The 119,663-nt window shown below is 39.0% G+C and overlaps 1 protein-coding gene across 1 annotated transcript; it reads right to left on the bottom strand.

Annotated features, from left to right (window-relative positions):
• Positions 1–4,762: 4,762 nt before the first annotated feature.
• ZNF236 (zinc finger protein 236) lies at positions 4,763–83,806 on the bottom strand (the record flags this gene model as incomplete). Its single annotated transcript, XM_084280161.1, has 31 exons — positions 4,763–5,210; positions 5,647–5,823; positions 9,477–9,606; positions 13,747–13,944; positions 16,225–16,356; positions 18,102–18,292; positions 19,973–20,152; positions 20,675–20,918; positions 22,153–22,298; positions 24,168–24,533; positions 29,867–29,970; positions 30,432–30,711; positions 31,155–31,367; positions 31,484–31,635; positions 31,731–31,837; positions 32,913–33,064; positions 38,284–38,385; positions 39,871–40,121; positions 40,365–40,625; positions 43,638–43,782; positions 46,967–47,170; positions 49,148–49,420; positions 50,209–50,434; positions 51,785–51,988; positions 56,890–57,036; positions 58,392–58,564; positions 61,909–62,033; positions 65,085–65,263; positions 69,330–69,494; positions 70,776–70,918; positions 83,746–83,806. 31 exons carry the CDS (start codon positions 83,804–83,806, stop codon positions 5,083–5,085), a joined length of 5,559 nt encoding a protein of 1,852 aa, XP_084136287.1. The 3' UTR covers positions 4,763–5,082.
• Between the last annotated feature and the right edge of the window lie 35,857 nt (positions 83,807–119,663).

Genomic DNA, 119,663 nt, shown 5'->3' with positions numbered 1-119,663 from the left:
ACAGAATAATTTATTTTCATAACAGGATTAGGCAGTCACAGAAAGGTTTACCAAACTTTGGGAGTTCAAGGTATGTGAAGTGTGGGAGGGGGCAGATGTTGTAGAATCAATACGATGCAGAGCAACAGTAATAAGGAAATTCTTTCCATACCATGAATTGCTCACCGCATCCACACCATTAGAATTAAAAGCAGATGAGGGAGAGAAAGAGGATTTAAAATTTGAGTTAGACTAATGCTAAGAAACAAGGGACATTTCCCCTAGAAGAAACATCTTAAGATCGCGCGAGTGACTACTGGGCGTCACTGGTGCTTCACAGAAACTCTGCTGCAACAGCATTAACTTTGCAGTACAACAAATAAGTAAATAAACAGATATAAACAAACAAGTCTAATTTCTGAAAGAGAGCCCTTCAGTACTGGTATCTCAGATAGTCCTGCACATACCTCCTGTTAGAACTTCAAGTGTCTCTCTCGGCACTGCAGCAGTGTTACCTTCGGTCGGCTCACCTTTTCCCCGCGTAACATCTGGATGCCGATTCAAGGCAGCGCACCAAAGCAAACTCGTAGTAAACTACTGTGAACATTTAACTGTTGTACTGTAGTTGCCTTATAGAAATAAAGAGCTGAGTTAGATTTAGGTATTAACCGCTCACGGATTACTAAGATGAACGCGTGGCAATGGTATTTCCAACCACGCCTAGGGAAAAGAAAAAGCTCTTCTGAATTGCACTGTTTTATCACCTAAACTTACCCTTCCTTCCAGCTGTTGTCTAAGTGTCTGATTAATTATTTCATTTCCTTTTTAGTTTTAGCCTGTGCATTGTATGTAGGTTAGTGCTTCCCAGGTGGAAACTGCATGCCTAATAAGCACCCAGTAAAAGTTACCCATAAATATGTACGTTAATTGCATTTCACATCTAAATCTATTATTGTAGGTTTAAATCAGTGTCCATTAATATGAAGTAATGAAAGATGAGAGGATAGAAAATACGTAGAGGCTAAAGAAAACAAGAGCACCAAAATTAGTAAGCATACACACACAAGAGATTACATCATCTATTACCTACACTGGTTGCTATGTGTATTTTTCTATTGTAGCTTCATTCAGATGTATACTCCGCAACGTAATAGTTGATTTAATTTGAATACGTATTGTTCTTATAGGAACACAGCTTTTAAAAATATTCATTATTGAAATAAAGTAATCAACTTGAAATGAAACTTGGATCAGTTTTGTCTTTTATAACAGAGATCATATATATATATATACACACACACACCATATATATACATATACATATATAGGTGTGTGTGTATATATATACACACACCTTTTTCATGTTTATAAACGGGATGCAGGGGGAATCAGCCAGCCCCTTTTCAGTGGTCTGTGGAGACAGGACAAGGGGCAATGGCTGCCAAGTTAGAATACAGGACGTTCCGCACCAACATGAGGAAGAACTTTTTCCCAGTGAGGGTGACAGAGCCCTGGCACAGGCTGCCCAGGGGGGTTCTGGAGTCTCCTTCTCTGGAGATATTCAAGACCCATCTGGACGCCTATCTGTGTGACCTGTCCTAGGGAACCTGCTTTGTCAGGGGTTTGGACCCGATGACCTCTTGAGATCCCTTCCAACCTCTATGATTCTGTGACATGAATGCAGTTCTGTGGGGTTTTTCTTCCACAATTCATTAATAACAAATGTTCAGATACTAGAAAACGACACTTTGGGACCCAGGACAGGCTTCTAGTGCTGTTGCTGGTGACACAGCACAGCCCACAAGGCTGACAGTATGACTCAGGATTTATGGGAGGCCTATGTCTCGGTGGAGTGGCATCTAAAGGCCAGGGGGTATTGCAAGGCACTAACATACCTATGTATGGCAATGAAATCCCACCCTTTGTAAACACGTACAGCACAGATACCTCCTCTGAACAGCATACACGGAAAAATCAAGCTGCCTTTGAAAGCAGCCTTCAACTTTGAGCAATACATCTTTCGACATCCTGCATTGCAGAACTCCAGAACTCAGCCAAAGCCTCTTCCTCGCCTTCCCCATCCTGCTTTGCCCTCAGTCATCTCTTCCAGGGGCTGGAAGTGGCATTTTTGGGTTTATTTCCTGTAGAGGAAAAGGTATGGCAGACTTTAAATCCCTATTTTACCCACACAAGGGTCTCAAAAGAGATTAAAACTTAATTACTCACTAGCAGTTTTGCTGGAAAAGAGCAGTTTAAACGGTTATTTGATTTGTAAGCAGAGGCTTTTTCCTGAAAGGAGAATGTAGAACCAGCACTAAGAGTGTGTCATTTCTTGTACCAAAGGAATGGACATAAGCCAAAGGAAATACTTGAGCAGACACAGGCCAAAAGGCCTCAGGCTCGTGTAAGCCTACTACTGCACCAAATCAAGTCAAAGGGAGACATCCCTCTGCACTATTCACTTACCCACCACAGCTCTCAGTGCCACTCTCCAAACAGGCCTCAGAGCAAGAGTTCTTTCTGCTTCCTGAAGAAATGTGCCTGCTTCTACAATGCTTTTGAAAATGGCAGCATACTGGTTGCTGTGCCTGTATGTGTAGGGAGCAGCAAGAGGCACACTGCTTCAAACACCTCATCTCACCCTCAGAGGGAAGAACCTTGGCCATGGAAATACTCAAGAGCGAATTCCTGACATTCACAGGGGAGGAGGATGCAGGAAAGCCAATCAAATCCCAGGTTAGAAAACAAGCTTTTTTAACTCAAGCTGCTTATTTAACACTTCCAAGGCTTAAAACACATGCTCATTGCCTCTAATCAAGACGTAACACTTTGAGAAGTGACCACTTTAAAACCATCCTCTTCACTCACAAGACCCCCATACAGCACATGCTCACTCACCCAGTACTGACCACTGCCAGTCTGTACTGGCTGGCAAAGCAATCACAGCCAGTGCAGAGTGAACACTTTCGAGCATTCAAGAATCGTGTTCCTGTTAGGGAGGATGGATTTGCATCCATATGGGACCAGCTGTAAATCTGTCAAACTGGATTTGGCAGCCTCTGGAAAGTGTCACACACACGCACACCACCCCCCCAGGAAATGGACCCCAATAAACCTTGCTGTGCATCTGTAGAGTGTTCTCTGGAATGATGGGGAAAAGGTTTCATACATGGTACACACAACACAGCACATCCTGATGCACTGGGACAGACAGGCAGGGAGCTAGGCCACGGGGCCAGTATGCCTACAGATGACTGTAAAATAGAATGTGTTTCTGAAACAGCTGAATTACCAAGGGGCTGTCTGGAAGGAAAGGCACCGCTGGAAGAATGTCACATATACTTTCAAATATAACGCTGAGAGACGCCTGGCTGTTAAATGGAGTTTTAAGGCTTTCCCAGAATCCAGAATAGAAGGGTTAAAAAAATACACAATACAGAATTTGGAAAAAAGTAATATTATTTAACATGTTTTTGAATTAAATATTCCACATAACAAAAGTGTTATTTTTATGTCACCAATTATATTACTTATATACATATGCCAAAGAGTTAACAAAAGAATTAAGAGATGCCCTATCAAAACCAACAGTGATTTCTTGCTTCAGCGGTCTGAAATAACTAGTTTGCATCATAGACAAAGTATAGACAATATTTACAGAAAAGGGCCTTTTTGGATCTGAGCGCCGTTATCTTTCAGAAGGCAAATTACACTCCAGCTCTGTAGTATAGAACAACAAATCCACCACTGACCTAGAAGTACTTGCAGCAAACCGAAAAGATGAACGTCCTGCAACTGGGATTAGTATTTACAAAATATACTGATCAGCCACACAGAGGCTCATATAACTTTAAATATATGTATATACATTCAAGCACACAAATATATATATCTATATATATGTAACATATAAATAAAATTCAAAAGAACATGGTAAAAATAAGAAAAGAGCTTCCATCTTTGGAATGTCTAAAAGATGACTATGTTTTAACTCCAGTGTTTCTTTGTTCTGAATATACTTAACAAGTGGCACCTTCCAAAGCATTAATTACCCAACTAGGTAGTTTCTTGCTGAAATGACTTCAAGAACAACAAATAAAATTCACAAAGAAAACAACGAGCCGTGTACAGATTTGAAATGGTAACCGTTCACAGCACTGAGGGTATAGCACAGGTGACCTAGAGCGCGTCTAACGTTCTCACTGCTAACACAGAACTGCATGTTTACTGCCCAGGTTTCGTATATGGCTGTGTTTTCCACAGATACTGAGGCATGTACCTGCTGATCCAATATAGCAAATGTAAAAGAAGAGGCTTTCACAGGAACCTCTTCTAGTTTGGGTTCTCTCTAAATAATTATTGCTGAGTTTAAAACCTCAGACTTTGAACATAAAAGCTCACAATTAACTGCCTCTGTGGTTGGAATGGAAATGAACATGCTCCCTCTCTAGAGCTGAACTCAAGTAAGATCATGGCATATTATTTTTCTTCAAAAAATTCTCAACTGTACTAAAAAAAAACCCAAACAAACCACACCTTAAAACAGAAATACAACCAACCTCTTCCTGCGCCTTGCAGAAAGAACAAAAACCAACCCGACCCAAACCTATTTCATACTGCATGCCTCTAACTCTGTAACATTTTGTTTCCAACCTCAATTAGTTATTACTTTAAACACGTAAATAAAGCAAGCTGACCAACAGTTGCATGGTTTTCCCCACAAAGTTCTTCTTCACCTTCTTTAAAAATGGGAATCGTTCTATTCTGATATAAAGTTCCAGTTTATTTTCCAAACAGATATACTGGCTGTGAATTAGAAGATGAAACTGTATACAGTATTACCTGAGTTCTTTGATTCACAGACAACTTAGCACAGATTAAACGATGTTTTCCCAATAATCTTCTACAAGCTTAAAGACAAAAAGAACGATTCTTTTAGGTAATTTTCGTAAATAATTAAAAAAACTATAATATATTATTCTATTGTTAATATTTTCAATGCTTGAAGCTTTAACTGTAAAAATCCATCTTCTACTTTTCTGAAAACTTGTGTAGAGAAATTCGAGTCTCAGAAACAATTTTTAGCTTTCAAATTCTAAGGTGTCATCGAAAAACATTGCCTATACTTTGCCATTCATTTGAAGATTCTTGTACCACTTCTTCTAAATTCAAAGCACGACTGATATCTTCCCCTTCTTGTTCCTGATGACTAACAGGCTCTTGTACAGGACCTACCAAAGTGCAAGAGAAAAAGACAAGTGAGTATGATTCGATGTACAGGGTAACAAAAAAATCGAATAGAGCACTTGGGGAATAGAAGAAACACACTGGGAAAAGTATTATACAACTACTTCAGATCTGGCAGATTCAGTGGACGTTCTTGGAAAAATTACACATAAATAAATATAGATATAGGTCTGTAATACTGTTGTTGTTTTCCTGTAATAGTTTTTGTACTTTCTCTTTCACATAAACCCCAAGGAACCATAAGCAGTAACCAAATTCTCTTTCAACCTGCGTTTTTGGGTTACGTGTTCAACTAGTAGCTCACCAAATCTGGCCTTCGGCTATTAGTGCCTAATCCCTCAATAGCTTAAAGTGTTTTGTGCTTTCTTAGTAAGGCATGTGTCTTCCCTCACTCACCATTACCATCACCGTGCTACGTACCCGTGTAACCGTGAGCCCGTTTCATATGCAGCTTCATATTGCTTTTCTGTGTAAATCCCATTGCACAGTAATCGCATTTATAAGGCCTCTCCCCTGTGTGCTTTTTCATATGGACTTGAAGAGCACTCTTCTGGTTGAAAGCCTTTTCACAAAGCGTACACTGAAACGGGCGTTCCCCTTATAAAAAGAGAAAAACCACATCTTTAATGATTTCTCAAAAATACAGTTCAGAATTCAGTGGAAATGATCAAGATGACCTAGAAATTAAGTAAGCGTGATCTTTTTCCTTAAGACTTTCTTAAAATGGCTCCTTATCATCAGCAAAACACCCCAAATTAAGTATTAGAATATTTACAGAAGTCCTAAACCACTGATACTGTTATCTTTCCAATCAGTTTAAGTAAATTATTTCATGGAGCTGTGAAAAAAAAAAACTGTTTACCAGTGTGACTTTTCTGTACTCAAGGGGACCATTATCTTTTCACATCATTTACAAGTAAGTAGACAATGCAATTTAACAAAGCTGATGTTTGTAAGAAACTACTAAATCCAATGTGTTAAAAAAAAAATTCTGGTGGTTCTACATGGGACCTGTAGCCTTCTACACCAATAGATACTAGTGATTCCCATATCCTACCAAAGCAGGCAGACTTTTTGCACATCTGCCAAAATACTACTAATTTCTGATTATAATTCATTACAAAAATCCTTTAGAATTTAAAAATACCTACTTCACAAAACCAGACCTTTACTCCGACACCCAATACCTGAACCTCTGATGCTGTCATATGACATTTCGGGCTTCTGAACACACAAATATGGTTTGCTGTCAGTTAGCACAATAAAGCACAAGCAGGAGTATACTTTTCCAGGTTTTTTTTCTAAAGAGCCAATTTTTCTCTCAAATGTGTCCATCACCTGTATGCTAGCGTGCCCACATGTGTTGTAGCTTACATGCTAAATCTGTGCGTTCTTCCTACTTCTGTTAACAGTGCTCTCACCAGTCTGAAGTGAAATCTAAGTTTCCTCAGATAGTTCTGGCTCCAGGTTTTCTAGTCTGTTCAAGAGGAACAGCCTTTTCAGTATTGTGTAATGGATTACCACATGGCTTTTTGGTAGAACTAGAAAGATCCACTTCTCTCTAATTTCCACTTCTCCAAACCCATCTTCACTGGTAAATCTGAATGTGTGAGACATTCTGTGCTGTTCAGAGAAACAACGTGTCTTCATTCTGGCCAGTAATTCAGCAGGTATTGGCCATTAGAAATAAAGATAAAAATGACAAACACTTTCTCACAGACAGGGAACACAGTGTTAGGGAGAGCAAGTCAGATTAGCTTTACTTCAGTCTTTCCTATGACAGTTTACGTAAAAGCACCTATTTAAAAACATCTCGGCAGCTCATCTTCACTCTTGTGGTCTGAAGGGATTTTTAAAATAACATGAATGACTGTCATGTGGATTGACTTGCTGTTTCAAGAATGCCAGACAACAGCAATATAAAAATGAATTTAGGAAGGATGGATACAGCTTAGGGGCATTCCTAGCACATGAGCACCCAAGCACAAGAAGCTCTAAAATATCTGAGGATTTACTCAGTAAACTGCAATTCATTCCAAAATAGAAAGAATTTCTCCAGTGAGGGTGCAGATTTACAAGAAACAGATGCATAAAGGGACTCTGCCCTCTGCCCAGCCTTCCGCTAGCGCTCTGTCTCTATTACTATGGGCAGGCTGAATCAAAGCAGGGAAAAGGGGAACTGGTCATTTTTCCTGCTTTCAGATTATTTTCTGAATCTCTTAATTAAATAATACAGGCTTTTAAAAAAGCTAATGGTCTAAGTCAGTTTTGCAGAAAGTAATTATTGGGGAACTCTAAGGAGATTAAAAAAAAAAATCTGTAGATTGTAATTCCTGCCTCTCTTTTCCTGTCCTCAGTATAATCACAATGTTCCTTGCTACCACTTTAACAGCTCAGAGCAGCTGTGTTCCCTTCTTCAGTTTTACTCTTGGGAAGAGCAGTCACCATTTCTTTGGGGCAAGGGGTAAAGAGTAGCACAAGCAGACAAATCCATTAGATGAGAATACAAAGGGTTAGCAGAGACCCTGAACACATAAAACCAGCTCTACTAGAGCAGACCAAAATTTCCTCCCACACCCAAATGAGAAACCTTTTCAAACACTTGGTAGGAACATCCCTTATAAAACCTGTTTGCACACGCCCATAATATGGTAACTGTAACTAGTAGCAACTCATCAGCAATGAGGGCTGTTAGCTGACAAATGGTGGGAAATATCCATCACCCTATCAGGATGTTACAGCTCAGGTGCCAGAGTTATGTTGTGCTGAAAAGTGGATCACCCAGCCCAAGGAAGTCTATTCCTATCACACTGGCACTGCTAACTCCCCCTCCCGTTGCAATACTCTCCAGCTGCTACAACCAATAGATACCACCGCAGGATTTCACAGCTTGCTGGCCGAGGATCTCAGCCCTTCCCAGCTCAGTAATCACATTACATACAAACATTTGGCACTGCATGGTAGAATGTGTGTGTGTGTGTGTTAAGACTGCATTTGTCACAGCTGGAGAAAAGTTAGTTTTGATGCATGGAATGACAGCACACGACACTTGGGTACGCAGGCAGGTCTATACTTTAGAGTTGCAATGCTAAACTAAGAAACTAGTATTAAAACCTGCAAGAACCTCCTGAATTGGAGGGTTCCAAGATGAAACTCAAATTATACATCACAAGACTGGCAATTGATGCTAACCAAGTAAAAATGACAGTGTTAACAAGATAACTTAAAAGAAGAGATTAAGAACTTTGCTTTAAATGACCATAAAGCAGCCAAAAGCAAACTACCAGGAGTTGATACTGGGAAAAGAGAAAGCTCTGGCTGACTCACTGAGAGAATGTGACCCTTTCTGGGGAGTCAAAATTCCTTGGTCCCCTCCAGCTTAGAAGCAATACAGTTAACTTTTCTCTTTCCTTTTAACTCTAGCAGCCACGACAGCACATTGTTGGTAGCAGTGGTGTGGAAAAGGAGAACTCGTTTTGGAGAACTGATTTCTTTATTTAGAACTCCTGTTGTTAAGAATGCTGTTGTTAAGATACAGAAGGTGAAAGGGAAGGCAGCTGGACTATTCTACGTAGAGCTTTCAACTTGTAGCAGAGAAGAAGCTGCAACCCAAAAAGCACTTTTATCACAGAAAAAGTGTGCTCCCTAGAAGTCAGTACAGTCTTTTTATAGAGTAACAGTTGAAGAATATAATAAGCAGAAAAGAACAAAACAAATGAAAAGCACTTGCATTAGAAACAGATGAACTGCGTAGTAGCTCGATGACAATGAAGAACCACTGCATACAGCAGTCAGCAGTCAAGACTGTCCCTTATTTAAGGTCACTGAGCAACACCCACTGAATTGCACATTCTCCTATATGTCTGAAGATCACATCCAATGTCTTTACACCACCTTAAAAAACCCATTTTAAAGCACTGTTTAATCTGCTTCAACAACTGATAAACTCTTAGATACAAGCTCATGATTCATGTTACTGTTGCAGAACCACTAGTCCCAAAATATGGAGATGTTTAATCATATCACTAAGCATGATGTTCTGGCTTTAAACAAAACATCAGAGTTTCTGAGATTTCAAGCCTGCTGCTTCTCATTTCAATTTCTAACCTGTTTGAGTTAGAAATTTACTTGTTTTTTTAAGCTTAAATTAATATTTAAATACCTGAAACCACGAGCAAGGACTGCAAATTTAATACCCATATATTTGTAAAAAAAAATCTTGCAAAGATAACATTAATTTGTGGTGTTACCTGTGTGAATGCGGCTGTGTCTTTCCAGCTGACTTGGCTTAGCAAAAGCTTTTTCACAAGTATCACACTTGAACACTCTAGGCTTCTGGGAACTCAGGGAAGGTCCAGCCTGATGGGTCTGCATATGCTCCTAAGCCAGTACAGAAAGAAAAAAATACATTTCAGACCACTTAAAAACCCTTCAGTATTTAATGTGGAAATATATCCAGACTTCACGGATATTAGCTATCAGCAGATGAGTTGGAAGAGGATGGAAGCCTACATTCTTTTCTCTTTTTAAATGAGAGACTGGTTTTGTGTATCAGCTCTTCGTAAGGGTGATGCGTCAGGATCTTTGCATTTCTGAAAAACCTCTGCCAGTAACTGTATGCATTGCTCTCCTCCATAATTATCTGAAATAAAATTGGAACCAGAAAACCGACACACCAGAATTCTTGAAAAGTTTTCTCCACTTACAAACGTGGACTTTGAACAACTGTGCACTGTAAGTTAACATTGGACTTTTCCCCTCCCCTCTACAGCATCCATCTCCCCTCCTTGCCTGACACATACATATTCCTCCTCAGCACCTGAGTTACTATCACTGTAAAGCTACATGGGCCTTGGAGGGGACTATCACAACATACACACATGCAGCTGCACAACGTCAATGGGCAAATTGAACCACAGAATCAGGTTGTAAAACACCTTTAAGATCATCAAGTTCAATCATTCTTGTCCTATGCTAAACCATATCCCTGAGTACCTCATCTATCAGTCTTTTAAACACACCCAGGGATGGTGACTCAACCACCTCCCTGGGCAGCCTGTTCCAGGCCCTGACAACTCTTTCAGTGAAGAATTTTTTCCTAACATCCAATCTGAACCTGCCCTGGTGCAGCTTTGTGCCATTTCCCCTTGTCCTATCTCCTGTCACCTGGCTGAAGAGACCATCACCCACCTCTCTACAACCTCCCTTCAGGCAACTGTAGGTGCTGATAAGGTCTCCCCTCAGCCTCCTCTTCTCCAGGCTAAACATCCCCAGCTCCCTCAGCCATTCCTCATATGATTTGCCCTCCAGCCCCTTCACCAGCCTGGTTGCCCTTCTCTGGACTTGTTCAAAGACCTCAATGTCCTTCTTGTGGTGAGGAGCCCAGAACTGGACACAGCACTCAAGGTGTGGCCTCACCAATGCCGAGTACAGGGGCAAATGAACTCTTTAATTACAAAAACCACTAAGGTTCTCACAACATAGAAAGCAGAATGAGGGTATGACATGTTTTATTTTTGTGATGGAGAATTAGTAACAGTTCCAACTTCAGTGGTTTTATTTCACTGATGCTGGGCCCAGAAGTTTTGCAAATTTAAAGGAGCATCTTATGTCATCTAATAACTTCTGTATTTAAATCTTCAAAAGAAAGCAAATAAAAATGTATTTCAAATCCTAATCAAGATCTGTATGTGAAACTGTACTTGCAGCACTTGTCCACTTTCTAAAATGTGTGTGGATATTCTTTTCTAGTCTACCAATTACAGACTGAGGACTATTAATTAGTTTTTACCACATCTAAATAATAAGCCTTCTTGATGTCTATCAAAGTCCTATTCCTTGCATCATGCACTGAAGCACATTGTGTCTGCAGCATTTGTTTTCACTGGAAAACCAGCGAGAGTTACAGAGAATATTATCATCATAGTAATTATAATAATATAGTATTAAAGTGAAATAATAGAAGATCTTCTCAGAAAGTCACAGGAGATTCATATAGGAGAGTTTAATTGGAGATGAAGAGTATCTTCTGCTTTCATCTTGTTCATTACCTCCTGAAGCACTGAAAGAGTAGAAACAGGCTATGACCTACCCCAGAAAAAACACCTGAAACTGTCTGCCATTAAAAAAATACCAACCCAAAACAATAACCCCCTACACACCCCCAACAACCCCCCCATCTCATTTTCTACTTGAAAGCAAATAAAATAGCATCCAGATAGCTGCCATAAAATTTTATCTGAAGAAAGAGTCTGTGATGCAATTCTGCTCTGCCAATCCATCTTGTACAGCCTGGAGAAGAAGAGGCTGAGGGGAGACCTCATCATGGTCTATGGCTTCCTGATGAGGGGGATCAAAGGGGCAGGGGCTGATGTCTCTTTAGCAAATAGTGATAGAACCCATGTCTCTTCCAAAGGTCATAAAGTCTCTTTTTTTCCCCCAGAGTCCCAGTCAAGTCCCATCTAGGGTGCCATGTCACCTCAGGACTTGCTTTTCAAGGACCAGGACAGTGCTCTGGGTGGTGGCACAGGTTATGTTTCCAGCCACTCAGTGGTTGTTTCAACCACTGTAACTACATCGCACTTGCCCTGGCGAGTCTGTGGGAGTGTGATATGATCAATCTGCCAGGCTTCTCCATAGTTATATTTCAGTCATCATCCTCCATACCAGAGAGGCTTTAACTGCTTGGCTTGCTTGATTCACAGCACATGTTTCACATTCATGGCTGACCTGTGCAACAGCATCATGGTTAAGTTCACCCTTCAGTCACAAGGCCACCTGTATGTTGCATCTCTCTCTTGATGGCCTTAGGTATCACTGTGCAACAGTGTCCACTGGAGCTTTATACTCCTGGGGGTCAGATGTGACAGGCCATCAGATCCAGAGAGTCTAGCAAATCCTGTTGTCCCATTCCTCCACCTGACTGGAGGCAGGGCTCCTCTAACTGGAGAACATCCCTAGCACACTGCCCCTCAAACCAAACAGTAGTCTGCCACCCTCTGGCTTATTGTTAGTGAGCATGATTTTAACCCTTCCCTCCTTCAAGCCTTGTTTATAGCTCTTTCAATTAGCCCTGCAAACTTCAGGGCAAAGATCCTTGTCCCCATTTGAGACAGATGTACCCCATCTATCACTAAGAGGCCCAGTGTCACAGAGACCCAGGATCAAAACCCCAAAATTTTTGGCAGTGACCCCAGTCTCAGACACAGTTATTGATCTTCTAGACTTTCCTGTTTCATCTCTCCTCATTCCCTGCCACTGGAAGGACAGAGGAAAACACTAGTTGTGCCCCTGATCCCAAGGCCCTGAAGTCTTTCTTGACTGCCCTTTGACTTCTTATTGCAACTCCAATGCTGCCTACATGAAAAAGCAGTAATGGATAATCACCCAAGGGCTGTACCAGGGTAGAAATTTTTCTTAATGTCTATTTAAACCGGTCCAGTATATATTAGAAGTCAAAGTTTAATTATAGAAAAAAAGGTAGCACCAGGCCAGTTCTAAGAAACCAAACTGGAGAGAGGCTCATATTTGGGGGTTTATCATCATTACTTAAGGAACACAAGTATCAATACTGCATTTAACTATATTTTTTTTCTGGAAAATTTGTCCACAACCAGAGGTTAAGAGTTTCACACCACCACATTTTGTGACTTTCCCCAAGGACCAAAAATCTGGTTGACACATGTGATCACTCCAAGAGGCTGAGCTTCACAAACAGATCGCATTTCCTAAAAGTATGAAAGGAGAGCTATTCAGTCATTTTTCTAAGAGCTACTTAGTATGAAGACATTGCCTCTGGCTCCAGAAATTTCCTCTATGAATTCTGGGAATCTGGCAAAATTCTGGACACATTATATGTTTGCTCTTTTTCATAAAGCACTTCTTCAAATCACTGCCTTTTAATATTCCTCAGACATAGGATATGGGTCTCAGCATACCACTTTACCATTACAGCCCAATGTTCCTAGCAAGAAAATTCAATAATCTAATCAAAAACTTAAACAATCTGGTTTTTGTTTTTTTTTTAAAGACTTGGAAGTGTCAGGTTGTTCATAATCTGGATGAAGCTACACAGAGAATATTACTAGATAACAGCAATAATGTAAGGATATTTTAAAACAAATGGTTCCTCTCCATATGTCACTTGTACTCATGAGCATCGAAAAATCAAAACTACAGGGTGCAAAGCCCAGAGCTTCCTATGATTCCAAAAGCTTATCTGAAAATCAGCATTAGCAGTGACAACATATATAAGCAAATAAAATAAGTGAAATCTTCTGGCAGTATTATTTGCATGACAGGTATTTGTATTTTTTGTTCTGTAGTCAATATATGTATTAAAATCCTTTCCACGCTCCAGGAAAGAGTTCTCTATCTGCATATGCAGTATCACTTAGACTCCCTCTCTCAAGGTGAGTAAAGGGAAAGGTAAAGGGATAATAGGTACCTTTGAATACTATCTCAAGAAGTCCAAACCAAAAGGATGAGTTAACAGAACAATCAGCTGTTGTTATCAAATACCTTAAGATGTGTTGCCCTCTTAAACGCTTTATTGCAGACGTGGCACACGTGTATTCTTTCCTTGCCATGAACCTCTTTGCTGTGGTGCATCAGCATGGTGGCTGAGGGAAAGGTCTGGCTACACTCGAAACACTGGTGCATGCGACCTTCTTTTTCTGCTTGACTGCTTTTAGTCACATTAGGAGACACCTCTGTCACCTGTAACAAGTCACAAAAACACTGTCAAATCATTTCATAGGCACATTCAAAAGTGTTTGATTTTTTAAGATCTAGCTCAACACGACCTATTTTTGGAGAGTACTTGCAAGCAAGTTACCAACACAAAGGAAGTAAGTTGTATGTAAATATGGATTTGTATTTCATTGCTCTTAAGAATGACACATACATGTATTTTAAGAAAACAGATTATAATAACTATGATCAAATTCATTTATGCATTTTAAACAGAATGTGTTTGTATCAATATTTTCTATATTCAGTTTTATATTCCCAAGCATCTTGGATGATTCTCATGTTTCTCAATGAACAAAATTCAAAGCCAGAAATATTTCAGGTAAAACAAAAGAAAGCATCTGTGATTTTACAGAGGAGAATATTTTCTCTTTATTTAATTTCTTCACTGGAACTTTTCATAAGTAAAGCTCTGAGCTACTAACATAAAGCTCCAGAATTACTGAAACACAATAAAAAATTGATAGAACTTCATCCCTGCCTCCTTGAATTGTGTCTCTGTACTCTTTTAAGGCATGTTTCTTTTTTAAAATCTGAGTTCTGTCAGAAATTCTTTGCTGTTCTACCTTCCTGCCACCTTTGACTTCCTACACATTGGAATGAATGATTATTAAGGCTGGATGAAGACTGTATTTAAAATCAATCAGCTCTCCTGGTCTTCCTTCTCTCCAGGTCTGCTTATCATATGATTAGTCCAAGGAGATCACTAAACATATGAAAGCCTGCCCCTCCTTGTTTGTGATCCTGTTATTTGCTTTATTTTCTTTCCTCAGGATCCTGAGCTCCACCATCTCCCAGTCTCTGCAACAAAGTATGTCCCCGACCTTCACATTCTCCATCAGTTCTTTCTTTGCAATTATCAGGCCCAGAACACCACCTCCACTTGTTGGCTTCTCCATCATTTGTATGAGGAAGTTATTATCAATGCATTCCAGAAATTTCCTGAATTCCTTGTGCCTTGCTTGTTACCCTTCCAGCAGATCTTAGGCAGGTTGAGTTAACCCATGGGGACCAGGGACCACAAATCAGATTTGTTAGGTTGGAAAGGAGCTCCTGAGATCATCTACTCCAACTCCTCCACTCGAGGAGCATCAACTACAGCAGACAGTCCAAGACCAAAATGAAAGCCTGATCTTCTGTTTCTCCCTGATCAAGTGATCTGTAGCAGGTGGCCAGTATTCACAACACTGTCGCTCACACTGGTCTGCTTGCCAGTCCTAACCCATAACGTCTCAGTTGGCTCACCACCCGGGCAGAGCTCTATGAATTCCTGCTGCTGTCTTGCCAGTCTGTCCTTCCAGATGATCCTGAATCCAGCCACAGCAGAGCTTCAGTTATGCCAGCTGTAGCACCTTCTCTCTCTGATTCCAGTGAGCCTGCAGCCCTGCAACTGCATGCACAACTCTAACTCCTCCTGCTTGTCCCCGTGCTGCACTCATCAGTGCACAGGCACTTCAGAGAGGCACCCAGTTGTGACAATTTTTCCAAGAAGTGTGTTCAAGTTCCTCTACCACACTGTCATCTTGGCACCTTTATTCCTACACATATACTTGAGACAGACCCTCTCCCTTCAGCGCTTGGTATTTCAGAGGTTTCTCTTGCCCATTCCAGCCACAACTTGCTCACATCTTGCCCTCTGCTTGCCAAGTCAGTCTACCATTTCTCCCCTTAACTGTGGGTCTCCATCTGTCTTGCTCATTTTTCCCATTTCAGAGTTTATATTACCAGGTTGGTTGAAAGTATTCATTTTGCCTTCAACAAGAGATACCTGAACTTTTTTTAATCTATACTTTTTCTAATACTAATACTATATCAGACATGCAAAAAATTCTACTGAGATTCAGATACACAGAAGTTCAAAAGACTTTATGTTGCTCTGCCATTAAACCATTTTGGTTACCAAGAAAAGATGTAGCAACAGGTGTTAGTATTTTACCCACATGGCTCTCAACTTTGTCTGTTTTTATCACTTAATTACCACCTTACTTGGAAATTTTTGGAGTAGTCTGTGTTGAGAGCACAACTGCATAATTTGTAGGAAGAAAAACATTATTAATTGCTTTTAATATGAAGAAGCGTTTTTAACTTAGAACAGAATCTGGTGACTAGGGAGTCACAACAAACCTCTTCCCAATACTCTTATTTGGGAGCAACATCAGCCTTCCTGCTTCAGAGGGAACATTCCAGTATTTTGATTAAATAATTTCCTTTACCCACAAAATATACAGGAAAAAAACTTTTATGTACCTGATACGTTATTTCTTCAGAGTTTGCAGATGCTGGATGGGGTGTATGGCTCACCAGTATGACTTGCTGTGAGCCTGACCCACTTTGGCTAGTGAGACTGGAATCTGTGAGTATAGCAGGGAACTGCTGACTCTGCCAAAGGAGGGAGAAAAGAAGGAAGAAAAAAAAGGTACAATAACTATATTTAAACAGCTAATAGTAAACATGTACATTATTTTTATACCTCAGAACTACATTTTTTTTTCCTCCTTGGAAAAGTCCACTCCAGAATCCCATCTGAACAAATACTACTGCTTTCTCTCCATTCCTCTCCCTTCCTCCTTCCATTTAAAGTCTACCGATTTAAGTGTGACACCTGGAAGTCTGTAGGAGCTGAGACTGAGTTCGGATTGATTTTTCCCAGACATACAAAAATCTCTGAATGTCTCAGCCTTCCCTTTTCTTTGCCTCTTCAGCTGACACTTTAACTCCTCTATTTTGCTTTCCTGTGTGGTCTTCCAACAGTATATCCCTTTTAAAATCACTTAACTAAACCTATTTCCAAAACAGAATAAATTAAGGTATAAATTACTAATTAAGATACGCAATTACTAATATTACACCACTACTACAATTTTTAGATTACTGTTGAAGACTTTTCAATTTCCCCAGGAAATGCAGTACCTTTATGTACTACCTGTGTATTCATCAAGATTCCTGCAACACAGACTGTGCCTGCACGGTATCCAATGCAATGTTTCATTTTTATTTATTCCTGTCTTAACATCAGATATGGTGACTTATTAATAAACATCAACATTGCCAGATGTGATTGCTTAAATTATTACCAAGTCTGAAATGAAACCACATGTTGCTTTGTTACACTGTGATGCCAAAAATCACAAATGTGTCCTAGCAACTATGTAAGAAGTCGTTTCTTCCCTTTCCACAGCAAAATTGCAGAGAGGAAAGCATATAATCATCCTCATGGACTTTGCTTCACCATCTTTAATCATACCAAATGCTAGACAAAGTGTCTTTCATTTATATACATTCACACATTTTAATTTGGGTCAAAAAGTAAATAAAAATCAGTCTAAACCTAATTAAGCCAAGAAATTAGAAGAAACAGCCAGAGTTTTCAGATGTCAAATATACACTGAAATGCCAACCACACAATGACCCTCAATTTTCACTTTCTAGTATTTTAATAGTATTATTCATCAGTTGGTTTGGGTTTTTTCCTTCCCACTGTATACGTTCTATTTGCCAATATGTCTTTTGCTTTTGATGACACCACAAAAAACTTGAATTATGATAAAAGCAAAACTAATGCTAAAGCTACAGGGGAGATGACTGTCCATCCATATAGCATTATTCTTATAACAAGTAGTGTTATAAGACATTTTATTATAGACAGTCAATTTAATTTAGGTTCTTTCCTGTTATTTGCTGTGAAAGGAACTGTCACGACTGTTCTTCAACTCTCACGTTCACAAGGAGGAAAAGAAAAATTTACCATATTAAACAATAAAAAAGTTTAGGAATACTAAGCTGTATTACTGAACTGTTATTATGCAGTACCCAGAGTTCAGTTAATCACTAAATACTGATCTCAAACAATGTTTGAAGCAGTAGAACATTAAACCAGAAAACATTCTTATTTGGGAATTTGTTCATTAAAAAGAAAACAACCTGCAACGTGTATCTGTATTTCAGTTTAAATTGATTATGCTTCTAGATGACAGCATGCACTCGCTGTTGGCAGAGAGGGAAAGTCTGAACTTTTAAATATTATGTGTTTGCAAGACAAAATTATTTCCTAAGCAAAATCTCCAATTCCTGCCCTGTAAGATGCAGCTTTAGCACATCTGGTGCTTCAGAACAGCATTTCTTACCTGTGAAGTGATATTAAGTGTGACTGCATCAAGACCACCTGACAACATTCCCTGAGTGTCAGCAAGAGTCAAGGTGACACTACCATCTCCTCCAACTCCTGATGAAGACATTACCAAATTCTGGGCAGAGACTGCAGACTGAGATATGGGTGTTGTAGAAGGAAGGTTTGTTCCACCTGTTGTATTAAGTTCTGGAATATATGCAAAATAGTAAAAAAAAAAAAAATCAATTTGCTATGCAGATAAACTCTTAGCTGCAAACTTAATGTGAAGTTAGTAATTCCTCCTTCTCATTTCCTAGGCCTTTCTATTTTGGAAGCAAATAAATCAGTTAAACAGCTAATCACGTCTCAAAAACTGCCAGAAAGGCAATTTGAATACTAGAGCAAATTTGACATGAATGATATTTTATCATCTCTCTACAGCACATTCATCAGATTTCTTCATCCTCCAATTTACAATCATAGTCCTTCAATATTCCTGTAACTGTCTCAAAGTACTAATTTTAGGTATGTCTTCTTGTTTACATTTCCTTAATACCCTGTGGAGCAAAGTTCATTTAAATTGGCATATCACTTTAAAGCTAATGAGAAAACATACAAAGCTGTGGCATTCCTGAATTGCGAGGTGCATGATTACAGCATTTCATTTTCAGTTACTTGGTCCAATTTTTTAGCCAAATATTATTTTTAATTCAAATTTAAAAAAAATAAATAAATCACAGTATGTATACCTGGAGCATTTAGTGAAGTGCCCTGAGTAAGAAGCTGGTCATTGCTTATAGTTAACGTAGCACCCGTAGTCTGACTGCTGATGGTTGGCGCCGTCAGCCTTAAGCCACTATTCAGATCACTGCTTCCAGAATTATGCTGAATAAGATCTTGGCCTGAAGAGAAATTAGTCCTATTATAACTGGAAAGGTCTCAACATTATTCTGCTACTGTACTTGGAACTATTAACGAGTGATCATAAACTAATAAAAGCAGAAAATACAACCAAAACACAAACTCACTTTCTAGACTTGCAGATTTCTATGCAGAGGTTTGACAAACTCCTGATGCAGGTGTGATTATACACCTCTAGATACTAACAGGTAGAGAAATACCTGTGCTGATTAATGTTTAGACAAATACTGATCTATTTACTTAGACTCAAGACACCACCTTCATGAAACTATAAAAATCTAGCAAGCTAAAGGCTAATGGTGAAAATGTGGGGGTTTTTTGGAACTAATATATGGATAATGAATTGCATTGCACACATCCTCTTTTGTAAAATCATCACTTCACATGGTGTTAATTTTGTGGATCAGTCAACAAGCACAGGACACACAGAAACTGAAAGGAGTCTCTATCAGTTGTTGGACACCTACACTCCATTTTCCTTAGATGAGTGAACATTCATTACCAAACAGAAAAACCTAAGTGGGGGTCCCTGACACCTTAACTCAGACATTATTGTCATGATACTTAAAAACACTAAATATGTTACAGAAAACGGAAAGAGATACATGAGAAAAAGGAAAAAAAGGAAAATAAGTAAAGAAAAAAGAAAGGGAAAAAAAGAGAAAAGTATTAAATATTGTACTGGGTGCATTAAAGAAATGTTATGATATAAAATACTGAAGTAATCGCTGCATATTATGAAGACTGGATCGTACACCTCAAAGAACGATCAGAACATCTATTAGAATATGGCTCCACACGCATTTAAAGAAAACTGGGTTAAATAAACTCATCCCCAATAGCTGCCCTGCTCGTTCCTGTCCCAGTACTGCCCAGGAGATGCACTACCCCAAGGGAGGCAAAGGAAGGAAGGAAGAGCTGGTTGTACCAGCCCTGCCACAGTAGAGAGATCATTAAAATACCAACCAGATATTGTAAGAGTGATTTCTTGAGGACTTCCTGATGAGCTTGTTGCAGTAGAACCCGAAGCATGAGCTAGAACTTGACTCAAACTGGAATTATTTATGGTCAGTGTTATCTCATGTTGTCCATTTGAAGATGATACCATCCCCTGTGAAGTCATGACTTGAGAGATGTCCTGTGCACCTGAATATTAAGTGGGTAGAACACAAAAAAATTCCATGAAGATCCTTTCTTTATAACAGCCACAACTTTTTAAAGAGGTCTAGTGGAGGGTGTCCCTGCCCATGGCAGGGGGTTGGAACTAGGTGGTCTTTCAGGTCTGTTCCAACCCAAACTGTTTTGTGATTCTATGATTTTTTTCAGAATGACCATAAGAGATGTAGCCAAGGCAAGGTGCTAAACTCATACTCTTAAAACCAGGGTTTTTTTTATATATCCATTTTATTCCTCTGCACATTAAGATCTTCAGAAAAAAGGTCTTCTATTTTTCTGAAGGACTCCAAACGTTTATGATATGGTCCACGAGGTGAAAAAGACACATTCAGAACAGGCAACAGAGTTTTAAAATTTGCTGAAATTGCTCATAGAAGAACTGTATGCTTATTTTATTAAATAAGGTAGTTGGGTGTGTGTGGGGTGTAGTTCTCACTGTGGGTAATACCATTAGTAACACTAAGAAATTCAAAGTACAGTGAAACTGCTTACCACCAGCACTAGTTGTGAGCACAGACTCTTGCTCAGATAGGGATCCGATTGCCATGTTAGCAGAAGACGTTACTGTGGGCTGCAAAGACAGGCCTGATATAGGCTGAATAACCACATTAGCTGGCACTGTGTTTTCTGTTGCCTGGAGGGAGGTATTCTGTGGGGCCATACTGGGATCTCCAGTTAGCTGCTGAGCAAGTAAATTACTCTGCTGTAATGTCTGCTGCAGAATGCTCGGATCGATCTGAAAAGCAAGGTTTCAGTCTGAAGTTAGCACACACAGGTTAAGTGAATACTCAACATGAATCCAGCATTTGTATTCACTGCATACAGAGTATATAGAATATTTAAACCTTGTAATTAGCCATTTTAAATTTAAGTTTATTTTTTTAAGTGTCTGCATATAGCGAATCTCCAAAGTCACTATGTAAATAATTTATTCTGCTTCACCTGTAGCTTCTCTCCCCTCCCTTACCTCAACAAAATGCTTGGGAAATCATGATCATAGTTACATATGAGCACATGGGGCACCAGGTACCCACAGTACTGGCATTCCTGACTGTCTTATTGCTGCATGTAACGCTTATCACTGTCTTCAGGTCTTTGAAAGTGAAAAGGCATGGAGCAGAGAGAAGACTGGTACCAAAAATTATCTGTTTTTTCAGCTCCTGGGGCTCACTGAGGTCCCTGTTCACAGTCAAACACCTGTTCTTGATAAAGACAGAAATTTTACTCTTTAGGGATGATCGGGGAAAATAAAACTGAAATAGTTTTCTTTGTTGTTCACTAAAAACTTTGTGAATACAGACGCTCTGAACAATCTAATGCAAGCCAAGTCGTCCTTTCCATGACCTTGGGGTTGGACCTGGTGACCTCCAGAGGCCTTCTCCAACCTCATTGATTCTGTAAAACTAATCAGACACCACCAAGTTCATGAAAATCATTCCTTCACATAATTTGAGATATTTTTTTTAATATAATCACCTCACCATTTTCTGTTGCTCATGTTACAAGCTCAATAGGAATTTAAATTGTGAATCCAAATACTCTAAGCTTGCCAAGTAACACAGGTGTCTTATGTTAAAGAAAAGAACATTCTGTGCAGTAATTTGGGTTGGCTTGCTTCTCAGAAGGGTTCTTTTGGGGATGTTGGGTGGGGAATTCTAGCCTAACTTGCTTATAGAGTGAAAAGAAAAAATGCAATTGAAAGAAAAAAAAATTTAAAATGCAGATTTTAGAGCAATCTGCCAAAATCCCAGATGAGTAAAAAACCCTAAAAAACTGAAAAAGAACAAAATCAACAGAAAAAAGCCTCTTACTGTGTAGCTATTTTTCAGTTTTCTAACACAGTACAAATGACAGAGCATGGTATTGCCTCCCTCAATTCCAGGGAATGATTCCAGAATTATATGTGGTCCTTAAACTTCCTTCAGCTTTCGAAGTGACTCTTCAAAAGCAAGAGACTGCGAGCAACCTACCTGCAGTGTTATGTTGTTAATACTGGTGGCATCTATTCCAGAAATTTGAACATTTTGTCCAACCAGATTAGCAGCAAGTTGTAATTGTATTCCTTCAAGAGTGGCCAAGCTACCATCTGTCAAGGACACAGTTAAGTCACCTCCAGCTACCAAAGAAAACAGTCATATTATAATGTTTTTCTTTATCATTACTGATTACCTCTTTTAGCTTGTTTATTTTTATAAATTAAATCAATACAAAAGCTATTCACACACAAACATTTATGCCAATAATTTGAAGTAGGTGATTGCCTATTTTAAAGCTTCATCAATTCTATGTAATTTAAAGATAGTTATTATTTAAGCACTAGCTAGCATCTTGCAAGCAGCACTCACACAGGGTACTTACACTCTGACTCTGAACACACAGACACACACACAAAAGTTACTGACACATTTTTGCATAGCACAAGCACTGCTCAAGAAGGTATCCAAGTTCATCCCATGTGCTCATGTGGATGGAAATAAAGGGAACATTACCATCTTACAAAAGTTCCTAATTTCAGAAGGTGAAGAGACCATCTCTACAAAAGGTCTTAAGAGGATGTAAGGAAAAAGTCAGCTTGTGTTTGGCATACTTTCTTCTCCAAAAAATTTCAGTTTTATCAAGTAGTATCCTTTAGCTGATGCTTAAAAAAACCAACCAACTAACCAACCTTCCTTCCATCCATCCTCCCATCTACCCACCCACCCAACCCTCCCTCTCCAAAATTCTTCAGCGTACCCAAGAAATACCTGGTTTGGGCAAAAAAAATCATTAACCTTGACTTAACAAGCTACCTGCCTCTTTCTAAGACATGTGAGCATGCTAAAGACTTCTTCTTATTGCGTTAATTCAAAAACACAAGCAAACATCAGTTTTTAGTCACAAATTTATCACAAACCATGCCTTCAATTAACAGTTACCAGCATCTTCTGAACAACCAATAGTTTGTTGGCTTTGGACAACAATTTAGGTCAAACCAGGTAAGCTATAGTTAAATGAGATATACATTGCTTTGAATTTGTATACGTACTTCCAAAATCATACACAAGCACTGGAAAAAAGTGCCAAAGAAGCACAGAAAATCCAAGTTCACTTTCAGAAGTGACAGTCAGAGACCCTCAATTTAAGCAGAAAATCTAACAGTACCAGGGAACATTTCTAGAAACCTGAACACTATTCTGCTCTGAAAAACATCCCTGTGCCTGAGGTCAGCTAGCACTTACACCAGCAATTCCTGAGACCAATTTAGAAGTTTGGAAGGATCATTCTCATTCTCAAAAGGTCATTTACTTGCAGCATGAAGCATGTTGGGTATTCCATGCCAGCTGGCCTCCAAGCCAAAGAATGGTCTGTGACAGATTCAATGTGCTAATGCAGCTGTAGCCACTGACAATGGGCACAACTTCAGATCCCAGGCATTTAGCTTTCCAATGTACATTTCTTTACCACTAGATTTTCTTACATCTGAAGTGTTTTCCTGTTTTGATTGTTGGGTAGGTTTTTTTTTGCACTGTGGGTTTTCTCCTTTCTATTTTGGACCACTGAGTACACATGTACAGCAGAGCACACACTAGTATTTCTAGCTATTTGCCCTAAGATCTAATGCTTGAATTAAAAAAAAAAAATACCGTTATGGAATGGAAAGCTTACAGAATAACTCTTTTGCATCTTTCCTTTTTAAGAAAAGGTAAAAGAATATTACCAAAACCAATATAAGTACTCCAGCTACTTGTTACCTCTATTTTCTTCCTTTCTGCAGTGCAATACCACAGCAGAACTGAAGAGATCTTTTTAGGTGAGCTGCATACATTTTCACCTTCATTCTTCAATAAATAAATAAATTTCTGTCACCACCCTGCACTGAATCATGAATTCAGTACAACTCTTACCTGCTTGGAAGTCATGTTTCACCTAATTTTCTGAACTCTAATACAAAACAAAGTTCAGTAATTGGTCTCAATACCACCAGCAAAAAGTCACCCATTTTTACCTGACACTGAAGCAGGCAGGATGGCCTGGCCCACGAGTCCTTGCTGAAGTAAATTTTGATCAAACTGACTCGTCAAGACGGAGTTATTCATGATGAAAACGTTTGGGTCTGTTGAGGATGAATTAAGAAGACTGACTGGTTGTAGTCCCTCAGCTGAAGTACGGGTGACAGGCTTCCTAACCTTCTTTGTCTCTGGTTTATAGTGACACTGTATGTGGGTTTTTCTGCGCCCTGAAGTACGGAACCGCAAATCACAGTGTGGGCATTTGAAGGGCTTTGCTCCTGTATGCAGGCGCATGTGGACCTTTAGACTCCCTTTTGTAGAAAAAGAGTTACTGCAAACATGACAACTGAAGAGCTTCTGGCCTGGAAAAGTTTCAAAAATAGAAAGATAAATGATGAAAACTCTAAAAAACAAGTAGCAATGTACCAACGATTTTTTAAAAAATAGAGACTTTAAAATAATTAGAAAAAGAAAATACAGATTCTAAAATAGTTAGCCTTTTCCTTTATAATTCTGGCTGCTTTTCAAATGAATTAAGGATCTCAATGAAAGGCATCTTAATTTTTTCTTATTTCTAAAACTCAATATGCTCAAAACCTTCATGCAGACTCTTTTGTCACCTTGCTGCCTGTGTCCTTCTCATCTCTTACCTTCCCAACCAATAAAGTTGTTTCAACTACACAGCTCATAAAACTGGAGAATCAAGTTTCATCTTGGCCACTTCAGTATTTGGCTTTTCTTTAGTCATTTATTTTCTTTATAACTCCAGCAGCTTTATTCTTCTACTTCAGCCTGTACCTCAATACTGACTAGTGTTAATAGACTCCAAGTAAGAAACTAAGACAATTTCCAAGTGAGGTAATATTCTAAACCAAAATACCAACCAGGCCAAAGTAATCTAGAAGTACAGAAATCTAGTCTAGAACCATACAGTTTTGTTTCTCTTCTCTCCTTTCAGACTGCACAACATTTGAAAACAAAAATCCTTGTGTCTCAATTGGAGTTTTTAATGTACTACAAATAACAAGTTAACTATGGAGTTTGTTGCATTAACCATATGTGAAATTGTGCAATTCACAAACCCCACAGTGTGGTATCTGGCAGAAAATGTGCAGCTCTGGCTGAAAACACACTGAAATTCCCAGGCCTTTCACCGTGATACTGTTTCCTAGCTAAACAAGGGAAAGAAATTATTTACTGCTGTTGCTGTGCTACCAAAGAATAAAACCAAGACTTCTCTAGAGCTGTGATGGAAAACTACATTCTGGAAAAAAGAAAAGAGAAAAGAAAAAAAAAAGGGGGAAACAAAATAATCCTAAGTGTGACTAAGTTACTGTTTTTACCTGGAAAACCATTATATTGACATTGAAACAAAGTCAACTCGACTTCCAGCTAAGAACACACTACTGTATTTGGGTGATGTTAGTTATTGCCATTTGGTAAAGAAGTCACAAACCCAACCTGTACCTATGATTCTTGCTACTGAGTTCTAGTCTCCATTTGCACAGACGAATCTCTCACTCCTCACCAAATTCCTGAATTATAATTCAGTCTACATCAATTTACAGATTTAAATTACAAACCATAAAACTCTTGTACCGTTGTCCTGGTGGACAGCAGGATGACCACGAGCCAGCAGTGTGCCCTCCTGGCTAAGAAGGTCAATGGCATCCTGGGGTGCATTACAAGGGGTGTGGTTAGCAGGTCAAGAGAGGTCCTTCTCCCCCTCTACTCTGCCCTTGTGAAACCACACCTCTAATATTGTGTCCAGTTCTGGGCCCCTCAGTTCAAGAAGGACATAGAACTCCTTGAAAGAGTCCAGTGCAGGGACACCAAGATGATTAAGGGAGTGGAACTCCTTCCTTATGAAGAGAGGCTGAGGGAGTTGGGCCTGTTCTGCTTGGAGAAGAGGAGACTAAAGGTTGACCTTATAAATACTTATAAAGATGTAAAGGGTGACAGTCAGAAGGACGGAGCCAGGCTCTCCTCAGTGATGGCCAGTGACAGGACAAGGGGCAACAGGTACAAGCTGGAGCATAGGAAGTTCTATGGGAATATAAGGAGGAACTTTTTCACTGTAAGGGTGACAGAGCCCTGACACAGGCTGCCCAGAGAGGTTGTGGAGTCTCCTTCTCTGCAGACATTCAAAACCCACTTGGTCATGTTCCTGTGTGATTTAGTCTAGGTGATCCTGCTCTGGCAGGGGAGTTGGACTAGGATCTTCCAAGGTCCCTTTCAACTCCTAATGTTCTGTGGTTCTGTGATTCTTTTTATTCAACAAAATTAAGTTCTGATAACATGCTGTTTCAAATAATGGAGAAGAGCCCAAGAATAACATGAACCAGTACGACAATGGAGATGTGGGCTGCAGCAAAGCTGTTCTTTTACAGTGGAGGAGAAGAGTAGCTTTTCAAACTGAACTGTTGTTTACTAGGTAAGTTCCATATAATCAAACAGTATTTTTAGGTTTTTAAATTGCTTATTTAGATAAAGTAAATATGGCTCAACATGAAACCAATGAACTATTAGCTGTTAGGTGCTGGCAACAGATTAAAACAGCCCTCTGAAAATGGATCCAGGATGAAATGCAGAAACTACACACTAGTTAAAGTTCATGTTCATCCAACCAAAGCTGAACCAATTATAAAAGAAAACAGGAAAAAAAAAAAGCCTCAACAAGATATAATGAGTTATAATAGAGAAAAGTTGATGTGTTTTTTGTTGTGAAAATTATACTTCATAACTCTATGAGAGCTCTTGGAAGGAGACCAGATTTTCACTGACAAGACTGTATTTTTGGAGTTTTATAGTGGTTTTATATGAAAGGACCTTAGAAAAACTCTTGTCACAGGATGAAAGGACAGAGTCCTTTCACAAATTAAAGAAAAATAGTTTTAAGACTGAAAACAAAAAGGTAGGGCATAGGGACAATTTTCACAATGCTGAAAGTCAGCAAGGGAGTCCTTTAAGCATCTGAGTGAGGACCTAAGCTAGTAAAAATCATCATGTACATAGTTTGGAAAAGAGGATGAACAACAGGTTGGAAAAAATCTTTTAAGGATAATAAAATACTCATTTACAAAGCTCTGGTTTGTATTATCACAGAATCACTAGGTTGGAAAAGACCTTTAAGATCATCTAGTCCAACCATACCTGTCCTCTATTCAACCATATCCCTGAGCACCTCATCCACCCGTCGTTTTAATACATCCAGGGTTGGTGACTCAACCACCTCCCTGCGCAGCCTGTTCCAGGCCCTGACAACTCTTTCAGAAAGGAAGTTTTTCCTAATGTCTAATCTGAACCTGCCCTGGCACAGCTTCATGCCATTTCCCCTCATCCTATCACCTGTCACTTGGGTGAAGAGACCAATACCCGTCTCTGCAACTTCCTTTCAAGTAACTGTAGAAAGCAGTACGGTTCCCCCTCAGCCTGCTCTTCTCCAGACTAAACAACCCCAGTTCCCTCAGCCTCTCTTCATACGGTTTGTTCTCCAGCCCCTGCACCAGCCTAATTGCCCTCCTCTGGACACACTCCAGAACCTCAATGTCTTTCTTGTAGTGAGGGATCCAAAACTGAACCCAGTACTCAATGTGCGGCCTCACCAATGACAAGTACAGGGGCACAATCACTTCCCTGGACTTGCTGGCCACACTATTTCAGATACAAGCCAAGATGCCATTGGCCTTCTTGTCACCTGGGCACACTGCTGACTCATATTCAGTCTGCAGTAAGCCAACACCCCCAGATCCCAGGCAGCTCTCTAGCCACTCTTCCCCAAGCCTGTAGCGCTGCGTGGGGTTGTTATGTCCTATGTGCAGGACTCTGCACTTGGCCTTGTTGAACCTCATTCCGCTGGTCTCAGCCCATCTATCCACCCTGTCCAGATCCCTCTGAAGAGCTTCCCTACCCTCAGACCTCCCTACCTGCCTCACAGTTTAGTGTCATCCACAAACTTACTGAGGGAACATTCAATCCCTTCATCCAGATCATTAATAAAGATATTGAACAGGACTGGACCCAGGACTGAGGCCTGAGGAACATCACTCGTGACCAGTATCCAGCTGGATTTGGCTCCATTTACGACCACCCTTTGGGCCCGGCCATCCAGCCAGTTTTTAACCCAGCAGAAGGTGCGCCTGTCCAGGCCAGTGGTAGCCAGTTTCTCAGTCAGAATGCTGAGAGAAATGGTGTCAAAGGCTTTGCTGAAGTCAAGGTACATCCACGGCCCTTCCCTCATCCACTAAGCGGGTCACCTCGTTACAGAAGGTGATCAGGTTAGCTTGGCAGGACCTGTCCTTCATAAACCTATCGTGACTGGACCTGATCACTCAGTTGTTGTGCGTATGCTGTGTGATACCACTCAAGATGACCCATTCCAGGACCTGCCTTGGCACTGAAGTCAGACTGCCAGGCCTGTAGTTTACTGGATCTTTCCCTCTGATCTTTCTTGTAAATGCATGCAACATCTGCCAGCCTCCAGTCAGTGGAAATTCCCCAGTCAGCCAGGACTGCTGGCAGATGATAGAAAGGGGTTTGGCAAGCACCTTGGCCAGCTCCCTCAATACCCCTGTGTGGAACCTGTTCTGCCCCATAGACTTGTGAATGTCTAATTGGCCTACCAGGTCACTAACTGTTTCCTCCTGGATCATGGGAGTTTTGTTCTGCTCTCCCTCCCTGTCTTCCAGCTCCTGTGGCTGAACATCCAAGGAACATCTCACCTTGCTATTAAAGACCCCGGCAAAGAAGGAATTAAGCACCTCAGCCTTGAAAAAGTGTAAAATTATGAAGAGCTCATAAACAAAAAACCAGGGAAGAATCTCCCATTATTTCTCAAACAAAAGAATTAGTGGGCTGAGGAACAAAATCACCAGAGGACACACTGAAAACCGAATTTGACTCAAGGAACTTACTACTACTGCATGTGCTGGTGGCCATTCATTTTTAATCATTTTTTCTGGGTCCAGAAAACAACTGGATAAAACTAATGTAAAAAATTCCATTGAAGTTGCAAGGAAAAAAGATACAATCTCTAGTTCAGAGTCCCAAACTTGGAAAAATCTTGAACCTGAAGGAATTTGACTGAATCCCTGCTTCGTTCATTTCACTATCCTTAGCATCTGCTACCCAGGACAAGGTACTAATCTATTTAGAGATCTTGTATAAAACACAGGAGTAGTATTTTGCTACTAAATCACACTAGAATGTACAAATACCATGAATTAGAAAGGTAGCTTCCATCAGTAAAATACTTATATATTGCAGCATCAAAAGCTTTCAGTTTTCTGTATTCTTTGCAGCACAAATATCAGACTTTGCAAGTTTTTAAATTTAATTTTATAAAATCTTCCAAATCTACCCTCTCCCTCAGGAAAATCATTTAGCACTGAAATGCTACAGCAGATATTAAATTAAATTATTATATATATACACACACCCATTTTTTCCATGATCTATGACTACAACTGCTTTATAATACCACTAATGAAGACTGTAATATTATGGTTTATCAAAAATATCATGATGTGATTTATTTGATGATGGAGTTAGCACCCAATTCACCTAGCACTGCTATTCAGAGAGCCATTTCCTAGATCATAGTGAAACATACCATTCCTTGCCAAATCTTTAGTTAAAGCAGCTTGTCAAGAAAGTAACCAGTTTCTAAACAAAGACATCCAAAAATCTTACTGACCTGTGTGCGTTTTAACATGACAATCCAGAGTGGATTTTACAGTGAAACTCTTTCCACATTCATCACACTTATAGGGCTTCTCTCCAGTGTGGATACGGACATGCCTAATAATTCCAGAATATATGTACATGTGAATTTCTACTTTTCACAAACTGATAGAAAATACTTATTTTGTACCTTAAAAATTTTAGAATGAATTGAATACTTATGTTAACATTACGTTAAGCAGGACTGCTAAAGATGATGATTTAAGCATTTGCCATTTTTTCAAACTGATTTTTACATGTTTTTATATGCAAGTCCTACAGCAAGAAAACATAATTTATTCTAAAAGTTCATGTTAATACTTTCAACATTCATGAAAAGAAATATGAAGAGGCTGGTCTAGTCATATTCAGAATACAGAATATTTTGACACATTTTTAGACCATTCAGAATAATAAAAACGTATGTAAATTAAATCAAACTTTAGTTTAGGCATAAAAACATTATATGAAACTGTAACTACTAAGGTTCTAAAGAACAAGTTAGAAAACTGAAAACATAAAACTTTTCTATTCCTTACCTGACTAAATCACTGGGTTTTTTAAAGCTTTTGGGGCAATAACTACAACAGTTGGCATACTTGGGCTCTGCCTCCAGTTCTGCTTGTTTATCTTTGATCTCACTAATTCTGTCTTTCTCTGCAGCAGACTGGACAAGAACTTTTTCTGAGACAGTAGCACTTTCTCGAGGTCTAATCTTTGCAAGTTCTGCTGTTTCTTCTTCTGTAAAAGTTATGACTCCAGGACGAGATTTTCTGGAAGTTCTTTCAGAGTTTTCATCATCATCTTCAACACATGCCACTATTAAAAAAAAAAAAACAAAACAAAAATCCACCATATATACACACATCTGTTTAGTTTAATCCAGCAGCTGAAATTGCAAAAATAGGTGGTTTTATTATCAGACACATGGCCACTACATTACATGTTTGGACTTAGATCTCTTTCTGAAGTCTAACAACTCACATCCTTCTTTTAAATGAAGTTGGCTTTATAACTCTAACTTTTACAATAATTAAATACAGGTATAAGTAATTTAGGACAAAAATATTCTACTCCTGGAAAACTTGATTTGTTTAAACAATTTACATGCTAGGGAGATTTCAGTGGCTGTGGACACAGAGACATTATCCATGCTGGAAGGCTAATTTATAACATTACTGTTATAGCATTGATGTAACCCACTGAAACATTTGTATTTGTTTCGTAGTAAGAACTGTAAGAGTAAAAATGAAATAATTTACCTCCCCCTCCTGTTTCTGTAGCTGCTGCTACAGCTGAGGAGACTGCCTGATGTTTTTTCATATGTTTTTTGCAGTGAACAGTTGTTCGAAAGCTTTCATCACAGAATGGGCACTTGTAAGGCTTCATGCTCAAGTGAGTTGCCATGTGCCTCCTAAGGCTGCCATTAGTTGTGAAGGAGGTATTGCAAATGCTACAGCTGAATGCTTTAACTCCTTAAAGTAACAAAAACAAATAAGTAGCATGCCATTTCTTTAAGTTTACTTACACAGGACATTTACAAAACCCCAAAGGTGAGCCACGCTACTATAGAGCTGGTAGGCTCTGTTACCTGTGTGAGTCTTCTCATGTGACTTAAGCACTCCTGAGGAAACAAAGCCGCGGCCACAGAGTTGGCATTTATAAGGTTTCTCACCAGTATGCGATCGTACGTGCTGCTTCAGATGGCTGGATTTCTTAAAACCTTTGTTGCAATATTCACATCTATTACAAGAAAAAATGTTTTCATTAGTTGCATACAATTACTTGCCAGAAAAGATTCAGGCAATTCTGTGACAAAACCTGAAAGTGTGACAAACCTATAGGAACGCCTGCTTTGATCTTCACTGTCCTCAAGAAAATGAGGCCGTTGGGTTTGCAATTCAAGTTCCTCTTGTGATGACTGATCTTGTATCAAGCGAGTAGTCTAGAAACCAAAGCCTCAAGTAAATTTCAGTAACACAATACTGACATGAAGTCACACAAATTGGCAAGATTACAGCATTCACAGTCAATACAAGTAATCTAATTGACACTTTCATAATTTTTGTCAACAAAATAAGACTAACAGTGAGAAGGAGCAGAATGTTCACCTACCAAATCACTATAAATGGGCAATGTGATGTTGTTACAGCTCCTTGTGAATCTAGACATTTTTATGTCTCAAGCCCTGAAGATTTTCTGGTGGTTGAGAGGTTCAATTTAACACTGGAGCAGCCATTTTAAACACTACGAGCCCCACACTGATTGGCAAAATGTGCAGTGGTGCTGACAGACTTCACTTCTTTCTGTACAGGTTTTCCCTCTAAGCAAAAACCACCACAGAATAATCCTTGAGAATGTCAGCATGGTGTAAGATTTGAGGAGAACTCCAACGCCAGTGGGTCGAAAGTACTCAAACTCTTCAAGATTCTAAAACCCATCTTAGTTGTCAGTCATTTGCCCTTTCCAAACAAGCATGAAAGGAAAGTAATTCATGCAGCTCATTATGGTAAACACATTACCAAAGACAATCTTCATCATAAAAAATTGTATTTAAACTGTATTTTTAGCAGTTAAGCTTTTCTACAAATTTAACTAGGTTAAGAACCATGAAAGAACCTCAGATACTGCAATATGCAAGCTCTATGAATGATCACCACTCATCTGTAATGCTATTTTCTGAGTGATCTCATATATACCAACAGACATTAAATAATTAGGACAGAATATAGTGCAATAATATAAAATTATTTTATAATAATAGGTCCTTCCCTAGTTTTAGGCTTATGATCAAAATTCATAGCATTATATCTTTTTCTAAGCCTAGAGCATCAAAACATACAACTCTAAGAAACATGTGGCCAGGGCGCTTATCCTTCCCCCACCTTTTTATTTTCCAGTAGTTAAATATAAGCAATCTGAACAAGACATCATGAAAAGTCAGTTACCAATGAAGTGGCTCAAAAAAACCCTCATGACTGAACACAGAACAAGGAATTCTGCCTTCCAGCAGTACTTACTACGTTAATAGCATCTGTATTTGGAACCTGAAGAAGGGCTGGCGGATGGTAACTGGTTGAAAGAGCCTGAGATTCAAGTGTGCTTGAATCCTGCAGCTGCTGTACAGCTGGAAATTGAGTCTGTTGATTGTAGCTGTCACTCACTGTAAAACCTGCCAGAAATTAAACAGTCACAAACCTGGAAAATGCACTGAACTGGGACTCTGAACACCACCACACTTTTCTGAAGATACTTTCAAAAGACATGAAGTAGTATTACCATACTTGTTTTATATTCTTCATTGGTGAGTGGCAAAATACACAAATGCTTCTGGCATCTACATAATATGCAGAATAGGGTTACTTACCATTAGCTGGAATTCTATTGGAAAATCTCCTCCACAGAAAAACACTGTTTGAAGTTTCTTCAGGGTGCCACAATTACCTTAGAGCCATTGAAATTTTGAATTTCTTGTATGTAAGCATGCATGTGTCAAACAGGTTGACCCATCTCCCTTTATCCATGTTGGTACCACGCTCCCTTAACTACACTGGAAGCCGATCACAAGGATGCAAAGCTCAGTGGGGAGGATGGCGGGTGAGTGGAGGAGATGACCCAATAGGAGAACTCCAGTTTCTGATAAAGCAACCCCATTTTCTCCTACTTTGGATCTCCTCCACATATTCCCACTCTTTAGATAATAGTAAAGTAGAGCCCCTCAAAGGCAAACTGCAAAGTAAAAAGTAAGTGTATTTTTATTTACATTTCCAGTATAAAGGCCTGAAAATTTTATTCAGTTTCATTCTTCTGAAATATTAGATCTTAATTGTCTCCTTTTTTAAATGGATGAATAAATGATAGTATCAATGATTCACAGCCAGGGAATCAAAGCTCAAATTGCAGGGGTTTTTTAATGCTATTAGAGATGCCCTTCTATTAACCCCTCTGAGCCCTAAAGCTTCTCATATTTAAAAAAAAAAAAGTGGAAAAAATTAAACTACCAGTAATTAAGATTAGGGCAGAAATTTTACTATTTCTGTGCAGTTTGCCTTTAGTGGACTAAAAGGGTAGAGATTATGAAAACAGGGTAGAAACAAACCCACATCAGATGATCACAGCATCAAAGGCCATAAAGCAATGCTTCGAGAATGTTTTGAGTTACACTGTATCACAGAGCAGGATGTGTTAAGTTTAAGCAGAAATCTCCTCACAGCAGAAGAACACTGCATCAACATAGGAAATAACCCTACTCGTACACTACTGCTTACACTATAAAATGAAAACTAAGAAATGTAAACAAATCTTTAAAGCATTATTAGTAAGGTTGTAACTTATCACCAAACTTCAGGCTGCAACCTGTATCTTATTTCTCTCCTAGAACTACCAAGATTACAAGGAAAAAAAAATTCAATAAACTGAACCTTGCACCCCAACTACTCTTAGAGAAATGTCAAAATAAAAAAACAACCTGAAGAGTAGTGATACAAAGCTTTATGGTGATAAGAAGGCTGCTGACATCTATTTTTAAATAGATTTTAAAAGCACATTTATGGAAAAATAGTATTCCCACTTACAGTTGTTGAGAACACAAAAACCCAAGCTTCAAGAAACTGAAGCAAAAGGGATGCCACTTCCTATTCCCTACATAAAAAAGGGAATTTAACTATTAAAATGTACAAAGAAACAGATATTGAAGAAACCAAAATGTTTTGCATTTTTAGTCAGTAAGCAATTTTTACTAGTTAAGGAAAAAAGGAAGTTACTGTATCATTACTGGGAGGGTGGTTCGGTACTGGAACAGTTTTCCCAGGGCAGTGGTCACAGCACCGAGCCTGACTGAGTTCAAGAAGCGTCTGGACGCTGCGCTCAGTCCCATGCTCTGACTTGGCTGGTCCTGTGTGGTGCCAGGATTTGGACTCGATGATCCTTATGGGTCCCTTGCAGCTCAGACTATTATGTGATTCTATAACCTGTTTCACTTCACAGTGTCTTAATTAAACATCCTGAAAAAATTCCCAGGATCATGCAACCAAATGCTAGGAAGAAAACTTCTGAAGTATTCTAGGACCACCTGAAGAAAGAAATACTACTTCTGAAAGTAGTACTGGAACAAAAACAAACCGATGCTGTAAGAAGAATATATATGATGTGTCCCCATTTTGCTCAGTGCCTATTATGAAGGTCAATTTCCATTCAAAATTTAAAAAAGATCTGGCAGTTTTGCATGCTAAAGGCATATGCTACCACCACACTATTTCTACAGAACAGCATTAAAAAAAACCCCAACCAAACACCAAAACCTAGATGTTCAGCCCAAGACACAGAAATAAATTTCAGAACCTTTATTTTCTGCTCATTTTTATCATTAATATATTATTTCCCATAAGCTTTTGCTTAATCTGCAAAGAAAAGGGAGCACCTTAAGCTCTGTATAGTAAGAGGAAGGAATCTCTTACTACAGAGTCCTCTAAACTTGGAATTGAACTTTGCATTATTTCAGTAAAAGTACTTGTTTGTATTGCTTGCTTTCCCATGGCTTTAAGACATAGAATCATAGAATCATAGAATGGTCTGGGTTGGAAGGGACCCCAAGGATCATAGAGCTCCAACCCCCCTGCCACAGGCAGGGACAACAACCTCCAGGCCTGGATCTACACAAGGCTGCCCAGGGCCCCATCCAACCTGGCCTTGAACACCTCCAGGGACATTACCCCACCTATTCTCTTCTACACTACCAGAAGTTACTGAAAGAATCTGGAAATCAGTTTACTGGCAGAACAAGGCCTTGCACATGAGAATCATAAAACAACAGGATGACAGTTCACTGCAAATACGTTATTTTAGACAAAACTTGTAAGTCTTCACTGACAGATCATTTGAATTCTAACATTACAAACCCAATTTGCATGTACATGTGCACTTCTCTGGAGCGTCAGTCACTAGCAATTAAGTGTTCTGCAGGTTTGGTTCCTAGGCAACCACCTGAACTATATAGACTGGAATCCATGTGTAAAAGGTTACTGGAAGAATCAGAACTCAAGTCCTGAGACTGTGTATCAGCTTGCTAGAGAGCAAAACAGCAGTGTGATGTCAAGGCTGTGCATGGTGGGCCTAGAGAGTATCAGTATTTGGACTTCATGTAGTTTTTCAAGATCACTCTAATCACCACAAATTGAATTATTAACATTCAACCAAGCTTAAGGGTGACTTTAAAGAAGGTAAAGATGACATAATCTATATGAAAATACATCTGGTGACAGAACATATTCGGTAAGACAAGGACATTTTCTAATAAAAGATCCATTTGGTTGCTGTCACCTCACTAAGAAGCCTTCAAACAAAGATGCCAGAATATGTAAACTACAAAGACCACTGGAGTTGTTTTCCTCAATCTTTAACTCTAGCTCAAATGAATAATAGATTACGATACAGCAGCACCCTCATAAGACTTGCACTTCTTCAAGAAGAAAATCTATCTGAACAGACCAGAAATTCTGTGGAAGTATTATAAATAAAGTTCTGACAGGTCTGTGCAGACCTGGAAATCAGCCTCATTTGTTTGAAAGCCAAGGATTTTTTTTTCTTTCGAAAGGGAAAAAGAAAAATCAAAAAACCTACTGAAGGGTTGTTTTTTTTTTTAAACTCCTACATTGGTTTATTAATAAACACTGAGACAAGAATGTCTTAGAAAGAATACAGCCTATAAAAATGAAAGATAAAAAAGGCATAATGTTTTAAGCTTAAATATTCTGCCTGGCTGACAGGAAAAAGAAATTAGGAGCATGAAGCACAGATGCAGACATAGGGAGAGGGTCGACCAATTTAACGCATGCATCCGCGCAAATGCTTACCTACCTGAAATTCAAAAATTTTGAAGGGCTCCAGGATCTTCAAGGAAACTTCAAAGAGTTGGGAATCTGTGGATGAGATTCCAAGTAGAATAGGAGACATCTTATACAGATGAGACTTTAAAAAAAAACCCTACACCACAAATGTTCTGATTCCCTGCACCTGTTTTTTAATGTACCGATGATCAGCCTAGATTTCTGGAGAAGAAAGAATTGTTTTGTGAGGTCTGGAAGAGTCTCCCTCTGCCCAAGAAATCACTCAGCATTCAATATTTATTTAATGGAAATACACATACACAGAAACTGAAGTCTAAATAAAATAACACAACATGATTTACGTATTGGATTTTCAAATTCAAAGCACATGCAAAAATCCAAACAAAAATCACCACTCTTCTTGAGAGTAACAGAGTGAAAAAGTTGCACTTTCTTTCCTGTAGTCTCTTTTCATTCATTTAGAAAACTGTGAAAGAAACCAATAAAATAATCCATAGGGCTTTAACAGGACCTGTTTCAGTCTTGTTTAATATAAGTGGAAAGTTTCAATTTTTTTCCTCAATTCCACACAAAGCAGCACAACCTAGAGAATTAAAAGTCGGTAACAAATGATACTGTTTCTTCACAGTGTCACGCAACTTGGCACAGTCAATTACATTTTGACAAAAGGCACTAGACATTTAATCAGGGAATGAAATTAAGAACAGAGAAGTCTAAAATAGATGCAATACCAATTACTGGTTACCAGTTATATAAACATGAACTTATTTGCTGGAGCCAGAAAAAATGGAGAAAGAGATCAACCAGTCAGCCAGTGAGGTATGCTTCCCAACCTAAACAAATGAATCCCCCTTGAAGTTACCTCCTCCCTTCCCTTCCCTCTCCCCCAAAAAAGCTAACACAAAACTAGTAACTTCATATCAAGCTACTCAAGAAGTCTAGCAGTGAAAAGCAAAAGAAATAGTCATTTCTTCATTCTTTGCCAGCTATACAAGCCTCACATACATTTCTCAGTATTTAATTGTCAAACACATTTTTAAAAGTTCCCAAACATATACAGTCTCTTAAATTTGTTACTTTATAGAAGACAAGAGCAAACTGCTTTAGTTAGGTGAAAGTATAATGTTTACATGGTATTTTGCACTTTCTTTTTCCAAAACAAATCCCAGCAGCTACTCAGTCAAATCTTACACCGTGTTTCTGATCATCTCATGTTGTCAGCATGTGTATTTATGGGGAAAGCTGTGTAATCTGCCTACTACTACAGCAATTTCAAACACAAAAAGAATATGAAATGCCCAACTATAAACCCCACACTATAATGGCTATACATTGGCTTATAAAAGCAAAACCTATTTATATTTAACTATTCAAAATATTCTACCAAATACAGCTTTAAAATACTAATTTAAGGAAGAGTTTTTGCAATTTCTCTGCACTGCAATTACTCTAACTGTCGATGCCCACTTTTGAAGTTCATAGTGAAGCTGTAAAGGTAGATTGATAACGATTACTTTAAAAGCCTTTTTTTATTACTATTACTAACCTTGTGATAAGCCCTGTTGATCAAACGGCTGCTGTGTTATAGCTTGTTGTTCAAATTGAGTGATGTTTTCCTGTAAAGCGTGCTGGGAGGTCACAAATCTATCTGAAATGGGGAAAAAAAGAAAAAAATATCAAGAAAAGAAGATACCATTAACTGGATAATGTAATTGTTCCCAAACCCCAACATTTTATAGTAATTTGAATTTTTGCTGCATTAAAAATAATAAAAAATATTAGCTGAATAGGTACTTAATTCTTTGCTCATTTCAGGCTTTATTCCTATTCCTCCGTAGCAGCTGCTAACTCATTACACCACAAACAAGAGCAAATAGGCAAAACTAAAATACTTTCTTCCCCTATTACTGATAGACTAAGTATATAAAATACTCTCCCACAGGTGTAAGTTTGTAAGTAGACTATATAGCAGTGTTTTTTCTTAATAACAGAGACGATACAGTAAAGTTTTGTGTGTGTAGTATTATTTTTCTACTGCACTGCCATCCAGCAAGACCTGGACAGGCTGGAGAGCTGGACAGTGAGAAACCAGATGTGGTTTAATAAAATCAAGTGTAGAGTCTTGCACCTGGGAAGGAATAACCACATGTATTAGTACAGGATGGGGGTTGGCCTGTTGGAGAGGAGCTCTGCAGAGAAGGACCTGGGGGTCCTGGTAGATGACAGGTTGGCCTTGAGCCAGCAGTGTGCCCTAGTGGCTGAGAGAGCCAATGGGATCCTGGGGTGCATTAAGAGGAGCGTGGCCAGCAGGTCAAAAGAGGTGATCCTTCCCCCTCTATTCTGCCCTGATCAGGCCCCACCTGGAGTATTGTGTCCAGTTCTGGGCTCCCTGGTATAAAAAAAGACAGGGATCTCCTGGACACAGTCCAGCAGACTCTCTTAATTATGAAGATAATTAAGGGCCTGGAGCATCTCCCCTATGAGGAAAGGCTGAGTGAGCTGGGACTCTTCAGCCTAGAGAAAAGAAGACTAAGGGAGGACCTTATTAATGTTTATAAATATCTGAAGTGTGGGACAGGTGGGGAAATGGGCAGCCTCTTTTCAGTGGTCTGTGGAGACAGGACAAGGGTCAATGGCCTCAAGCTGGAGCACAGGAAGTTCCGCACCAACATGCAGAAGAACTTTTTCACAGTGAGGGTGACAGAGCCCTGGCACAGGCTGTCCAGGGGGGTTGTGGAGTCTCCTTCTCTGGAGATATTCAAGACCCATCTGGACGCCTGTCTGTGCGACCTGTCCTAGGGAGCTGCTTTGGCAGGGGAGTTGGACTTGATGGTCTCTTGAGGTCCCTTCCAACCCCTACGATTCTGTGATTCTCTGTCTGTTTGGTAGTTTTGCTTAGTAGATAAAACCAAACAGTACAAACCTTACACTTTTTTATACTTTTAACAGTAAACACTAATGAAAGCAAGAAATTGTACAATATAATTTAGTAGCTAGCTTTTATTCCAAATCTTTTCCAGTTGTTTACTTCCATTGTCTTGAAACCCAAATTACTGAAATTTCTGAATAAAAAGTTATTTAAGAACTTGTAAACTTACCTCATTATAAACCTTATCATATTTCAAATACTCACCCTCATCCTGCTCTAAAGGCTGATCAGCCAACTGTTGTTCTAATGCTGTTTCTTCTGTGCCTACTACTGGCTGTTGATCTAACTCTAAAATAGCCTGCTGATCTGTTGCAACAGCTTCTGACTGCTGTAGCTCATCACTTTCAATTTCCACTTGCATCTGCGTAGAAACATGAATGCTCTGCTGATCTACTGTAGAATCATCTATGGAAGACGATTGCTGATGCTGCTGAAGTTGCTGTGCAAGTTCATATCTGGAAAGAAAGGTAAGAAGGTCTTTTTCCAGCTTCAGTTTGAGTCATGTGAACAATTTTTATTTTTTATTATGCACCATGATTTACTCTATCTTTAAAGCGACCTAAGTATTTGCTACACATAAAACAAACATCCTTATGCAATTATTAGCATTTGCTACAGAGCAAAACTACCTTACCAAGCATCTTTAAGGAAGGGATACTGAAATACACTGAAGGATTTATAGAAAATTGTAAACATACCTATGAGTCTTCATGTGTTTTTTACAGTTCAGTGATGTTTTGAATGTTTTTTGACAATACGGACACATATACGGTCGAAGGTCATTATGGATCCCCATATGTCGCCTGAGGCTGCCACCAGTAGTGAAGGCCCCGTTGCATATAACACACTTAAAAGCTTTTAATCCAGTGTGTGTTCTAATATGTGCTTTCAGAACTCCAGCTGACACAAAACCTCTTCCACACTGAGAGCACTTAAATGGCTTTTCACCAGTATGTGACCTTTTAAAGAGAAAACAGGAGTTAAGATTTAAGTTTACCAGAAGTTAGGTTTAGCACAGTTATTCAAAGACCAGGTTTTAAAATGAGCAACTATACCATCAAACACATCCCACTCGCTATACCCTTCCTTTCAAATGTGCTAGAGGAGTTTCCCTTTAGGACAAGATATAAACCAGACCAAAGGACAGATTAGGAAGTGGGAGCAGAGTACAATAAGAGTTTTAACCGTTACGACTGTAGCATCCTAGGAGGGTGTACTGGGATAGAGTTAATTTTTTCAAGAAGTTGGGAAGGGACACAGCCAGGACAGCTGACCCAAACTAGCCAAAGGGATATATGACACCATGACATAATGCTCTGTATACAAGGGGGAAGTGGCGGCATAGGGCCCAGCATCAGATTCCAGGCAGTAAGCAAACCGGATTGTGTATTACCCACTTTGTATACATTTTTATTAGTATTACTGTTATTTCCCTCTTCCTTTGCATCCTATTAAACTGTCCTTAGCCCAAACTGCATGTTTTACCTTTCTCTTCCAATTCTTCTCCCTATCCCACCGAGGGTCAGGGGAGGAGTGAGTAGCTGAGTGACGCTCAGCTCCTGGCTAGGGCCAAAGCAGGACAGAGAGCTACAAGGCTAGGAGGAAGGCAATGTAAATGCTATAAATGGAAGATAAAATAAGCAGGATTTAATAGAATTGAGAAAACTTAGGGATGGTTTGGGATTACAGTAGCCTTAGAATTTTATGACCACTGCATCACATGCTATAGTAAAGAATCACAGAACGTTAGGAGTTGGAAGGGACCTCAAAAGATCATCTAGTCCAACTCCCCTGCCAGAGCAGGATCACCAAGATTAAATCACACAGCGACATATCAAGGAGGGTTTTGAATGTCTCCAGAGAAAGAGATCCCACAACCTCTCTGGGCAGCCTGTTTCAGTGCTCTGTCACCCTCAAGTGAAGCATGACAGATACCAAGGTTACTGTTTTGCTACCAATATGCATCTGTGGAAATCAGCTGTAGGGTATCCTCGGTGTGGCTGTGGTAGAACCGAACACACTATTCAGTCACTGCTCCACTGAAAAACCCCAGCTTCAAACTTCCCCATTTCAGAAACAAGCTTTCTAAGCAATGATGAACATCATTCTGCAAAGGACAGTCTGACCACTTGAGTGTAGTCTAATAGTTTAGGTATAGTAATGACAACTTACGAAAAATGAACATGGAAAAAACAGAAAAGTTTCTAATTCCTCTAGTAAACCTCAAAGAAAGCCAAGCTAAGCTAAGCTTCACTCAGTGCTCTCTCAGAAAGATCAATCAGAAAGAAGCACAGTGGCAACAGATTGGTACCCCAGCACATCTCTGTATTTTCACTATGGGAGAATTAAAAAAAGAGACAAAAGCAGAAAAAACTGTAAGAACACATTAAAAGATGGCTTGTTCTGAGCTGAATACATGCATACACAACAGCAGAATGAATTCCAGTAGACATTTAAAGAACAAAATTTTCAAATGCAAAATGCACTATGGAATGGAAAGAAAAAAAGAAAGGGGAAAAAAAAAAAAAGAGTATTCAGCGCATGTAAACTAATTGTTTGACTGTCAGGCTGTTCATGGTCTGCATAATTACAACACTTTCAACTACTATTCAGAGGATCCTGACAAAACTGAAAAAGAAAAATGAACTAGGTAAATCAGTCAGCTACATTTCTCTAACACAAATTAAAGATGAAAAATTAGGAATCAAATAAATATAAAAACTACATAAATGCTTTAGTACTATATGCACACATTTAGCTTATATTCAGATTAAATAAGGCCACCATTAGGCAGGTAAGGGCTTCTTCAGTGACAACTTACATTTTATTGGTAACACTGACATGCTCTCTTCAAGAAAGTAAGACAAATGAGAAACAGAATTAATATCCACTATTTCAAAGAAGGACAATGAAAGTGGTAATGATTCAGGCCAGTAACACTTAATAATTTTAAATTATTTTAATTTAAATCAATTCTACTTGCTCGTGTCTACAGTGAGAAATCTAGGTAGGATGTTACAAAAGTAAGAGATGTGATATTGCAAGACTCTCCTCCACACCCCCCCAATAAAACAACATCTAGAAACCAAGAACTGTTTCGAGTCAGGTTGAGAACCCACCAACACAGAACTCTGTTTGTAAGGAGAACATAAGGAACTTACCATGATTTGAATTAGAGACAGTGAGAAAGCAGTACAAAGCTTTCACTGCAGAAACAAGCAGATTTCTACCTGCCCATTTGGAAAAGATCCTACTAATGTTCTTTGGGTGCCTTTTTGCCTATTTTCTCCTCCAGTTATTCATAGTTTAGAAATCAGGGAGCAATGTTTGATAACTGTGAAAGCTCACTGCCTGTAAAACTGCAACCTGATCTAACTTTGAAGCTAGCCTTTCTTTTGAAAACAAGGTTGGATTAGTTACCATCACTGCTTACACTCCAACCTAAATTTTTCTGTGACTCCATGACCTTGCGGTTGTAACAAACACCCACTATGTGGGACTTACAACTTAACCTCAAGCAAAAAAATTATCTCCAAGGACATGTACTCGATTACAATGTAAGTTTTTTTTGGTTTAATATACAGAAAACAGCATGCAGAAGAAAAAGCTGATTTCCTTTTCAGAAGACAGCAGTTACATACCGAGCGGATGACCTGGAGTTTGCCACTACAAAATTATCACAAGAGTTCACACATGACACTTACTATTTTCTATAGGTAATTAGGAAAAAAGAGTCTGGTTGTCAATAAGCTAAACTGCACACCAAACACAACCACTTCTACTGCTAGGACTGCGCACAGGTATGAAATTAGTCCAAAAACTCCTCCAACTTTACCAGAAAACCCAATTATCACCGTTTCACTACTTAGAGATGGTAAAAATTAAGTGTTTTTCTGCAAACACTATATACCTTTTATGCTTTTCCATGAATTGGTTATTAAATACAATTCCTTTATTTGTATTTATTTTACCTGATGTGTTGTTTAAGATGACAAGATTTTTTGTAGGCTCGATGGCAATAAAAACATTTGTATGGTCTGTCTGCATCATTCACAAAATTATTGTTAAAATAATTTTGGAAGAACTGGCTGTTCCTTGGGATGGGCTGGATAAGACCTGCACACAAACACACAAAAAGGAAAAAATAGTTGGTAAAATTATTCCAAGTTGCAGTAGTCTGAAGAGCTAGGATTTGGGAGAAATAAAAGTGACTTTTATTATGTAAGAATGTAAAGAAACTGAGCATGTTTTCAGCACTTACTTTAAATTATGCATGCATCTATTCAGTATTATCATATTATATTGCACAGGCTTAGTGATTGCTGCTTTTTTATCCAGACGTCCACCTAACTGCATTTACACCTCACATGTCCAAAAGAAGTATTAACTTAAAACAACTTGAGAGCTAGAAATACAAGGCTGATCAAAGAATATTTTCCTCTTTCAACCTCCAACTTAACTAAATGACACTTAATCAGTGTACCACAGATACACATTACTAACTTGACAAATACTTGATATGCATTATATGAAATGTACAAAACATTGTGAGAAACATATCTGCCTTTACTTAAAGGATAAAAAAGGCCTATTAAAAGTTGTATATTTGTACATCATCTACTTTGGCTAATCAGTCAGCTTGCTAATTCTCTGCACACCTCCAAAAATTAATTGGAAAAAATTAATAAACCTCAAACCACCTTCTTTAAACTAACACTCTTTAGACACTGTTCCTTTAAGTCAGTCAAGTGCAGTTCGGGGAAAACCAGTTAAAAGTTCCTGCTACTACATGTCCAACTGCTAATGCAGGTGTTTTCTGTCTCAGAAACACCCAACAGGGAGAAGGGCGTTACCCCAAACACCGTGACAGAATGGGTGTCCAGCTGAAAAGGGGAGTGATAAGAGCAGCTTTCATGGGCATTTGGCCTCCAGCCAGGGTCAAACCACCACAACTCATCTCAACATTAATACACAGGGGCTGAGGGAGCCATGCAAAGTTTAAACAAACATGCAAAACATCCCTTTATGGTCTGAAGTAATCACCACAAAAGCTTTTTATGTAATGGTTTCTTTCTTCAGTCTCCTTTGCCAGGGATGCTATGCTTTAAATTCAGAAAGAAAAACCTGAGGGTCTGCTGACTTCCAAATTTAATTAAAAAGAGCAGAAGACAAGGAGAGGGGAATTCCCTCAATTTTGAGAGGAGACGGTAACAATGAAAAAAGAATAAGTTTACCTGTCTCAGACACAAAAAAGTTTATGTGTGTATGTATATTTGTGTGTATGTATACTTGTGTGCATATACATACATTTATAAATGCGTATGTACACAAATCACTCAGTCTAGTAAAACCTTTTTCCTTTTTAAAAGAAGGAAAAAAAAACAACCCCACCAAACTGAAAAAAACCAAAAAAAACCCACAAAGAAACCAAACAAAAACCCTACCAAAACCACAACCCTTCCTTCTGGCACCCTTCTGCAATGTTAATTAGTAGACTAATTGAGATGACACAAGTCTTCCAATCAGAAGAGAAGGAACTCCGTATGAAAAATATCTGCTCTCAGATATTTCTGATAATAACTGAAGTATTCTGCTTTTATAACGAATGACAACTAACTTCTGAAAGTATCCCAGGTTATGGTCTGCAGAAGCACTGCAGAAATTCCTAATAACATACGTAATAGAAATTCCTAATAAAAGACTGCCCAACTATTTACTCCACCTGTTGAACTGATAAATTAAAACATTTCTCCAAGCTGCTGGGACAGCTAAAGGTGGCTCTACACAGAACAGAGCAAGTCAGAAAATAGTTCTGACGTCTTTACAAACAGTATTTCTCCTCCCATCAGCTCCATCTTTGGGACCATAGTACATGCTACAAAAAAACCAGTAATTTTTAGGAATGTCTAGTCAACTAATGGAATAAATTTAAACAAACAATGTAACAGGCAGAGAACAAATTACTGACTCTTTAAATAGACTTTTAGGGTAATACAGACTTTTAAGAGCAATTTAGACTTTTCTAAAAAGCAAAATATATATAAACATTTTTTTCTTTTCATTAAAGATGCCACTCAAAGATTATCACTAGCACAGAGCAACAATATTTGTTTCTTGACAACTTTACAAGAAATAAAGGCGAGGTTTTTTTTCTGGAAACAGTGGAAATTTTGTCAGTGGGTTGAAAAAAAAATGACACCTTTTAGACAAAATAGTAGAAGTTACATTGAACCCTCCAGTATCAGCAGAGTTTAGGTGTATCAGTACCTCTGAGGAAAAAACTTTTATAGTATTTCTATTCCATTAATATTTTTCTTCCCAAAGCCCCCACAGAATTTCACCGCACAGATCTTAATTGCATTGAAGTGCTTTTTTTCCCCCTGTATCATCAAGCTATAAGACAATCTGCTTCCAGGATCATTCATTCAAGAAATACTGTGAGATCTGAAGCTCTCAGATAAGTTTTGTTCTTATTCTGCAAATGTAAGTTCCTAATACTAAAGTAACCATAATTCTTGCTTTCTCTGCTTGCAAGAACTACTGTTTGCCAAAGGATTTTAAAGAGCAATAAAGATTTTAGGATAAAGATATTACCAATATAATAGTCTACTCAATAAAGCTGACTACATAATAGACAAGGCAGGGGTTAGCAGACTGGAGAGCCAAATAATGACAAGTGAACACCTTGCTCACTACATTGACCTCTACTGAAAAACACTATATATTGCCTTGAACGAGCTGTACAACTTCCCTCCTTCCAAAAAGAGGTTTTTCATACTGTTGTAACAATTATTCTACAATAGAATTTAAATAACTGTAGGAATTCTCTGTATCATGCTCCATAATTATACTGCCCCTCTTTGAAACAGTAGAACTAATGACTACCACTAGATCAGTTGAGGTCAGAGTAACACCAAATATACTAAAATCATTTAACACGCCAACTCATGTAATTTGAATAAAAATTATGATCTAAGAAGAATCTAGATCAGGAACTGTCTGTCATCCTTTCTATACCAAGTCTAATAGCATTTAAATTAAACTCTTCTCCTAACATACTGTAAAAAAGCACAGACATTTTTTCCTGGTAAATATTCTACAATTTCTCCAAAGACTCTTCCTATTAATTCTAGTGCAAGCAACCATAAAAAACACTGAATGGTTCTGAAGCCTGATTATTTCTGATGACTCATTCCAAAGCGCATCTTTCCAAGAAAGAATGTCTCTGCTTGATTAAACTGTGACCTAGTTTCCAGTGAAATCCAAATGATAAGAGAGGAAACATTTACTTGCTCTTTACCTAAATCAGTTATGAGTATAGGCTCTTGCAAAGGAATGTCTGGTACTGGGACACTTGTTTTTCCTACTCGAACTTTGGCAGGTTTACGCTGATGTCGCAGCTTCCGCAGCTCGGTGTGTTTAAAATGTGAAGCAATGTGTGTTTTCCGGTGGCCCGATGTTCTGAACTTTTTGTCACAGTGAGGACAAGCAAAAGGCCTAACACCTGCAAAAGATTACAAGGAATATTAGTTTTTTACTTCATATCCATGGCCCAGAAACGTAGCTTTGGAATTCAAATTCTCTTTTCTGTGAACAGGTTTTCAAGACAGATCCATGAAGTCCAATCAAAGGAAGCTTGTTATCTGGAAACTGGATGAGGCAAAAGTGACTGATTTTCAAAGGGTTCCAGAAGTTACCCTAATTAGTGCAGGTATCAGGTCAAGCATCCTTCCAAAGATAGTCATTAAGAAACTGTGAGGAAAAAAGGATCAGCGATCACACAGACAAATGATATATCATAGAATAAAACAGAGGAACAGAAATGCGACGAAGTTTAAAGAAATTCTAGATTGGTCTCAGAAAACATAAACATTGTTTGACAGCAGTCAAAAAAGCATACCAACAGGTGTTATTAAAAAAGACTTCTGCAATGAAAAATCTGGTAGATACCTCTCCTTGGAAAGGATACCGGAGAACTTGATAAGTTACAGAGACAGGAAAAGCTGACGAACTTTCAGCTTTTATTCAAGGGGAAATCTTGGACTTAGAAGGATAGGAAAATTAGGTATTACAAAGAAACCTCTATAAAAACCACAGATGGAGAAAATGTGCAAGGAGTAAGATTAAACCATTCTTCACAACACAGGAACTGCGATATCACATGAAACAACAGAGCAAAGTATTTAAAGGAACAGGAAGTATTTTACTCAACAAGTAGCTCAACATTTGAAATTATGTTAACACTGTTCAAGTAGTCAGTTTACATGGGTTCAAAATCAATTAGCTAAGTTCTTTGGAGCAAAGCCAAAAGAAGAAATAAAAAACACCTGCAAGGTGCTGCTTAGTGGAGAAGCTGCTTCATAAAGCCTTCAACTCAAAAATTAGTGGAAACCAGCTGTATGTGGCTATGAAGCATTACTATATGCTTCCCTTATTCCACATGCTGCCATCAGAGACAGATTATAGGGCTGAATGAACCTCCAACCTGACCCTGTACCCTGACCTGCCAGAGGAAGAAGCAAACACCTCTGACAGGAAAAATAAGTGTGCTGAACGATGGCCATCTACTTGCTGGAGTTCCATACACTGGTGTACCTATTTTTCAAGCCACCGAGTGCATTTCCCACTTTGAATGAGTCTGACTTCTTAAATAAAGTAAAGTTGACTTTAAAGTAACAGGAAAAAATACTTGTTTACAAAAAATAGAGTAAAATCTTTCTGAAAAGGAATCTAACATTGGTATTTCATTGGTTAAGGGCATCAGCCTATAAAACATACTGAACACCAAATGCACATAGCCAAGGAATGATACTTTTGCAGAATATAAATACATAAGCAAGAGCAAAAGGCAAGAGTGGAAAGACATGAAAGTGCAAAACTACCAAGCAGTCCACCAAGAGTTGAAAATTTATTTTTCTCCAAGCAGAGGATAGAAGTTCAGACATAGGAAATCGGGTATTGAAGACGACATATATGAGGTAAACAAGAACCATACGAACAGAGTAGTTTTAGGGTATGTGGTTTAAGATTTTGAACACAGGTAAGTTTGTGAAAACATGAAGCAACCCCTTATCGTTGAAGATAAAACAGGAAGTAAACAAACAGTCCTGAGTAATCCACTGAAATTCTCAACAAGGGAGGGGGAGGAGAAAAGAGATGCAGAGTAAATATTAAAGACTCTTTAGAAAGCACAATTAAATACACTCACAACAGTGGTATTAAAAAGGAGCAACAGCTAACTCATCATCAGAAAACTAAACATCCATGGCTTTTATAAGAGCCAAAAGTTTCAAAGCCATGAAACACTAGAAAGTTATGACGGAAAGTTAAGTTCATCACGTAAGACACTAAAACCAGTTCATTCATTCTGTGGTAGGTATCAGTATCTCTACATATCTCTCCAATTTAAGCACTACACATCGTCTTTTTTCATTCGAGGTCCTGGATCACAGAAAACACGAAAGCAATGTTGAGGCCTCACCTGTATGTAGACGAATGTGAACTTTTAAACTCCCTGAGGTGGAAAAGCATTTCATACAAAATTGGCACTTGAAAGCTTTAATGCCAGTGTGGGTTTTTATGTGTGCTGTGAGAGTGCTCTTCACAGCAAAGGCGCGGAAACACTGGGGACACTTGAACGGCTTCTCATGGGTATGAATGCGAATGTGGCGCACCAGATCACTCGGCTTCTTAAATTCTTTTGAGCAGTATGGACAAACATGCCACCTTATTCCGTTTTCTTCACGTATAGAACCTAAAATAAGGAACAACAAAAAGAACATGCTTAAAACATTTTTTAACAGTTCTTCAAAAATTCAGCTACACTGACAGCATTATACAAAGCAATCAAAACACAAAACCGCTTTGCCAAATAGATGCCATTACAACACACTTGGTAGACAATTAACTCCTCTATTAAATACGTTCTACTTCACAAATATACTGACAGGCTAGAATGACAAAAACAAAACCCAAGAGAATCCTGTTGAAATTCAAACATTTTTATGCTGCTGAAAACAAAAGGTAAAAAACCAAATGCAGCTTTAGCTGCATCTAACTTCACAGAACAGAAAGCAAATACTGCTTAGAAAGACAGAATGTAGGTGTAAAGCAATATACCTTCTCACTTAGAATTGCCATATCTAACACAAAATTATCCAACAATGAGTATACCTTCTCAATTACATAACTGCATCAAATTCTTTTAAGTACTAAACACTTATCTATCTGGATGTGATACTTTATATATTGTAATTTAGGTTTGAATTTGCTAAAGAAAGGACCATATAAATTCTTATTCCAGAAGATTTACCACCATAACTTCACTTAATGCCATTCTGACATGTTTTTGTACCAATATAATGGAAGTTATAAATGTTGCTGTTGTAACTTATACACATCCTGTGTTTCAGATAAAAATCCAGATGAAGTTTGCAACCAATCCACAACATCTTTTGGGAAATCCCTTTATAAAGCCATCAACACATCCACACATACTGTAGTTCTCACAGCACAAAAAGTAGCAAGTAGTAGCAACATTACCAGGTAAAAATGGCGATTTTTTCTTAATAACTTTTTTTTCTTTTTTATCCAGTTTATCTGTACTTTCTTGCTCCTTATCTTGATCTGCATTAGAGTCAGTCTGATGATTGGAGAGAGCCTGGACGTCTGGGTTCTGATCCTGGGCTCCAGGAGTCTTAGCTTGGCTGCAGTCAGTAGAATGTGCAGAGACAGGAATTGAAGACAACCCACTGTTCTCTAAAGCTTGCTGGAAGAGAGCAAAATATTTCTAGATTAAGAAAGAAACACTGCTCCAACTTTTCTTTTAGAAAATACAAGGCAAATAGAATGAAAAGTATTAAATGTCTCAGCCTCCCAGCATTTCAGCTGCATTTCAAATTTGTAAAAACATTCTTACACACCACTGGCTTCTGATTGTCTGTGAGATTTTGAATTGGATTTCCTGCAGTAATACATGTGCCAACAACTGCCTTTCAGGAAAGTGCCAACTGTTTCTAAAGAATTAAGTATTTGCCAGGAATATAGAGGTATCTCTTATACCTATTACATGGGAGTAGTTCTCCATAAAAGGGCAAATTTGAAACCCATCAGCTTGTGGAAAAAGTTACAGATGATATAAAGGAGGAACAATAAACTAAAGAAAGGCTTGAAAAAACTCCCAAACCTCTGATAACCATCTGACCAAGGCAAAGGCTATGTGCTCATTCTTGGGTACACCTGTAAAGGACCTTTATGGATAATACTGTGACTGAAAATGCTCTGGATCAAAGACCTGAAACACACATTTAAGTAGGTGTGTACATATATCTGATGGTTAGGAAACAAAAATTTCTCTTTATTTTGTACAATCTGACTAAAGACACTCATACCATAATTATACCCTAAGTTAAATAACCACCCCCAGAGACACTTTTTTTTTTATTAGCTATCAAGAGTTGTATTTTGTGTACCAGTACTGAAGAAGAATCTTCTTTGCCCTGCTCCATTATGCGGTAGAGGCTGAAGAACAAGCATAGAGTTGAATTACAGCCCTACACCTCTTCTGTTATGTAACATCTACTGCTCGCAGTATCAGGGAAAGAGTAATGGTTTAGCCAAAACACTGGTCAACCCAGGAAAAAATTTTCTTACACAAATAGGAAGTATTCAAATAGCCCTTATTAAATTACACAGGATAAAAGCCCTGTATTCATTCTCATTTTTAAACCAGATAAAGTATTTCCCTCCCCTCTTAAAAGTCCTCATGTTAAGCATGGCGTAACTTAAGGATGTGCCACAAGCTGCTTCTAGGCAACAGAAGAAAAAAAACCCAAAGAGATCAATAAAGTCTCCATGTATGGGGTGTGTACATTTATAGCTTTCTTCTAGGTTACATGATCAATATTTATAACCTTGCTTTTGTAATATTATACAAAAAGCTATCTTAGTGTGTTCCATAACCATTCAGTACATATTTACAATTCTTTCTTGATTGATAAATTCTTCAGGAATGCAGAAAGACTGCTACCACTGAAAATACTGAAAAAAAAAAATCAGTAAAATAAAACCAAGACAGACACCACTGAAATGTAAAGCTCTTCTCACACACAGCTCCCACCTGCAAAATATCTCTATTGATTCCCACTGCAATGTTGAGTTGTTGACCAGGTTGTTGAGGCTGGTTATTTTCTACAGGACCTGGTTCTGATAACTCAAGGAGCTGCTGGATGACATCACTGACAGCCTGCTGACCTTGATGCGTAGTAGCTGAAGACACCTGGTTTTCTGTCTGTTGAAGAAGTGGAGATCGAAAATGCGTGGCCTGAAATATACAGCAGTACATTTGTAAATGAGGATGAAAAGCAGGTATGAACTCACCTGTTTGGTTCCCTTATCTGAAATGTCTGTTAACTGTCCACTACAAGGATGTCCATTTGTATAAGACATGAGGATTATAGAGGGCTGTCAGTCAAGGTCTGCTCACTTCACTGAAGAACTGATTCTGTATATCCCTTTTCTGAAGTTCTTCCCAAGCTGCATAACTGTAAGCTTACAGCTTGAATCAAGTTTGTTGTAGCTACTGAACCTTCAGCCAGTTTACAAAGCAAAGGGGTCAATTACTAAATTCCACATGTAGAGGACACATAAAAAGTAATTCCAAAACAAACAAGCGGCACTGACATAGTTGGGTTTTTTTTAAAGTTCACATTTAACTAAAACAAGTTCTTCAGAAAACAACCTTCTATTAGCTGTATTGTTACATTAAAACCTTTCAGATCACATTAACTTTCTTTAACTTTCAATCTTCTAAATCTCTTCACTTTAGAAGAATCTCTTTATACTCTAAAAATGTAGAATGCACATGGAGCTGTGTCAAAATACTAAAATAGCCCCTTAAAGCCTAAAAATCAAGTTTCTTAATCTTTGATTTGATAATTGTATTGCAGGCTGAGTACCAAATGTGAAGTGACAACAGTGATAAATCCCCTTGGCATTTCTTTTTAAAATCAGAAATAAAGACTTGTTCATTTATAAACTTCTGTTCCTTATAAAAAACAGACTGCACAAGTATACCATAACTGAAACAACTGCTTTAGAGCATTTATTTTACTGCAGAAACGATAAATATGTATTTATATAATGTCTGGTCCCATAGTCCTGTTTCTTAGAATACAATGGATATTTGCTTCTAATATTTACGTCTATTCTCTACAAATAATCACATCTAGGAACACACACATAAACATAAGCTGCTATCTTCTTTCAGATCACTTTGAACAAAAAATAATCTTAGGCTTCACATGTGTAATATTTCTTCCAATCTGTAAACTCCTCTGAGATTTTCTTTACACTAACACATTACACTGAACAATCAAAATGACACTGTCACCGTATTTGAGGATGGTTACAAAGTAATATATAAAGAAAAAATAGCTTGACTCCAGCTACATCCTGTGAATTTGATGAAGTATTCTTAATGCCTTCTCATGAGACGATATAAAACAAACTCTTAACATGTTTCTCTTGCATGCATGTGAGAACAGCACTTGTTGTTTTCCTGATTTAACCATTATCCCATCCTTTTTCACCTCCCCAATGGGACTCCATCTCTTCAGATTCATATTCAGAAAAAGCATTTCAATATGTATTCTACAAAATAAAAGACACTATATGGCGTTTTCATTGCAATAAACAGGAACTGAAGCAAAGTGTTTTGCTAGAATGTAACAGCTCTTTATAGATACCATTTTCTTGAAACTGAATGCAGGGAAGCTCTTCAGTAGAGCTGGAAATCTACAGTAAAAAGTCTATAAAATTCTCCCCGGCTTTAGCAAGAGAAAAAAAAAGTTAATAAAGTAACTGCTCAACATAATCTTTGACACGAAAATGACAATATTACATGCATTTTGCCAGCATGTTCACATAATATACAGCAGTTAATAATATACAGTCTCATGGAGGTTAGCTTTTTTGAAAAAGAATACATACATATGCACTTGTAGAAAATGTGTTACTATTACTATTAAGATACCCTGTTCATTATAAAAAGTTTCAGAGGTCTCTTTGTAGGTCTCATTCCAATAACTGATTTTAAAAATAGTGTAGAGAATGATGTGGTTTATTATTGCTTCATAATTCTGCATTTGTTCAATTAGAATAGCAGACCTTGTGATCACCCCTAGTCTGATCTGCTCTGTAACACGGCCGCGTGACTGCTCTGGATGAATTACTCCTTCAAGGAAAGTCACTGTACAGAAATAACAGCAGTTCTTTATATCAAGTAATTTATTGTGGTGAGTCTTTCTGTTGCTCTCCAACTTCAACAAGTTGCTCCAATAGTAAATTATCCACACTAATATTCCATACTTTATTTCAAAATGTGAGTTTGTCTAGCTTCAACCCTCAAAACTTTTTTCTCTTCTCTATCAAAAAAGAGATTACAGAAGAGATTACAAGAAGTAAAAGAAAGAATCATCAAGGATGCAACAAGCTCTACTTACCAAAAGGCCAACATTTAATAAAAGTACCTATTTATTTTCTTAAAACCATGTGTGATACATGGTATATAGTCCCATGGAGGAAACTGAGTGTACACACATTCATTTCAACAACTGAAGAGCATATACACATTCAGTTAAAGGAACCCAGGGAGGCTGTGTGTCTGAAGGCATGGAAACCAGCAGACACTACATCAAAGAGGGAATATCTAAAAACATGTAACAAGATTGCTGCTGATTCACCTTAGCACTGAGGTCTGTCTGCATCAGTTCTGAGGTGATGCCACGTGTCCCTTTTCCACAAGATTCCCATACAGTCTATAGCTACCAGTTTAAAAATAGAGGGCAAGGGTAAAGAGAATTCAGGCTTCTGCTCTGCTAGACTAGAAAGTGAGGCTTCTCCTTGCTTGGTTTCCTAGATCCACTACATGTAAACTGAAGTTGAGTCTGCAAGGTTCACACTTAAACAGCCTAAACTGTGGCTCAGCAGTTACTAAATCATTCTCTGGAGAAGGAACAGGTTTGAAGACACCAAGACTAAGGATGGAACTAGACCAGTTCTCCCTCTTGGTAGCAAAGAGCACCAGGCAACCTGGGAGGACAGTGTGATGCTCTCAACTGGCATCTCTCACTGGGGAAAAACCTGGCACTCTGCATCAAGTACAGGAAACCACACAATGTGGCTCAACTGATGACTACATTTCAGACCTGTGCTTACACATACACACACACACACCCACTCCTCCCTAAAAAATAGGGATCACCTCTGATACCACTCCTTACCAAGGAAAAGAACTTCAATTGTTCAAAAAAAGAAATAAGTTTTACTTAAAAGACTTGTTGCTGAGGACTGTTGCACATCTTTTTCCACCAGTTAAGTGAAAGTGGTTTCTCCCACTTTTAGTCCTGGCACAAAAATGACAAAAGCCGTACACTTACGTTCTTCCATTTGTTATCAACAGGTTGCAAAAGATTAGTGGGGGATGTTGTTAAAGGCTGGGTGACAGAGTCCTACAAAGAAATCAAATGAAGTATTTTAAGCCTTATATACCGAATAGAAGAAAAACATGGCTAGTATCACACATAAAAGCAGCACAGTGCATTTTCTCACAGCCTGGAAACTAGGGACATTAAAAATGAGACTGCAGGAGAAATACATCAGTACCTAGAATCACTAATGTTGCTTCACTGTTTATATGCACTAAATAAACACATTTTACAGAAACCAACACCTTAGCTATAAGGACTAAGGCAGCAAAAGGCAAATAACAACCTTACAGTAAGCATACTTTACAAGATGTACTCTTCTATCACACAAGAATGCATTCTCTGGTAGCATGGCACTTCAGACTTCAACTTGTGGAATTTGTTGTGTTAAGGACATAACCATTATTCATCCTCAGGTATATAACAAGGGATGACAGAGACTTATCACTAACTTCAGACTGGAGATTTGTTGTTAAAGAAGCTCTGCAAGTATTGAGCAGAATGAGAAAGTCAGTTCTAGTATAAATAATGCTAGTGCTAATCTACAAATGTACAATCTTTCTATAGCAATAAAAATAAATCTATCAAATCTTTGAAATTTCAGATATATAATTAAAAATAAAAAAGCATAATGTTCTTTTAATATGCAACTGGCACATCAGTTACTATCTTTATTCTTCCTTGTTAAACTTATCACAGAATCACAGAATACCCTGAGCTGGAAGGGACCCATTATTGGCAAGTTTTTTTCCTCTCCCATTCTGCTCATACTACTGTACTGAAGTATTCTGTATTTCCTCCCACCCACCACATCATGCAAGCAGAGAAGCAGGTATGCAGCAAAGGTAACAACAATACGCTTCTGTCGCATCAATACACAATGCAAATGCAAAATACTCAAGCAAACCAAACTCCAAAACAAAGCTGGGCAGGAAAAGAAAACATGAGGAAGTATGAAGAAATCCTTTTCCATTCTGCATTTAAGATTAGGCTTGCGAATGAAGAGATGTACAAAGAGATGTAGAGGTTATATGTACTTGCAAGCACATAGGACACATCGGTCTCTTTCTCTTTCAGTTAACCTGAAGAGACTCATAGCAACTGCCATACAGAAAGAAAACACTTTATGAAAGCTACAAAATAAGAATGGTGCTCCAAACAACGCTACTAGACACAGCTGCAAAATGAAATAGAGACTTTAAATTTTAACCCTCTTCTCCAAAGTCTGCTGTTACTTGTTATCCATTGAACTTTAAAGCATAAAGCTGGATATTATGTGAAACAGAGGGCAATAAAGGTAGAAAAAGTAGTTCTATTCAAAGAAGAAAAAAATACTATGATACATGAAATATGCACTGGCTCAAAAAATAAAATAGTTTTACGAAACCAGAAGCAGTTTCTGAAATGTAGCTTCTTGTATCTTGGTAAACAAAACCCACCAACATTCAGTGCTTCCAATAAAGCTTTTTCTCTTCATGGTCTGTCAAATAAGCAGCTGACACTTAAAACAAGATATGAGAAATACTCAGAGAAAGAATCCACTACGTCATCATATGCAATAGAGCTATATAAACTATTTCTGAAAATCAGTTAAAACTAATATATAATTTGAATAGTTCCAGATTTCAGTGTTCCAGCACTCTTCCAGCAAAACTTCACAATTAATTTTATGCTGTCTGGGAAGGAAACCCAGATAAACTCTTAAAGGCATTTTATCACTATGCCAAGCAAAACTTACCGCTGAAACATGAGATACATCTGTTGTAGAGCTTGCAGAATTCTGTGGACCACCCATGTGCATTTTGCTGATATGTGTATTTAAACTGCCCAAGCTTTTGAAGACACAGCTACATTCTGTACAGTTGTATGTAGGACCATTCTTCACCTTTAAAAAAAAAACCCAAAATTTATTACATTTTCCCTTTTCCTGCCATTTTTTATATTTTTCATTGTTTATGCACATAAGAAATATGCTATGAGGTTATGAGAGCTAAAATAGGTTGGGTTGGGGTTTTTTCAGGACTTTTTTTTTTTACTTAACAGGAAAGCAGACTAACAGAGAAAAAACTGAAAAATATTTTTGGCTTGAACTCCAACAATCTCCTATTCTTGAAAAGAAAATAAATCACTGTAAATCATGAAATTAACATTGATGCATTTTTTTCATGGAGCAAAAACTATCACATATAGGGAGCTGTGATCAGTACAGAAAGTAAGTAGTCAAAAGTCACATGAGACATAAACATATAATTTAATATAATAAAGTGTAATACAAAACACTAAGTCATATTAACTGAAGGACTATGCCCTAAAAGTAAAATTACTCTAACACACTAAAAGGATCCTTACTAAAAAAATAAAATATTCCAATAAATAAGATCTATTATTGTAACACAGAAATGGAAAACATGAAAGTAAAGCTCAGATGGAGCAGGGGAAAAAGTGACAGTGGAGATGATATTTTGCACGCAGGGAAAAAAAAAAATGAGGGGGAAAAAAAAAAGAAAAAAAGCTGTTCCTAACATTTTATAGCTTCCAAATCAAAACTGGGTCTCTTTCTACAGGTATTTCCAACCATGAATCACTAAAGTCTGCAAGGAAATTACTGAAGAAAGTGACATAGTCAGTGTCAGTCATAACATTAAATTACATTATCTTAACAGCACCTTTTGAATCTTAAAAATTTTCTGTCACAAGAAAAAAAATCAGCATAAAGAGGTCTGCGATAACCATGGTTTTTTATCTTATTCTGTAATTTTCTTCTATCTGTAACTGAAAAACCTCTGAAAAAGGCTGTTAGATAAATACTTCAAAGACAAATTGCAAGCATGGTCTGTGATGGAGTAGGTGGGTTGTTGTTTGGCTTTGACATTTTTCACCATTTTCTGCTTTGCTGCTTTTGGCTTACTCTCACCTGATTCTAGCCCTCCTTCTCCCAGGACTGACACAGGTACATTTTTATACACCTAAACCCACTAGTAATTTCTTAATCTATCTGAAGAGACAAGGGTAAGCGAAGGTTTTGCTACGTCTCCTGAGCACACATCTATTCAGATGAAGCTATTTCAGGAACGCTTGCAGGTGCGACCACCCAACTGGAATCTACACCACAGCAGTAAATCCACATCGGCCGCAGGAAGCACCGGCGCAGCCCGGGAACAGCAAACAGGGCGCTTTCAACACTGGGAAACGAATAAGCAGTATATCAGCGGCAAGGGCTTTACGAATAAGGGTATTTACCTCGGAGTGAACTCTCTGTATGTGTGACTGAAGGTTGCCTTTCTGAGAAAAGGCTGCAGGACAAAAGGCACAAGCGTGGGGCTTCTCGCCGGTGTGCTTGATCATGTGGGTCTGCAGCGCCCCCTTCTGGTTGAAGGCCTTCCCGCACTCGCTGCATTTAAACGGCCGCTCACCTGACAGAGACAGAGAGAAGGGGTGGGTGGGAGGGGGCGAGGGGGAGGGGGCGAGGGGGCGGGTTGGGGGGGATAAAGGGCTTTAAATAAGCATTCGCAGCTTCCTCTACCTGCCTGAAAATTTCCATCCGTTAAAATTAAACGCTTATGTGTACATAGCCACACGTAAACACATGTTATTGGGTGTTTTGGCAATGAAATCGTTTACCTCCATCACCAACCTCGGCTGCTACTCTGATTAAGATGTAGCTCTGTGAGCAAGTTTTATGACCTGGTTGGTGACGAGCAGTTAGAAAGCATAAAATAAATGGAACTAGTGTGAAAATTATTTGGAACAGCATCCCCTCAACCTGTGGTTTGGAAGCATCTCAGAAGTTGCTGTGCAAAACCACCTGAGGAAAAGGAAAAGGGGAAAAGGAAACCAAAACCACATAATGCCAACTCTTTCACACCTGAACCTGTAAAATGAATGTACCTGCACGGAAACAAACACAGAAGTAGAGGGTGGAATGGACCATAATAAATAACTAACAGTCAAAAATGTAACCTTTTGGTTTGTCTAAAATCAAAAAGCCTTACAGCAACACCGAAAAAGATGGCCTATAGCTCCTGCTCCCCAACAAATGTTAATACCCATTCATTCTTTACAGACACCTATTGAAAATGTGCAGTAAAACAATGGTTTTGCACAGTTCTTTCTAAAATATACTTATAAACCCCGGAATGTTCATATTACTACTGAACATTAAAGAAAATCTAGGCAGTATTGCTACAGGAATGCTCCGTCCCCATTGCCTGATTTCTGTTTTCTCAGTGGTGCGGACACTTAAGAGTTATTTTTACAAAGACAGATTACCCATTGAAAAATCCCCAGAAATTGTAAGCAACAAAACATAATAGAACCACATTAACATATTACAAAGATACATAATTGAAACACAAGTACTAAGACCAAAGTACAGCTTCTCACAACCACATGTCTTAATTAAGGCTACTGGAAATTGCCATTGTGAACTTTTTTTCTTTTTCTTTTTTTTTTTCAAGTGAAATATTTTAGCTGTGCTAACTCCAGGACCTCTGAGAACTTTCAACACTTTACATTTCCACATTTTGTTAGCAAAAAAAACCCTATGAGCATGCTGTGCATTATGTCTGCTACACCAGGAAGTACTAGCATGTGCTAAATATTATGCGCACTAAAGCAGTTTTAATGAATATTTTTAAATTACTTCTAATTATATAACTGTAATTACATCTAGTTTAATATGATTCTCAATTAAATTCACATTGTTTAAAATAAGAGCGGCTATTTGCTGACATAGATTACAAGCATACAACTCACAGAATATCAACTCTGAAGGAATATTCATTTTCTGTTCTGCTGCTTATGGCTTTTGAAAATGCTTTACGGTTTGTGGGGTTTAGCTGTGTACTTTTTTAATACAGACTAAAACAGAGAGTACTGTTTCAGAATTTGAAAAACAGTGACAAAGTTCATACTGAGTTTTCACAGTTAAAAAAGGCTTAGCTTAGTTTCCATTAGTATTGGCTGGTGGACACATAGAAGTATTGCTTCACGTAAAGTTCACCTATTTAAGAAAATTTCATTATTAACACTAAATATTAATTATAGCGTGGAAGTGTGGAATGTCCATAATTCTCAGGTACCACTTAATAAAATACAGATCTGGGAAGGGGAATATGAGGTTCATTACTAAGTTATTAATAAGGGAACTGCAATTCCTGAGACTCTTTTTCCCCCAAAAATGGTGCAAGTGCTCGAAATTAATAGCTACGAACATAAAAACTATTGCAATTTAAACAGTAATGGAATGCTGTCTGTGTAGCACAGACATGCTTAAAAATTAAAGACTTAAGCATTCTAAATTCTGTAAAGCAGCATTTGTCTTTCCCACATTTTTTCCTGTACCTGAAGCAATTGGTTGCCAGGCAGATTGTCTGCAGATTTAAGGTAACAGCATACTTCACAAATTAAGTGAGCATTCACCAGCCACTTGGAACTCAAAATGATCTATAGCATGTGCAGATTAGGACTTCACATTCTTCGCTGGTTTCCCAATAAACCAACGTCCTTTTACTTGTCAAAAGAACTACAAATGCTTTTGATCTTTCCGAAGATTCAGAAAAGTGTCCTCAACCAACTAGAATCTCCTTTAATTCTGACTAGAATAAAACACTGTATCAAATAGATACAAAACTCAAAAAAAAAGTCACTGAAAATTAACTTTCTTAGATATTACTTAGAGGCAACTTTTAAAGCAGGTACGAGGGTGACCTCTTGTGTTATTGCTTAACAATTAAATTATAAAACTTGAAAAGATTCCTAAGAAGTCATGCAACAGAACTTTTCTTTCCTGGCAAACAAAGCCATTCTCACACATAGCAACCCTTCACATCACTGTCTGAACAGACTGCTAATACAAACAACATTGCACACTGACAGAATTTATTTTTTTTTTACCTAAAAACTAGACAAAAAGCAATTTATTCACAAGATGGAAAATACCTATACACTGCGCAGTAGTGGAGCACCTTCAATTAAGATTTTCTTTAAAGCTGAACTTTTGCTATATTATGTATGTCTGGTTGAAACCTGACAACTACTCTGACAGTACTCCGTTCACTTCAAAAACTTTTTTACTATTTTATACAACACTTACTGTGCTGTAACTTACAGTTACTGAAATTGCTTAAGGGTTAAACAAATACACGTATTTATTACAGATATTATGCAAAATTGAACAGCCACATGCTCTTTCTCAAATATCAAGATTAGAATCTAGGCTTATCATCTCACAAGTTCACTTTGGACAGCCTGAAAACGGCAGTCACAGTAAGCAAAGAAAATATATGTCAGCAGCTTTAAATAAATCCATCTAAACCCAAAAGCAAGACTACTATGTTAGTAATGTTATTCATTCTCATGCATTTCTACTCTTTTTTGATTGTAAACTTTACAACCTGTGCTCTAGAGTATATAAACCCTATTTAGAATACCTGACCGACCCTTATCTAGGTATTCCAATTTTAGGTTCATTGAAATGTTACATACCAAAACTGGTATACTGTTACAAATGAAACCAGTAAGTCAGTAAAATTTCCAGATGTTCATAGTTAGAAAGAGTTAAAAACATTTTCAAAAGCATATAAATTTATTAATCAAAGGAATTACACAAAGGGTTGTTTAAACCAAGAGCTAACAGCATCTAATGAGCCATATGTATTAATACTATTTCAAATCCCAACAGGGAGAAAAATATTTAGTATTTCAGAGATTAGTTGTATATTGTAAAACAAATGCAAACTTAATTCCAGAGTGTTACCTGTGTGTATCCTAACATGTCTTGTTAACTGGCTTGGCTTCTGAAACGTCTTTCCACAGTGTGGACAGGAATAGGTAAACCCACTTCTGTCAATATTTCTGTTGTAAGACCTGGTATTTGATACCCTGTCATTAAAAAAAAAAAAAAACAAACAAAACAAATCAATAAAATCCTTTTAATCCTAGTATTAAACATTATTTGGCAGAAGCTGATTTTACCCCATCATTTTTAACATACAGTGTAAATTTGATGACAACGTACAGTGTGTCAACTGTGACAATCAAAACCAAACTCTGTAACGGAACAAAAGAGCAATGGAAATGGAGAGCTTTTATAAGTGCCTACAAACACCAAGAATCTTCATTATTTCTGTAACAAAACCAGTATTTCTTAGATGTTCTCTACAGACCTTCACACCGTAAATTCTCCTAGAAGATGCCCTGACTCCACAACTACTACTTTGGTAGGAACTTTCAACTCAGTGCAAGAAGACTTGGTGCACAGCAAGACTTTTGTTCTTAACTAGATTAGGTAGAACAGAACTCAAATGCAGTTGCTCAGGGTCAAACAAAAACAAGTTAGGAATGTAACAACCCAAATATTCACCCCTGTTCCTCAAATACAAATCATTATATCCACAGAGACCCGGTAACAGATGATGTAACTTCCCATAATTCCTTTCTCTACAAACAAAAGTCAGCAACGTGGGAAAAACAACTGATTTTATGCTGGGGAAGGCAGGGGGGTGGAACTGAAACCTAAGGGATATTACAAAAGACATTAGAAAAACTCAGCTAAATAAGGTGAAACCATAAGGCAGTGGTATCTACAGCACTCCACGTTTTCCATACTGCCAGAGTATTTACACCGATACAGTAACCGAGCTTGTCAATACTGCTTAAAGCTGACTGAAATTATACAAATTCAAATACCTGGTGGTTTTCTGAACACCTGAAAAAGAAGAACTAGCTAAATGTGGAGCAGATGTGCAAAATACACCACCACCTTGAAACCTCAGTATAACAATACAAAACACAAAAATAGCAGAGGAGTCTGTGCATAACACAGGAAATCATTAAGCCTACTCAAATAATGCACCTTTCTACTCTGAGGGAACATAGATATTTGGTGTATATTTTAAGGAAAGCACATTTTTCCTTCCAATTACTTGAAACAAACATGACATGTTTCTAACCTTTTTATACTTTTGCAGAGTGAGCACAAAGTAATGCATTTTACTTATGCCTATTAATTATAGCTATCAAAATTTACTGAAGTATTCAGAGTAGAATCAATTGAAGAATCAGAGAGAGAACAGCACAGATGTTAGAACCTCCTCCCCATTCCATCTCAGGGCAGATCTAGACCAGCCCAATTGTCAAAATATGCTCTCTGATGAACAACATCTCTTTCAATTATAGACGTGGCATTTTAGTTAAGGAAATAATACCAAATTTGGAGACAAATGCAGAGACAATCCTTCAAGATCAGATCACCTTCTAAAATATTCCCTCAGAGTTATGACCATTTTCTTTTCAGCAAAAGGTAGATACTAAAATTCTAATGTCATCATAGTTTTTCATTCAAATGCTTCAAACACAAAATAAACACCTTTTTCGGAAGGAAAAGTGAAAAACGAACTTTATGAAAAAACCAACAGGAAAAAGGCTCTTCATAATATCAAATTCTAAAAAAAATTTGAAGCTTATTTTCCAATGAAAAGCAGGAATCAAGTAGTAAGATTTTTAACTACTAATGTATGTCTTTGAACTTTAAACACAGTCAGGCTGCCTAGTCAAATGTTAACTTTTCATAATTCATCTGAAGAATAGGACTGTGTCAATAAATAAAAAAATTATAATCAGAATATTCACATTTTTCCTTTCAAAATCATTTCTATCAAAATGCAGGAAGTAGAGTGGGATCACTTATACAAGTCATTAACTGACTCACTCAGACGGTGCTGCTGGTGAAAGCACAGTAAAACACCACTAGGGACAGCAGATTCTTGAACACAAATGCAACACGTTTCTACATCTGAACTGATAAAGTGATTCTCATATAAGTTCTGAATCTAGAAATAATACATGCTTATGAAAACAAATTATCATAGAGCACTTTTATTTCATTAATATCAGAATGTAGCATGCACAATACTCCCACAATCTCAGACAGCATGTTATATTCACTCATCCATTCTCTGTTTATCCATCCTAACTTACATGGGAGTTTTCCACAACAGGAATGATTGTGTGTGCAATATTCTGTAACTCAATAGAAGCATAACACCTTTACCTCAATTTTCCATTTGCAAATGGAAATCAACAACCATTTTAAACCTTCTGGAACACAACTGTTAAGATCTTACTACCTGTATCATCTGCTAACAAAAATAACTGGGAATACCCTGTATATCTGATTTTTTAATGTGTATTTTTTCTGTCTGTTGTTTACAGAAACAGAGCAACGATTAAGAGAGAGATCAACTTTGAAGAACCTTAGGCTTTCTTAAGATATAAACTAAACCAACACGAGTAAGGTTTTCTTTCTTCTAACTTAACTTTTACCTTCCTAAATGTAGAGTTAAATTAGAGAGCTGAAAGAAAGGACAGAGTAAATTTTCACCAAAAGTAAACCCAGGGTTTATAAGGCCTATTTTTTACCTTCATTTTGTGCTTTTTCAGATTTACAAGAAACTCACAGCAGATTGTGGTTAAGGACTACTTGCAAAAGATTATCAGACTGCAAAGAACAACTTCTTTGCAGGATTGTATCAGGATTTTTGCAATTACAGTAACTGCTAGATAAAATTAGTATACTTTTTCTTCAATGTACTGCCGTTAGCCTTTAAAAACACACATAAACACACTTCAAAAAGCACTTGTTTATCAGAAGAACTTTGCCTATGTTTACAAATAGCTAGAGATGGAACTATGCATAGTATGGGTGCCTAAATATGAAAACAGGGGAAAAAAAACCCAAAGCCTCCAAAAACAACTACTTACTTTAGCAAAGTTTTAAAAAACAAATGCAATTTCGTAACAGCCTGCCACAGAAAAGAAACAATCTGCATGGTACTTTGCTGACTAGAAATGCTAGTCTTATGCTACTCTTGCTTCCCCCAGCTATCACCTTCTAAGTAACATCTCATTTTGATACAATCCCATGATTGTCACCTTATTTTATAGTGAGTTTTCATATGCTCCTTTAGCTGTGAAGAAGTTTCAAATTCCTTTTTGCAAGACTTGCAGCTGTGGGTCCTACTGCCTGCCAATTCTTGACGATGTTCTTCCATGTGTATGGACAGCTGACTCTGTAAAGTAAATTCATCTCCACACTCTGAACAGATAAGATTCTGAAAGAGATAATAGAGACTGATTTTTCAAAAGATTCTCAAAGAGTAGTAACACTTGCACAAGCTTTGCTCAAGTAGATTAATGTATCCTTCTATGGACATTGGCAGCTGGAAGCAGGCAGCTATAAAAGTATACAAGCAAAGAAAAAGGTTATGAGTCCCATAATATAAATCACGAACAAGCTAAGGTAATATTTATATATTAAGAAACTCCACTGAAACTGAATTCTGGAAAAGGTTCATATGGTGGCAGAAGCAAGGAGCTCAGAACCACCCTCACCACCATTCCCTATTTCCTCAGTAGGCTAGCTTTAGATACACAAAGGAACTTTCCTGCCATTACCTATACTCTATATAAACATTTGTGAAACATACCACTTCCTAACCAGAAACACCTTAGCTGTAGAGATTTTACACATTTACTCATACACATTCAGTCATCTTCACTTACAGTAAATCCCACCACAGTTACAGATAAGCCAACAGAAATAAATAGGGACACATAATGGTTTTTTACAGGTATTACTTCAAACCACTAACTTTAAAGCAGCGCTAAACATACCACTTTCCAGTTACTTTAGTATTCCATGTCATTTAGAACGGAATTCATACTTGTAATGTTTAATGCAAAAGCACTGCCATCCCCCTGAAATTCAGAGGAAGAAACAAATATTGTTTCAATGAAAACGAAAAGCCTCGTTTGTTTGACTTCACTTTGCTTTTCAAAGCCATTAAGTTCATTTCTTACTGTATCTTTATTTTACAAAATCTAAGCAGAGAGTTAAGATTAAGCATCTAAAAATATCCACCATCTCTTTGGCAAGACATCTGTTATATGTTCCTTACTGGCGTGCGTAAGTGAATTCAGAGAGTTTTTGTCGCAGCTCAGTTTTCAATAATTGCAATTATCACTGCGAATGGAAATGTTTTCTACTCTTTTTTTTCCTCCCTGAATGATCAAAAAGGGAGAAAAAACCCTACAGTGTTCATTTAAATAAAGGTATTGACAAGAATGTTTAAATCAAAAGGAACAAAGATACGCAGTGCCATTTTTAAAATACTTTGACAATGAACTTTTCCCTAAATCTAAAAAAACCCCAAGAGTTCTGCAGTATCACCAGACGTTTCCACACAAAAACTTAAAAATCTGCATTCCTTTAATGAAATACTACCTCAAAAATTACTTGTTTAATCTAACCTAGAGATCACTATTACCTGACCGCAGCTGTAGTGTGGGACAAGAAGTAAATATTACTTTGTTTTCCAGGACCTACATCTAAATCTGAATAAGAATACTTACCGTAAAGTATGGCTCTTATGCAACAGATTTGGTTTTCAATGATCCTTCTGTACAAGTGAGGAAAAAATACCCAAAGAGAAGCTTACAATGCATACTGAAGTAAGCTCATGGTCCCCAAAACTGAGTTTGTCTATTGCTTCTCAGCGTTTTTCAGACACATATATGACATTATTTTGTTGTTACACATATTCTGTTAGGCAACTTCCACAAACAAATAGCCTAAGAAATGGTGTTTGAGTCAACAGAAGTCTATGTATTTTGGTTCATTGCTGTAAGAAAGCAAGGACACAGTAAAACACAAGTATTCCTGAGTTTTTTGTTCAGTTTGCCAAACCCAACAGCATGTCTCTGGAAAAGGCAGTAACAGATTTATTTTTTTGCCCCTCAAGCAAACAAAAAGTCCCCTACCACACAGAAAACAAGTAATCACACATTGTTAAGGTGACTATGGTTAAACTCACCTTCTAACATTAAACAAAAGGGTCTGTTCATACACTGATAGATAATCATTAAAATTATAAGACAGCACAAATCAAATACAATGAGTACTGTTTGGGAATGTGGGGGAGGGCGGAGAGAGAGGAAAAAAAACCCTGCAAGAAACACCTCACACCCAAGACTTCTTAGAAACAGAATTTCCCTTTTATAGCCACCAAATACCAGTTTTATTTTTATTTTTTTAGCTATTTTCTAAAGCCCAAGCAAACCTCACACTCATGGAGAAAGAAGACACAGTAGCCGCTTTAGCACAATAAATTAGAAATTTGCAGTTGGTATTTAGCATTCCAGTCTCAGCAACTCAAAAAGCAGTGGTGGTACCACTGTCCATTTCCACTGAGGAAACAGACAAAACCAGGAACACTCTACAAGGTTGGACATATTTACACAAGGTATGTTCTTCATGATTTCTTAAAAAAAAGCTACCTGAACAGGAGGAATTTCAAATGTGTTGGTTTGTGGGTTTTTTTTTCCCCATTACACCAGTTTATCACACACAAATCACCAAAGAACACGGAGAGTAAAGCCTCTTGCAGACTCAATTTCAATAGCCCAGAAAATTCCTTCTGGAATCCTCTCACAGGACCAATCAATCATGCAAACCTGCATTTCAACACAGACAGATGCTCTCCCAAACCTAATTGGAGAACTCAAGAAGTTAATCACCCTAGTTTCTTGTTATTGCCCTCCTGCACTCATATCTGGATAGAACTGGCTGATGCAGCCCAAAGCAAGCCTAACGTTACCCAAACTTTGGCTTTGTGCAGCAATCTCCCCAGCTGCTACATATGTTCCCTAAGCAAGTATGTATCTTTGCTCTGTTTTCTGATTTTCAACCCTTCTAACAGCAAAAGAATACTAAACAGGAGGGAGATAGTACTCCACTAATAACATCTTATCCTGCACATTATGAAAAAGACCCCTGAATGACAGCTAGTGATGCTGCCATCACTACACTCTGCTTCAGGTTCAAACTCCAGCTCCCCTACAAGCCCTGTGTATAACTACTGGGAAAGTTATTCTTGCAGTTCTCTGTGAACTGTTACATTGATCTCTGGTTTATCACAGAATTATAGGCCCTTGTAAGAATACATTCCTTAGGAACTGAAAGGTGTTCATATCTTTAAATTTAATTTTCAAGCAACAGATTGAGTTCTATATTGGAAGGAATCACACAACCTATTCTTCTGACATCTGCACCAAGTACTGAAATCAGAGCTGTTGAAGTGGATGAAAAATCCCCTAGTGACAGAAACAAATACTAAAAATCACTCTTAGGCATGTTTCTCAATGCAGTTTCCTTATTCTGATGGTTTTAGCTTTTCATAAACCAAGTTTACTCAATAAATACCTATTAAGCTATGTATCATTATAGATACATTAGCACCACACAAAATTGTACTCAAGTCCTCTCATTTTAACTCGATTATGTACATGATAAAAAGTGAACTGGTAACAAGATTAAGGGAGGGATATGTTCCATACAGACTGAATTCCCTACCTATCATCCCAAACCTACTGGTCAAAAACTGCTGTAAAGCTGTCTGCAGTTGGTATGGGGAAACATACAATTGTTGTGTTTATGATTAGAAGTCTGGCAATAAAAAAGCATATTTGACTCAGCTCCAATTCTCCAACCCAAAGTACAATTTTAGAAAAGCATTCACAGGAGGAGGAGGAGGTTACATGATTGAGAAGTTGGTATTTTGGGCAGTACAATCAACTCTGGCAACTGCAGTAACACAGTAATGACTATAAGGTGTGCAAAATACTACTGTGCATTAAGTGCGTTAAAAATTTAAGCAATGCCTTATAAAAATGGAAAATGAAATAGTGAGAGAAAAAGGAACAAGAAGTACTCTCAAGCAAAATAACCACTCAAGAAAAAGGGGTGGGCGTTCTGGATAAGGGAACAGCTTCATAATGCAAGAAATAGATGGTGAGAATGCCTCACCATGATCAAAAATTATCACCCATACTATTACACGTGGGCTTATCAACTTATATGAAATCACAGAAATTGCTTCAAAAGAAAAGTATTTGTAAATGCCCAATCAGTTGGTAAAGACAGGATGGGAACACTTGCTTGTACCAACTGTATTAATTTTGGCTGCTATTATTAAAACAGACTCGCTTCTAAAATTTTGTATTTCCTCAGTATGACACCATTTATTCAATCCTCCAATCTAAAGCATATAGGTAAGGGATTAAATACAACTCTGATGACATGTCTTTTCAATATTTAAATTATAAGGTGTAATGAATTACCTCTTCTTTCTCATGTAGCATTATATGAGCTTTCAGACTGGCTACTCTGGAGAATTTCTTGTTGCACACAGGACACATGGGATCATCACCATTGTGAGTACATTTATGAAGTGTCAAGTTGAATTCAACATTGAATGACATCGGACACTGGTCACATCGGTGAGGCTGTTTAGTAAAACCACAAAAATAAAGGCAAAATTCAATCTCTCCATAAAGATTTCCATATCCCAGGTGACACAGAAAACCATACAAATCAAAATGTTCAAAATGTAAAAAAAGAGCAATTCAAGTACCTACGTACAATAATCTTCCTTTAAAATGCCAGTCTTAACTATTTTCTCTTCTTTGCATCTCTCAACTAAAAATGCAAATACAGCAGTTCAAGAACGCATGGGGACAGAAGACAGGGGAATTAAACAGACTCTCAAAATCAGGACTGTCCGAGGAGAGTGAAGTCAGCAGGAGAGAAGAATGAACAAGAGACAGAAATAAATTTTCCTACTTTAACTGAGACTGTGAACTCTCCTTAAAACAAAATTGATAATCGAACCAGCAAAGAGTTTTGTTTATGCCAGGACTGACTGACTGCTCTTGAGTTGGTACCTGCACAATCAGTCTTCATTATTTAAGAGCACCTGTATTTTACACAAATGCACAATAGCATGGTTTTAACAATATCAAACTCCATTTTTCCTATGTCAACTTTACAATGTTGAAACTTGTGCAAGCAATTCTTTGTTTACCTGGATTATCATACTGAAGTCCTACATTTTGTAAAAATTAACCAGTAGCTACAGCTGGCTTAAACAGTAATAAAATTATTTTTCCATCACATGTAAATTAGATTTAGCTTTGGGAAACAGAAAGCAGGGAACAGAGTGCTTCAGATTACAGATGAAATCTGTGGCAAAAGCTTCATTTAAAAAGTCAGTCCAGTCTTAATCAAGTGTCTGTATTTTTCTCATTCTTTCCCAAATTTGATTTGTAAGCAGCTGAAGCGGTGACATTAATCTACTCACTAATACATGCATACCAGATTAAGTTGCTTGGCATTATTGAAAACAGCTATGAGTGATTAGTGGTGTTGAGTTAATCAATAAAATCATTATTTTCTTTTTATTGCTAATGTTTAGAATCAGCTTGCAAATTCAATTAAAAGAAACTTGTACTTGATTTCTCAACTACCTGAATATTTTACAAATCAAAGAAAATGGCTAAAATTAAAAATTACTGAACTGGAAAAACAGTCTAAATGGTATCAAAGTAAAGTCCTGTCTCAAAGAATACACGAGGGAAAATTAAAAGAGAAACTTCATAAAGCTCCGAGATCCCCAAGTACTAATTATTAGATATGGGATTAAAAAAACCCATTAGCTTTACTTGTCAATATATGAAAATATCAATATACACTGCATTTTCTGAATTTATAGCTACTAAAATTCATACCTTGTCATTTTGCTCATGATCCCTCATATGGCGCTGGAACTGAGTCTCTCTTGGAAAAGACAGCAAACAGATCTCACACTTCTGGAAGTTAGGTACTTGGTAGGGAAAATTACTGTTCTCTATATTCGGTGTCAGAACATCATCTACAAAACAAGCATTGAAACAATTTCTATGAGGTCACATTTCATTTGCTTGTCATTTATTTAAAAAGCCCCACAGTTTTTCAAGCAGAAACTATTCAAACTCATGTAGAAGTTTGACTTACACAAGATTCTAACTTCACGGGATATTAAAGTTCTTGGGTATAAACATTACTGCTTCCATAGACACAGTGGACCAAAGGAGTATGTCCATCCCTCTAACTGCCAATTGCTAAGGATATACAAAGTCACCTTTTTCTAGTAATGTGTAATAGATTCTGTCTGTGCTTCATAAACATCCATCAAGTTTACAACAAAACAAAAAGCTGACAAATAGGCTGGGGATGAGTAAGATGCTGTCAGTAGTTACTTTTAGTAATATTACATCACGTTTCTAAAACAATCAACTTTCTAATACGACATACTCAACAGTTCTGACTACAGGGGTTTTCTGCCCTCTGCTTTTTCCTTTTTGTTTTTCTCCTTACAGAAAGTTTAAGAGTCTTTTCTTCTACTTCTGGCAATGCAAAACCTTTATTAGCTCCCTTTCCAGTTGTAAACCAAACACCAATATTTTAAACAGCTGAGAGATGCCCAAAAATTGCACCAACAACAGAGTGCAACAAGATGGGGAAGAAAAAAACAAGGAACATTGATTTTATTATCTAGACACACAAGGCCTGATATTTCCCTTTAACAAAGTCCGTACTTCTCACCGTGTATGTAAGAATTAGACATAGGAAGTAACAACTCAACTAGAAGCTTACAGCATCCTGTTTACACTTCCTCAGAGGAAACCAAAGACTACAATACACATAGTACTCCTACTCAGTTCTGTACCTACCTCCAAGTCCTGTCTCATTCAATACCCAAATTACAAGGAAAACAAAAATCAATACCATACATACTAAACACCTTTTTTCTCGGCTAAAAATTCTCATACTCAAAAAGACTGTAGCTCAGGAAGCTCTAGGAAACATTTCAGCAAAAGATATTTTAGGTGAGAAATCACAAGTAAAACCAACTTCCCATCTCTGGACTAAGCTGTCTAACTAGAATCACAGACTGATTTGGCTTGGAAGGGACCTCAAAAGCCCACCTTGTTCCAACCCACTGCCACAAGCAGGGACACTCTCCCCTAGACCAGATTGCCCAAAGCCCCATCTAACCTGGCTCTGAACACTGCCAGGGAGGGGGCAGCCACAGCTTCTCTGGGCAGCCTGTGGCAGGGCCTCACCACCCTCAGAAGAAAGCATTTCTTCCTAATAAGAAGCATTAAATCCCTGAGAATCCCTACTCTGATACATAAAAGCTTAACTACAATTCCTAATGTGTCACCACATCTTTGAGAATACCTCCAGAAGATGCAGAAGAGAGCTGAAGTTACACATGAGCTGCAGACAAAGGAAGGACACTTGGTCGAGAAATATTTTTGCTAGAACAGGATGGGTGTTTTCTGGGTGGATGACCAACCTCTTGCAAACATTCATCGTTATCATCACTCGTGTTACTGTGACAGGTATTGCTGTCAGTTGTGTTAAAAGAATTACAGTAAAACCTCTCTCTCAGGTAAGGGTTCACCCAGAAACCGGAGAATACCTGGCTCTACTGCAGATGCCACTTCAACCCACACATGGGCCAATGGAAACATGGAAGTGGTCAAATCGTGACTCAGGTCATGCGGTGGAACGTAAGGATGGTCTGGGTCAGAGTTCCACAAACAGGTTTTGGTAATGTCTGGGGCACCAGGCAGCTCATGGGGGGCTGTAAAAGGGACTCAGCCTTGGATTGCCTTCAGGCCCCATCTCCGTAGAGACAGCTCGTGGGGAGTTGTGTAGAAAACTCAAATCTGAGCTGGCCTGTAAGCTGAGACTGAGCAGGGCAGTGGTGTGTAATTCAACCAACCAAAACCTGGGTTGAGCCTTGAATTCCTTCAACAGTTGATATGCCCAGAGCGCAAATCAAACCACTATTCAGCTGCCCGACAGTCAAGCCAGAGGGTTTCCATTTGGCTTCAATGAGCCCAGACAATTCAAAGCTATGCAAAAAGATGGGGCGTACAGAAGTGAACCTTACCCACAAATAAAGATAAGGGGGAACACTGCTAAAGGTGTGCCCCAGGTGGCATTATCCACTCCGGCACACTCTTGCCTACTGTTCCAGGGAGATCCAGGGAATCTGTGGCTGAAGGGTGGCCATGACTATATATGGACAAAGGAAGCCCAAAGTTCAGCTAGCAGACAGTGTGAGGAAGACCACAGATGACCACCAAAAGAGGAAAAGACCCTACCCCTAATTTTACTGCTAATGCTTGAAGTATGTAAATGATTTCTGAGAACTCATCAGCATGGGACTGCCCTTTCCAGGGAATCTGATGACTGTGTGTGGCATCTCTGTATATGAACTGATGTGCTTTGCTCACCCGTGGGAGCCCCCATGGTGGAACGATCCCCAGTGCTGCCCAGCGCTGTATCAGTGGCTGCCTGCTTAATGTCACACCAGTTGTTTTTGAGTTACTCATCTCAGAACTCCATCCTGACTGCGAGTTTGATACTGACTTTGTTGGTTCAGTACCACAAATCTTTAACATGTATAAACTTTAACTTACTGCATCTTTTAAAGAACTCTCAACTGTAAATTCATAGCATACACAAACCCTACCAATAACAGGTATCCTTTCCATCCCTGAAATGGTCACAATTCTTCAACAGCCACAAAGCACAGCTTTAATGACAACACACTGCCTTTTAGGCATTCTTGTGATAAATGTACCCAAGTAAAATCAGTTCCTGTAAATACTGGCATGAGAAGAAATAGAAGTGAAAGAAAAATCTACTCCAACACTTGGACTACATGAAAACAGTGCAAGCAGCTTTCCTTTCCCACAGAAAAAGGTGTAATTGTTCAACCCCATAAAGGCTTTGACCTCTCACTTAAATTGACAACTGAAAAATGATTCAATCCATGACTTCAGAAAGGCCTCACCATGAACCAAAAAGATTATTATCTTCAAACATTCACTCTCCAGATCAAAGACACCACACAACATACAAAAACAATGTCTAAGCAATTGATGTAGCAAAAGTGTAACTTGGAAATAATCAAAGGTGCTGACTTCCCTACAATTTGAAATGCAGAAAAAGCAAAGTGCCACTAGCATCTGAATAATATTACCAAGTGACTTACCTTTTAGGTCAATAACATTTCTACACATCACTTTTATTAAAACATGCATCATATCATGCATTTTACGTTCATGAAAAATTGAATATCCTTGTGATGTTTCAACAGAATTTGACAACTGTAAGTGTATGAAATCATACCAACCAATGCAGAGATATACAGGAAGACAGTGTTTCAACTTTTCCTTAAAAAGAAGGAAATGATCACTACTAAAATAAACAGAAAGTGGTAACAAAAGCATAATCTTAGTATGTTCCATAGGAAAGAACAGAGAAACAGTCTAAACTTTGGCAAATGAGTTGAGCACATCACACCCTGTATCCAAGTGTAAGGAGTTTCTCAAGACTAGTTCATGGGTGATTATAAACCCTGAACTATGTGCAAGCCTCTTCACTTTCCTCACAGCCCTCAGACCCCAGCAAGAAGAAACACAAAGGCATACATTTAGAAAATTCATTGCTTATGTCCATAATATCTTGAGCATTACTCACGTAAAGAAAATCTTCGTAACTATTTGCAAAGCCAAATTCATAGCTTTTTTGGTCCTTTCATATTGCTAAAAGGCAAATGACAGACATTTGGGAGTCAGGATTAGATACCACAATCAGCATCTGAACTATACAGTCCAGACTGAAGAAAGCAGCTTGGCAGAGGACTTACTGCAGAAATGCACCTGAAGGCCTTTAAGGCTAGATAAGGCACAGCAAACCAAAGGTTCAACTACTGGAAGATCAGGCTGGAAACTGCTCTAAGTAATTACAGGTGGTATGCACAAAAAGAGACCCATTTGGATTTAAAAGACCTCTGAAAGTTCAGTTGTTTCACTCAAATAAAGGGTTTGAGATCCGACATGGACATAAATTGGAACAAATTCACTTATCAACTGTATTTCCAAACTAGCTTTAGGAAAAGCTGAAACTATAATAATCTTTTTTCACCTATATTGTCACTAAAACACAATTTGTTCCCCTATTGCCAGCCAAATACTGTGTGACTCAGATTTGCACAGCTCCCTTTTACTGAAGATGCAGGAAGTGACTTTCTGGTTTACTCTTCCAGTAGTAATAAGCAGAGTATTCATAACAATATCCTTGCTGAAATCAGACAACTGGATAACAACAAGGACCAAACTGTTATGTGGTGTTTAGAACTGTGAAAACAGAAAATCAGAAAAGATCCTGTCAACTTAAAAAGTAACAAGCAAGTGAGCTGTATTTTAACTTCAGTCAGGTGTCACAGACCCAGTGAAGTATGACTTGGGTCTCTCTTCATTTCAATTCCAAAATTTATTAACAGTTTGTCAGTTTTCTGTTAGAACAATTAATAACCAAAGACATTACTTAGACTGATAGATACCTCTGCACGATACCAAGTCGAAGTAATAACCTATATTACCACACTGCAGGGAAATCAGCAATAAAACCCAGTTGTGCAAGCTGATTTCCTTATAGCAGAGAAAAAAACACTTCTAGATGCATCAGCTTAGATCATGAAACACATCAAACACTGCAAAATACTGAACCTATCTTAAAGGACAATATTTTGAATACCCCAAAAACACACAGATGATGCTAATTCAATAAGTTGGCGGTGGCATACGGATACTATACTTTTAAATGCTCTGAGAAATATTTAAAAAACCCAAACAAAAAAACCAACAAAAAACCCCAACAACTAACTCTAAACATTGCCTGTGTGCCAAAGGGAAACAAAATCAAAATCCAATTTGTTATCAGATCAGCAACCTTATCATAAATAGTTAATACGGGCCCTATGCTCTCAGATAAACATATATATGTTAGGTACACAGATGAAGCAATCTGTTTATAGTCATATATACTTTGTCCAGATGATAACACAGGTCTATTGTCTATTAATGAACTAACAATACCATTCAGGTCAATAATACAAAATTAAAGGTTTGAGGTTTCAGTCACAACAGAAGACATTAACTGATTAAGCATGTAATGTCAACCAAATTCCATGAAAAACTGGCATGCTTTTACTAGAGAGAAGATACGTCTTGACAGCCATAAGCAAGCCCATACAAAATGCAACAGGAATATCAAAGTAACAAATCCCCTGGAAAAAGAAGTGATTTTTTCAGGTCTGCACACTACAGTAAATGGCAAATCTCACTGAGCAGCTGCACCACTGCCATTTATTAGTATTAACTGCACAGAATCAGTGAAAAAGCTACTGTCATCTTTTTTTTTTTTCAATTTGCATGTTTGTATAGTTGTAACATAAATCAACCCTATTCCCTATTCCCCAGTTTGAGAAAGACAGTCAAGTACCAATACAATTAGATGAAACAGGGAGCACTTAGCTGATTATGCAGAGTCAAACATACGCATTGCCTGTATTCCTACAGTTAGCCCAAAGCATCCAAAAATACCAGAATCAGATTTGCAAAGTACCCACCAATGATAATAAACTTTGAGTTTAAAGATAGACTTATTTAAATACTCCTAACATTACAACCTTCAAGTTCTTTACAAATTAATTGTCCCTCTTAGGGCAGCAGCAGTCAAGCTTTGGGTCATCTCAGCTGCAGATTTATGTGATAGAACCTTCATGAAAACCTGACCTCGGGAGTTGAGTCAGCGAGCAGGTGCTCTCTGCTATAAGCCACCGATGACAACTCAATGTAGAAGGAGGAAGACAGAATTAGAGCACTCCCAACCATTTCTTCCTTATGTAAGCAGCACAGTGCCTCATGGCAGCCTGCAATCCTCTCTGCAAGGCGCAGATGGGCTCATTCAGCTGTGAATGCAGCACAGCCTTATTAGATCTCTAATAGCCTACTCTCATCTGACTGAGAGGACACTGTGAATACAACACTCTGGCTTGAGGAATTCATGGGTGAAAACTTGTCACTGAGGTTAAATGGCAGCTGGCAAGTTTAGGGACAAAAGGGTCTGACCCTATCAAAACCTATTTACTCATTTACAAGTGGAAAGAAAGCGGCAGGACAATAGAACCAAACAGAGAAGGTGATATTGATGTTTTCTCGTACTACACTTGAAGTCGCAGAACACAAGTGATAATGAATCATGAAATCATTTTGCTTAGCTCTGGAATCCTAAAAGAATCAGGCTAGTTTAATCCCAGCTCAGCACTCAACCAAAACCAGTAAACTGTCATTCTTCATGACTTCTAATGGGAAGAACTGGGGAAAGACTCAACTCTCAAGTCCACGTATCAGACAAAAATCCATAAATCAATTAAGATTTGCTTATATAAGACAAGGTAGTTTTACCGTGTTTGGGTCGATAACCAGTCTGGGATATAAAGCAGTACCGGGTCAGACACTTAAGCTTGCAGGGGTGCCCTGCTGAGATGGATGTCTGGGTGCCAAGAGCATTTGGCAACACAAAGCAGCTGCACTCCTTTCTGGACCACAGATGACTCCAGAAGTTTCACAACCACACCGATGCACTGCAGGCAGCAGAGAAGCCTGACATGACGCAGCATGAACGCTCCATCATACGCTGAATAGACTGCGCTGGGTCTGGCTAGGATAGAGTTAACTTGCTTCCCAGCAGCCTGTATGGTGCTGTTTCAGATTTGTGACTAACACAACGATGTTTTAGCTACTGCAGAACAGTGCTTGTATGGCATGAAGGCCTCCTCTCTTTCTCACTCTGCCCCCACAACGAGTAGGCTGAGGGTGGGTGAGAGGTTGGAGGGGACAGCAGATTTTAAAAAAATAATTAAAAAATCCTATTCTATGCCCACACTCAGCAATACAAACTCAGGGGCAGACATTCCAGGGTAGACTTTGCTCAGAGACAGACCAAGCATGAGTCTGCTTGGGGGGGGGGGGGCGGTACTGAATGTTTGCCCTTTACATCCCTTGGCTGTTGGGGGTTTGTTTCTTTTCTCCTTCATTTATTAAACTGCTTTCATCACAAGCTTTTATTTTTTGCTTTTGCTACTGCAATTCTCCCTCCTACCATACTGCAGTGGGCGATGAGTGAGTGGCTGCTGGGTGTTCGACTGCTGCCCAGGGTCAACCCACCACACAGATACACCATCTACATAAATCCTCATCTACACAGGTAACTGAAAATTGGCAATTCCTTAACTAACTCTGACAGCTTCACCTGACATTCACGTAAATATTGTTATATTTACTGCTAAATATTCCCAAAACAGGACCTACCCTTTTTGACAGCTGCATATGAATATAGCAAGCTAGCATTTTTCAGCATTAGTCTTAATGTGATTTAGATGTCTTATGCTCCAGACCTTGACCCTTACCTGTGCCCAGCCACTGCACCGTTAACAGAAATTTATGAATGAACTAAATGATTTGCTAGATAATCTTCCTGAGAGGGAACACACTCCAACTACAGCAAAAAACTCAAAAGAAAAACGTGAGAGGTCTCAAGTAGAAATTTAATTCTATTTGGAATGAGGTATGAAGGCATCAGCATGCAACTGCTATAGAGGACAAAATAAGGAAGACCTGTAATCAGCTGAAAGCTATGTAGAAGGAACAGAACATGGCTGGTTATCTTGCAGGCAGAACTTAAACACGGCTTATTTAACTCTATAGATGACTGGGGGAAAGGCATTGATATACTTTAGGTATAAGAAGACTCCAAAGTGGAGTTAAACTTAGGTATCACTGATGTTCGTTATCTACTCAGTGAGACCCATATACCCTTCCTGCACAAACAGGTTTCGTTTTGTGGTGGTTTGACCCTGGCTGGGGGTCAAACACTGAGATGACCAAACAGAAGTATCACTATTAAACCTAAAGATTCTCTTTTCTACAGCAAAAGTTTCAGTTGTCCCTCCAGTATATGTTTTAAGAAAGAATTACCTGTATCTATCATATTTAAAAAGCCTACATCTCAGAAGCAGTACCACATCACCTCTGTCCTTGCCTGCATGACACCACTCACCTGCTGTTCTTTTACTTGTCAGAGGTCACCACATGAAACCCTAGCAAACAACTACTAAAATAATCAATGAAACTCTTCCCTGAATTTGTATTAACCAGTGAGTTCAAGTTGCATTTTTCTTCAGTAATACAAAATTGGAATGTAAAGCCTCAGAGCTAACTTTCCCCTAATTCAATATATCCACACCCTAATTGATGCTAGGGAACTGACAAGAAGCAAACAAAACACAGCCAGCCCTGCAGATGCAGACATAAAGCTACATCACTTTCTCTGTTTCTTATCTTTGTGTATTTGATATTTACCACTCTTCATATATGAATTCTGTTAAAATTAATGCCCTCTGAACAAACAAAATACTCAGTTTTAACAGCACTCAAAGAAATTACTTGTGCAAAAGCAGCCTCTGGGTTTAAATGCAGAATACAGACTCTAGACTTAAAAACTGCTTCAGTACACCTTGCAGATATTTCACTTTACTGTTCAAATAATTCCTCTTTGCTATTTGAAAATGACCAGACAGCTCTGAAAGTAAAACTCAGAAATTTCACATTGCAGCTACTCGAACAGTGACAAGCAGTACTGTACCAAACAGAAAAGGATCTTTACGTGTGGCTAGAAAATTTAGGGCAAGAAAAGACAACCAAGGGTCCAAGAACAGTCCTCCAAAACCCGAAATAACAACGGAAGTAACAAAGCAGTGACTGCCAATTCATGGTTGCAACTAGGTAGTTACTGGGACAAAAAGGAAACTCAAGCAAATTAGGAGAAAGAACCAACCAAAAAGTCTCAAGCTTAGTGAAAACCTAATTTAGTTAAAACCTAAGTTTTCACTGGAACTACAGAAAAACCTGTCCGCTACAGAAGCTATTGAAATAGCCACAAACACCCAAAATATTATTCTGGACTTAGAACAAATATGGCTTCAAACACTGGCTTTTCATTGGCTATCCAACAGAATAGTAAAAGCCTGTTAATTCAATTCCAGCTTAATAGCAACTGTTCATTGCTAAATTCTAATTAAAACAAAAGATTTGGTAAGACTTTTCAAAAATAACTTCCTTACAATATGAAGCCTACCAAATTTTTAAAAACTTTTCTCAAAGGAAAATCATATTGCATCTTCCAAAACACTTGCATGTTTTGAGGCTTTTTCAATTTTCAGGCACTCATCTCCAAAAAGACTGAAAATTAGCATATTCTATTATGCTAGCATCTTAAAGAAAGCATACAGAGATTATTTTATACAAAGTCAGTCAATCAGTGAAACTAAAAATAAAGGTAACAATTGAAAGCATTATTACTAAGTATTGCTAAGATATCCAAGCTTAAATCTGAGAAAGAAATGTATTCATAAAGGGGCATGAGGAAACATACCAACACAAACAGAACATAATAAATGCTCCCCTGCACATTGTCTTTGTGCTACCTTAGTTGCACAACAGCAGTGGAAATTGCTTTCTAGTGTCTTACAGAGACTCCTAAGGGTACAGAGTAAACACAACTGTCCCTCAGCCAGTGGTTCTCAAATGAATGTTGGCAACAATGCACAACAGACTATGGAAAATTCTCATGGCCTAGAACTCTGACAGCTTAAACTCTGCAATGAGGGTTACTTAGAATCACAGCCGCCACACTGACAACTCTGAGGCAACACACATGAATAATTCTTTCATTCTCTTCTCAGGTTAGAGGCTATGTGGCAAGAACCTGTGTAAATATGTTATTAGTGTCTTAGCACCAATTATGTGTTAAGAGCTGCTTGCCCTTTCTTTAAAAAGAGCTGCATGGAGGAGCAGCTTTTCTAATGCCTTCTTCTTGGTTCATATATATTCAAGCCTCATCCTGAAATGTTCAGAAAGGTAAGAGCCGCACCTCTGTAAAAGGATTTGTTATGCAACCACTGCTCACCAGAAAGAGCCAGAATCAAAGAGCAGCAAACCCCCAAATCACAGATAATTAGCTCTTTTAAGCTTCTTGAGAATCATACCCTATACTTCATCTACCTCAAAGGAGGATCACAGAATGGTGGAGGTTGGAAGCAGCCTCTACAGTCATCGTGTCCAGCCCTTCTGCTCAAGCAGGGCCTCCTACAGCCAGCTGCCCCAAACTGCGTGTAAGTCTTCTTTAATATCTCTATGGAAGAAGGCTCCACAACTTTGTTGCACAACCGATGTCAGTGCTCACAATAAGAGTGCTGCTTCCTTATGCTCAGACAGAAACTCTTTCATTTCAGTTTGTGCCCATCGAGAGAGGTCAATGTGAACAGCTCAATTAAGTTTAATAAAGCAAATAAACAAAATAAAGGAGATAATCACAACTTTACCAATGCAAAGAAAAAAAAAAGTCCTCTTTAATTTTCCTAGAACAAAGAATTCTGTGGGCCACACTGAACAGGAACAAGACCTAAACCCATACATTTCTGAAAGCAAAACATTAAATCTGTTTTCGTAAACAGCTAACTTCTAAATAAGTTCTCCTGCTAAAAAGCGAACCCTATGGAATTCACAAGCAGATTTCAAAGTCTGTCATCCTGTACCCAAATGGGACAAACTGCCAAATGTCCCCAGAACATAGACTCCCCAGACTCGAGCTTTTCTGCTCGGTCAGAGCTTCTTCATTCATGGCCTTCTCTTAGCCACATATGAACATAGAAAAAAAGTGAGGCTTGCCAACACTGACTTCACTATTTTCCCAAACTGCTCAAAACTTCAAGGACCAAAGACGCCAGAACACACAGTATTTGCCTACACAGGGCAGAGCCCTTGCCATTGCAGACTGCAAGTCTCTGAATCCCTGTGGTAGCCCCAGACCCTGTAATTTCAAAGTGCTGTTTGTAATCAAGCAACCACTATGAAACAATTCCATAAATAAATTAGCAAATTTCTTTTTTAAAAATTAAATACATGTAAAATACAAAATATGATCAAACTCACAGTTAAGTCCTGTCACCCATACCTCTTACTATGGGAAGGGTCTAAGATCACTGTCCAGCAACAAGCGAAAGGGACGAAGCTACTAGGTACTTTTTTCTGAACAGCTTGTCACAGTCTTGATTTCTCATTCATGCACCGTGCAATCATCATAGGAGCTTATGTGCATATGATACACGTGTGCCCTTGCAAGAACTACAAGAGAAGAAGGCATTTTATAGTTAGAATAGCTAAAAACTTAAAACAAAAAAACCCAAACACCTCCACTTCCAAAACTGGTAGCAGCCAAAGCTCTTTGGGTCCTTCTTTATATACATATTATTTAGTGTTCAAAAGCCAGGATCAACAGCTCCAACAAAAAAAAAAAAAAAACCTTCTGATGAGAATCTGTGGCCCATCTGACTTTCCATACTGGAAAAAAACATTTTCCCTAACTTCTCAACACTCATTTAACAGAACAGTGGGTTTGGTTTTGTTTTGCCTGCTAGCACATTTCAGTTCTACAAAAAGTATTCCACAGGCGGCTCACCTACATACTCTTCTCGAGCAGCCTTGGCTCACATTCAAGCATTCAGAAAATCAGACATTCTAAATATATACTAAAAATATGATTATTTGACTGTTTGTAACTAACCATGGTATTTGAATGTTTTATCAAATCTCATTCTATGCGGTAAAAAAAACCCAATTAATGTACTGCTACATACTTATGCTGAAGGTCATTGAAGAGGGTTTCTGGTCTACCTGAAACACATTCTTACAGCTTGTGGGCTGTATTCACATACTACTCAGGGATCCCTAGCAACATCACCAGGAATGAACTACACAAAAGAGCCATAAAACTCACTAGCTACAAACTGCTGTCAAAAAAAACCCCTATACCCACCAAACTAACCCTACCCTGAAGTATTCTTTAGTCATCAATGACTAAAACGCAAGGAAAAAATAGTTTTAAAAAGCGTGTGGCAGAGTATTATGCTTGGGAAAGAAAACCAGTTCTTTTTTATACGTATATTTATAAATAAAACGATTGCAAAGGGGTTTTTTAAAAAGAAAAGGGAAAAAAAAAAAAAAGAAGCCCTCCTCCTTGCAATCAGAAAGATTCCAGAGTTGAGTCTTATTTCCACCGGCTTATCACCCTTTATTCGAAGCTCTCATTAATTTGGCCCGGGGGGAGGGGAGGCAGGGCGAGGGGAAGGAGAAGAGCAGCGGAAGGACTCCGGAGCCTTCCTGTCCTGCCCGCCGCAAGCCCGCCCGGCTCTTCCTCCGGCCCTCACCAGCCAGCCCGGCGCCGCCAACCGCGGTCGCAGCGCCCGTAGCAGGGCCGGCGGCGCGCTGGGAGGAAGAAGAAGGCTGCAAGGCCGCTGGCCTGGCCCGAGAAACCCTCCTCCGCCGGCAGCCTCGCCGCTGCCCGGCGACGGAGCGGCAAGCGACAGCATCGGCCGCGGCGCGACCCGCTCCCCCTGCCTCGTCTGTGGGCGAAGGGCCGCTACAGCCGCCACCGCGCCCCGAGAGGGAGGCGAGAGGCTGCGGGCGGGTCGCGGGGCTTGCCGGGACAACCAAGCGCCCCTCCGCCGCGCCGTGTGGGGCGGCGGGAGCTGCCCGTTCGGTATCATTCCGCAGGGCCGGGCCAGGCTCCCTCCCCTCCGCCCTCTCGCCTATACACTCACACAATAGACCCGGCCTCCCTCCCCCATATCCGGGGACTATATGCCGAGCCCGCGGAGGCTTTTCGCCTTCTCGCTGCTCCCGCGCTTCCACCCCCGGGCGCGGATCGCGCTCGCTCGGCCGCGCTGTTTACCTGACTCGGTGCCGGCCTTGCTAGTCTCCCTGCTGGGTTTGGGAGGCCGCCCCCTCGGCATGGCTGCCCCCTCCCTCCCCCCACCCACCCCCCCCAAAGCGCGCACATACACACACACACACACACACACACACACACTTGACAACGGCGGAGGAAGCAGCGGTTGGTGAACGGGGGACGAAGGGGCGGGGCCGAGAGAGCGAACCCGGCCTCACACACGGGCCGCGAGGGACGCGGAGCCGTGGGAGGGAGTGCGGCGCGAGGGGGTCTGGCGCAGGCGCACACGGGCGCGGGGAGGGGGTGAAGGAGAGCGACTCACGGCACGGCCAGGCAGCGCAGGCGCACTGAGCGCGCCTCCTTAAGTCGCGGTTGGTAGGGGTGGGGGGGGTAAACGGTGGCGTGAAAGAGGTCGCGGAAGGAGGGTGGCAGGGAGGCCTGGCTGCGCATGCGCTAGTGAGGTATATGCCGGCGTGCCCGGCACGTCCGGATATGTCGGCGCGTGCGCCGGTCTGTAGGCAGCGGAGGAGGCCGGTGTCGGTATGGTGGCAGCGGCTGGGCACTGGTGGAGCGGGGCTGCGCCTGTGCCTGTCCTGCTCGGCACTCTCCTGCCCTGACCGCGGCAGCTGGGGCGGTGGGTCAGTGCGGATGTCGCTCCCGCGGGGGGGGGGGGAGGCACGAAAAAGGGTGAGGCGGCCTCAGGCCGGGCTCGGCCGAAGCCGCGGCGGCGCCAGTCCCTGTGGGCCATCGTTCCCCGCCTTGCCATCTCCTCCGTGAGCTCTGGTTCTAGCCGAGGCCTCGGGCCGGCTCGGGAAAGGCGCTTGCGCCCGGCAGGCATCCTTGACAGGGCTGGCGGGGGCTGCTGCCGCAACACCGCTCGATCTGTGGGCGCCCCGAGCGCCGCTGCCTCTTTGGCCTGCTGCGTGAGGGGCGCCGCGGGTGATGATGGCCGGATCGTTTCACAGCGGGTTTCGGTATCCTGAGCCGTAACCGCTTCTGTCACCCGTAACTTGCGTGCGGTGGAAGCCTGGCCCCCGGAAGGGCATCGGTCGAGACGGGGATGTTTTTATTGATGGGTTGATCCAGCCCCTCGTAGCTTTCACTGCTTCGAAAGGTGCTGCGGTATGTAACCTTTGTAGGGCTTCGGTTTGGAAGTGAGGTGTGGTGGGTTTTTTTATTAGACCTCTTTCTTGCTTAATAAAAACTCTATGCAAAACACTTTTGAGTGACTTGATTGCTCTTTTCATTATCTCAGTACCTTGTTGCATTTTCTTTCTGTGCCTTTTAAGTAACCTTTTAGAAGGGGTGTATTTCTGTACAAAGCAAACATCTATGTGAATACTGCTTATAGTAATAAAGTTATGTCATTTCATTGTCTTCTACACAAAGAGTGATTCAGAGCTCGCGTCCCACTGAGCCAGGCTGCTACTGCTTAGTTGGTCAACTGTTGCACTACTCCCAGGGTTTTATGATTTTTGTCTTCCCTCTCTCCTGTGTGGTCAGCACCTGGCTGGTTTCTTTATTTCAAACTCCAGTGTTTTGGTAGCCCGTTTTAAAACACCTTTCATGTGATGCAAGGTTAGTTAAGCCGTCCTGGTAACCCTGTCCTCACTAATGTCACTTTCTATACACTCTGCAAGTAGTATTAAGCAGGTACTTCCTTGTCAAAAAAGGGAGGGCACTGATGCATATAAATTATACTAGCGAAAATTATTTAATAGTTTTGTCATTGTTGAATGTTAGTTAACATTTTGATAAATCAATTTAACTTGTTGCAAATGTGTGGAGCTATTATTTTTTCAGTTCTAAGTTAAATGCCTTCTAGATACCTAGTTAAATTACATCTAAAAACTTGCCTTTAGCTACCAAATTTAATCATATCAAAGAATGAAATCAGGGTTTTGGAATGTAAGGTTTCATTTCTTCCTGAAGGCTAAGGTTGGGTAAGCAATATTTAAGGTGTTGAGTTGTTTTGGTTTTTTCCTTCTATCTGCCATTAAAAACTCTATTTTAAATTTTCTCTGCGGAAGTGCAGCATTGATAAATGCGGAGAGAAGGACTGAAGCTGCTGTGACCCTCACCAGGAGCTCCTGTGTGCTGACTCCTTTTTACAGCACGGCTATAGGCAGGGGAAAGGCAAAGAACAGCAGTGTCCTCTGGTGGCTGTAGGCTACTTCTCTGCTGGAAATTAAGGTTGGTCTTTTCAGCAGTGAGCTGAAACCTACAAGCATGTGAGACGGTGGCAGATGTTCACAAGATTTCTCTTAGACCTTAGGGACAGGACTCCAACTGAATCTGTGTGTAAAAACAAGAACACCAAACTCTGCACAAGCTCGTTGTTTTAACTACTTATAATTTTGTTCTAACTTCATCAGGATTGCCTGTAATTTTTTGTTGAGGCTGTCTGTGTTAGTATTAAGACTTTTGAATCTTGAGTTTTGTTTCAGCTTTGGAAAGAACTGATGTACACTCTACAGGAATGTAAATGGGATTGTATGTGCAGGCAGCTTCTGTCTGTACTGATAGTAATGACAATTGTAGCTCATTTTCCAAGTCTAATGCGAAAATGAACTTTTAATTTCTATTTTAACTTTTCACCATTATTGTTCCCTGCACGTCCTTTGGTGTTGAGCAGCAGTACATAGGATCACAGTTCATTTTGCACTGCGAAAGTCTCAGCATCAGCTGTTCCAAATCTACATGGTGTGTTTGTCACTTCTAATGGTTCTGTGTAACTCTCTCACCCTGTACATGACTGGCTCTGCATAAACAGACACAGAACGGAAGGAGGAAACATCCAATTTACTTGAGATCATCAAGGAGCCTGCTCTTCACTTTCTGAAGAGGCTATGGAAGTGTTGAAGAGCTTATGAAAAACTTCTTTTATTAATAGGGAAACCCAGTGCTAAACCATAAGCTTAAGATACTTTCTTTACAGCTGTGGTGGTTTGACCCTGGCTGGAGGCCAGTTGCCCACCAAAGATAGCCTATCACTCTCCTTTTCAGCTGGAAAGGAGAGAAAATACATATTGAGAGTCTTAGGAGTCAAGATAAGGACAGGGAGAGATCTTTCTGCAATCATGGGCAAAACAGGCTCAACACAGAATAAAGGAAAGAAAACTCTCTAATTACACTGCACACCCAGTGAAACCGGAGTTGGGCGATGAGAAGCGTGACCAGATCTTGAAGCACCTCCCCCCACCCCTCCCTTCTTTGCAGACTTGAGTCAAGATTTTGCTCCCTTCTTCCCCCTCATTATGGCACCGGGAGGGGCTGGGACTGGTGGTTTTGGTCAGTTCCTCACAAGTTGTTTTTCCTTCTTAGTGCTAGGACCATTGTTGATTGGCTCAGCCTTGATCAACAAGTCTGGCCTTGAGCTGGCTGGTGTTACTCTATCAGTCCTACAGAAATCTAGCTGCTTCTTGCAGAAGCCACCCCTGCAGCCCCCCTGCTTCTCCACCAGAACTCAGCTGCGTAAACCTGCCACACGTCCTGAGCCTGTACTCACTCTTTTAACATTTGAAGCGTGTATGTGTCAGAAACAAGTCTAGTCTTGCATACACGTGAAATAATGAACTCCTTGTAAACACAAAGATAATGTTTGGTAATTAGGCATTCTTTACAACAAAATTAATGTAGGAATGTGTTTGAAAAGGTCGTTATTTGTAGAGACAACTGCATAGTCCAATAGCATGTGGATACATCAAGAGAAGACCAGGGAAGTTCATATTTTAGAGATTTTACATCCTCTCAAAAACTCATGAAACATTTGCTGTTTAAAAAAAAAAACCCCAAACAACTGTAATCAAGAATCTTGAGGAAGCAACAGACAAGTACATTTCTGTATTACGTAAGAGAGCTGCATTCTGCAATTGTTGGAATAAAATTCTTGTAAATTAGAAGTGGGAATGAAGCTGCAGGAGCAAAAGCGCTCTGTTGACGTTATGAAGAGATGTATACATGTGCAATGTGGACTACAACTCTCTTAACTCAGCAGCCTGAGAGACAATTTGGCATGTAACATAGGAAAATAACAGAAGCACAGCAAAAAGCTTCCCCAAGAACCCACCCCGCACACTAAAATAAATCAAAAAGCAATACAGAGCAGAGACACAAGCAAAATACAAGATCACAGAAAGTTGGACAGACCTGACTGGGGTCATACACTTGTAACAGGAGACATTATCATACCAAAACTTGTAGACAAGAAAAAAGGAAAAAGGAGAGAGAAGCGGGGGGAGGGTTGGGAGGCAACATAAACCAGAAAACATAAACCTCAGCCTATCATATGACATCAAGATGAGGCCCCGTACAAACAGGAAATTAAATGCCAAGTACACAGTAAGGCATCAGTGAACCTAGCAGATTGGGAAGACTTCTATATTATTACTTGAAAATGGAGAGCAAAATTACAACCACAAAAAGGCAGATTAAAATTAAACAATTCATGATCATAAAACCACAAGAAACATGTGATTACCACCCCCCAAAAAGGACACACAAAGCAATCACACAGAGAAGGCTCAGAGGCTGCAATTTCAGATAGTACAGAGAACACAGAAACGTCACTAAAAGGAATCATGAACCTTACTACATTTCAGAAAAATGATTTTTAAAAGTTTCAAAACCAAACCGAAATGAATATCCTGGTACCATCGAGAGCCAGAAATACACTGCGGCATCCCTGCAGCAAAGCTGCTGAAAGATTAGCAGGTTGTGTTTGAAGTACTGGAGCATCTTCCAGCCACAAAGCAGAAAATACCATTCAGCCAGTGGAGCACCTGCACCATAGAGGATGAGCAACATGAAGAGAAGAGAAATGGGAGAACCAACTGCAGTGGACGAGGTGCCAGTCACAGAGCCTCAGACTGATCACTGTGATGATAGTAACTGCACAGTTAGTAAAGCTGCACGAGAAAGTTGGGGTACCTGTGTTCAGTTTTAAATGTGGAATGAGCTTTTAAATCCCTGGCTAGGACCCAGCATAGGCAAGATGGTTTTGTAGGGATTCACAGCTATCTGATTGGAACTCCCACACCGATAACAAATGTAATTTTTATCTTTTAGATGCTCAGTCTTAGTGAGTACCCAGCTGGCAGCAGGTGAAAGTCATGCAGACGAGAGATACCGGAGTTCAGTGGCGTCTATTAAAAGAAGCTGCTAGGCTCAGTGTTGTCCTTATGGGATTAGCAGTCCTGGTCTCAAAATACACTAAGATTTCACCTCTAATTCAGCTGTAATGTCTCAGAATGCTATAGTACGACAGTATACTACCTCTCATGAATTTTCTTTTAGACGGCTAACAATGAGAATTTTAGGGATATTACTGAAGTGCCTAAGAGCAGCTTCACTTACCTTTTTTTTCAATCATCATTAAGTGGGTTTTGTAGTAAGTATAAACTTTAGATTTTTACAGAGTATTAATTTTTAATCAAAACCCTGGTTTTCACTGAAATAGCTACCTGACAGGGCTAGGAACACAAGTCCTTCAGCCCCACAAAAGCAAATCAAGAATGAGTATGAGGCATACTTTTTTTTTTTTTTTGGCAAATAAACAAACCAAGCCAGCAAAGCAGAACACATTTATCTTTCCTCAGAAACGAATATGTTAACATTGGAAAATCACTTTATTGACAGCCTTCATACATAAAGTACACTGCAGTTCTTACAGCATGTAATTTCAACAACTACAAACGTACTAAACATACACCAGGTCTATTCTAAATTTTGCTATTATAAGAAAAGAAGACCACTGCTTTTATTGACATTTCCACATTACCTCATGTTCCAGTGCAGGTTATGTCCTACAAGCATATAGTTGCTTTTCCTGGTGCAAGTTACTTCATTTTGGGGACAGCTATAAGTCACTGCCAAGTGCATATACTGTTTTCTGCCTACACTAAGCATATGTGCTGGTATAGCTCACGAAACATCCTTCTACAGAGGTCAGGCTGTCCTGGTACAGAGGACGCTGTGATGGCCTTTATTCCTTTCACCTCTGGCTGAACACACAAATACATTTGTGTATCAGTATTTCCATTTCTGAAATCATGCTGGGAAAATTGCGGTGTTTTTTCCTTAAAATGCTATTGCCTGAAGTCAAACCACATTACAAAAAAACATTCATTAGAAGTACATGTGTTTCTAGTTCACAAGCATTCAGACATGCAAAAGCTAAACCATGAGAATTCAGAAGGTGTTACACTTATTTAAATGTCATGATTTAAAGCAAATTGTGAAGGGATTTACCAACCTGGAAGAATATACACCTACAGCTTTAACTCAGGGAAAGTACAGTGCTGCCCCAGCTTGGAAAACATGGACAGAGCTGTTGACCCAGTTCCTTTAAATGAAGATTACTGACCACATTCTGATCTTACAAAAAAGATCCATTTTCAGTATTACTGGAGAGAGTAATGGACTCATCCTGACTTAAAATTTATGCTAGAGCAAAAATTTTAGCCACTGGTTTCACTGGTGAGTGCAGCAAATGATTTTATGTGCCCTCTTGGCGAAATAAAAAAGCAAAAACTTAAAATGTAATCTGTTCAAATCGACTGAGCCCAAACTGAAGTTAGGCATCTGGCATGGGAATGTCAGTCCAAACAGTTCAACTGTGGGCAAAGCATAAGCAACTGAAAATAGTATCTTAGAATAGTAAGAGCTTGAAAACTCTTAACAGTAAGTAGTACCCTCCTTAGGAAGTAGCTTCACTGAGATGGTTCACTGGATTTCATGTTTGCCTTAGAATTTAGTAGCACACCTAGTACTGCTAGTTGGTAGTAAAACCTAGAATTCAATTTGTTGCGTGGCCTTGTGTTAACCTTACCCCATTGCTGAATTATTCTTCATCTGTAGATAAAAAAACAAACCTAACTTTTAATGTTGCATTTTAAGGGCTGATGCTGCAGCTGCTTTCCTTCCTAGAAACTAGCAATACCAGATAGCGTTCATGAGTTAAAGGCCAGCCATCTAGCACTCTCAGTATTACCTTACAGATTCCATCTGGGGAAGAGACTCATGTTTCCTTTGCACGCCCAGTAGAGCATGAGTAATGGTGTGCCAGACTCTCACCTGAAAAGGCACTGGGTTGCAATGCTAAGGCACACCCCAAAACTGCTAAGTTTCCCATGCAACATCTCTAGAGTAATGCCAGAGGCTTTAGAGTAAACCTGGTTTAGGTTATAATTTACGGATTATAACAAATTTTCAGTATTTTGAGGTATCAGCATCTCAGCAAATGGAGACAATAGCTTCACTAACAAGTACAGCAACAGTATCAGCTACGCATGCAGTGTCTTTCTTCCAGCAGTTGAAAAGTGCAGGTGAAAAATAACCGTGTCAGTCATGTAGTCAGAGGGGCAATTAGAATCATAGAATGGTTTCGGCTGGAAAAAAGATTATTGAATCCAACCATCAATTACATAGAGATTAAACAGCTTCAGTAGATTGAAAGGGGCTGTTGTTGTAGTTTGGCATGGCCAGGTTCTGGTGGAGGAGGGGGCTGCAGGGGTGGGTTCTGCAAGAAGCAGCTAGAAGCTCTCTGCAGGCCCCACAGAGCAAACACCAGCCGGCTCAAGGCCGGAGTCATTGCTGACCAAGGCTGAGCCCATCAGCGATGGTCACAGTGCCTCTGGGAATCACATTCAGGAGGAAAAAAACCCTGTTATCAGCCACTTTTTGCCCCCAGAGAAAGGAGTGAGAAGATGTAAGAAAATGTGCAAACACCAAGGTCAATGAAGAAGAAGGGGCAGGGGGGGAATGAAGTGCTTCAGACATTGGAAAGAAAGATTCCCATGCGGCTCATGGCAAAGACCATGGTGAAGCAGGTGTCCCCCTGCAGCCCATGGATGATGATGCAGAGCAGAGATCCCACCTGCAGCCTGTGGAGGACCCCATGCCAGAGCAGGTGGAAACACCTGAAGGATGCTGTGACACCATGGAAGGCTCATTTTGGAGCAAGAGTCCAGCCAGGGTCAAACCATCATAGGACTTCTTTCTGCCCTCCACATATAAAGACCTCTTCTGCAACCCAGTTTCCGAAATGAGGCTTTTCATTCATAGAAATTGCACTTTACTACTTTTTTTTACTACAAAGATTATATTTGTCCTCTCCTGTAAAGGATTTTTTTTAGTAGAAACCCCCCAATGTCCTTGTATTTGGACACACTACTTTTATTTGTCCAAATATATTGCTTGTGTTTAGAGCTCTGGTATCTAGATAGACTGTAGAAGCTGGACAACTAAAGTGCACAGGAATTAGTTTTCCTCCCAAAAAAAATCACCAGAAACAAATTTCTAGATTTTATATGCATAGAACCTACCCTGGAATAGAAATATAGGCTAAATACTTTGATCGTGAAAAGGAAAAAAAAACCATTTCCAGCTTCATTCAGCAATACCAGATATCTGCAGTAACTAAATAGTGCTCACCCATGCTTTATTTAGATAGGTAGCTAAGGGATTTTTAAAATTTCACAAGCATATATTTTTCCTATTTGTTGATGAGAGTTTGTCATGCTGTATCCCGCACAGAGGTATTTATTAATATAAATGAGCCCACGGTGAGAAAGCACAAAAAGAAGTGAGTATGTGTTTGCAGGGAAGGTGTGACAAAGAAAGCAAGCAATTATACTGCCCTGAACAACAGAAACATGTTACATTTCTTAGGAAAAATCTGGTAACAGTGTTTGTGTTTTAAACTTAAGCCTGACATTTTCTTGAAATAGATAATGGAACAACCCCCTTTTTAAAACATATCTGGTGTTGAGCTTTTGCCAAGCATGATAATGCTGGTGCCAAACACAAGCGCCATCCCCTCAAGCCAGGTATTGAAGCTGCAAAAATCAGGGAGTCAGATTTACCAGGAATTAATTGAAATCCAGAATGAGGGAAGCGAGTCTAGCCCTAAGTGAAAAAAATTACATAGTACACATACCAGAAGCTTGACAGAAGAAATATAATCTACAGAAGATTGTAACACCAAACAAAAAATTAGTGATTGTAGATGAAAGATGAAGTAGGTCTTTTTGGTGGTGATATAGTGTTAAGTATTTTTTTTTAAATTAGAATCTAAGTAAGAAAATCCCCACTTCATCAAGCAACCTTATGAAGCCACATTTCGAAACGGAAATTTGAAACCTAAAATAAAAAAAAAATAAAAAAGCATCATCAGCTTTGTATAACTTCCCAGCAAAGATGGTAATTCAGGTTTCAATATCCTAAGACCATCAAAGGAGCAGCCAAAGCAGGAAATAGAATAATTGCTGACCTCTTCAGTTATTTGTAGCAATCAAGCAAATACAACACCAGATCATCACACAGAGATCACCCTCAGTAGCTGTGTGATGGGGTGGCTATTTAGGGAATGCCAAGGAGGGACTGCAGCCCGCCAGCTGGTTTGGTATTTTTCTGAGGATGACTATGGCTGGGCTCTCTTAAAAAGAGGAACTGTGTAAAAAAAGCACCTTATTTAAAAAGGACAGCAAAGCGAATTATTAAACCCTCTCAGTCCACTTGGAAATTACTTGGGTTTCCACATTGAAAGCACAAAGGCAGCACACCCTGCTTATGAACAAAAGTGTGAGAAAAGGTGGAAGAAACCAGGCCGGTCAGTCTCAGCTCAGTGCCTGGTAAAATGGAGAAAATCCTGCTGGGAGTTACTGAAAAACACCTAAAGGACAACGCAGTCACTGGTCACAGCCAACACAGGTTCAGAAGAGGAAGGTCCTGTCTATCCAATCTGATTTCTCTTTACAACAGGGTCACCCAGCTGGTTGACCAAGGGAAACCTCTTGAATTTTTTTTGGGTTTTTTTGGATTTCAGTAAGGCTTTCGATACTGTGTCTCACAGTGTCCTGCTGGACGAAATGTCCAGTGTACAACTAGAAAAAGCCATAATGCGTGGCTTGAAGTCCCTTGGTTTGTACAGACAGGAGAAGAGGAGGCTGAGAAGGCGCCTTATTGTGGTCTATGGCTTCCCGACAAAGGGCAGGTGCTGGAGGCAGGTGCTGATCTCTCTTTGGTGACCAGTGATAGAACCTGAAGGAAGCTGCGACAGGGGAGGTTTAGGCTGGATATTTGGAAGAGGTTCTTCACTGAGAGGGTGGTTGGGCACTGGAACAGGCTCCCCAGAGAAGTGGTCACAGCACCGAGCTGGACTAAGTTCAAGAAGCGTCTGGACGGTCGGATTTGATGATCATTATCGGTCCCTTCCAACTCAAGATATTATATGATTCTATGAAAACCAGCATATCTGAGGAGCAAGTAACAAGCACCATAAAAGCAAGGAGACATTCTTAAAAAAAACCCTGATGTCCATATTAAAAAAATAGAAGGATGATAATTTCTGGCAGATAACAGTAGAAGCAGAGTAAGACAAGCCAGAAAAGTTTTGAGGAGCATCAAGCAGAAGGATATACCAAAACCAGGAGGTATGCCAGAGTTTAAAGGGCCAGGATGGTAATTGTAGTTTAAAGAGCACTCGGGGAAGGGTTAAGCTGTTGCAGAGGAGTTTAATTACTTGCATCAGTGCTCACTGCACAAGAAACAGGGCAGGTTCTGGCCTAAAGTCTTTTGAGAGACTGCTCAAAAATGAGATGGGAAGGAAGGAACTACAGAATACAATATGGGGAGCAAGGAGAGGAACAAACAGCAGCAAATCACCAGGACAAGGTAGCATTTGTGAGAGAGTTCATAAGGAATTTAAGTCTAAAATAGTTGAATGGCTCCTCAACCATGATACTTCTTGCCTAAAGCAGCTTTGGCACCCAGTGACCAAGGACAAAGGAAAATCTGAAGGTAATTTAAAATTTTGAGAAGGTACCTGGAGGATTACAAAGCTTTTAAGCATGCCATCTGTACCATGCAGATTAGCCAGAAATGTGAGAACAGAGTTACTGAATATCTTGATAACATGATCTTTTAGAGAAAAGCCATGTTGGCAGAGATGATTAAGGGCCTGGAGCATCTCCCCTATGAGGAAAGGCTGAATGGACTGGAGCTGCTCAGCCTTGAGAAAAGACGACTGAGAGGGGACCTGATTAATGTTTATAAATATCTGAAGTGTGGGACACAGGGGAAATCAGCCAGCCTCTTTTCAGTGGTCTGTGGGGACAGGACAAGGGGCAATGGCTGCAAGTTGGAGCACAGGAAGTTCCACACCAACATGTGGAAGAACTTTTTCCCAGTGAGGGTGCCAGAGCCCTGGCACAGGCTGCCCAGGGCGGTTGTGGAGTCTCCTTCTCTGGGGATATTCAAGACCTGTCTGGACGCCTATCTGTGCAACCTGTCCTAAGGAGCCTGCTTTGGCAGGGGGGTTGGACTTGATCTCTGGAGGTCCCTTCCAAGCCCTACAATTCTGTGAATCTGGTTTATCAGTGATGTGGATAATGATGTGGTTGACATAACTTACTTGTTTTTTCCAAAAGGCTTTTGAGAACTGTCTTCTCGGAGGCTTTTAAGGAAACATAGCACTGCGTCATGAGAGGGAAGATCCTCATAAGGTTAAATGTCTAGAAGACAGGAATAAATGGCCAGTTTTTACAGTGAAAGGCAGTGGTAGGTAAAGTTCCATAAGATCTATGCTAGGGCCTTTGCTGTTCAACATGCTCCTAAATGACTTTTAAAAGCATGTTAGCGGGAAGGTAATCAATTTTGATGATATTAATTCATTCAAGGTAGTAAAACTTAGTGGCTGAGCAATAAAATGACAGCTGAAATTCAGTGTAGATAAATGTACATTGATGTACATAAGGGGAAGAAATCCTAATTTCACTTACATGAGCTCTGAGCTGACTGGACTGAGAGTTGAGAGTTATGATAGATGGTCACACAGAAGCATCACTCAGTGTTCAGTCATGATCAAAAGAGTAAATCAAATATTAGGAGCCATTAGGAGAAGAATGAAGAACAAAAGAGAGAATGTCACTCTGCTGCTATGTAAATCTGTGGTTTTACCATATCTGCAATAAGTGGTGTAGTTCTGGCCCTGTCCTTCCCTACCACCTCAAAAATATACATACAAGAGACTAGAGAAGGTTCAGTCAAGATCAAGAAGGCTGAGCAGAGATATAGAATAACTTCCATATGAGAAATTACTTAAGCTATGACTATTTAGGCTGAAGGGAGATGTTTTTAATGACAAGGGACAAGAAAGGAACCAGGAAGAAACTAAATTAGTATTAGGGACATAAATAATAATAATAATCAGAATTGAAGGAAAAATCAAAGGATAAAACCCAGGAAACAGAAATACTGAGACACTAAGCAGAAAACCTCTTAATAGCTCCTGTTTGTCCTTGAGGGCATCTAAAGACTTGGTGAATGCTGCCCAGCAGCTCTTTGCACAGGGACATTGCAAGACATGCGACCACAATTGAATGCAAAATACTGGACTGTTGGGTTTGGTTTTTTTAACCAAATAAAATTATTTTGATACTTGTTTACATTTACTGTGTTATGTCAAAGACAGACATTGACGATTGCCTTTGACTGATGTTAATAATCTTTGCTACATTCGACACCTCTTGACCTGCACCAAAAATTAGTTGCCAGTGTATATCTGAAAGGCTCTCGAAGTTGCTGGTAGATCACATACACTCATCTCTTTTGTAGACATAGACAGCAAAGGCAGGTGCATTTCCTGAATTCTCAAACATTATACAGAAAACTAGGAGGAAATTCAGGGTTAAACCCCCAAACTTTCTGATTCTAATTTCTCTGAGATGGGCGGAAGAATAAAGTGTAATATCCTCATCAGAAACTGAAGAATTTCATATGTAGGTCTTATCAGATGAGCATTGAACAGTAAAAATTTTAGGGATGCCAGTAATATAAAACATTTCTTTTATGAAGGGTGTTTCAGAATTGTTGCCTTTATTTATCTCTACGTAACATGAATCAGGTAATATTGCTTTTTTTGAGAAGAAGAGATTATTTTGTAATAATGTATGTCTGGACTTGGTTTCCAGGCATGCAGTCACCTGCACAGAAACCTGATGCTGACTTTTCTTGAGGGAAGTTGGAACAACTGCATGCTCATCTTCCACGCGAGTTGTCTGCCTGGGCTTCCTAGGTTTTTGGCACAGAAATTCATCATTATTTCCAGAGAAGTAACAAAAATGGGTGATCATTTTTGTGGGAAAAAAAAAAAGATGGTGAATTACAGCAGTTTACTTAATATTTATTTACTGAAGAGCATTTCCATCTTTTTTTCTTGTTAAGGTTTGTTCTTTTGTCAGTGCCAACTGCCACTGCATGTCTTACCGAGCCTGTCTATCCTTCTGTTTCATACACCCCATTGCTACACCTCCACCCATGTCACACTTCCTTCCCTGTCAGTGTTTGCCCTCCCCAGCCATCTCACTGCTGAGTATTGGTCAGAAGTAAAAAAGTATTGGTCAGAAGTGGAGTTTCCAAAGATGCTGGACACAAAATGGCAGTGTCCTTCCATTTACATCAGCAGGTATTGCCTGATTTTTCTAGGGATCATTGCTTGGCCAAGTGTGGATGCCTTTCTAGGAAACTTCAGCAAGTGAAATTCTGCTGATTTTTGGGTTCTTTTTTCAAGGAATGTAGGTAACTTAAAGGCAGTTCAGATGAAGTAAGTGAGCTGTTATTCCCCCACATAATTCTTGACAATCACAAAAACATTTCTCCTGAAACACTGACTCTCTCTTTTTTTCCTTTGATTTATAATCAGAAGATGACATTTATACCAAAAAAAGATCAGCCCACGCAGTTAAATTGGCAATGAAACTGAAAATGGTCTTAAAATGGGAAAAGTTAGGCAATCCTAACAGCAGGTGTCAGTGTGAACTCTGCCTGTTTAATTAAGAGTGAAAGCAATCTGATTAAGACGTTTCAGCACCATCACATGATGTCCTGAGTTGTGGATCTTAAAAGCTCCTTTATTATTATTATTGTTGTTTGACCTGACCCATATATAAAAATATCTATATATAAATACTTACAATATCATAATCAGGCTGTTGTTTTGTCTTGTTGGTATTTTTCACTAGCAGCAACACCATAATAAAAATTTAGAAATCACACCTCTGAGAGTAGCAACTCTATCTGTAAATATTTGATGTTATGTATTGTATTTGCTTTATAGAAGAATGTGCTAAATAAGCAATAAGGTTAATTGAAAAGACAGGCTAAACTCTGAAAAAGACAGAAACAAAATAAAATATCATTTTGAAGAGATTTGAAGGACTGTATAGTCAGTGGGAAAAAAATCTAGTGTAGAGAGTCACTGAGGCGTGTAGCAATAAAAATCAATTGTCTGCAAAGGTGGCTGAACAAGTTGTAAGAAGTTAATGAAATGAATTAAATTAGAAACACCTAGTAACTAGTAAAGTAAGTGGGGGTTTTAGGGTGGGAGAAATGAACACTTAGTTTTATCTTGAAATCCATGCAGATATTCCTTCTTCCCTTCTGCTGTTAGCAAATACATTCCCCCACATATTTCTGTGCTAGGTGCGAAAAGATATCTTCTGTTATTGCAGATCTTTGGAATGCCTACATATATATGTATTTTTTTCTCCTGTACAGGTATTCCAGTTTTTATACTGTTGAGATATTTAGTCTTTTTTTTTTTTTTTTTCTGAGAAGAGGCATAGAATTTTTTGTCAACATGATTGCTTAGAAATCTGGTTTATGTGAAAGCTGAGGGTAATCACAGATCAAGCAGCTGCAGGTTCATTCTGTACTAGAGTAGATAGGAGATAAAAATCTTAGTCAAACCAGCAGACATCTGGAAGATAATTATTCCTTTAAAAAGCTCTGCTATACTTATATACATAGATATATGTATATATGCATTTATATGTGCCTGGAAAGCAGCCAGGTTCTCCCAGCTGAGAATTCCCCTGGCACTGGGGACTCAGCTGGCATCCAGCCTGGTTTGCTGGCTCCTGCACTGCAGAGCTGCAAGTACCTCACCCTTGAGCTATACTCAGCTGATGTTTTCAACAGGATTTAGGACAGCCTGAGTCTGTCCTGAGCATCAGTGATCCATAACTGCCTTCATCGTTCAGCCCCCTTTGCACCACCAAAGATGTTTCATCTTTTTGGCTGTGTGTTTTGTCTGGCTCCTGGGATATATTGCCTGAGTGACTCCAGAATGGAATGTAGCATCTTCCCAGTCCCGGTAACGCAGAAAGGTTCTGCTGCTCCCCAGGTTACACACAGGGAATCAAGGCAATGCTTTGTTTCTACTGACTTTGAAATCCATGTTTGAATTCAAAGAGCCAAATGGCTTGAGCTGTGTCTGTATGGCCCAGAGGAGCTGCAGGTACAAGCCAGTCCTGCTCCATGCCTCAGATTTCTTCTTTTGGAGAAATACCTTGATTTTCCAGATGAGAATCAAAGTGATAGTGAGCATACAGGCAGTCCTCAAGGTACTTTAGGCTCTGGCCCCAAGTAACAAGACATCAGAAATCTGAAAGCTGAAGCTGTTATAACAACTGGGTGCCCTTAATTTCAGCACAGCTATGAGATTCGGGCTCAAGAGTCAACTATAAAGCCCACAATCTGGGGACTTGACAAAGTCATACTCTGAGAAGACACTTATATTATCTCAAAGTTACTGTTAATAAGTAGGTTTGTCTGAAAACTCCTTTTGCTCAGGACTTGTATAACTATATCAGTACTGCAAGGTAAGAATCCAAATTTCCTCTGACAATAAATACTCAAAAGTAGGAAGGGAACAAGTAAACTTTTTTTGTGCTGTTCCTTCTCTATGATATCATAGTGACCAGAGTGCTTAGCAACATGTGAGACCTTGGTCCTTCCATTTAGGACTGTCTTAACCATTAGGGCACTTGGTGGTCTGCTTTGGGGCGTCATCTTATGGCAAGCTTAAATGGAACCTGCTTTTAGGGAATCTGCTTTGGCAAGGGGGTTGGACTTGATGATCTCTGAAGGTTCCTTCCAACCCCTACAATTCTATGAATCTGTGAATCTGTATTGGAGGCAGAGAGGAAATGTAATCCTGTAGTTTGAAACTTTAGATATTAAGGATTGGGGTGGGAATAATTTATCCAAAAGGAGATAGGAACTGTACACAAGCAAGAATTAATGTTCTGGCCTCTTGACTTACAGGACAGTGTTTGATTTTGATTTTTGATTCCTTAGAATACTGAATATTGACGTAATTTGTCTTTGTCCAGCCTAACATGTTGCATGGGATTAATGAAGGTGCAGAAAAAACAAGCTGCACCTCAGACTGTTTCTGACTGAATGCTGTGCCGTCTTTGTTTCAGCCTCCTACTAATCCTCAGCGCTAATGGGAAGGGGATAGGACTATGTCTATACTAGCAAATAAAACCATTTCCAAGACTATTCCCAGGCACAGAAGCCAACTGGCATGGGCTGACTCGCAAGTATAGCAGTAAGCAAACACAGCCAGCCTCCAGAACAGGGTGGCTGAATGCAAATCCTTGGGTGGTAATGGTCTGCGGGGTGTTCCAGCTCCCAGACAGTGCCTGGGAATTGCTTGGGAGACTGCTAGTTGCTACAGGCCGAAAGCGTGCCAGGGACTGCTCTAATAATTCGCAGCAGTCATATCCCAGTGTCTGGGAATGCTCATAAGCACGGTTTAATTCAGTGCCATAGACATAGCCTTAGGTTCACTGGTGTACTCCACAAAAGTTCTTGAACAGCACAAAGAAGATAAAGACTGATGATTATTGATGAGGAAACATTTAAAATTAAATCTTCTCTCAAATACCTGTTGGGGTGAACCTTTTCATTGCTTCCAGTACCTAGAGGGGCCTACATGAAAGCTGGAGAGGGGCTGTGTACAAAGGCATGTTGTGATTGGACATGGGGTAGTGGTTTTAAACTAAAAGAAGGCAGATTGAGATTAGCTATGAGGACAAAATTCTTCCCTGTGAGGGTGATGAGGCCCTGGCACAGGCTGCCCAGAGAAGCTGTGGCTGCCTCCTCCCTGGCGGTGTTCAAGGCCAGGCTGGGTGGGGCTTTGGGCAACCTGGTCTAGGGGAGGGTGTCCCTGCCCATGGCAGGGGGTTGGAACTAGGTGGAACTGATGTCCCTGCAACCCAAACCACTCTGTGGTTCTGTGATTCTTGAGAGATATAAATGTATAGTTTGGGTTTGGATTTCTGATCTTGTAGCATTTGTTTTGTTAGTGCAGCCAACCTTTTAATGACTCGTAGTAACATAAAATATCTTGAAGAAGTCTACAGGCTTTAGAATTAATTTTGTGACCTTTAGGGCAAATTTATGAGTAGACAACTAAATTTGAAGTGCTTTGTGTCATTCTTAATATATAGAAGCAGTCTTCTGTGCAGGGTCTTATCTCTCCAACACCTATTATCTCTGACACCAGTTACTTATTTAGAAGACGATATAATTTTAAAACCATCATTAGAGTGGCTTAATTTTGGGCACTGAATAGAGTATTATCTATAGCTGTCATTAATGCCTGTAGCTAAAAAGCATGATTTGGTTATGTAATGGTGCTAGGCTGGCAGAGAATCCCAGATAGTTTTAAGAGACTTTCAGGTTTTGCAAAACATTGCTTTGTTTTCTTGTGCAATTAACTGTGTTTATTGTATAGGAACTGAGTGGAATTATAGTCCTGTCCCATATTAACTTGATACAGAAAAAGCAAGGCAACAACTAGGTTTGAGCAGAGATTACCTATTTGAATTGTCTCATTTTGTTAATTATCTCCGTTTTCAATCTTATAATTCCTACTTCCCACTGTTCACTAGATTTGTTTGTTGTGCCCTGTATTAAATTAGGTAAAAAAGAACAGATAATCCTCTGTAAATTTTAAAAACTATTTGTAAGCATCTAACATGAAAAATAACAGATTAGCCTGTATATTGAATATAACTTTTTTTTTCTGATCCTTACAGTCCTTTAATTGCAAATCTTGTATGAGAGAAAAAAAAATGTTTTTTACACTCCATCAAATATTCTTTTGTCTTGGAAAAGAAAATCAACTCAGCATAAACAAAGCATAAAGAATTCACTTTAACCTGAATAAAATGGTTCCCTTTTTCTCCAAGTTATTTATTCATTCAAGTATCTTTATCTGAATTGCACTTTACTTAGAGAACTAATTTAAATCCCCTGAGCCCACAAAAGGTCAGACAAAAGCTTCTGGTACAGCCCTAACGCCCTTCATGAGTCACTTTGTATTTTTATGTAAGTTTTTTCAAATCATGATGATAAAAGAGCAAGGCCCTAAGAGGATCACTCTGAGGATCCCTTGGTCAGTACATTACAGGATATTGTCTTACTTTTCCATGATGAAATTATGAGTGCATATTTCAAAGACTAATATTTACAGAAAAATAGCACATAAAACAGTGGTAAGGAAACATAGAGAAGTCACAACAGAAAGAAAATGGCAGCTTTTATTACAGCATATTCTTAAAAATCCTTTTAGTATCCAACTGTTGGAACAGATCTGCAGCATGAGATCAGATGTTGTCATTGTCTCTGCAGGGCTGCATTTGCTAACACACTAAAAGGATGGAGGAAATATGAATTAATACAGGCATTTCAAAAATCCAAAGAGAGTGATTGTATAAAAGAAATGTGAAGCTAAATGAGCAGCAATAAAAAAAGAAAATCATCATTCTTCAGTTACGCTACATCCTACCATCAATTGCAAAAAAATGTTTTTAAAAAACTCTTCATTCCACTCCATTTCAGCATCACTAATTCATCTAAATCCTTCCTGCTTCTACAAAGAACAGTCTGCTTGTTGTAGAGACTGATATTATAGTGCTATTCCAAAATACTGAAAGACTTTTAATATAAATGTAGTGAAAAGAAATGTAGCAAATGAAACTAGGGATGATGGTTAAAAGATGTTTTGAATTACCACCAGATCACCTATTCCAAAAATAAAAGTCCATAAATATGGGGTGTACCAATGTGATGCAAGAACCTTGTGTATTTTGTTTTATTGTGATAAATGTACTATGCATAAATCAAATATTATAATTACCAGTTTTCATGAGTAAAGCAGAATAGATCTTTAAGATTGGGAGTGACTCAAAGTAAAGATATGTTTAAAATACAACATGAGCAGAAGACTGCAGCCAGTGTCCTCAAGGTGTAAAATCTGTGAAGTTTGGTGTTTTCTTGTAGTCTTACATCTCTAGGAACTGTCATGTTAAATAAAATCACCAAATACTGAAAAAAATCAGGACATGTAAATGAGTTTGTGGCACCAGAAATTTGTGCCGCTTACGTGCTGCCACATCTCAAAACAGCTATCTCAGTTCCAGATACCTGGTCACATTAAATCTCCTCAATTTCGGGAACTTCATCTAGTACCAACAAGTTGTGGCATGTTCTTTCAGTTTCCCACTTAATTTAAAATCAAAGTCGAGGTTTCAATGGTTGGTGGTAGCTGGCTTGGTTAGAGGCTGTGGGATCTGTGGTTTGCTGAAGTTTGTAGTCTGTAGTCTTCTCCAGGGGAGCTGACACAGACAGCATGCAGCTGAGGCTTTCTGCTTTTAATCACAGCTGATGGACAGTTAACTGCTGAGATTTAACAATGGAAGTAACCAATGTTGAGGAATGTCCAGGGACTATAAAAGCAAAGAAATAAAGAGCATTAAAAAAAAAAAAAAAGGTTTTATAGGGTGAGATGAAGGAAGTGCAATTTTCTCTTTAAATATAGGGAAATTTGATCTGAATTGATCTCCTAGTCACAGAACTAATTTAAACACCACATGTCTTTAAAAGGTCAGGCAAAATCATCTTTCACAAACTTGATAGTCTTCATAACTTACTATATATTTTCATGTCCACATGGATTGTTGTTGACTCAATATGACGCATCCCTAAAAACCTCCACAGTCTATTAAAAACAGTCAAGGGATGGAGAAATACGGTTTCTTTAATGCATAAAATCTGACTAAAAATGGAACAGGCATGAAAAGGACTTGATGCAGAAGCTGTAGGATATTTTCTAATCTTGAATAGGTACCTGATGGAAATTACCTGCTGATGAAGTGTTGCCAGACAGAAGAAAAGATCTGAGGATTAGAGCTGCAGCTGGAAGATTGGTGAAAGAGCAATATGAAAATAGAGGGCAAAGGAAGGGAGAGTTGACGCTCTGCAGGCACTTGAAATTTATAGACACCTATTAAATGAGATGACATAGAGAGGAGATGCTTGAATGTGTTGAATGGCCCCAAAAATATGTCAACAGGTCAAAATGGAAGAAGCTATCACTAGTGGAGGAGGAACAGAGCTGAAAGCCAGGTTTAAATCACTGAAGCATGTGGGCAAGAAACAGACAGAAAGGGATGACTTGTTTTCTGGAAAGAACAGGAGTTACCTCTGTTAGAAAAGGGGGAAATGGAGATAGCCAGGGAACATGGCAGAGGACATAGCAGTGTAATATAGAAGGCTTTGAATTGCAGAAATATAAACATGTCAGTTGGAGAGACCTCTGGAGATCACCCAGTCCACCTGTCTAATGGAAACAGGACCTTTCAACAGCTGATTAGGTCAACAATGGCTTTGTCTTCCTGAGTCTTGAAAACCTCCAAGGTTAGAGTCAGTTTCTCTCTCCCAGTGCTGCACCACCCTCCTAGCACAAATGTTTTTCCTAAGTTCCAGGTAGAAGTCCTCACACTGCACATCACTGCTACTTCCCCTTGTAAAGCTATGTGCAACCAAGAAAGATTTCTGTCATCTCTGGATTTCCCCTTCAAATAGTTGTAGACCACTCTTAGATTGCACCGTCTTCTTCATCAGACTGAGTAATTTCTCCCCAGATACATGAGAAGCTGTACCCTTGGCTCTTTACTGCCTTCCTACCACTTTGCTGGACTCTACAGTTTCTCAACAGAGCGTACTGTTGTCTCTTCAGTGGAGACAACTTGGCATCCTCCATCACCCCCAGACTGCATTTTACAGAGTAATCTAGAATCTAGAAGGAAAGTGCTGAAGATTAGGGCTAACACTAGGGAGAGGTGGGTCAATACAAGTGAAGTCTCCATTTTAACACCCCAGCCACAAGAGTAGGCCTGGGGGAAAATAATCCCTTGTTCTCCAAGAGGAAAGATTTAAGATGCTAAGAGGCAAGAATCTCTTCATCATCTTTTACACAAATAATACCAGTAGATTCTTTCATACATTTCCAAAAGATTACAAAGTCAAGAAAAATTTTCAAACCCAGAATAATTTAGACTGGAAGTGAGCTCTAGATGTCATCCTGTCCATACTCTGCTCAAAGCACAGCCAACTTCTTAGAAGTTAGATCGTGTTGCTCAGGGCCTTGTCCCATCATAATTTTTAATAACTTCAAATGTGGAGATTCCACGGCTTGCATGGTAACCCGTTTCAGTGTTTAACCACTCTTTCAATGAAAGCATTTTTTCTAAGATTCAATCAAAATTTCTTTTGTTACCACCTAGGGCCATTGCCTCATACTTTTTCACTGTGTACCAAGAAGAAACTGTCCCTGTCATCTTATAGTAGTGTAAGAGTCACCATTAGACTTCCCTTGTGCAGGCTAAACAAACAAGGCTCCATCACCTTCTCAGCCTTTCAGTCAGCCCTCCAGTGTGCTCCTTCCAGTATAGCCACATCCTTATTTTACAGAGAATCCCTAAACAGAACACAGTGCTCCAATTGTAGGCTCATAAGTACAAAACAAAGGAGAAAACCCAGTTCGTGTGACTTGCTGGCTACACAGCACAAGATGTGATTAGCCATCATCACCACAAGGACAGAGAGAAATCTCTCTGAGCCTTTGAGAGGAAAGGTGGTAGTCTATGACAGAAACAGAAAGAAAACAAGTTCTAAAGGCTGGTTTTGGAGGAAAGTTTTACTTACAAGGGCTTGGTCACAGTCATCGAGAGGTTTTTATGAGAAGAGGAATCTCCGAAAACAGACTCCATGTACACTGTTGGAGTGCTGTTCTGTTGTTCAACTAGGAGGAGTTTTAAAATAAAAATTTTAAACTGTTTTTATATTTACAGTGCTGCTTAAAATGTGGTGTAGCTGTACATAAATTACTTCAAATCCTGGAAGCAGCCTGGCTGCAGCAGTATGAAGCACAAGATAGGTTTGCATATACAGTTCAACCTGATGTTTAGAAATTGCTTGCACAGCAGGGGAAGACTGACATCGAGATTCATGCTAATTTCCACACTTGGCAAAAGTACAGAGGAAGAAGAAAATTAGTAAAATAAAAGCACTGGAGTGGGTAGAAGAGCTAAAATTAAATCACATCGTCATCCAATATCCTTCCATTCGATTTTCAGTAGATTTAAAGTATTTAATACTTTACTGTAATACTGTAATTGCACAGGGAATTACAAAATAAAACACAGATTGAGGTTAAACAAATAAATGTCTCAGAAAATGGGTTCTTCATTACCTTATCTCCCAGTCCTTCTCTGCACTCCCTTCAGATTTGAAGCATTTGAATGCGGCTGTGAGACGGGAGATGCTCAGTATCTCTGCAGTGCCTCTCCTAATGTTTTCTGGGCTCCCTTTGCTTGTTGGTTCATGTGTGATCAATAAGTCAACCACAAGTACCCGACTCAGAGCAAAAGTTTCTTCTATTAGTCTTTAAGCAAAGCATCTTGTCTTTTAAATGGTTACATTCCATTCAATGGGTATTTTTCCATTCCTGAACAAGCATACATCTGTATGACATTCCAGTCCTGGTTTGCATTGTTGATGCTTCCCAACTATGTGACATTAATGCAGTTCATGCTGCTTGTGTCATGACCATTAAATAAAATAATAACTAATATCGATCAGAAGTACAGACCTGATGGATTCTACACTGCTAGTGGTGTTTTATCTACCTTACTAGCCACTATGGCATACATGTGTAAGGGGTGGAGAAAAATATGAGAGGGAGAAAAGAGCTGTTCAGCTGAGGGACAATGCTGGCAGAATAACAAATATAACAAATTCTGCAAAGTCACCACAATTAAATTTAAACCGTGAATTTAGGGAAGGGGAAAAAAAAAAACAACCCACGAACAGGCAATTGCTTTTCTAATGATACTGTGCTGTTCAGGTAGTGTAACTCTGGGCTTAATGTAACACAAAAAGCACTTGGAACTAGAACTTTGTTGATACAAATAATATAAATATGGAAATAGAAATATATAATATAGAAATAGAACTATGACACTGCCTTCTTGAAACTGGCTGGTTTTCATCTTACAACAGCAAGTAATGAGGAAACTAAGATGATCTATTTAGTTTTAGTCCTGAAAGGAGGTAGGCAAAGTGGGCTTACAGTCGTCCTTGTTTTCTGTGGGCAGAGGGTAAGTTCTTTTCCATGTCTGTCTCAGACACATCATGGTTGTCACTTTACAAAGAAAATTGTGTTGGGGGGGGGGGGAAGGAAATCAGATTATCAATCATGTTTCAGACAGAATAAACTATTTTGGCAGAACTGCCCAAAGGTCTCCAGACTGGGTCCAACTTTTCCTGAATGTAGTTACTACGACACTTTAATAAAAGAAATAGAATTAAATTACTGCAAAAGGGAGTTGCTGTTATACCACAGTTGAAACTGTTAAGATGCTGTCATCTTGTCGTGATCTTTTCTCACTTTACAGGTGTAGTTGTATCATTGATTTTTAAACAATGCCCTGGAAAAGCTGAATCATGGTTCATTTTTTAATAAAACTCAAACACTGAACCTTCTGAGTTTAACATCTCCATATAAATCTAATACGTCACATCACACTTTGGAACATCATGACAAAAAATCATTATTGTGATGTAAATTATTGTGCTGTAAAATCTGCAAATATAACTGTGATTGTAATTCTGTAAAAGCTTGGAAGGTGATTTTTTCAGTTTCACACGTAAAGAACAAATTAATTGCCTTTGGTAGGAACAATTAGTCAATATTTATTGCGTCTCTGCATTAGGAAGAGAAATGGAGAATAGTCCAGTAGTAGCAATCCTAGTAATTCACAAGAATGTACACCGCATCCTGTTTTCTAGGAAATAGTAGGGGAAAAAAATCCTTATGAGGCAGCGTCTTTGCTCAAAAGTCAAAATTTAGCTCCAAGTAACCCTGCATGCCTTGCTCGCATAGGCATGCCCTTGACATCTCTCGCTTTCTTCTGGGTTTCTACTCCTCTCATATGTATGCATCGGTAATCAGTCTCCCAGCACCCTGGGGACCTTCTCCATCTCTCTCATCTTCTTGAATTGCAACCTATTTAGCTAGTTACTTAGTTACCACTCCCCAAAGGGGCCCTTACTCGCTCCTTCCAGTTAGTCTGTTGACAAGCTAGTTTCTCTGCCCTTTTGATTTTGCTTGTCTGTGAGTTAGAGAAAGCATCTCTTCTCAGCATCCAAAGTACTAAAATTTGGCATTCTTTTAAAAATCTGTTATTTATTGCTCCCCTATGTGCTTTGGAGTAACTGTTAGCCCAGTCCTAAGTGCTGGATGAGGGTAGAGCACCCATCTGTTCCCCACTTACATGGAGGCTATCTAACTTACCCGGCTGCGTGGCAAACGTGCCAGTCCTACAGCCACTGAGCTTTCTTCATCAGCTGTAGCAACAGCTCAATACTTGGCTGGGAGGAGGAAGGAGTTAAATAAAAGGGAGTGGACAAACTTAAGAAGGATAGGTCTGCTGCGATTTTAAATACAGTAGCCCAAAAGGAGACTCTGAGGCGGGATCTACCTAGAAATATGGAGAATATTCATGCAAAAGACTTCTCTATGCTTGATCTGTTTCTGATGCTGTCTCCCTTAGCAAATATTTTGACCTTCTGACATGGGGCTAGATGGATTTTTGATCTGCCTGATTATGGTAATTCCTGTACTTATACAGGGCAGGAAAAGAGGAAGGATTGACCCTGGAAGATAATACTAGAAGCACTCAAGGTAGAAATTAAGTGGACTAACCTTTGAAATAGCTTATGAGGAAAAGTTATTACTCTTCATCCCCTGCCATTCTGAGGTCCAATTCAGCAAAATACACCAAGTATTTCATGGATAATCAATCACATGTTAAGAGTCGTTTCAAATTAATTGTCTTTAATTGGCATGCTTTATGGTGAGCTGTCTTGCTAGATATGTAATCTAGAGCAAAAGGTTGTTTCGATCACTCTAGAAATTCCTGAGTGAAACTTGCTGCATAGTCATCTGCGGGATATTAGATTAGGTAATCCTAATAGCGCTTTAGCATCTGAACTCTTATGGATTCGCAGGCTATATGAAGAAATTATTGGGAGATAAAGAATTACCATGCTGAATTCTCCATGTGCCTTCTCTTACCTCAACTGAAAGTGAGGTAGCCTGTCCTTTTTTAATTGAGAGAAAAACTACCTGTGATTAAATTGCATTTGCAGGAGAGGAAGAATGTGTGTATGGACGGTTACCTCACAGGAGCTGTCACATGGCAATTCATTACCCCATGGTACCTTCTTGGTATGTCAAAGCCTTATGACTTCAAGCTGATATTTTGTTATATTCTACTCATTAATTCTCTGGATTGAACAGACCATATATTCTTTTCTTGAAGTCACTCAGAGAGCCACACATAAAATGATGACCTCTTGAGATTCTGACTGCTGGAAGAATTATGAGTGTTTGTAATTATTTAGTTTATGATGAAAGTTGCAGAAAAATTGACCTATTTGTTCTCTGACAGGGCATAATTTCTATAAAGCTTGTGTCCACAAATGCTAGCATCCACTTAGCTCTGCATTTAGCTGCATTTAATTTTCGTCCAGCATTTCTTTTTACCTAAAACTTTTCTTTTTTTTCTTTTCATTTTTATCAACACCTGCAAATTTGATACAAAAAAATTATCTATGGTCACAGTAAGTCTGGGCTTTGAAACCTTTTAAATAAGACTTCATGCTGCTGAGTATAAATATCTGTAATAAAAGCTTCCAGGCAGAAGATACAATAGTGATGCTATCATACCAAAGCAATGATTATTTTAGAGCTGATCAAAGTACCACTCATATCTAAGAAGTTCTTGATTAAACAAAAATTTGACACACACTCTCACACCCTACCCCCTCCATATCCTACCATATTGTCAAGTTAGTATTCCTGTAAATAACACTCCTGGCAAACAATTTCATATTAATATTACTTTATGCTTACACCAAGTACAGGAATAAAGGCAATGAATTAACAGTACCTTTATTAATCAGTGTCAGGAAGAATGACGAACCACTTAATGGTGACGTACGTGATATTGAATAGTAAACTTTTGTCTTTTACTACAGTCTATGTCTAACAAATAATCAAAATAATAATCAACAGGGAAGAAAAAAAACTCTCTACAATCCAAGCTGGAAGCTATAAAGATACCTCAGCAGGAGAAAATAGTTAGCAAACACAAAATTATTTATATAGATGGATCAGCAAGTGGTAGGCCAGAAAAAGGACTGCCCAACACGCTTGACACAGGAACTCATTAACTCAATGTCATTGCAAGGCCATTTTCACTAATCTTGGAAAGGTCATGACCATTGGGAGAAGTTCCTGAGGACTTCAAGAAAGCAAATGTCACTCTGGTCTTCATGAAGTTGAAGGGTCCAGGGAGCTATGGGTAAATCAGCCTCACTTCAGTCTCGACGAAGGTGATGGAGCAAATAATCCTGGGAAACATTTCCAAACAAGGACAAGAAGATTATTTGGAGTAGTCATCAGGGATTTATGGAGAGGAAATGATGCTTAAATGACTTTAGAGCCTTCCACGATGAGATGACTGGCTTGGGGGATGAGGGGAGACGTGGATGTGCTTTGTCTTGACTTTAGTACGGCTTATGATATTTTCCATAACCTCCGTATAGGCAAGCTGATGAAGTATGGGCTAGATAAATGGGACAGTGAGGTGGATTGAAAACTGTCTGAATCTTTGGGTATGAAAGGGTTGTGCTCTGTAGAAAAAAATCCATCTCAAGGCCAATCATGATTAACTGTAGTCTCCTACTAAAAGATTTGGACATGTTGAATAATTACAAGGACCACTATGTATCCTGTTCTGTGAAATGCAACTTGTTTTATGAGTGTTCATTTTGTATGCCTGTTTAGAAGGTTAATGCAAGACAAGAAACTATCTAGAGTAAATAGCTGTAAATTAAAAGAAAAAATCCTAGGGAAACAAATAACTGTGGCACGTGAAGCCCACAATAAACATGAATAGGGAATATACAAAATGGGAAACACAAGCTTTTAGTATTTAATTCAGTGCTTGTTAAAAATTTGATGTAATTGTGAATGTTAAGTCAAAATATGTTAAACCATGAGATAATATCTTCATACTGAGTTAATGCTCAGCCTGTTGAGTAGGCAATTCTTAAATGCTCTTCACTCTAAGGATCTTAACAGAAACAGTCAAGGACTTTTATTTTGTAAAAGAAATATAAACTGGAGATGAATCAAATGTAATTGCTATTGGCATGCTTGATGCAATTACAGAGGAAAACCTGATTAATAGCGATTAAATATATGGTTTCATTAAAAATAAAATATAACACATAGAGAGGGACCATAGATGAAGCTAAACACATTAAGATGAAAATAGGCATGTGAAAATAAAAATCTGTAGGAGTGGAGAGCCCAAATATAGTTCCTTTTAATTGTGGAGGGATAAATATTGCCTCTACCATTGTGGGAAAAGAGAATCTTGTTTAAAAGAGAAAGCGCAGATGTTGAATGCACAAAGGACAAATTGCTGTTAGAAATTTGTTCATTTTACTAGTGAGTTAAAGAGTAATAATCCTAGCATACATACAAGAAGCATTTCAAGCAAACTAAGAGCCAGGCGCCAGGCATGGACCCAAGGTGAATTTCACAAGGCTTTGCACTCTCTTCTTCTTATCACCACCCAGCAGTTGGCCAGTCAACAGACTTTCTGGACATCTTGATCTGACGGAGCCATAAGAGTGGGGTACTACAGACTGCCCTGCATCTCAAAGCATGGAGATGTCATTTTCTTTTTGTACATGCAGAAGAGCTTGGGGAACCAAAACCGCCACTGTCTTTAGCCACCAGTTGAGGGACAGCATGAGATTTCCACTATTTGTAAATTAGGTGCATTTGCTTACAGAAATTCTGGGAATTCTTTACATTGTTTGGGAGAGAAATGACGTGAAGGATATATTTTAGCTGCATAATGAAACACATAAGGGTCTTCTTCAAGCAACCTGTGAACCCAAAGTGTGTGACATAAGATTGATGATGGACGTAGTAAATGTGGATAGAATATAGGCAATGGATGAAAATAATGCCTGTAAATGCTCTATGCAATCTAGAATGCCATAAATATGCATACACAACATCTGAAACTGGACAAACTGAGTAGAATAAAGGCAAATCAGAAGTGTGGCCTAGAGTAATCTGCTTTCTTTCATCTGCATTAGGAATGTCCCACTAACCCTAAAGGAGACTGTAAAAAGAGACCTAAAGCAACCAGGCACCCTAAAACTTTGCCTTATTTACATCTGTTTAAATTATGTCTCATTGGTACAGTTTTAAAAAAAAAATAACAACAAAACAATCCTGACTTTTTTAGCACTCCTGTCAATTTTTTTTCCCTAAACAGATGAGGAAAACTGTATCAAGGATAAAACTAAACACTACATGCACATTGTTGTAATGAAGAGAGTGATACAGTGCAGAGGGAAATGCAAGGAAGTGCAGAAGAATATCTAACATTCAGACCTCATAAAACACATGTAACTCTTTTGAAAATACTGAAATTGTATCAGAGCTGAGTTCAGTGCACTGAGATTACACAAAGACAAACATCTCAGTAGATTGTTTGTGGGATGGACAAAATAATATTTCCCCTGTTCAGAAAGCTTGTAGTAAATACACACAGATGGGAATCCACAAATACTTAATTTATAACCACCATTCCAGCTTGTACAAATGAATACTTAATTGCTTGTTTATATATTTTGCATATCACCACTCAATAATATTTTATGTTCTTCTTCCAAACGAAATACACAAGTAGAATGTAAATAAGGGGGGTTGGTGGGCTAGGCAGTTGTCATTCAGATAAATATGTCATGGAGACATCAAAATCCCATCACATTGTAATGAAATTTTGAAGGAAATCAAAAGATGCTCTTTTTTCTTCTGGTTTGTTTTTTTATTCTGTTTCTTTCATTGCAACTTTGTTAATCTTTAGTCAAAACCTTCCTGTATGGCATCTTTAGTACTTCCCTACACATACATTTCAGTAAATGTTGTGGGCTTGAGTCCAAATTTTGATTCCTTCCCCTTTTGTTGTTCAAAACAATTGACATCAAAGTGAAACATGAAAGAGGTTGTAGAAAAGGTTGTTTTTCCCTACATGAAGAACCACAGCAGTGTTTTGCATTTTCTGTGTGAATACAATTATTGTTCATCTCTTACTCACATGCTGCACCCTACATTTGGATTTCGGTAGGTGAAGTTATGCTACCTGAGCTGGCTGATGCTTTGTCCAGTACCAAGCAGCACTGTAATCTCTGTTATCATCCAGTAGACACTTCCCCTCCCCCATAAGCTACTTATATCCTTTTTAAGATCGGTTTTCTGGAGTCCATCTGGCGTTTTCCGACCCCTGTTACAATCACGTTTTGCTGTGGCGCTGCTGGGGTGTGCTGTAGCCTGAGAAAGCCATGCTTTCTTACATACACACAGCAACAGAAGTGCTTTGTGTTTATACTCCTCTGCGTCTTATCTATAATCTAATTTCAAACATGTTAATGCTAAAATAAGACTCCCAACTACCACTTCTATTTATACACTTAAAGCTTTCTCAATCCTAGCTTTATTGGCTAAAGAACTTTATAAATAACATACCCCAGGCAAAGTTCTGTAATGCTTCATTTCAGAAACATTAGTAACTGTGATCTGTGAAAATTAACTCAGATAAATCGTTGCTTTTTGAATATAGCTTCTTTATATCCAATTTAGGTATCGAAGGCTGAAATGCTGGTAATATGTGTAAAGCATGTGAAGATGAAGTAAAAAACAACTGATAAAAATGAGGCTGAGTTTACACTGTTTTAAGCCTGATCTATCCAGACTAATATCTTAAACCCACGTAAGAATGAAGGAGCCAGTGCCATTGGTCCCTTCGTCTTACTCGGTTTCCCTTTGTATAAACAGCTGAGCATTCCCTGGCCTGTATCTTCTGACTCTTGCACAGTCTTCCCAGCCACCACTCCTCAGGCTGGCTGAATGCAAGTCTTCCCCTACCGCCCTGTTTTCCCCGCTTCGTTTTGTAACCTACCTAAATGCCCACTGACCAAATGTTTGTCTCACCATCTTTCTGTTCATGGTTGCTTCCCCCTCAGCTGAGACAGATGAATCAGGTCTGGTAACCATTACCTCAGACATTTAAGGGTAAAACCAGCTGGGCTGTCCTAAATCCTAGACGATGATAATTCATGGCATCCAGGTGACTTTGCACTGAACAGGGGCGTGCACAATTTGTTTCACTAAATCAGCTGTACTGAATCATAGACTCTTTAAGGTTGGAAAAGACCTCTAAGATCAAATCAACCATCTGTCCAGTACCACCATGTCAGCTGAACCATGCTCTAGAGTGCCAGCTCTACGTGTTTTTTCAACGCCTCCAGGAATGGTGACTCAGGGCAGGCTGTTCCAGTTATTGTGGCCAATCATTTCCAATTGAAGAGTCATTAAAATATCTGGAGATAGAGGAAGAGGAATGGGATATTTCTACAACAGTTGCTTTTTTTCATAATTGGGAAACTCATAGTTAAGGTCTGTGTACTGCTCATTTAGAAAAAGCAGGGGAGCCTGAGCATCTGTCTTCCCCTCCTTTCTCTTCATTGTGCTTTCTGCTGAGGCCATGTAATATAAGGAAGCGTCAAGGCTTCAGATACCATCCAGAAAGAAAATTACCATTTTCTGGCCATATCTAATTATGGCTTGGCAAAGTGCTCTCCAAAAGGTTATCCTGATTGTTTGTATGTCTTTAACCTTCAGTGTACCTTCAGTTCTTCTGTAATAGCTTTAAGTTCAAATCCATTGCACCAATTAGCATTCCAGCTTTTTTAGTTCAGAATAATTATCTTCATGTAATATTTTAATGACTATGCTAATATATTGCTAATATAACTTCTTAGTTAATACTAAAATGTTAATTATGCAATACATGGCATCTATGCTGCTATGTAAGTTCTCTTGTAGAATCGAATTGCTGACCTTTTTCTCATTTCATCCTATTTTCAATGCCCTCTTACAGCATTTGACAGTGGGACTTGGCTACTTTGTGAAGGTCAGGTCGATTGTTTTCTTGGTCTTTTTCACCTTAAGTTCTTACCTTCAGGAAATAAAAATCCGATGAAATCAAAATGATCTGAAAGAAAAATCAAAAGTGCCTGGGTTTATAGGCCCATTTTCCCACATTACTTCAGATGTTACCTGTTATGTTCATACCACAAATAATCAGGAGGAAAACACTTGAAAGGTCACATAGGTCAATAAACATCTGGATTATGAAGTGTTGCCCTGCTGCCTGTATATTGTTGATAAAATGACTTTAGTCAGGAGAAAAAAATATAAAGCACAGAGTAGAAGCGGTAAATTTTCCCATCTTGACATATGGAAGATTTGCATGTGTAATTTACATCAGCATAAATCCCAGTTTATGAAAATTAAATTCTATCCAAAAAACTGAAAGGAAAAGAAACACCTTGTGAGTGTTTTGGTAGTGATTCTCCCTCTCAGTGCGGGTACAGGGTCCTCTGTGCATTGAAATGAGACCATTCAAGGGCGCTGTATGCTGCTTCTTGCAACTCATATGAAGACACTGTTTGTTCCAGCCACGGAAGCAATCCTAGACTGTTCTAAATGCAGATCAGCAGGAGAACCCCGCAGAAGCATGTATTCTCATACTCATGCTCTTCTTCAAATTCCCCGTGTTTATCTCTCAAGCTTTTGCAAATATTTGAAATTCCTGGAGAAAGCTGTCTTCACCTGCACCCACTAGCAGATCCACTAAAAGAATATTTAATGAGAAAGTACTGTGTTGTCTATGTTATCATGAACGGCATGTTTAGCTTCCTTTAATTCATGTGGCAGATAACCGCCTTTGTGATAAGTCAGTTTCTTATTTTTACAGTTGTTCTTTGCAAGGCTTTTATGTTCTCCTGTGATGTTGCTAAATATTTTGCTTGAATAAAGACTCGACTGCTTTCTGGGTTTTTGGAAACTTTCTGTATTAAAAAGGAAAATTGCTTTGGGCTAGACATTTTTTCCTTCTTTTTTCTTTTTTTATTTTTCCAAGGAAAATTCCTATTGACTTCAAAGAAGGGCTTCAGGGGTTAGCTGCCCTAAATAAATAAATAAATAGATAAATAGATAAATAAATAAATAAATAAGTAAATAAATAAATAAATGTATGATTGCAGGACGAGATTTCTGACACTTGAATTTCTTAATTTCTAATGCTTTCCTGGGCTAGGGGCACTCATCACATATTTGAATCGAGTGCTGACTAGGATGGATTCAGGAAAATAGGTATTTGGTTATGAACTCAGGTTATGGTGCAACCGAAATGCAATAATGTTCTCCAATTGGTTCAGGTGGCAATCTTCTGTCCATAAGAGGGAAGACAAAAATCAGTAGGTGTAGAAGAAACAGAAAGGATAGTCCTGCATCAACTGAAGTAATTTTGTTGCAGTCACAAAATTAATTGCAAAGCATCTTCCATAGACATCTAATTCCAGTGGCTTGCTCCAATATTTTTTTTTTAATATATCCATGGATATATTGGATCATTTTTCAAACAGCTTTTCTGATTAGCCTGAAGTGAATATTTCTAGAGACTTGGTACTCATACCATAGGTAACAAAATATCCCCAGCAATGCATTAGGATCTGTGACCATCACATGTATTCTCCCAAACAGAAACCCTCCCCCACTGATCTTTTAGTATAGGTCTTGGGAAATTAGGCAATAGGTATTTACCACGAGAGGCAGTAATATCCTCAAGAAGTCATCATCTGGTGTTGGTTAGGTAGGTTAGCTTCCAGTGTAGCCAGTTTCTGTCTGATCTGACCACTTCTCATCCTACATTCCAAATAAGTCACCTCATCCGTACTTATCTGGCCACTTTCTCAGTTTTCACACAGTCAGACACAGTCATAAAAACTGTCCTAAACACCTCTTTTACATCCTTCAGCTATTCCAAGCAGGTGTGGTGATATATCAGAATTTCATCACTGTTGGCCATGGTGGATTTGCTCCATATTTCGGAGAATACTTGTTTTTTTTGTTGTTTTGGGTTTTTTTTTTCCCACAACCATTCCCTGGAATGCTGCAGGTGTGTGCTACATGCCAGCAGCCAGCAGGGACTTTATCTGTGGAGAAGAAAGGCCAAAAAAACCTTCTGCTCTCAACCACTGTGAAATGCCAGAACTGCCAGGAGTCAGATGGGTGCCTGTCTCTGCTCCACGTGAAGGAGTGGTGTGCAAGGCTAGCAAGCTTGGTGTTTTCAAGCTGCCCTTCAGGAAGCATTCATGGCTATGTCTACTGGTTGAATCAGTTGAATTAACAGCTCCAGATGGTTCTCAATGCCATAACAGGTACTCTGCAAGTGACTGGTCTTGGCAATGATTTCCACGGGATACTTTTGGTAAACTTATGTTCTCCTCTTCGATGTCCGCTGCTCTTACATTGACATTCACAGTGACAAATACTCAGCTTTATGTTTTTTTCTTTTACTTTGTGAGTGTAAAGGGTTTGATCAGACTTGAAAAGAAGGAAGCTTTGAGGCTCGAGTTGGGGAGCAGCCATTTTCTACATGTTCTCATTCACGGCCACTGCGGCCATGTTTGCGTGTCGGCGCAGAGTTAGCACACCATGCGAGTCCCAAAGGTGATTCAGCACACTGTGCCAGCTGTCCACAACACATAGATCAACAACGCCACTGATAAGCCAGCATTTCTGAGAACAGCTGGAACTAGTTTAAGTCTTTCTTTCTGACCCCCGTGTTACTAAGGAGCTGTGCCTGCCTTAATGCTTTCGAAAGTGGTTTTTTGTGAAGAATGGATGGCATGGACAGAATTACTGTGGGACAGCTGAAGAAAGCATCGTGCTATTACACGTGATCTGCTTCCGACTCCTTTCATGTTATTACACTGGACTCACTTTGGACTAATTTTTGTATAGTTTTTGTGATGATCAGAAGGCTTTGGGTTTATTTCTAAGCTTAGATCTAATGTACTGTGAAAATTTTGCACTACACACATTTAAAATTAAAACACTAAAATAGATATCACCATTCCAAGTTAGACCCTTGAATCTACCTTTAGGCACTTAAACAAACAGGCAGGTTTTCAGATAATTAATCACTTGCAGCTCTCATCAAATTCAATAGAAGAGATGTAGAAAGGAACAGGTAGCAAATCCAAGACAGAAAATATAAAGAAAAGAAAATTTGAACCAACACTCTAGCAACCTAAGGCATATGCAGAAAGAAGATGTAGAAAACGTACTCTTAATGTGGAGTCTGCTAATTAAGAGGCTCACTGTGTGTGTGTCCACTAGTTGGCAGGCATAGCAACGCAAGCAGCTATCCTGTGAATGCATCCCTGGCTGCTGCTGAATCTCTGCTGAGACGTCCTAGCAACTGTGTGCCAGCGCTGCACCGTGCAAACGCATGAGAATTAATAGGATCAATCAAATCCGGAGGCTGGTTTTCCAGTGGCTGGCACATAAAGCATTTCACTGCAAGACAGTGAAACACCTGGCAAACCCAGATACCAAGGTTAAGTGTCAAGGTATTTGCAGGACTGTGTTGGGTTTTTTTTAAGGAAGAAGAAGAAAAAAACAGCACTAGAAATCATATCCTTGAATGCATAGCATAGAGAAATTTTTTTTCCTTCCCTTCAAGAACTCATTCCTGAGGATTATGCAACTGTTCAAGTGCCTGCAGCAGATGCTCAGAATATTCTCACTCTTCTGATGGATTAAATGGGTCAATTCAAATTTAAGGACAGGAGGACCTTACAGATCCGGTTCACTGTATGTGTAGTATTCTTGTTTTGATGGTGGCCGGTCCACTGTGTCAGCAGGGATAGAACTAGCTGTAATGTAGAAGTACACACTTTTGGGCTGGGCTTTTTTTTCCCCAGATACTATGTTTTCAGAAAAATGTCATTGCATATCTGCAACTTCAGTTGACTTAAAAGGCGAGGTGGATTTTTTTTTTCAGTGTTTCGTTTTGCTTTCTGCTTTTGCATCCTCCATAAAACAACCTTGTAACATTTATTTTGGAGCAAACTTGTTCAGTCAGCAAACCGAGAAATGAGTCACTCAGCTCCCATTTCACATAAACCTTTAACTCCATGTATATACAGATTCACAATTCCATATTCTGCCTTGCGTGCGTTACCTGATATATTAACATGCTTTCCTAGTCTTCTCCTGCTCTTTCACTTTTCTGTAGCTGCTGGAGAGACTTTTGTTGGAGCTTTTTTTGTACTGAGGCAAAACCCTGTCAACAGAACGCAAAAGCATGTTTAATGGCCTGTAGCTGGCTGCAGATGCCCACATTTCTGAATAGTACTCAACATCAGAAAACCGAACGTACTATTAATTAAAGCTTTCTTTTCAAATGATGCCAAAATAGAATATTTTCTAGAAAGACCGCACTTTTCCTCCAACATGAAGGAAGATGAAAGACATTTACTCTGTGATTTCATTTGCATTCTCTGAAGTGACTCTGTGAAATGTCCTCTGGTAATAAAGAAAGTACTTGTTGCTGAAAACCTAAAACAAAGTATTACTTGTCAGTCTCTATACAGTGTATCTGAAAATGTGAGTCTTGCATGCAAAAAATTAGTGGTGGTGTAAAATAGGACATGTAAGGTCACACACTTACTGCTTGGAAGAACCTAAAAGGGAAATCTTTTTCCAACCGCATTAA

The sequence above is a fragment of the Gallinula chloropus genome (genome assembly GCF_964237585.1).
Source record: "Gallinula chloropus genome assembly, chromosome: 2".
NCBI lineage: Eukaryota > Metazoa > Chordata > Aves > Gruiformes > Rallidae > Gallinula > Gallinula chloropus.
The sequence above is the reverse complement of the archived record's forward strand: the minus strand, read 5'-3'. Positions and strand labels throughout refer to the sequence as shown.